The sequence below is a fragment of the Sinohyriopsis cumingii genome, chromosome 3, assembly GCF_028554795.1.
Source record: "Sinohyriopsis cumingii isolate HCF-2022 chromosome 3, ASM2855479v2, whole genome shotgun sequence".
Classification (NCBI taxonomy): domain Eukaryota; kingdom Metazoa; phylum Mollusca; class Bivalvia; order Unionida; family Unionidae; genus Sinohyriopsis; species Sinohyriopsis cumingii.
In genome coordinates, this window is record NC_142963.1 from 105,198,568 (window position 1) to 105,320,463 (window position 121,896).

Sequence of the window (121,896 nt, forward strand, 5' to 3'; positions counted from 1 at the left end):
GTAAGTTGTTGTTTCTCCTTTCTAGTTTTCTTTTCAGCTTGCTTTATGTCCCTGTTTCCTCGGCTTTTTGAACGCCCTGTCTGACAGCTAGGCGCCAGGTGGAACGGTCGTTAGCACAGTTCTCCCAGTCGTTGACTTTGATGTTGGCCGTCTTCATGTCTTTCTTGCAAACATCTTTGTAGCGCAGACGTGGTCGTCCAGTGGGTCGTGCGCCTTCTGCTAACTCCTCGTATAACAGGTCCTTGGGAATACGGCCTAGGTCCATTCTCTTGACATGGCAAAGCCAGCGAAGGCGCCTATCGCTGAGAATGGAAAACATGCTGTTCATGTTGGCACCTTCCAGAACCTCTGTATTTGGTACTTTGTCCTGCCACTGGCTGTGCATAATGCTCCTCAAGCATCTCAGGTGGAAGCTGTTGAGTGTCCTCTCGTGTCTCACATAGCTGGTCCATGTTTCGCTGCTGTAGAGGAGTGAGTTGAGCACACAGGCCTAGTAGACACGCAGTTTGGTCTTCTCACTGAGGTTGGGGTTGTTCCAGACCCTCTGGTTCAGTCTGGCCGTCGCTGCTAATGCCATGGTAATCCTGCCGTTTACATCAGAATCAATGGAGAGTGAGCTGGAGATGGTGGACCCGAAGTATTTGAAGTTCTCAACAACTTCTAAGTTGTACCCATCGATGGTGACGGAGGGAGGGGAGTCTGCGTCCTGCACCATGATGTTCGTTTTCTTTAAGTTGTTGGTCAGTCAAAACTCCTTACAGGAGTGGGAGAGGCGGCATACCAACTGCTGCAGTCCATCTTCCGTGTGTGATGTCAAGGCTGCATCGTCGGCGAAAAGCAGTTCACGGATGAGGACCTCTGTGACTTTAGTCTTAGCACGGAGACGGGCGATGTTGAATAGCTTACATTCAGCCCTGGTATGGATGTACACACACTCGCTGAAGTAGTTGAAAGCGTACTGGAGAAGCATGGAGAAGAAGATGAAGAAGGCGTCGACGCAAGGACACTGCTTTGTTTGACTCCGCTGCTGACTGGGAAGGCCTCCGATGTTGCTCCATTGAAGCACACTGTGCTGTGCATGTTCTCATGGAACGAAGTGACGACAGCGAGCAGTTGTGGTGGTCAGCCGATCTTCTTCAGGAGTCTGAAGCGTCTACTCATACTGACCAGGTCAAACGCCTTCGTGAGGTCTATGAAGGCGATGTAGAGTGGCATCTGCTGTTCGCGACACTTCTTCTGCAACTGGTGTAGTGGGAAGATTATGTCTACAGTTGACCTGCCGGTTCGAAAGCCACACTGGGACTCTAGGTAGACGTGGGAAGCTAGGGTCTGCAAGAGCCTCAAGGCAATACGGGCGAAAGCCTTTCCGACGATGATTGAGGATGGTGATGCCCCGGTAGTTGTTACAGTCGCAACGGTCTCCTTTGTTCTTGTACAAAGTGACGATGTTGGCGTCACACATGTCCTGGGGATGTGTCCCTGGTCCAGCAGAGGCACAGGAGTATGTGTAGAGGCTGAAGCAGTGCTTATTGCCCGCTCTTGAGGATTCAGGCGGAATGCCGTCTCTTCCAGGATCCTTTCCACAGGCAAGGCAATCGATCGCTTTTTCGAGCTCTTCCAGGGTGGGCGGTGAGTCTAGTTCCTCCATGACTGGCAGGTCTGGGATGGAGTCCAGGGTGGTGTCGGTGACGCTGATTTGGGTTACATGCAGCTCGAGATAGTGCTCGACCCATCACTGCAATTGTTTCCCCTGGACTGGGATGACTTCTCTCGTCTTGGACTTGAGGGGGCGGTCTTGGAGGTGGGGGTGGCCTTTCGCCTTCTTGATACCCTCATACATTCCTCTTGCATCCGCGGTGTCGGCAGCTGTCTTTATACTGTTGTAGAGGTTCCGCCAATAGGTGTTGGCACAGCGGTGGTCGGTCTCTTGGACGTTGTTCCTGGCAGTCCTGAGGGCTTGTATACAAGGACTAGTTGCAGCCTTGTTTGCCAGGAGGGCTTTCCTCTTCGCCTCAGTCACGGGCTTCACCTCCTCCCAGTTGGCCTCATACCAGTCGTCAATTTTGCGCTCCTTCTTCCCGTAAGCAGTGATGGATGAATTGTACACAAAGTCACGGAGATGGGACTACTTGGAGTCGATTGTGTCATCAGGTGTCGCTTTGGTGAGACCTTTCTACATTTTGCTGCAGAACTGATGTGTTTTCTCTGGGTTGCTTGCACAGCAGGTGTTGATGGGTGGGCTACCCTTCTTATTGGGGTGTTGCAGCTTTTGGGGTATTTAGCGCACCTTGCTGGCCACGAGGGAATGGTCAGTGACCCAGTCGGCACTGTGGTAGCTGAAGGTGAGGAGGACACTGGCCAGTTCAGCACGCCTGGTGATCACGAGGACTAGTTGGTGCCAGTGGCGTGAATGTTTTAAGTCTCCATGACACCTGGTGAAGCTCTTTGAATTTGAAGAAAGTGTTGGTCACACATTGGCTGTGGGAGCAGGGCACCTTCAGCAGTCACTGGCCATTCTCGTTGATCTTGCCACGTCCGTGAGAGCCGAGACAGGTGGACCAGGACTCATGGTCAGCTCCCACTCTAGCATTGAAGTCTCCTAGTACGTAGAGGCCTTCATTGTTGGGGATACTGAATAATGCCTGATCCAGAGGCTCAAAGAACTTGTCTTTCTTCTCGTGAGTGTAGCTGAGGGATGGGGCGTACACGCTGAAGAAGTTGACTGGACCTGAGGATGTTGACAGCCGGAGGGCAAGGATTCTCTCAGTACCTGATGACGGAGGTTCAGTGAAGGCGACTAGCGTGTATTTTACAGCAAAGCCTTCACCAAGCTGCCTATTTTCATCCGACGGCTTCCCTTACCAAAAGAAGGTGTAGTTGGCTTTCCTGATGGTGCCGCTGTCTGTCAGTCGGGTCTCCTGGAGGCAGGCAATGTCGATGTTCAGTCGGGAGAATTCTCTGTCAATGACCGCAGTCTTCCCTACATCGTCGATCCGCTGTAGGTCAGCGGTCAATCCAGGACACATGGTCCTGATGTTACAGCTTGCAAAACGAAGACCTGAGTCTTCTTATTTCTTCTTCGAGTCTTTCCTGGTGAGGAGTTTGTAGTCCACTTGTCGAGATGGTTCTCTAAGCTCCACGCACCCAGTGAAACAGGCAGGCCATAGCGGGCAGCACCTTACTGACTTGGGGCTGCCCAGCTTGAGGCGGGCGGTAGCTGTCCACTGAGACATGGTGACCTCTCCCACAGTCAAAAGTAAGCCCTGGCGCCAAGCTCTACGCCAATCAAGTTTTGACTTAGAACCAGTAAACTGCTACTTCCCGTGTTATGCCGACGCCGTCCGACGACGTTGAGTGGCCTCTCCAGTGGAGCTACGAAGCATGGGCAGGGTGGTATAGAGAATCAGCTGTTGCCCATGCAGCATTATCCCCCCTCTCCACGCAGATGGTGGACCCAAGATAACGACGAATGCCGATACATCTTGGCACCAACGGCGTCGCAGGAGTTGCCGGAATGACGTTGAAGTCAATGTCGGACTGCCTTAGGGACTCCGTCCCCGGATTTTCTGTCGGGGTTTACTCCCTTAGCCTTTCGCGTGAGTGGGTATAGCTATAAGGCAGCAGAGGTTTGGAATCGGAGTTTTCCTAGATGAGCTACCATCCAAGGCTTACGAGTCCCATCTACCCGAAGCGACTGGTATTAAGACGCCAGTGACCCGTCTTTGGCCCTTCTCCTATTATTGGAAACATGGTCCGCCGCACTTCGAAGCTAAGCCAGTCGTGAAGGCCAGGAGCTTGATTTTAGCTGATTTTAGCTGTGGTCCAAGGTTGTCATTGCCGGGGTGGGAGTGGGAGACAAGCACTCCACTCCTCCAGAAATGCCCCATACCGCTTGCGGATTCTCATCAGTGTTCTCAATTTATCTCCACGAGAGACAGTTTTGAATTTAGGACATTTTGTGTGCATTTAAAAAATGAACATGACTAGGATGGGTTTAATTTTAAGGATAGTTCGTCATAGTTGACTTAGTACGTTACAGCCTCGTTTTTTGACTAAAAATATATGCAGTTTTTCTGCATATGTTACCCTTTTTTTTTAAATGAACTTAAACTTAATTTGATAAAGGCTGTTATATTATGACTTTAATGTTCTGTACGTAACCATACATGTACCTTGTACTATGATTTAAACAGACCAAACGTTGAAGTAAATCTCCATAATAGCCTAAGAAAAGCAGAGTACTTCTTGGATTCGCTTGTTTGAAAGAGAGTAACTCTAGTCTTCTTCCCAATCACACACACACACACTTCCTCCCAACGATCAATGACGTACATGCATGCATACATACATACACACACGTACATGCATGCATACATACATACGTACGTACATACATACATACATACATACATACGTACGTACGTACGTACGTACGTACGTACATACATACATACATACATACATACATACATACATACATACATACATACATACATACATACATACATACATACATACATACATACATACATACTTCATCAGAACCATCTGATAAGGTCTCTTGTATTTGCTCGAAGTCTAGGCTGTAGTTACCAAGTTTGTAAATATCGTCGGTGTTTCGCAAATATCCATTGTGCCACGATTTCCAGCCGTTCTTAATCCATGGCCGTTCCACTGTCCAATAAACTCACAAACTGATGGGCGAATTCTGGGTAAAAACACATAGTGTAACGTCAATATATGTTTCTTGATGTCTGAGTCGAAAACATTTTGCTCCTCCATGAATTTAAACAGATCACGGTAAAACCTTGAGACGACTTTTGTTAAGTTCTCCCCACATTCTTTCTACACGCTGATTGTGAACACTGCGACGAGCAATAGAGCCTACTCTGTTGCATCCACGTCTCATTATCATAAATCTTGCAATTTCTGTTTTCTCTATCCCCAGTCACTTCGGTTCACCCTACGATCTCTCCAAGCTTACCCTACGATTACTCCAACTCACCCTAAGATTGCTCCAATTCACCCTACGATTGCTCCAGTTCACCCTAAAATTACTTCAGCACATCCTCCAAACTCACCCTACGATTGATCCAGCTCACCCTACGATCTCTCCAAGCTCACCCTATGATTACTCTCGCTCCTCCATTTTGAGCGATTTGGCGTACCATAAGGCTCTATATGCTGGGATGGTCTAAGAGTTGCCCACCAACAAAGATATTGTACTGTGGTCAGAAGGTACCGAGCAGGTGATCCTCTTGGACCTGACAGTGTCATGGGAAACGGGGATGGAGGAGGCCCAAGAAAAGAAATTGGCAAAGTATTAACGACTCATTCTTGCATAACAACAGCATGGATAGAAAACTTGGCATTTACCTCTGAAAATAGGATGCCGTGGACTCGCATTAGATTTGAGAGGAGCGAAGGATAAGCTAATCCGTTCATGGCTGACTCTGATGAAAGTCGGCACGCAACTGAATATTCGTAGTAAAGTTGAAATTTTGAAGCCATCAATTATATTTTTCAGATATAATTTCCTTTTTATCATTTTTTAACCTGCCGTCCATTTAAACATAATATTCCACCAACCAAAAAATTAAATTGATTCTTATTATAATCAAGATATAGTAAACGTATTGTGGAGATATTATCATTATATTCAAGATAATTTTCACATTAAGTTATATTTCTTGGATGTGACAAGATCCCAGTTTAATATAAGAAAAACTTACATAATAAATTATACCATTAAAAGTTATCACATATTTTGAATCATATGCTACATATACTAAATGAAGTTTTCATAACAGTCTTGTGATCTTATACTCAGATTCGTGTCTTTCCTTCATTCCAAAATCATATTTTTGGTCATTAGCTCGATATGTCAAATATTTAACCCCTGAGTTTAAAGTATATTTTTATATTTCGTGATGTGATACCAATCCTTCAGTGGGAAAATTAAAAAAAAAAATTCTGTCTCTGTCTGTCTGTCTATCTCTCTCTCTCTCTCTCTTGTAATGTAATAGTGAATGTTGGACTTAACCTTGTCCAAAATCAAGTTTATTTCTACCTGGCCTGAATTTTTGATTTTTTTCAGTTTTACTCTGTATACAACTAATACATAGCTAACATATTATCTATCTGTGTTTAATATTAGAATCATTATTGATAGAAGTAAATATGTTTATTTGGGTCTGGGTCTAGGTTATAGGAATTCCCCGACAATTTACCTTGTGTACCTGACATTTTCCAGGTTATATATTGTAATTTTAGTAGCAGACCTTCTAATAAGAACTACATTTTTATTTTGTAAACTTTAAGAACTTTCTAGACGCTTGTTTTTCATTACTCATTTTTTTCATAGAAAATGTTAATTGTGACCTGAGGTCAAGTAGAGGCTCATACAATCTTGTCACCAGAAAGTTTATTCATCTGTGCTTAAGATGTAGCAGAATCAATGTTTATTATTGTTGTGTTTAGTGTTCATTTGGGCTGGAATTTATTTCTTCAAATTATTTAATTCAGTGATACTTTTCTCTGGAAATAATGAGTTCATATTTAAAAATGATATTTTTGGACAGAGACATTCACTGGAATTTATTGGGAATTCCATTGTTGATTATATTACTGTGTTACAACAAAAGACTGTTGGTACAACAACACAATACATGCCGTCACAGGGACATCAACACATTCAGAGTTGGACTTAATTTGTATTTCTACCAAAGTTTATTCAGAACTTTAAATTATTAGGACTTGTGTCTGTAATTCTATGATTATTTTGGGATTTGATTTACAATACCGAAAGTTCTTTTTATTAATTTTCATTTTGTGTACTAAGGGTGTAAATTGCTTGTTGAATTTTAAAAAGGCTTGTTGTTTTCACTCTTTCCTGATAATTATTTTAAGAACGTAGACTCGTAACAATGTATGTATGTATGTATGCATGCATGCACGCATGCATGTATCTATCTATCTATCTATATATCTATATCTATATATATATATATATATATATATATATATATATATATATATATATATATATATGTGTGTGTGTGTGTGTGTGTGTGTGTGATCTAAACGCACAGTATGCAAATAACACCTGTCCCACTCTGAATAGTTCTGAAATGTTCGTGATACAAACATGGATTCTCAGATTCACTGAACTTAGTATCAATATTGAAATGACAAAAGCAGTACGATTTATAATTAGAATCGGCAGTATAATTTTATGAATAAATTCAGTGTTCAAACAAGTTATTTTAGTATTCAGTGTTTTAATTTCCAGAACATCCTAAACAGTTAAAATTGATTTCAAGATTAGTATCTTTCAAGCGTTCAACAAATCAACATTATCTACACCATGTTACAACTATACGTTCTTACTTCACACGAAGTTTTATTAGGGTTCGCTGTAAATTCTGGATATATAATGCCATACATAATTTTTGCATATTTCATTCTGTTATTGTTTAAAAACTTTGTGAAGCATTATTTAATCATTCGAAAGGGTCTAAGTAAGTATTCTAAAATGAACTGTCCCCATTTCATCATATACAGTGTCATTCTGTGTTCACTAACGCCTAAAATATCTCTATAAAAAAAGCAAACAAAATTTTGGGGAAAAAACATTATTAGATGAAACTTGATACACGTCCTTATTGGATGACAATTGATACACGTCCTTATTGCATGAAAATTGATACACGTTCTTATTGGATGAAAATTTATGCACGTCCTTATTAGATGAAAATTAATACACGTACTTATTGGATGAAAATTGATACACGTCCTTATTAAATGAAAATTGATACACGTCCTTGTTGGGTGAAAATTGATACACGTCCTTATTGGATGAAAACTGATACACGTCCGTATTAGATGAAACTTGAAACACGTCCTTATTGGATGAAAATTGATACACGTCCTTATTGGATGAAAATTGATACACGGCCTTATTGGATGAAAATTGATACATGTTCTTATTGAATGAAATTTGATACACTTCCTTATTGGATGAAAATCGATACACGTCCTTATTGGATGAAAACAAAGATTTTATAGCCTGTTCTACTGAACATTTTTCGTCTTCTGCACTTGTCGAAAAAATCCTAAATAGATAAATTTCCTAGCAAATTAAATTTCATTTCCATCATAATAAAGTCAACAGTAACTCGAGACGCTACTGCCATTCTGAAGCATAAGTATATTTATTTAATTTCCACTTAAAACAGTAATGCATATGATACAGTTTGTAGACCATTTATACCTATCGATAAAACTACAACAGCAACAGTATACAATATTAAGAACATCTGTATCATGACAGCGTCAATACCATCAACACACTTTGCAATACAAGTTATATCATTAGCAAAATTGAAAATATAAAAGGTGATCAATATTTCCCTTGTCTTACACCATTATTACAATAAAATTCATATGAGAGACCATTGTCGAATTTAACTTTGTTAATCACAGTAGTGTAAATGGATTATATCATATTGAAAATTCTCTCAGATTATATATATATATATATATATATATATATATATATATATATATATATATATATATATATATATATATATATATATATATATATATATATATATATATGCATGTATGTATGTATGTATAATGTGATTGTGATACCAAGCTGTAATTATTAGTGCACTTGTATGTGCACGTCTACGATCTCCAAAATTATTTCGGACAGAGTCATTACGCTTTGCAGAAGAAAACAAAATCAAAGAAAAAACATTGCACTCAAGCACAGGTGTGATGACAATTCTAAAATGGATTCTCTTTCACATCAGCAATGGAGGTGGGGTGCATTCCGTTTTTACGCCAGCGATTTTAGGTCTGAGGAACAACTCATTTCACAAACATGTGAAATGTCTAGATTGCCTGATCTGGAGGAAATATATTATTTATCTTTATAATTGAGGAAACGTGAAGCTCGGGTTTGGTTGCATACCTATGTACAGAAATTGAAACTATTTGCACGGTTTTGCTTCCTTTTTGGGTTTAGCGTAGGTTTAATACAACCTATATCGATAGTGTTATACCGGAATCATGAAATAGTGACGAGTACGTCTTGACGAGTCCTATAACCTCATCACAAATGTTGGTGACTTGAACCTTATTTCAAACTTCACTGACTGGTTACATTTTGTTATAAGTTCATTTCTCGAGCTTTGATTGTGATAGATACTTGGTAAGTACATGCACTACACCCAGATTGCAAAAGAAGTTTATGCGACCTATATTTTATAATTCCGTAACTATTGGAAAAGCTGCGTGTTTGTATTTGAAGTTCAATTCCTGGGCGTTGACTATGTTCAGATCAAAACATGGATAGCTAGAAGCATCACTGGTAGAACTACACCCTTATAACCTTGGAAGGTCACTATGACCTACATCTTATGCTGTACTAACATAGATCGTGTAATTTTGTTTTGCTCACGAGCTCACAGATTTTTCAATGCTACAGCCCTGTATGACAAGAGTAGTGGGGAATTGGAGCAAATACGCGTAGTCAGTGGTAAACTTTCCATATTAATAACCATTCATAGTACACTATGATAGGATACACTCATCAGGTTAAATCTGTATCGTACATGTGAAGCGATTATAGGAATTAGAAGAGTATATCGACTACGTGTATTTCTTTTTAAGAGTTCAACTTAAGTAACTAATCAAGGTTATTACTGATGCGGAACTATGTTTTTTATAATGGTCATGCTAACGTAACAAAACAGTATCCCCCACCGCAGAATATAATTATGGGCCAATTCTCCAATAAAACAGCACTTTTATGGAAATTTCCTCCACCCCACCCCCACCCCCCCAAAAGTTGCTCGCAGCTAACGACTTTCACCCAATGCAATATGTTGTCTATGACAGGAAAAAGAATGAAAAGGAATAATCTGTGAAGCAGATTTATGATTTACAACCTTCTACCCCCGTTCCAACCCACAAAACATTGGTCTTCGGTTTTTATCATCAACCCTTGTTTATAGTACCTCAAAATTTATATAATAAAGGACAACTTTAACCCAATAAAATAAGACATCTTCGGCTGCATTATGATAATAGTTTCTGAATCAGATTTTACATTAAATTTCCATTTATCTCCGGTTTTTATCAGTTCAACATAGTATCTCTGCTTTAATGTAGTAACCGCTCCGGTGGCCTAGTAGAGTCATACCAAAGACTTATAAAAAAAATGGTACTAGCAGCTGTCTCGCTTGGCGCTCAACATTAAGAGGTTAGTGTTAGGACTGGTCCGCCTGGTGTCAGGATAATGTGACTAGGTGGGACATCATGCTACATGTCTGCGGCATGATGCCCAAGTGCTAGACATCACTATAAACTGCCACACTGTAGACATTGTAGCGATATGTCTGAAAAAGCGTTAAAGCTACGTTAAAAATCCAAAGCACACACACACAAACACTTTTTAATATAGCATACGCCAATGTTCCTTTTATTACACTTTTTGCCTTTCATACGATTTCGTTGTCAAGATCACTTTAGTCTGAATTTATTGATGTTGATTGATATTGGTTCCTGGAGACTGCGAGAAGCTCTACTTTTGTAGAGTTAGTACTAGTTAAAGCAAGCGAACTGTTCACGTGCTGGGCACTCCGACTAGACTCGTAGTGGTAACGGTTCCTAAAATTAGCTACAGCTCGGTGAGCATCAGCTCCACAGCCACAAAATCAAATAGGGCAATTAACTTTCTTCATTTACATTTACTTGCAGGCCCTAATTACCTACAAACTAAACCCGTCATATTGCGCTATACTGCTTCAGGGAAAATCGTCGTCTACATAAGCATACACTAGTGATAGGCATTACCTTCACGCAATCGGTAAATCACGGGAACAACAGTTTGCACGCAAAACCTACCTTACAGTTTGGAGACGATGAATAAACTGCATGAAGTATTGAATACGCTAATGGGAATTGATTTCATGGTCAGCAACAGACTGGAGAAAGTTATCATATATTTAATCATAAATGCCAAAACAACTGTCACAAATACAGACATGCTTGTTGAGGTTCTTTGATCGGTTAGTAACTCTCTGCCCAGTGGGGATGGAATGGTGGTGTGGATTTGTAAAGTTGTGTCACATTACCGAAAAATACGGATTTCTGTCCACTAATGATTGCAGTTACTCGCCGATGATTTCAAACGATCGAAGCTGAAGTACTTTTACAAATAAAAACGTATAAAGAATAAACTGTTTCTCATGGATGTGCTCTCAGTCTCTCTGTTTCTGTCTCTGTCTCTCTCCGTTTTGATGATGGGTCAGATTTTACAAACTACCTGTAGACTATAGTCAATACAATATTTTATCATGCAAGTTTGTATACTGATTTTACCATCCAAGTTTATGTAATGATTTTATCATCTAAGTTTGTATTTTGGTTATTTTTGCATTATCTCCTATGCTTTTGATGAAGAAAATTACAAAAGTGGACATTTTGATAGAAACAAATTCTGGTAACCTCTAACCATGCTTACCTTATTTATTTATGTATTTATTTATTTATAAGACTCCTTATTTGCTTGTGAAAATGAGAACATTTTTATGTCTCGTCCTTTACAAATAAAAGACAGTCTGCTTTTAAATCTAATGATTCCAAAGCAGCTCAATACCTAGTACAAGTGCGATTTGGCACTCAGACACTGTATATGCTACCTTTAATAAAATTAAAAAAATATTCAAACAAATTCCTTTTTTGTAAAATTCTAATGTTGACCTCATTCACGCGTTTTTATTCAAATGCTTATCATTTCTAAGCGTGCTGGTGAAACCCATGGAAGGTGAGAAACGTGCTTGAGTGTAATAACACGTCGAGGGTCCACACATTCCCATTTTTTCGCTGTCCACACGCTGCCTTGTCTCTGACCATAGCGGACGCAGAATTACAATGCCTACTCTGCACCAACGCCACTAAGTGTTTCTGCTGTCTGGCGATTTGTCCAATTTTAGATATTATCCCTACACCGACCAGCAAGGTGGACACATACGTTGTGCGTGTAACAAAATAGTACCAAACACTTGGCCTTTTTACTTCGTTTTGCTTCAACGACTTGCTATGGTCAACCTAATATATGTCCTGATTGTAATTTGAAATAAGTCACGTTCTTCATAAAAGAGTGTTATCATGTGGTTTGCAAAAAGTAAAATTGACCATGCTCACAGAAGCAATTCCATTGTCAAATCTTTCGTCTCGGATGTGCGTAGTTTTGACTAGGTTGGTTCACCGCATCGTATGCTCTCTCTCCGTTGCACTACAATATAACGAATAGCGTAGTGCAACGCAGAGAGACCGTTCCGGTGGCCTGGTGGTTAGATCGTCGGCCTCGGATGCATATGTCGTGGGTTCAATCCCTGGCCGATCCATACCAAAGACCTATAAAAAATGGTACTACTAGCTGTCTCGCTTGGCGCTCAGCATTAAGAGGTTAGTGTTAGGTTGACCTGGTGTCAGGATAATGTGACCTTTGTGGGACATCACGCTACATGTCTGCGACATGATGCCCCGGTGCTAGACATCACTATAAACTGCCACATTGCAGACATCGTAGCGATATGACTAAAAAATTGTTAAAGCTACATTAAAAATCCAAATCACACACACACACACACACACACACACACACACACACACACAACGCATGGAGCATACGAAGCAAGGACCAGACTAAGTTTTGACACTTTATCAGGTTCTTCAATTTCGGAGTTAAGTAAACCTTGCATGTAGTACGTAGTCACATAATGCCTAAATTGAAGTGATTGGTTTGGTAAAACACAAAAAAATGTTTGGAAGTTTGGGCCGTTCACTAACTCAGTTTGAGATTCTGGGTAAAACGACCTCAAATTAAGCTGTTGTTTTCCATATGCAGCAAAACATTCTTTTCTAGAATTCTTGGACAGTACAAAACAACTCTTTATTGCTTTCAAACGTATTCAATGCTTTTAGTTTTCAGTAATTACTATTAATAAAGTTAGTGACTCACCAAGCCCGTCCACATGTGAGTCAAATTAACATGTTGCAAATTCCAATGGTCGCGCGATCAGCTTTATTTGATATCCAAGCGCGAGTCACTGCCAGCATTCGGTTTGATACTTAGGCGATTATCATTGTCAGTCGTGACGAAATTGTGACTTTATACTTAAATGTTATATTCAACATTCATTCCCAGTAAGTTCTTTATGTCGACGAGTAAGCAGATATATATCATCGTGTTAGCAATAATATGATTCTTTTTGTTTAACGATACATCACCACATGAACGGTCGTACCACGCGGAGGCATCTGGAGTGGAGTACCAGGGCAGTCGACCTTGCTTGATCGGGAAGGATTCAGGATTGCTTCTTTCTGGTCGCAGTTCCTGCGAACTAACCATTAAGCCACAGCGGCTCCTTTGCCATCATTTGTAACATTTTTTTTAAATCTGTGGCAAGAGATCAAGCCGAGTATTTGCACCATGTGATTTGTCATAATCCATTGTCAAGCTGATTGTACGCTTGTTCAAAACCATGACCAGAGTGACCTGTCATTAGAGTATTCATTAATATTCATGGTGGGCTTGATAAACATAGTTCATGTATTGTACGTGGTAATGAGGTAAATATTACGGCATACACAATAAATACAATCAACCCGTGAACGTAAATATTTTAACGAAAAGGTCAAACTGCCTGGTCAGTTTGGTCTAGCGATGTTAATAGGATATATGAAAGCTGAATAATACATGAGAGAGAGAGAGAGAGAGAGAGAGAGAGAGAGAGAGAGAGAGAGAGAGAAAGATTTAGTACGTATCAATGAATATTTATAAAACTAATAAACATATTTAAAATTATAACTAAACTAGTCGCTAATGCAATTCATTTGGTTTAATATTTATTCTTTCTTCTCTTTGTTCTTTTTTTAAATTAAAATTTCAACGAGTTAGAAGATATCATTGTCGTCTGCCAACAGTTCGCATAAAGGGAGATAACTTTCTTTGTGAAAAGGGATACATTGTACATATCAAGCCCCAGAGGTGTCCTATGCGGGCGGAAAATGTATCTTTTTCCAATAAAATGTTTTTGGACGTTTAGGTCACGTCAGATGATTGGAACTTCACAAAAGAAAAAGATTCACTCCAAATAATTTGAAGAAAGATATAAAAAAGAAATAAAAATAAAAACAAAAGAAAACACACCCCAACCCATCCCCAAAACAGCAACAACGAGCAAAACAAACAAGCAAACAAACAAAACGAACAAAACAAAAGACAAAAAAAAAACAAAACAGTAACAACAACAAAACAAATACCCTCAAACCACCAGAAAAAGCAAAACAACTTCAGTACATTTATTATTTGTTCAAAAATGACGAAAAATGACGTGTGTGTTTGTGGGTTAGTTTTGGGATTTTTAACGTAGTTTTAAAAATTTTAGTCATATTGCTGCGATGTCTGCAGTGTGGCGGTATATAGTGATGTTTAGAAATGTGGCATCATGCCACACACATTCAGCATCATGTCCCACCCAACCACAATATCCTGACACCAGGCCGACCAGTCCTAACAACAATCTCTTAATGCTGAGCACCATGCATAGCAGCATATACTACCATTTTTTTTATCACTCTTTGTAATGACTTGGTCTGGGTTTGAACTCGCGACCTCCCGCATCCGAGTCAGACTCTTTAACCACATTGGTCACCGGTTCTTTCTCAAGATATGACGCATTGTGCGAAATGTTCATCGCTGGAAAGACATAGTTTGTTAATAATAAGTAAGAAAGTAAGTATAGTAGGCTATTAGTTCAGACTTACAACATAATGCACAAATTATCTGTTTTCCATGCATACAGTACGTTACGGCTTTGGATATAATTTTCTATAACATGTTAAGACCTTATGCATTTTCAGGTAGTCTTAAAAACTTTTTCTCTTCAAACGACGAAAACAGGTTTTTCTTTGAAAAAATCCTTTAAAATCTAAACTTTAACCTTATTAGTCAATATATGGTGTGTGTATGGTACATTTGATATATAAAAAAACCAACGCAACCCAACCCCTCCCCCAGAGCATGGAACAACAAAAAAAAAGCCTTCCACATTTGTATGTAGTCTTAAATACTTTCTTTTTTTTAAACGAAGATAACAGAGGTTTTTTTTCTTCATGAAAATATAACCTCTTTTAAGATCTCAAATTTAACCATATTGGTCAATATATGGTGTCTGTATTGTATATTTGTTGAAAAATACCAACACACAAACCAAAGAAAATAGAAAACAAGAAAACGACAAGGACAAAACGCAGCCAAGCTGAGATGAATGCATGCGTGCGTTAAACAAAAACTTTGTCCAATTTTGAAATGTCCGTTTTATGCCGACAAAGAGGAGCGCGTGTATCTCTATTAAAGATGATTATGTTGTCCATTGCAAACAAATATTTATTAACAATTATAATGTCTACAACAGTTTTATTATGTGTGCAAATCTGTTATGGATAGATGATTTAAAAGAACAAGAATAACAACTCAAACACGACAATAGTAACGTAAGCAGTAGCGTAAAACAAAATCCCCTCTTTCCCCTACAAAACCTAATTCTGGAGATTACTGCCAACAAAAAAAGAATGATGGAAATTGTTGGCACCGCCCCACACATCCCACCAAAGTTGGTTTGGCGGTTGTGAAGCCATTAAACGTAAATTGTCTGTATGAAAATTATATTTTATAATTATATTTTAATGACTTTAATAAAATGAAATCCTCAGGGTAGAAATCATACTGTCTCTGATAAACAAAAACATTTAACATGACCATTTGGGGGTGGGGGGCGGGGTTAACAGTTTATACAATAAAATGACCTAATACAATAATTCATTATGTGAAGTAAATGAATAGGATGAATATTTAGTAATGATTTATGCCACTAGATATAAGTCTACCAGAAGACACGCTTTGATAGTGACATCGGATTTTAATTCTCGTCGTATTACTGTAAAGAGTTAGTTTTATTATTTTGAATGCAGTCAAACAAAGACAGGTTAATTCAATTCCATCATATTACATCTACTCGACTTTAAGCAAGAAACAAATTTGTTGTGCGAAAATTGCAACGCGTCATTAAAGCATATAAGCAAGTTTTTATTCCGCAGAAATCGTGATTTTAAGCGAATCGGTATTTTTCTCGCTTTGCGCGTCATAAACTCACGTATACGGTGTGTGTGTGTGTGTGTGTGTGTGTGTGTGTGTGTGTGTGCGAGCATATATAAGAATTTATGTCATTTGTATATATTAACATATACATATTGAATAAAGATTTTATTAAAAGAAAAAAGATAACGGATCCGATACGAGTCTCAAATCCAATACAATATGACTAAAAAAAAGTACTACAGTATGTATTTAGATATTTTTTATTCATTATTTAACCTGTATTGTGTAGAAATACCAAGCCTCGTGTGTAAACTCCGGTCTGTGAAACAGCTGGAGATTGATTTTTGTTATAATCATCGTCCATACAATGTAACATATTTTGTGGTGCTCTGTTAATTGATTTTTATTGTATATAATACAATTTCTGCCTGTATGTAAACACGATGAAGCTACCAATCGATTTTTACTAATCACCCCCCCCCTCCCCCGGCGTTAGCACAGTTGCGCAAACTACTGCGCAGAACGACATTTCGTATGCAAATAAGATGTTGTCAACGCCATCTTGATTCGATGCTTTCCTCGCTTGGAAAATCCTTACAAATCGTAGTTTAATAGTGCCATCCAAGGCACTAGTAGGTGTAATTCATATTTTGTAACCTCCAGGATGGCTACATCGGAGGGTAAGCTGTCGACAACGGAGAGGGTTGTAAAAAGTAAGTTATCGGTCGTATTTGTTTATGATGTCCTGTCAATTTACGCCATATTGGATGTCGGCTACAGATATGATGCTAATAATTCAGATTGTTTCCCCTGTTTGGCGAAAGAAATTTATTCGACATATCCCAAACTTTATTCATAATTTAAATTTGATTTGCGAATTCCGCAGAAGTTCAATTTATAGCACTGGGAATGCATAGTTATTTTTTTGCTAAAATTTCTTTAAATTTCACCTGTGTGGCTGTGAACTAGACTGTAGTAATGTATTCGTGTTCTTTTGTATTGCACCTTAATTACTGCTTTCCATATTATGCATCTGCGGTAAAAAGTATCACGCCTTAGTAATTGCTACAGTGGCTGAGTTGACCGTTGTTGGGCAAGGTTAGGGCTTTAACTGCAGAACGAAGCCGAGTCGGGGTTATTATCTTGCAAAAGCTTTTTTAAAAATGTATATTTGATATGTAGAATTTACTGTGACGCGTGCTTTTAGGAAGACTTGGTGATATACAGTCCAAAGTTTTGCAGATTTGTGATACATTGCATATACATAATGAAGAGTTTCCGAGACCATACGTCTTTTCATCATCTGTCATTTATTATCTGCAGTGTTGCACTTGGGTTGAGCGGCCAGGATAGGTATTTTATGTGTCCTGTGGGGGGGGGGGGGGTTGTTTAGTTTAGAGTGACACTGACACTTTTAAATGAGTAGAATGGTCCTTGTACTCACTCAAGATAAGCAGTGTAAATTGTGATAACATTACCTCCATTTTACACACTTCAGAGATTCAACGGAACCTTTAAATAATATTCTCACACCATCCCAATTGTGTGTACCCCCTTACCAATTTTTAAAACAGAAAGCATTAAAGATGCACGAAACTTAATAATTTCATATAAGTTCGAACCTGATTTTCGCCAGGGAATCCCAGACAGTTGAATCAAATGAGTTTCTTTAGCAGCATTGTAGCCACATTTGCTTGGGCCAGTCTTTTTTTAAAGTAAGAGATGCGATGTTGTTACCATCATAGAAAATCTCAGTAATTCTATAAATTTTGAATTACATCTTTTGAACACATGTATACATGAGTTCCTCATATCTATTTGTTCACTTTGTTTTAGAAATATTATAACTAGGCATTGCAAAAATTTGATGCAGATGAGTTTTGACTGAAATAGACTACTCTAAACCAGAAATGGACAGCAGCAGTCTGTATGTTTACATCTGGAGCTTTTATTTGTCTGAAACATCATCAAGTCAACAGTGTTGTGGACCCCTTGGTCACAGGTTAGAAGTTATAAATCAGACTGAAATGACTATTGAGTTTTGTGAATATTTTATATCCTTGATGCTTTTCATTTTTAAAATTGGTAGATGGATACAGATAAATGGGGTGTGTGCAAAATACTATAGATGGAGCATAGTACGATTGTTTGTGCCCCTCCTTCATGGATCGGGTCCTAAAAACATTCCAATATGTATCAGTGGAGCAGCTGGGTGTGATTTACATCTGGGTTTTTTTTTCTTTCTTTTCCTCAGGAGTTTGTCAGAAGCTTTGAAGATACTGCTAACATGTATGTCCTTTAACAAATCATAACAATATTGCTGAATTTCACCATGGAAACAGGAACAAAATAGTGTTTATATTCTTAATATGAAATTTTGTTGGATCACCTGCCGTAATTAGTTAATCAAATTCCGTTTTCAGCATTGTTTTTTTTTTTTTGTTGTTGAGAAATATAAGGAGATTGTATCCTTGGTTGGATGTAGACTTTGGTTTTAATAAGGTGTGCATTGAATAACATTACCATAGAATATCCAAATATGGATTTGGAAAGTGAATATCCACAAGACTCTTGTGTTATCTGTTGTGGTGGTAAAAGTGCAGCTAGTGTAATCATACCAATATATTTTACCATATATATAGACAAAATAACATGTCAGAAGCCAAACATCCATGAAAAAACGTGACTTGTACACTAGATCTTTATTTGTGTCATCTGTTGATCTTTGATGGATTGAAATCAGTGGTGTCATACACATCATGATACATAGTACATAAAATGATGTGTATCACTATCATCAGAGTCTGTTATAGAACTGACAGTGAGAAGACATGACCCCTCATCATTTGAAGTATAAAATTTTCTAACTTTATGAGAGATTTAATGAAGGCATAGTGGTAGGAATTGAAAATATTAGCCTTATTTTGGACATTTTGTTGATTTTGATACAATTGTTCAGACATTGGCATGAATGCAGAAATTGAAACCACAATTAGACCCAGGATGAAGACTTAAATATATTGATCCATCAGTGCAGGATGCATTGCAATATACCAAATTTTAAATTAAAATTGCTTCTCATATGTACAGTCTGATTTATTGTTTGTGCATTTTATCAGTTATCATGGGGTTGATTAAATCACTTGTCCCTCCTACGTTTTCACTTGCCACAAAATTTAAATCTTGTGCCTAGGTTCGCTGAGATATATGGTGTATAAGGTCAAATAAAAAATACCCTTTTTTCCTAATCTATCTTAAAAGCAAACTCTGAAAAAAATATTTATTTCTTCAAAGAGCTCAATTATTTTTTTTATTTTTTTTTGTTATTGTCAGGGTATCTTGTTTACTTTCTTGCTCAGCATGATTGCATCACTACTTCCATCAAGAATGGAAATATTTGTAATGGAATTCAGGTTTTAAGACGTTCTCTCGAGACCTGATCAACTGACCAAATAAGTACTCTTGCCTAATTCTATTATAATTAGCAGCAAGTTAAAAATCATTTTCCTACTGGAGTGCACAGTGCATTTTTTTAATCACAAAATGGTTTTCCGTATTTTGCAATGGGGTAAGCTGTGTTAAAGAAAGCACTTGTTTGATTTGTTTTTGATTTCATTCTCCATTTTAAAATGGTTTTTCAAATGGAGTGCTAGCAACTCTGGAATTGTCTGCTCATGCTAGTTGGTGTCATGCATATGCTGTACTGCACAGGCACTATGAGGTCCAAAATTGTCTTGAGGTACGATTATTTAAATCCTGAATTTGTCAATTCCATGGTTTGATTTCCAGCCTGTTGCAGTTTTTGGATATTGTTTTCACCAAGTGCTAAACCTCTTTCCTGCAGAGCTGATAAATATAAGCCAAAAATAAACTCGTTTTATCCAAATAGAATAAAGATCGCCTCATGAGAAATAAATTTACTAAGTTGATTTGTGACAAAAATTTAAAATGCAGATCTAGGTAAGTAGCAAAACATATGTACCATTTTTCTCGCAGTTTTCTGTAATTATGGCATATAATATATTGATTGTTCTTTTTGTACTGTGATTACGCTTTTTGCCACTTATATGCTTATACCTCTCTTGGGGGATGGCATGTGTGAACCTACAACAAAGCAGTTCAGGTTCACATTTAATACAAATTCCCTTTGATCAGGTACCTGGGCATTCGATTGTGATCGATGGTTACCATAAAGAAGTTTCTTAAAAGCTTGGCATCTCTGACGTCATTGTAAGACATTGGAGATCATAGCAGCACAGGAGTGGATTGGGCAAGTTATATCCAGTGATCTTGATTACATCATTCAGGACGTATCTACTTGGCTTAAACACGTAAGGTTTTTCAGATATAGAAATACTGAAATAGGATTTCTTACCGTTTAAAACCTGCTGTTTCAGCTGTTGCTGGTAGATTCCAAGGCCAAGGATGATTGATCACCTAGATAGAAAAATTTAATACTCAGGCCCCGTCAATTCCTTTACATGAAACATATTAGAAAATATTAATAGCAGAATCCCCACACTGAGAAATGTGAAACTATGGCTTGGGTGATAAACTTGATAAAATTAAGACCTTATGGTTTTGTATAGATGTCTTCTAGACTATTACTAAACAGTTTATGACATTTCTATTTCAGGCGTGGCTTTCCCACCCAGCCATCGACTGACAATGAGTGAAGTTTTTGATTCCAAAGGAAAACCAAAGCCAGAGGTTCTGAAGCAACATTTCATTCTGGAAGGCAGAGTCACAGAGGATGTGGCATTACGAATTATCAATGAAGGAGCTGCCCTTTTGAGGCAGGAAAAGACGATGCTGGACATAGAGGCTCCAGTCACAGGTGACTGCTGAAACTCGTGTTTTTTTTCACTTTTAAAATGTGGAAGGGGTCTATAGTGTCAACCTTTTCTGTACAGCCTTGGTTCAGTTTTGTGGGGCATTTATGTTACATTACCAACATTATAAGCATTTGTTAAAGAAGGGCCAGTTATTTTTTTTTTTTTTTTTTTTAAAGGGTTCTTACCACCAGTATTAGGAAGGGATACAAACTGAGAGCTTTATATATCTGTCACTCCAGTTTTCTTGTAATTATTTTGGACACTGCAAGTCCCAATGTCTGCTAAGTTGTGGATGCATCAAGGTGAGTCATAATATTTTGCTTTTTCATGATTTTGTTTGCAGGGTTCCCTAGCTGTCAGGAAATTGGGGATGGGGGTGGTCAGGAGAAAGAATTTATTTCTGAATGGAAAAATGCCATTCAGCTTTGCATATTGATTATAGTTGGGTGAAAATGGAAAATTTCAGTTGCCACTTGATTACAGAAAAAAGTTTTAACTGAATTGCTTGCAGGAGACATATTTGTATAGTCAATCCAAGCATTAAGTCCGTGCTGTCCAACCCTTTTGACACAACGAGCCTCTGAAAAATGCTTTTCTTGAAGCAGAGGGCCGCAGCAGAAAACTGAAAAGCAATGACTATATAGCTGCTTGAGCTCTGGCGGGCCATTTAAAATCAGGCCACGGGTTGGACCGCACTGACTTAAGTAGTGACCAGCCAAGAAGATTGGTTACCTCAAAATGAGCTTCGTGAAGACCACTCTAGCATCACATTTTGCCAACAAGTGAGTTGTCCATGCTGTGTGATCTCATTGAGTTGAAGATAAAGATAATAAAGCTTACCTCCCCAGTTCTTCTTTTGATATGTAAAAATGTATTTTTGTTTATTATTGGTAATTCACATTTGAAATTAAAACATTAAGCATTGTTATTATTAGTAACATTGATGCCACTCCCAACCACAGCCCACCTGTGCGGTGAATTTTACTATAGACCTTGCTAAATTTATAGAATTCATTCTGGAATTTTCAGTATAGAATCCTATGCTTTTGGGCATTATTGCATTAAATATCAAGCACAAAGTTTCATTACATCTAAAGTACACGTTGGGGTGTTTGTTAACATTTAAGATGTGCCCCCACCCGAGTCATGCATATTAGGGTACGTGTCCTGCATTATATGACTTAATACATGGGCACGGACCTGACGTAAATTGAGTTTTGTTTTTACAGTTTGAGTAGTTCTTTTTCAATCAAAACAGTAAAACCTCTTGTGAGAGGCCACCCATTCTGCCAACATAAAGCAGAATTGAGACAGGTGGTTTCATACATACAGGTTTGTGCGAAGTTCCTAAGGTTGAAATACAAAAACTGACTAGGAAGGAAAAATGTACATGTAGTTACTATCAGTAGTTCTTGTTTTAAAGAAAGAGCATTCATTCATCTTTGAATAATTTTATGTAGCAACAAAGCTGTACATCTGTCATAAAATGTCTCTCACATTTGTATTTGAAGATCACATATACACGTATTAGCATCTGAATTGCAACATTAGCTAAGGTAACGGTAATTGTTATTTAACCTGGCCATAAGTTAACTTCACTAGCTCATAAACTTAAATGTAGGATAAGAAATGCACAGTTCATGGATGCAGAAATTTTGTAAAAATAAAATTGAAAAAAACAAACAGGTTGTCCATGGACAAGTAAATTAAAATTTTATTTCTTTGTTTGAAAAACCCAAATGTCCATATTTACATAGTCTGAAAGAATAGTGGAAGATGGGCCTGTTAAAATATTTATTTTTAAGCTGCACCATTTAAATTGCATGCAGTATGGATCTCTGACGTGTAAAATATACTGTACTGTAGAGTCAACAAATCTAACAAGACTGCATTCTTGGTCCATACATGCTGAATCAGTACTAGCATCTCACAGAATTTATATACATTTAGCTCTAGACATTTTATCCTTGACATTTTCATTGGTACATCTGATAAGCTGTTGATGAAATCAATGCATGCAGTTCTTTTGACATGATCATTTCCAAGTTCAGCTCAATTTTTTAATTTAAACCTGAGAAAGAAATTCATTGTCTGAAAAAGATTTTCTCTGCTATGTCTTAACTTGTTAACGGCTTTTTGTAATGCTTGGTTTGACTAGCATTTTACTTACTGATCACTATGTACAAGTCACCTACAAATTTTACTCAAATTTGGCCTTTTCTTTAAAATTATTTAAACTGATATGTATTGTGCTTTGCACTTTCTTGGGGTGTGCTGACAGTGTGTCAGAGGTCTCAGAATGCTTAGTCCTGCGTCAGCCATCTGCTGACTGGTAAAATATGTTGGTCAATTTATCACTTTCGATATGATGATACTTAGAGTGAAATTATTAAGTGGCCGAAGTACCCCATATGTGCATGTTGTCGTCATAAAAGTAGATTAAAAGAACATGATGCAGTAGCCGGGGGGCAAGTTCATTAGCTTCAGCTAGCTGCTGAGTGGTGGGAAAATGTGCTCATATTTACAACTGAATTCAGAGACAGACAGACTCTGAGATCTACATGTGTTCTTTATAGGAAAAAGAAATGTATTGCACAGAAATCGACGTTTACTTCGGAATATTCCAAACTTTGCCGTGCATTCAGTCATCAAATACCTATTTACATTATGCTTTTTTGCACAGTGGGCCACAAATGTTAGCATTGGGCTTGGTGGCAGAGATGATGTGAGGAAGCACATTGTTAGCAAAAAGCTCATAAAGGTTGGGAAACTTCATGAAGACAGATTTTTTGAGTGTTGTGATATTTTAGATTGAGAGATTGACATATATCATAGTTTGCTCGAGTTCACAGTTTTCTGCACATACGCCAACACCATTAATCGTTCACCGTTCGATGTTTCATCTTCTGGATTAATACCATTTAGTAATTAAGCTACACTGCAGTTAAAATGTTTTCACCTCCAAGGAAAAAAGATTTTTATTCCACAGAAAGTGAAGTATAGATCGTTGTTCAGTCATCATGCATCGATATACATTATGCTTTTTGCACAGTAGTGTGCTGAGAATTTTACAATTGGGAATATGCACAAGGGCTGGTATTGATGCTTATAATTTACCTGTCGTATATGTACCATATAATATTATTATTTTAAGTACATGTATGAAAGATAAATTGTAAGCAACGAAATGAGCCATTAGAGGTACGTGGCAGAACGATGTGGAACAGCACACTCCCCTTCCACGCAGATTTCAGTTTTGGAGTATTTTAAGCCACATACTCGAGTCCTGCATGCTGCCAGTGCTGAATCAATGTTTGTGAGCTTTTTTGTTAAACATAACCTCTCTTTCTGAGTTGGAGATCAGTGACAGTGAAAGATTATTTCCTATTGTGAGGAAAAATATGACAAACTTTAAGTGTCTCCTTATTAATTTTAATAATAATGGACCTGGTTGTGTCCACTGAGTCCAATTGCTTCAGATTGGGCAATTAAAGTCCCATTTTGCTCTTGTTCTTCCAAGTTGCAGTGTGAATTTTTCGCAAGAATTTTGTGGAATTGTAATTTCTTGTTTATGTGATTATCCATATCTGCGACCTCGCACAATGACATGCCTTTCAGATTGGGTTCCATTGATGGATGCAAGTCTTAAGATTGATCTGCATGCAGCACTCATTAATTTTGAAAAGAATCCATCATAAGTTTCTTTCCATAGTTCTTTTTTTCTCTCTGTGTCATCAGAAAGAAAAGTTTCACATTTTTTCATTTCTTTTTAGTGACAAGTACTTTAGTCAGGTTTACAGTAAAACAACTGACACAACATGTATGACAATTTAGGAAACTGGTAGTCAATCTCATTTTTTCTTTTGTTAAAACAGTTTTTACTTTTTCAGTAGACATGGTTACAAACGATTAGATAAAAGTCAGTGGTGTTTGCCTCAGTTCTTGTGTTATGGTTTTTTCATAGCAGTGTTATTTAGAACAGTCTGCACTTTGCCTGCGGACAGTTCTAAACAGTGGTTGCAAGGAGAAAACCAAAGCAGTTGCATTTATCTATTTTTGGGATGAAGTCATTTATAGTAACATCAGATTGCATATTTTACAAAAGTTGTGGCCGCTGGTTGCATTCTGCAGGTGTTTGATTGTGTTTTTTTTTTTTATAAATCAATCCATGCATTATTATTGTGATCAGTAAGGACAGATGGTCGTTCATAGCCAAGGTTGCTCAACACCAGTCCTGTGGTGTACATCTGATCTTTTCATAGGGCACCACGTCTGCTACCTTCTAAATTTTGGAGAGATGCAACATTTAGAGGAAGAAATGAAAATAATGGTACATAATGCACTAATTCTATTATAAAAATTAGATAATGTTATTTTCTTCAACAGTTATGGTCTGCACCATATCATATTTACCTTGGACACTTGCATTGTAGCAGTTATGGTTTTATCATGATCTTAGATAACTCAAGAAAACATTAACATCTTTTTTCTTTATATTTGAATAACCTGAAATGAGCTGCACAATGGAATTCTCCATTCAGGATTGCTGGCTGACTTGTTTAACTCTAATCTACCAGAATTTATTCCAGTAAATGAAAGATTTTTTAAAACTACTTTCACCAGCTAATAAACCAAGAATTAAATGAAAACTTATTTTCTCATTGACATTTTTTCCTGGAACGGACAAATTGTAAGTAGTTAATTTATTTGTAAATATTCCATTGGATAGTATAATTGTATTATTACTCAGTCTTTTTTTTAAAAAAAAGTGGAACTCAGACTCACCACAAACTTTCGTTGGAACAGACTTGGAAAATACACACTGACTTAATTAATGAACAAAGAGAATTTGGTCTATTGTAGCCCGAAAAGCATGAGTTGACTTATAATTGTGTATACTTGGAATTACTTTCCATCTTTCAGTTTTATCACCTTTTGTGACTTTGGCTATTGCTAGCACTAGCAAAGACATGGATGGACATCCACTAATGAATTTTTTTTCCTGATGAAATGCACACCAAAGCATGTGTGCTGTATTGAGATTTTGGGGTATATAGGACAAAATGGGGGAGGGGGTCACAAGCCCATGCTCAATGTGTAACATGCTGATTTACTGTTGATTACCCCAGCAAGCCTGCGCTAAGAAGTTTCATTGAGAGATCGCTGTGGGCACTGAGTTATCTACATCTTTGTCAAGTGATTTTTGTCAAAAAGTGAAATGTCATTATTTTAAATTACCCATGATGGGAAATTGAGCAAATTCAGACTATAGACTAACACAAGAGAACAAATTGCGAAGAAAGATTTAAAGGTTTGACTGAAAATACATTTACCAAAGCCTCCTCTTTGAGAGAGATGTATGCAGAAGTGCTCAAGACATGTGACTACATATAATTTATAGAAAACACTTTTTACTCTAATAACCACTTTTACTTCACTAGGGGTTGGCGTGTATGTCTTTGTGCTGGACATTCCATCCTTTGATTTGGAAAACTGACAAGTGTTTCTTTTGTTAGATTCATCTTTTTGTTTCAGTAGAAAATTCTGATTGTTAAATCTCTTTTTCAGTATGTGGTGACATACATGGCCAGTTCTACGATCTTATGAAATTGTTTGAAGTAGGTGGCCCACCAGCAACAACTCGGTACCTTTTTTTGGGAGACTATGTGGACCGAGGCTATTTTAGTATTGAGGTAATATATAATCAAATTATAATACAATTTACAAAAAAAAAAATTCATAATTTTTTTTCTTTTGTCTGTTGTGCTTTTTGTTGAAATGCAAGATAACAATGCAGATGCTGTTTTCATTATTGGCATCAACAAAGTGTTGAGATGTTTTTGTGCAAGCTGACAGCTCACAAGCTTATTGTGGGAATTACATGCAACTTACTATGCTTCATATCTAGTGAGTGGAGAATCCATTTTGCTATTTGTTTTTTTAGCAGTGCTGAAAGAAAATTCTTTTCATGCACAGGCCTGGGGCTGGTGACTCGAAAGAAAAAACCCCAGATCTGACTTGATATTTAGTGTCCCCAAAAGGGCCCAAATATATACTTTTATTTGCCACAGAACATTGCAATTGCTGTATTAAATATGAAAGGAAATGACTTGTATCTTTATTAAGATCTCAAAATATTTCACATAAAGCAGTTTTCCTCCAGGTCCTGCTATCTAATGGTCCAGTTGCTCAGTCGGCATCTGAAGCATGTCTTGTTTTATACAGTTTATGATTACACTTTTGATGTTGTTCAAAGATACTGAATAAAATGTTTAACCAGTGTTGCATTACTCTAGAGTTTCTGCCAAAATCATTTTGCTTTTTATCTTGGCTGCTCCAAAGGATGGCAGATTATTAACCAAGGATTCAGAAACCATCATGGACCACCTTTGGTCCCTTTATTAGTTTAAACACCTTAATAATATTCCTAGACTCTTCAGTTTACAACGAAAAGGTAATCAGTTAATATCCTCTTGAGGTCACATGTTAGCCTTAATCAACTTACCAGACCTGTACACCCTCCGTATTTTTCCGTATTTAGTATGGGGAAAATATATCAAATATGGAAATATGACCTCAAGAGCTAAATCCAATTTCGTGCGAGGTAAAATACGGAAAAATTTTCTTTGGCAAGTATGGAAAAAAAGGAAAGGAAATAAGTATGAAAGTAAAGCAATAGCAATCTGCCGTAGTTATAGTCTGACTATACATCCCCGTTTGTTTGTACCCCTCTACAGATTTCAATGATGGAAGCCTTTAATGTGATAAAAAGTGCAAGGAACTTAGTAGTCATTCATTGATATACAATTTCTAAAGTAGAGTGTCCAAAGATCATCATCGTCTGCGCATTTCACGCTGAACTGAAGTTTTCAATATATTAGATGGACATGCTTGAGATATATTTCCAGTTCCGGGACAAGTCCATTTCTAGCAGATTGGTGTGTCCATGACTACCGATGTACATACATATGTCTGCTTCCGATATTTACAATGTCAAATCAAGCAAAGAAAAATTATGACAGCAAATTTGCCTTTCACGTGGATTTAAAAAGTGGTTTAATTTCTATGTTCATGTGTGCAAAGGCATATAATTTCAAACTCTCAACTTAATGGTAATTTACGGAATTATCTGGCAGTTGCCGAATAGGATCAAGTACGTCATTATGTTGTCTGAAAGAAATAAACTAGCCCACACTGTATGCAATATGACGCCATGTTAGTATGGAAAGTTTATTAAGCATGAAAGGTGCACTGGATGCCTGTATTAGTGTCATTCTGGTCACAGTCAGGATAAAAATTATGAATCAGTGATTCGGTTGACTTAGTTCTGTGCACTTTTTATCACGTTAAAACGTTTTCATTATTGAAATTGGTAGGGGGGTACAAACAACCGGGGATGTATAGTCATAGCTCTCAGACTCTATTAAATAGAAGGGTCGTGTGCAAAATGCTCTGCAATGGCACATTGTATCTATGAGGAAGAGAGTGACTGAAGAACAATTAACTTCAATCAAAGACGCAAAGCGACGAGTACAGCAGTTTCTCACATCATACAGCATTTCATTCCCGCACAAAGGGCAATAGTTATGCCTTCTGCAAACTGTGAAACTAATATATCAGTTAGGAGTGGTGGCAGGAATGACGTCTCTTGCCACAAAAAATTGGAGAAGCATAAAGTGATTAACCATTCCCCACCGTAATGCCCATTGTGAGAGAGACTTCTCTACAGTGCACAAGAACAGAACAGAGCATCAGTGGGAAGCATTGTTGCTTTTTAAATCAAAACCTGGTCATCCATTTGAATCCCAATGCCAGCACTCATTTGAACAACTACAGAAGTTGAAAAGCGCCTACAATGAATTGAATAAGACGAGTCAGTGAGCCTCATTCCAGCATGTAGCATTGAACTTGACACTGCTTTGTTGTAACCTTCAGCATCTAAGCTCAACAATGATGTTTCAAATATTGTAAATATGCAATATTTTGCATCATTTTATGCAGTAAGGATCATTGTTTGTATTGTCAGTTTGGTTACAGGATGTAATAAAGATGTGTTGGTAATGTTGTGTGTTACTGTTGGTGTGCACTTGTGAAGAATACTGAAAGGTGACATGAAATACTGAAAATATTGAAATGCATTGTAAGGAGGTGCACATCTCTGGCTTACTTAGCTACACATCATAGCACTGGTTGCAACGACTGCAGGAACAGTTCCACTCTCAGCAGGCTAGTTCTGATTGGATTATATGTGTGGATAGAATGTGTAAAAATAACCATTTTGTTTTTTCTTTCTTTTTTACTTTGTTTTGTAAATTTAAAAAAAATTGGATTTTATCAGAAGTAGATTTTAACTATAAAACTGAGGTAGACTTCCTTAAAAATGGTATTTTCGTGCTTCGAATGGTGGAATTGTGTGTAACAAGACGAGTGAGCACTAATTATAGCTAATCTGGACGGTCAGTTCCCCATTCAAAGTTCACATGCTTTCGATAAAAGTACGGTATGGTGATGATCTTCTTAAGGGTATGGTGTTATACATGGGGATAAATGTTAATAATTTACATGATATTTCAAGAGCTTGAAGTAAAATTCGTCTGCAAAGTTTTCTCAAGTAAATTTGATTTTTTTCTTCTGATGAGCCTGATGGGCACTTGCTTGGAACACAGGGAATGCTGACCAGAAAGAGGCCCCTGGCATGGGGATATTGAATCGTGGAACACTCAGAAAAGCTTGTGGGATGGTCTGTTGGCCATCTGTTATTCGTTTGTTTGATAGCACTAGTTTGTTATCCCTACTTCTCATAAACTGCTTTGAGGATTACCAAACTTCATACACATTCATCAATGGTCTAGTTGAGGGGCTTCCAACTTTTCTTTGGCTGGGGGCCAAAAGAGATAAAATAAGCAGGATTGCCAGCCGCATGAGCAAGAACAATTCCTTATCACTAATTATGCATATTAAAATGCATAATATCAAAAGGACTGCCTATCTATCCTGTGAACGATGGGTTGGATGCACCTGGTCCAGTTAGTCCTAAATGGTGCTGCTTTGACATCCAATATGGCCATCTCATTAGTCATCTTGGAAAAAAATCTTTATAACTCCTCCTCAGTGGAAGGTCATGTCAGTAGGTCATTTTCACTGTAAGTCAGCTAACCTACCTTAGTGAAAATTAATATTGCCATGAGGTTTTCAGCCGAAGACTAATTGTGATATCAGGGGGCCCCGAGTGGTCTAAAGCGCTTTCCGTCACAGATCACTGCCATCTCACCTCTATCTGCATGGGATCGAGTTTCAGATTCGGCTAATGTGGGTATGTGAGAAAGCTTGCCAGTAGCTTCTCGTGGGTCGGTGGTTCTTTCCGGGGTTTTCCCGGATTCTTCCTCCACCATTAATACTGGCTGCCATGTATAGCCTATCGTGTGGTGAAAAATGGCATTAAACCCTACAACAACTACAACTTGTGATATCTAGTTGGTCTTGATTGATAATGGTGCTGATGTTCAATATGGCCACCATAGCGGTCATCTTGAAAATGCTGATAATGGAAAGTCATTTTGGCATGGGGTTTTCACCAGAAAACTTCTCATCATGTATAGTTGGTCCAAAAGAAAATGGTGTCGATCTGATGTCCAATATGGCCACAACATCAGCCATTTTGAAAATATTGTCATCACTAACAAGTAACTTTTTTGTTATAAACAGTGGAGAAGTGAGTGAAAAATAAGTATAAATTCACAGATAAATGTATTGAATTGAAATGTGAATATAGTCTCTACTGTGGACAAAATCAAACTTTTTTGTTTGATTTGCTACAAATTATGCTATACCCATGTTTAAGAGAGTTAACGGTAGTTAAGTTTCTAGAGCTTTGGAATTGTAATCCAAGGGTGATGGGTTTAATACCTGACCAGGCCAGCTTAGCTCAACTGCCCCTCTGTCCTTGTGGAAAGGCCCTTTGCTCCCATTTCCTTGGCATGATATTGCAGATAAGGAGTTAATGTGAAATAAAAGAGTGCTGAACATTCATTTTATAATGTATTGGGAAAATATAGAGGGAAAAATATTAAGATTGGGATCATAGGTCATGATCATGGTGACAAAAAAAATCTTCATGACGGAACTTTACATTCGTAAGTAAATTATAATTCCAACTTTACACAAGGCCTGTGGCTTGCACCCAGTAAATTAAAGACCTAGAGTGTGGACAGAGATTATAGCTTCAGAAGCATATTTTAAGAAGAAAATAAACAAAAAAAATGTCTGATTTCTATTAATTTATATAACATCTAATCTAATGTTATGTTTGATAGTTTCTTTCTTCTTTTCCTAGTTTCGTATCTTTTATGCCCTGGAACTGGTGACAATATCTTACTATGAAGATTACTTTTGTCTTAACTTATGTTTTGAATGACAGTGTTTACTATGGCAACTAATGTTGACTTGAACTTGTAGGATCAAGCTGTTTCAGGTTGAGGTTTTATCTCTCTGTGTGGGTTCGAGTCTTGGATTCAGCCAATGTGGGTATGTGGGAAAGCTTGCCAGTAGCTTCTTGTGGGTTGGTGGTTCTTTCTGGGGTGTTCCCGGGTTATTCCTTTACCATTAACTCATTCGGCCCCGATCCTGTCTGTAGGCATGATCCGGTTTCTGCATTCATTGGCCGATCCCGCCTGTAGTCGTGAATTGTTTACTGCATTCAGTGGCCGATCCCGTCTCCAGGCGTGATGAATGTGTGTTAGATACAAAGTCTCTGGTTAGAAATGGTTTATTCCAAGAACTAAACAACTATTAAACCAATCTGAAATGATTTGACTTTCATTTGTGGAAATTTGAATTGTTCAGAAGCAAAAGGCTAAAGTTTGAGAGCGGTTTAACTACACGTGTTCTGTTCATGAAAAATCGTAAATGATGGGGGTTGGAAGAGTGATTTTTGATGAGAGCAAAAATGTGGAGTTTCTCGGGTTTGATCTTGAAATTATTGAGCAGGCTGATGAAAAATATGTTCAGCAGTTGAATATTTTGTGAGATTTAGATTTGGACATAGAAGTTTCTGAGATTGAATCGTCCAAAGATGATGATGCTGACAGCGATGATGACGGAGTTCTTGCGGATAAACGTTGCACATAAGTTTGTAAATACTGTATAAATAAGTTGTGAAAGACTTCGACAAGTAGGGAAAAAATTACATCAATGTGTCGACAAATTCATTTGAAATAAATGGTGAAAATTTCGTGGATTTTGTTTGGATATAAGAAGAGAAATTAAAGTAACAGTGAATGTATGTGCACGATGTTTTCAAACAGGTAAAAACTATGGGGCACAAGCAGCTAGACACAGCTTTGTGCTTCTGAGGCATATCAGCAGAGATACTGAAAACAGCGCTGGGGCCGAATGAGTTAATACTGGCTGCCATGTATAGCCTATTGAGTGCTGAAAAATGGCATTAAACCCCACAACAAGAAGTTGAGATTTTGCTGTCATTTGCCTTACGCCAATATTTCCTTTTTATTCCTGGACACAGCAGAGTGTTCATTTGAGGTTTTAAGTGTCCTTTGACATCTCCAAATATTTGCTATATCCAGTTCAATAATAAACATATATTCTTCACCTTTTTTCAAAAATGTTATTCTGGTTATTAGTCTCGATAGTTAATTATTTCTTTTATTTTTCTCTTAACAGTGTGTTTTATACCTCTGGGCATTGAAAATACTGTATCCAAGTACATTTTTCCTGTTACGAGGTAACCATGAATGTAGGCATCTTACAGAATATTTCACCTTTAAACAAGAATGTAAGTAACATTTCTTCATCCTTAAATTTGATTCGTTTTTATATGCCTGCTTTAGGTTGAGCCTATTATGCTATGATCAGGGTTCCCACGCTATTGGGGAAAAGTCGGGAGAAATGATTTTAAAAAATTCACAACCGTGAAAAGTCGCTGAATTTTCCAAATATTGACAAAAATTGTGGAAAATAAGGAATTTTCCTCTACAACGTGACGCCCGAAACAATTACATAATTGAGTTGTAACTGAAATTATTGGGTTCTAACCAGAATATTTGGAGGTAGCAGTATGGATCATTTGGGTGCTTGCCATAAATATATTTGTTGAGACGATCCAAACGCTTTTTTGTGGAAGGTATGAAAACCAGTCTAACATCACAAAAGGCCAACATTGTGACATTAAAACAAAGCCGCTTAGCGGATGGGCTAGCAAACTTTAATATTGTTAAATCGAGTTATTCCTGGATGAAATCAATATAAAAATTATTTATTTTCTCAGAAATTACGAGAGTATTAAAATCATGTCTTTAATCTGCTGAAAGACAAAACTAATACTTTGATGAAATTTGAGCTGGTACTATCGATTTCGATAGCATGTCGCATGAGCACACATAATCTTACCACCGTCATTTTCAAATATTGTAGAAAAAAATATTAAATGAAAGTCGTTTACTGGTTTTAATAAAATTACAAAAACGAAAGAGCACAAAATTCTCTATTTATTCTGAGACTTACTTCAGGGTTTTGTTGTATCACATGACTATCACGTTGACATGTCCTCTCTCACACAGGGAGCATACAGAGCAGTAACCAGACTACTCCGCATGCTGAATCAGACTGGCCAAGTTTCTTGTAGTTGTTCTTGAACTAAATATGTTGAGAATGATATATTCTTTCAGGTTTTCACAAAAGGTATCAGACTCTAATACACCACTCCCTCGATAACTCGCGCACATCGGGGTCCAGAAACATCGACCGCACTATAAGCGAGGGGCGAATTATTGAGGGACCTATAAAATAAGCCCAAAACCAATAAAGTGATTGACGACATAACGGAAAAATAAGGGGGGAGGGGTAGACAGATTATACTGTTGAATACTCACTTTATAATCGTTCTGAGATTAACTGTTAATAAATATCTCTTCATAACGGTGTACTTTATTATTTTCTCATAGAACATTAAAAATTTCAGGATAAATTACAGTATATTGAGGCGATCATCGAAAACATTATTCCACGTGGTTTCCGTTCGCTGAACATGTGTACCACTTCACACATTGTGTACTACGTCACTAAGTTTTATGTTGAATTGTATGCAATCTAGTTTTATTGTTTGAGCCAAATTAGAAGTTTTTTATACACAAAAGATCGACTCTTTTCGAGAAACAGTGTCGATCGAACGATAGATAGATTTGAATGCGATAGAAGTAAAATGGAAAAAAAAAAAAAAAAACAAGAGTTAATCAGTACTGACATATTTAATTGGTCTACAAATTTAAAACAACGTAAATTAGAACAAGTTAATACTTGCCGTTTGTGCCACGCTTGACAAATATCAATTCACTTTTTGAAAAAATCAGTTAATTTTTTTTGTGTGTGTTACTCCTTGGTTTCTCTGCCGCCGAGCAAAATCCCTCTGATTTCTCAACTGCATGAGCTTTACGTGGTCAACATTTTGTGTATCCAGCCAGCTTATGGCAATATCAATCACTAAATATCAGTATATTATCTCACTCGGCCGCCAAGTCAAAGCATTTGAACTAGCCGCCTAGTTGTTGCATCATGTTCTTTTTTTTTTTTAATGTACTCTTATGAAATAGCAACAGTACATCAAAGAGTCTTTCAGTCACTGAATTCTGTCATTGTAAATATCAGCACAGTAAACTGATCAACACCTTTTCCCACAAAGCAGGTGGCTGAAACAGGACCGGCAAATCTTTGAAATTTCCCGCGCACCTATTACATGCGTACGGAAGACTCCAGCCTCAGTGATTTTCTGCGTCCAAGATCAAAAATTGGCGTCCAAATACGCATAATTAAGCGTTTTCGAGATCTCTGAAATTAATTCTTCTCTATGGATTATATTTTTACGGGCATTAATCACCATTTTCGATGATAAAACGAGCAATGTATCAAGGTTTAATTTATCAGTTCTTATCGTAATTTTTTTCATGTTCAGCATATTTTAAAGATATTTTAAATACATTTTGTCTGGAAAAAATCGGGAGCCAAGACGGACACCGCGTTATAAGCGGGATCGCGAGTTATCCGGGCGCGAGTTATCGAGGGAGTGGTGTATAATTTAAATTTTGTACAGCAACATTAAAAAGGAGTTTGTTGTTGATATCACTGTCTGTTGGACTTTCACTGTCGTTGTTTGAGATTTGAGAAGTCAAGTGACTATTACGCAAACGGCGAGTACCAGGTCAGGTTTCATCTATGCTGAGTTTCATCTAGTATTTCAGCGGATTAAAGACATAACAATTATAATACTTTACCTTTTTGAGAAAATAAATAATTTTCCTATCGATTTCATGCAGGTATAAGTTGATGTAACCTAGTTTAAATTTGCTATTCCCACTGGTAAGCTATCTTACAGTGGTGACAGATTCCATATTTTTTATATGTAATTGCTCTGAACCCACACTCCATCCAAAATGTCCAAATGTGAAAAATGGGGTTGGAATATTCGGCGGAAATCCGGATTAGAAATGTTTTGAAGCTCTGAGCTGAACTTTGGTGCAGAACTATTACAGTGACATGTAGCTTGAAGCATTGGTTTCAGATCTTAAATGGAACGCAGGAGAAATTGGAAATTGTCGTCGCATTTATTATATATTAAGAAACGCTAAGAGCCCATGTATCAATACAGTTTTGGTGACTGGTTTATTGAACTACAAGAAGACAAGTTGATTTTACAGAAAATTCAGTCCTTGTTTATACAACAGTATATAATTTTGAAGGTCTTTTGTCAAAATTTAAATCAACCCTTTTGTAAATGTCTTTAAATGATGGAATTTTTAACCAAATTGTCTTAAAGAGTTTAGGTTGGTTGAAAAATCTTGTTTGAGATTTTATTGGCACATAATTTCAGGGTTAAACTTTTTTTGTTACAAGGTAAGATTCAAATACTTTGGATTTATTGGGGGGGTTTTCATACTGTGATATGAAATGTTTACTTTGTATAACATGCACACATTTTGTTCTAAAATTCTTTTGAATTAAAGGTTTGAAAGGAAACAAAATAATTTATGCTTATTATGTTGTTTCCTTGTAGCAACATAATGCAGGTCAGCAAAGTAAAGTTAGAATTTGTATTCTGTACATTGAAATGGCTTTAAATGCCAATTTATGGGAATATAGTCAAATTGTTTTGTGTGACTAGTTTTGTACATGATCATCTTTTCTGATATATATATGTTTTGGAGAGTCTTGAATAAGAAACATCTTCATATACGGCAAATGCATGTTTATAATCCAAACTGTTCTTTAATTCCAGTCATAATGGTCATTTGTTAACCTTGAAAATTAATTTCATCCTGGAAAAGACATGGATATTTGTATCAGCACATTTCTTTTTACAGAAGGACTTCGTGTGATGTCTAGTTTGGTCTGAAATGGAAATGGTGTACACCTCTTAGCCATTATGGTCACTAGGCCAGCCATCTTGAACATCTCAGTTTTGTTTCTCCAAAATAGGAAGTTGTATTAGACTGGGTTTTTCAACAGAAGACTTTCTTTAATGTCTTATTTATTAGTCATAAATTAAAATAGTGCTCATCTGATGTTGAATGTGGACACCATAGCAGACCTGCTAACCCGTACGATTTGACCCTAAGTCTTACAGAAATGGTTCTTAAAATACAGACTTAAGGAATAAAGCAAGAATAGTATTGTTGTAAAATCTGGATACAGGCTTGTCCTTGTTTGTTTCTAATAATGGATTTCATATAAGATTAAGTGGAGTTGGCCCAGGGAACCAGACTAATTACTTTAGATAATAAAACAAGGAAAGAAAAAACAAACAAAATGATATCTTCATGTCACAGAGTTATTGAATTTTATTAAATTTAGCACATGGTTACTGTTTGTTGACCATGATGATGTTTACTGTCCAGCTGATCCAGAATCATAAATAACTTGTCTAGAGTCTGGGTACCAGAATCTATTGGGTCCATTAACAACTAGTCTGAATCATAGTCCAAATAGCATTCTCATCCTTTGAATCGTCATCAATGGCAGTAAAAGAACTAGTCTCCTAAGATGTAGCTTTGGTATCCTGCCCATGAAATTAGGTCTGTAGAAAGATGAGTTCCAGCATTGGAATACTGGAACTGAATCAAATATACCAACATCAGCAGAATGCAGCTGAAAATCCGACAGCATTGTTATGGACTTAGCTTGCATTCTTTTTCTTACTATGCCATAGCACTTGCTGGAGGCATTTGCCATAACCTTGTGGTATGCCTTTTCAATGTCCATGGCACTATCAAATTAGTTGCACCACCTCCATTGAGATGTTGCCCTCGACACTTCGTCTTTTTGGATCACAGTAAAAACCTCACTTAGAGGCAGAGACCCTCCTTAAAGATCTCCCGTCCGTGGCAATTCGAGACCCAAAAGATCAACATTACTCGTCTCTCACATCCTCATGGTCCATTGAAACATGACCAGGAATCATGTCCATCATGATTTCCCCAGAGGGCTTTTTTAGGAAAGTTATTCAAAAGGATGCATTCCTAGTCAAGGAAGCTGCCCTAATTTAAGTCTCTTACCATCAGTAGCCGAGATATGGTCCCTGGAGTGACCTTGGAAGTTTGTGGGCTCCTCCATTATCTCATGGACAGTGGAAAAGGGGCAGCAGCCATAGGATTTGCTCTCTCACCAGTCATGCATCCCATTTCCAAGTAATTCTGTAAATGCTTGACTGGCCCTCTTGTCAGAGGCCTGGTCAAGCTTGTTAGATTTGATGGGTCCTCTGTAATATCTGTAGAATAAAGGAAGGGTACGAATTTCACTTCTGGATTATCCTCCTGGCAAGTACATCCCTCCTTCCATGCACACCAATCAACAGAGGAGTTTACTGTAGAGGGAGTTAAATGACCATTCTCTGGATTTGCCTGGTAGCAGAAAGTTTTGACCGATATTATTTTTCCCTTAACCATTTCATCACTAAGTAACTTTGGGGGCATAGAGTCCTCAACACTAAGTAACTTTGGAGTTGTAAAGCAAAATGACTTAAGGATTTTGAAATAACACAACATTGCCAATTTTAAAGATATCTGGCTGGATTAGGTGTCAAAATCAAGGTTAAAAATCAAATTTTATGACTATTTGACTAAAATGTGCATATCTGTTACAACTGTTAAAATACAGGTGCAAACAGGTAACACAACAGGTATAATACAAGTAATTATCTATTTACTTCTTAGAAAACTTAGACAGTTCCCTAAACTTGTTCAATTGACCCTAGATGTACTCATGAATAATTCCAGTAGCAACACAAGTCTTTCTTTCAGGTACATATGACAGGTAGAAATTAAAATTCCATAAAATGCCTTAATTTCATCCAAGGTGAGATCGGTCCACACCTGTATCACCTCTGGCACATTTGATCGTCGCATTCAAATTCGTTAGATTGACAATGTTTCCAAAAACTTCATCTGAATAGAATATTTGAAAATATTCCAAAGCTCTCCTGGAGCGATCTAACACTCAGGTGGGTCCAACTCTCTCAGAAAACTGAAACAAATCTCTTTGGTTTTCCAACTTCGTCCAAACAAAATTACGTGGAGCGTACACTTTCTCTGGTTCAAAACCTTCAAAGTTCTCTTCATCATCATCACTGTCACCCACAAGCGCATTCCATTGCCTCTCCAGATGCCTTCTCTCATTTTCATCCAACTTTACTAGGCCAAAATTGGTAAAATCCTCTGATAATTCAAAATCTAACACTTCACTCAAATTTCACCATTCGGAAAACTCATTAAAAGTGCCTACTTTGTTCGATATTTCTAGTTGTATACAAGCTGAACTCGCGAGATAATCAAATATAATATCTACATTACAAGTAGGAAGTTATTAGAGGTATCTCAAAATTTATATAGTCTGGTATTATAACGCTAGAGAGGAACACTGCCCCAGACTGGAAAACCGATCCATAGTGATGAAAGGGTTAAACAGGATTCTTCAGAAAGAATCATGTAAGCTGAAGATTTCAGCTTCAGCTGAGAATGTTATAAGGCCTGGCAATTCAAGTAGTTTCCATCTCTCAAGATGCTTACTTCACATGATAAATTTTACTTCCTCACAGGAAGTACTTTGGTACTGTCTGGAGTGGGATGCTTACCAGCTTATTACTAAATTGCTTGGCCTTGCCTCTATCCACAGAGACTGCCCTGGGTGGCAAAATGGTCAAAGGTACATGCCTTTACAGATCTTGACATCTTGCCTGTGCACACAAGGGTTTGAGGTAGTTGTCGCAGAATAGTCCTGCATCATTTGATAGCAGAACCAGTTTTCAGGTGGGGAGAAGGCTAGTTGTTGACTTTTTTCCCAATGAGACCCAACAATAAGCTCCCTTTTCATGTTTAACTAATATAACTTGTGGCTCAATGTGACAGTAGCCCTGATGCCCTGGCAACTAGTTCATTGGTTGCTTCTTCCTGTTCTTCAATGACCCTAGTGGCTTGCCACTGAGAAGTGATCTTTACAACACTCATGTTATGACTCTTGTCATAAACTAAGTAACAGAAAGAAGCAAAATCAAGAAATTTTGTAAAACTTTACAAATAATTTAATTATCAGTGTTATCAGATGAACACATAAGAGGAACTTGCAATATTTTGAATTGAATCCAAAATAATCCTTGAAATAAATAGTTGAAAAGCATCAAATGTTCAGAATGAATTTCAGATCCTCAAATGGACTGGTCTGCCAACAGTCCTGATGTATTAAAATGGCATTGTCCAGAACTCCTTTTAAAAATTAACAATAGTCCCATGATAAAATTTTAGTCCAATGAACACTTTGTAATTCCAATAAGTAATCCTAACTAATGTCTCGAATTATCTAAAACATCTTAAACCAAGGTCCATAGGGGATCTTGAAAAGCTTTGAAAAATGAATTGTTCCCTCAGGACCTTGAAAATACCTTGAAAATTCAAAAATATTGTCTGGGTACCTTGAAAAGTCTTGATTTTCATGAAACCAAAAGGAATTAATAAATAGTTTTCGTTTTACAGAATTAAATAAAAATGAAAAGGGAAAGAAAAAAATTCTCTTGCTAAGTTTGAAATGGAATGGAAATTTTTCCACAGCTGGCTGCCGCACAGTTCTACATTTTGAACTTCTGATTGTACGAAGCCCGGATGTAGCAGTGGTTTAAATTTGAATCATTTGCTTCGACATTCCAACTTCGGTAGCTAGATGAAAACAAACATAAAGTTTGGATTATAAGATCTTTCTGCAAATCATGTCAGAAGGATATTGATTTGCATGCAGTGGGAGAGAGTGCTCCACGGTCACATGCAGCCCCCCCCCCCAGCAAAACAAGAATCCTTTAGCATGAAATCAATTTTCACAAATGAGGTACGTCTTTGAACAGATTCAAGTTTTAAAATAGAAACTGTATATATTCTTAATTTGGGATTGAGTGGAGATAGGACAGATGATAATTACAATGAACAAGATAAATATACAATACAGCTCCGCTGAGAGAAATATTAATATATCTGATATGAAATAGTAGAAAATATCCATAAGCTGGTTTTAAATTAGGGATAATATAAAAAACAAATATCTTTACTTTTTTGTTTATGGGGATAAGTGAGGAAGAAAGGAAGGTACTGAAAAAGACATTGAGACAACGACAGCTGCTGCTGATGGCTATGCATTGAAAGCAATGATCCATAGGAAAATTTCCTTCATCACAACATCAAAATAATTTGAGGAAAAGTGAAAAAGACAAAATCGCTAAACTTGGAGCTCTTGAAAAACAGCTTGATGACATGCTAACAAGAACTGAAAAATTCACTCAAAAATATTTTGGACTTTGTAAATAGTGTAGTGTAGAGAGAGAGAGAGAGTAAAATGAACATGTAGTGTAGACAGAGTAAAATGAACTTTGTTCAATTACTACGTTATTCTAATGCCCAGATGTAATATGTTTAATATTCATGGGAAAGATATCAATGATCATACAACTGACTTCATGTTGTATTTCATTTTTTAAAAATAAGTTTGAATGAAATGTTCCTCGTATGGAGTAATAGTAAGTATTAATTTGTGTTTACATAGTTTCCTTTATATATCCTTTAAAATTAATGCAATAATGCACCTTGAAAAATATGATTTTAAACCTTGATAAAACCTTGAAATTTTTGAAAGAAATATGCTATTAACCCTGTTAAACACGTCTACAGACTGATTTAACATAAGTAACAAGAATCAGAAATAGTAATGAATCCAAAATTGAAATTAATCTGATTGCTCTGTTCTCTGCTTATATGCATATTTGAGAGTATATTATGACTACATGTCACAATATACTTTGTGGCAGATCTTGCTACTCAATCTATTATTTAAAATACCGATTCATGTAACCTAACCCATTCAGTGGGAAATAACTTGATTCTTCTAAGAATCCACTTGACCGATTGCCCAGTGGGAAATAATCCCAAACTTGTAAAAAGGTCATACTATTAATATTATCATTAATGGTTGTAAACAACTGTCAACAACTATTTATGGATTTATGTAATCCAATATGCAATAATGCACCTTGCTTAAATCTTAAATTAGTATTTTATACCTATACAGAAAAATTAACTGTCCAGTATCTTCACTGTAGATGATCATTACAATATATGGTTATGAATAAAAGCTACACATAATACAGACACAATCTGATACCAAGAGTTTAAAAAAAGTATAGATAGACATTACATTTCTCGAGTTCTCCACCTTCAAGCCTGACTCGTTTGAAATGCCCTATCTCATCAGGACCAGTTGTCAGATAAGGATGCTAAATGCATTACTTGGGCTAGAGGGCAATTACTTCCAAGCATTATGACACTAAGTGGAGAATTTTATGTTATTGTTGCACTAGGAAATTACAGAAGATATGAAGTATACAGGTAGGTATTGCATAAATGAGTTGAAACAATTGAAATTAATACTTCCTCAATGAGGTCAGTGTCTGTTTATAGAAAATGTATTTAATGAGTTGTGCTTGTTTCTAAAATCTATCTCAAATAGTAACTGCATAAAAGTCATACATTATATTTTCAGGTGCTACATTTATTTATTAAATCTTTTAAATCTTTTCGGATCCATTACCAAACCACACCCCTACCCATTAAATTTGACTTATGGGATGACTTTTTGTCTTACTCTCTATTAACACAAGTCTCTTATTGCTGCTCTTAAACTACTTAAAGAGTTTGCATGAAATCTGTACACACCAATAGAAAAGATTAGCGTGGCCTCTATACAAGAGTGACTTTAAAAGAAAATTGTGCTAATTTGACTTGTTCTGAATGGGAGGTTGTATTTTTTAAGGGTTTTCCACGTGAAGTCTTTTAATAATGTTTGGTTTGGCTATTGTGAAATTATTGTTGTTCAGGAATATTAGAGATGGTTTCAGTGCTTGGCAGACAAGAGGAGGAAATGTTTTTTCTTGAATTTCTGGTTCTTTTTCAACTAGAGTTTTAATTCTCTCTGAGGAGCTGGTGTTTTCTAAATAAATTGTGCCCCCCCCCCCCATTCCATTTGTAATATGGACCCAATGAGAGAGTGACTAAATAATTAATGAGGATATGAGCATAGGAAATTAAGATATTTAAATGTTTAACCCCCAAATCAATTTATAAATGTCTTTTTTGCAGGTAAAATAAAATATACGGAAAAAGTATATGATGCATGTATGGAAGCTTTTGATTGCCTCCCCTTAGCAGCTTTAATGAACCAGCAGTTCCTGTGTGTACATGGAGGACTGTCACCAGAAATCCACACATTAGATGATATTAGGAAGGTAAATAAAATCTGTTTATACAAGATTAATTCGGCATCTGAAAGATTTTGTTGGTAGCTTAAAGTTTGCAATATCTGGTTATTTGTGACGTTAAAAATCTTTACTGACTTTTGTCAAAGTTGTCCTTACAGATAACTGACAAATTCTGTAAAATTTGAAATCATATTTGCCCAGCCCTTAATGCCATAAAGTTAGAGGTCTCTCCTATAAATACATAAAGTTGTTCTTCACTGAATTGAATCTTTGCTTGCCTGTATCTGGATCATGCTTTATGGAACAAATATATATATAAAGCAATAATAAGTTGGTTGTTTATATTATCTTTTCATTCCCATACATTATGGAAATTTTAGAATAAGCTAGAAAAGAAGGCTGCTGCATAAAAATTTTATATCAGTATAATGATGTTAATGATTTTCTAAAGCAAGTGTAGTCTAATCGGAATCACTGTTGTCTTCGACAATTTAGACATTATTTTCACAGTTGGCTTGATGTATTTAAAAGTTTTTCATTTCCTGATAATGCTTATTCAGTATCAGTCTTATTGGAATAGTTTTGTTTTCTCTATTATAATATTGTCAGTTTATAACATGTTAGTCGGAAAACTGTTCTTCTTGAATCAGATGATGCCAGGATTATGGAAGTCGATGATAGTTTGAATAACAAGTTTTTATTCTCTAGTTTAGATTGATATCTTAATAAATCACGAAGTGAAGTCATTTAAGTTGTTGGAGTTTGTATTAGAAGTAGACATAGCAGGAACAGCTAAGGAGTATAGGTGTTGGGGCACTAATATAATACAGTGTACAAATAAAAAATGCATAAGGAAAAGGTGAAAGCAAAGGCGATGAACTATTTATTAGATCATCTCATGAAAGATGAAGATACTACAGCTAGTCCTGCTACAGACATTGCTGCCCCAGTTTCTATTCATCCTACTAAACCCTGATTTCGGGGCTCTAAACATCCCCAAATAACTTTTCAGAGATTTTCGACAAAGTCCATTCTCATCTCGGGTTGAGATCATTGTCTTGTTCATTGCAGGATTAGTGGAATTGACTTGATGATCACACGATGAAAGTTTGATATGTAGACTAGTTTAAGTGTGTTGTCTGTATGCTTTGTGTTTATATTCTGGTACTAATCCACATCGTTTTTTTCTTCTTCCCCATATGTGACAAGAACATTAACCAGTGGCACTAAATAGACATTTTTCATAGTTTCTTGTAATTAAGCCATGCAATATTTATAGGTTAAAGCATGCTTAACATTATTTTAAAAAAAATTATTTGGTCTACTAAAAGGGTTATATTTGTGAATGAACCTGCATTGCAACAACTTTTCCAGTTGGTCTGGAATGGATGGATTTTTTTTTTCTTCTTCTGTTTATTCTACTCAGTTCTGCTTTTCTGCTTGTGATGGACTGGATTTATTAGCCATGTCCATTCCGTTTTTGATGCTCCAGTGTTAGACATCACTATGAACTAACACACTGCAGACATCATCATGATATGACTTAATTTGTTTTTTTAAAGCTATGTTGAAAATCTAAATCACGCACACATGTTCTGAATGAAAAGTATTGTTGACATGGGGTTTTCAGTAGATGACTTCAATGATGTCTGTAAATGAAAATGTTTCTGATTTGAAGTATGACTACCACTATGGCCATCTTCACAATTGTGTCATTATTCCACATTATACGATGGATAGTCTTACCATCACAAGATTTCACTAAATTAAAATGGTAGCCAATCTGATATTCAATAGAGCTGCCAGAACAATTGTCTTTAAATTCTCTTTTTTTTTAAAATAATTACTCTTTCAGAATGAAAAGTTATATCAACATGGGATTTTCACCAGTTGACTTGATGTGTAGCTGGTCCTAACTGACAATAGTGGTATTTGTACATTTAGTTATCATTGCTGCTGACCACTCAGGTTGCTTAGTAGTTTGAGTGTATGATTCTGATGTGGGAGGTCGTAGGTTCGAACCCCAGCCAAGTCAAACCAAAGACTTATAAACATGGTATTAACACCTGCCTTGTTAGGTGCACAGCTTTAAGAGGTTAGTGTTAGAACTGGTCAGCCTGGTGTCAGGATAATGTGACAGGGTGGGACATCATGCTACATGTTTGCAGCATGATGCCTCAGTGCCAGACATCACTGTAAACTGCCACACTGCAGACGTCATAGTGATATGACTGAATTTTTTTAAAAAGCTATGTTAAAAATCCAAATCACACACACGCACACACGAGCCACAATGCAGACATAGAGATATGATTGGAAAATTGTTAAAGCTATAAAAAAAAATCAAAATCACACACGTGCACAACAATCTTATCATTACTGCTCCAAAATCAAGCCATATCATGATAGGGTTATCATGAGAAGACTTTTAAGGTATCTGGTTGGTGTAAATCAAAATGGTGCTCATCTGCAACTTCATTGAAGTATTCTATTGTTTTATGTTGAAATACTGATAAAGTGATTCATAATTTTATTAATAATGGTCCTGTCACCTTCAGGCAGGAGTACATAAATTAAAATTTTCACCTTTTTTTCAATTATCATATTTGAATTTTCAGTGGGAATTCCTAGATAGCAATATAATTTCTTGTATTTAATGATCATCAAATTAGCACCAAAATTGACTTGAACATAGAGCTTCCTTTCTGTCTTTCTAAATTCTTCAGTCAAGAGAAAATGTACACAAAAGTCAAAAGTTTTACTTTGATTTTTGATGTATTATATTGAAAAAATGGCTGATGTACACTTTGTTTTTTTTTAGCTTCGAATTGCTTAAATTCAACACATTGCCAGAGCTATGTCTGCAAGGGTATGCTTGGTCTAGCATTAAATGCTGAATTACTTTTTTCAAGTAGTTATAATGAACCTTAGCCAGTATATCTGGGTGGATGAAGAACCAATGTTCCACAGAAAGCTACTGGCTAGCTTTCGCACATACCCATGTTGGGCAAGCCAGAGCATTATTTCCCTTTACCCTCATTTGTGCTTCAGGGACCCCCAAAATTTTGATTTGACCCACAGTTTTGATGCCAAAGTTTTTTTTATTACTCAGTCTGACCCCCAATTCTGACACCAAGGGGGTTTTGACTCAGTCTTTCACCTCTAGGGGATACACTGCCAGAGAGACTCGAATCCATGTGGATAGAGGTGAGATGTTGATTTCTCAAGGCGAGCTTCTTAGATCACTTAGTCACCAGGGGCTCCAAAGACGTCTTGTCCAGTTAGACTAAGTGACTATAGTTCCAGTATGAAGACCATTATAGCCACTGCAGCAGCCATTTTAGAAGTCTTGGTACTACTCCTTTTGAGCAACAAGCCATATTGACAGAGTTTTCAGCAGTATACTTCCTTTGATGTCTAGTTGGCTCCTCCCCCCCCCCCCCCCCCCCCCCCCCCGCCCCCATGGTGCTGCATTATGGCATACAGAGTAGCCACATTGAATATATTGTTATTGCTACTTCTCTAGAATTAGTGGTCACATCAACACAAGTGTCTTACTAAAAGACTTATGATTTCCAGATTGTTCTAAATGGAGCTGGGGTAGGTAGTGGCCTGGGGCTTGGTTTGGCTTGGCTTTGTAGGTTAAAGCCATTTCTCAGCACATAATCAGCTATACATAGAGGCCAATATATTTGGTGAAGAAAGATGCGAGAAGGAATCTCCAGCTGTCAGGAATAATACCAAGCTCAATTTTTTCATATGTACGTTGGCAAGCTTAGCCTCAAACTGACATGGATATAGATGAGTGGTCCATAGCTGCCAAATGTCCCGTTTTTCCCTGAATTTTGGACCTGAATACGGATGTACGTTTTTCTTGCTAAAGATAAGGATTTTAATATTAAAAATAATCAAAAATTTCGTTCCAATCTTCTGTTTAGAACATGTACATGGTTTCATTATGATGTATAGTCCTTTGTGAAAATGGTATCAGTCTGATATCCAGTATGACCACCATAGTAGCCAGTGTGTAAAGCTAGTTTGTTTCGCTCTTCCAATTTGGAAAGTCTTCAGCTTAAAATGCATTGATGGTCTGAAATTAAAATGGTGCCAATCTGATGTCCATTGTTACCACCATGATGGCCATCTTGAAAACTTCATGCTATTTCTGTTACATGGCAATACGATTTTGACATGGTTTTTTTAGCTAATGGAGTATCAGTTCCATTTAGTGACTGTTGTTATTTACTTTGAATCCATCAGATTAGCTTGTAACTAAAGAAATAACTGTAATACCATAATACCATGTTTATAAGTCTTTAAAGGATGAACCATGTCAGGTTTCGGATACTACAACAATCATTTGTGGACTTCATGACTATTTGCGAAAGTTACTATAGACATGTAGACTAGTTAAAGTGAGTGTCATGCATAAATGATTTATCAATTTCTTTTGTGTCTATACTCTTGTATTAACAACTAATCCACATAGCCAATTTGGCCAAAAAATGTAACTGCAGATATAGGTAAGTAGCAAAAATAAATGTACGTTAAATAGGCATGTGTTTCATACAGTTTTCTGTAATTACGGCATGTAATATATAGAGTGCTCTTTATTTGCTCAGATTACGCTTTTTTGCTATTTATATTGTAATAAATAAACTTATACCTCTTTTGGGGGTTGGCATGTGTGAACCATCAACAAAGTAGTTTATACACATTTAATACAATTTCCCATTGGTTGGGTACCCAGGTAACCGATAGTTAGGATTAACAGGTACCCAGTAGAAATTTCCCAAAATTTTGACATCGCTATTTCCTAATGATTTTCTTAGTTAGGAAGATCCCTGACTTGATGTCTTGCTTACCACATGCCCCCCAAAAAAACTTGTTGACCAGAGATGCAGGTTGTACATGTGCAATAAACTTTAAATGTTGATGACATCAATTGATTTTTGTTTCAGTTGGACAGATTCAAAGAACCACCAGCATTTGGTCCAATGTGTGATTTATTATGGTCAGATCCATTAGAAGAATTTGGAAATGAAAAAACAACAGAACATTTTACACATAACAGTGTACGAGGTTGCTCATACTTTTACAGGTTAGTATCATTTATTTTTGTGGCAATGGTCTCTAATGGAAGCAATACAACACAAATATAGAGGTAGGGGTATACATAGTCATCCCATGTCCATCTTTTTGTCAGTTACCACAAATAGTCTTGTAAATTTTAGCTCTAATGGTCACAGAAAGGAATATGTTGTAAGGTGTGCTATCTGTTGTCTGACATAAGTGATCAGTCATTCATCGGTATGTAAGCACAAGTTTGTTATTGTTATTTCTAAGCTCTTAGGATGATTGTTTTGAAACTTTTGTTTCATCTAGAGGCTTAATTTTGAATAACTAGACCAGGTAAACTCAACAAGCATTCATGTTTCCAATATTTAAATTTTTTGAAATATAAAATCAAACAGAATTAAAAATAACTGCATATGATTTTCGAGAATGACCTAAATTATATGATCAAGAATATCATTTTGATACTAATCTGGAAACTGTCCAAAGGTATTCCGAATGATGGTTCTAATGTGTTTATGTTCTACCATACTAGCACCACTGAAGAATCACTTTTAAATCCAAATGTATATACTTAAGTGCAATCCTGTGAATGAAGAACATCTCTGAAGTCCTTGAAAGTTTAATATAATCAAGTTGAACATGCTGATTTTCCACTCTGTCAAATCCAACGAACAAATATAAACAAATAACTATTTCTTCTCAATGGCTCTTACAAAATTGCATAGACCGAATAATGGAAAACATGGCACATATATTCTCATTATAGTCTTTATATGGTCTTCATATGAACAGAATCCAATTCACAGAAAGTTCACGAACAGTTCAGTCACAATTAAAACTAACTGGAATGTGTTCTGACCTTAAACTACTACTGAACCAATCAACAGTTAGGGCATGCATAATACATACATGCCGACGACCATCATGCTTTTGGTGTAATCATGATGCTTTTTTCACCGAATTATGTTTGTTTGCCTGTAGATGGATTAAGCTTTTTCAGTACATTAATAACTGAAACAAAAATAAAGTAATAAAAAGTTATGTAATTTATATTGTCATCTTTTAAATTTAAGTCATAATTTTTTTTTGAATATTCTAAAAGAAAGACCACTGCATAAGAACAGTGTAAGAGCTAACTTGTAATACATTTGCATGTACTTTCCTTATTGTCTATTTATTGAACTGTATGACTCATTTCCAAGTAAAGATGGTTTCTTTAATTTGAAACTTGGCCATGCATATTCATTATATTGATAAGCAAGTTAGCAGACCAGTCTGTACCTTTTAAGAAAATAAAACAGGCTTTTATGGTTCAATTTTTGAATGAAAATTCTTTGAGCAGATGAATCTCTTTTTTTACATCAAAATAATGTCTGATCAGAAAAAGGACAAAACAACACCGCTTTACAAATTGGTAAAGAAGAATATGAGAATGATGCAGTACAGTGTTCTGATTGAGCATATTTTTGAATATGTGGAGTTCAGGATCCTTTGGCAAAATGATAGACATGTAGACTAGTTGAAGTGAGTGTTGAATATAAATAATTTTTCAGTATGTTTTGCATTTGTATTCTAGTTCTAATCCACATGGATTTTGCCCATTTTTGCTAAGTATTTTGATCTGCAGATCCAGGTTAGTAAAAAAATAATAAATGTACATTTTGTGTTCAACGTAATGTAATTATGGCATGAAATAGCTACAGTGTTATAGCTTCTACAAAGTATTGTTACTAATATTAGTACTTATTAGATTACACATTCTATGAAAAGATCACGCTTTGTAGTTAGATTACACTTTTTACTTGTAATAAGAAAATTTACGTTTATACCTCTTTCTGGTTGGGGGGCCCCGATTGGCTGAGTAGTCTAACGCGCTCTCCATTACGAATCACTGCCATCTCGCCTCTGTCTGTGTGGGTTCGAGTCTCGGATTCAGCCAGTGTGGGTATGTGAGAAAGCTTGTCAGTAGCGTCTCGTGCGTCAGTTTTCCTGGGTTCTTCCTCCACCATTAATACTGGCCGCCACGTATAGCCTATCGTGTGCTGAAACATGGCATTAAACCAACAACAACTCTGGTTGGCACGTACGAGTTGATTGATAGCCCTACAGGGCAAATGCACTTCTACTTTCATGTGATGTTTATGTGACCTCCATTCCAATTAATGCGTGTTGAAATTGACCTAAATAATTGACTGTAGTGATCTGCCTTGATTTATGAACGAGGTAGTGTACTTGTACTGTACTATTGTGCTAGCCAGTCACTAAATTTAAGGATTTAAAATATGTCATAGAGTGACCCAAATGAATTTAATGAAAATTATATTAATATTTTTTAAAAAATGATACAGTTACCTGTAACACTTTACACACATTCATTCCATGGTCTAGTTGGTCCTAGAAAAATATGTGCCAGTCAGACATCCAACACTACTGCCACAGTGGCCATCCTGAAAATTGTGCTGTTGCTGCTCCTCTTAAACATAAACTTGTATTGACATACATGTTTTCACCAGAAGACTTCTTGTGATGTGTAATTTCTCCAAACTAGAAATGGTTCCAGTCTTACTTGAATAATAAAATTGGTCTCCACGATAACAACATTAGTCCAATATCATGAACCGAGATCAAACTTTGTGAATTGTTGACAATTATGACAAGGAAGAATCCTATTGATTTTGAGGTTATGGTCATTGTGATGGAAAGAAGACAAATAGTTTCCGCTTAATAATAATCTACATCATAGACCTGGACCAAACTTTATGGATGACTTGCACTTGGTATGACAAAACATATTGATTTGGGGGCGAAAGGTCAAGATCGCTTTGGTTGAAAGAATAAAAATGGTTTCTTAACAAAATTTTCAGTTAACTACATAGATGACTATGAAACGATTGATATATCATGTGACATTTATGGTACTCGTGTTAAAGCTTGGCCTAGTGGAAATCAAGTAATGGTGTGCCTTATTAATTTGTCAAGTGGGGTAAAGGTCATTATTATAGTACATATCTCATGGACTATGGATTTGCCATTTATTTCAGTGGATGTTGACACTGGACAAGGGATCAGGTGCCCAATTCAGGTGGATTTTCTCCCAACTCTTAGTGGAAATCCACGTGATCCAGTGGAAGTCCATCACATATTTAATTGCAGTCTTGAGGGGCACCTTACACTGATTATATTGTATTTTGTCCTCAAGTCACCACACTAAACAGATGGGGGAAACTTCAACACCATAAACCCGACCATAACAGGTGTCAGATGTGTATGTGCTATATACACATTTATTGTACCTGATGTGTATATTGTGAATTGTATTCTGACTGATAAGCTGCTTCTTGCTTACTTTTTCACCATATAGCACAATATTTTTTCTCGTTTCATTTCAGCTATGCAGCTTGTTGTGATTTCTTGCAACAGAACAATTTATTATCCATTATTAGAGCACATGAAGCACAAGATGCTGGGTAAGTTTGAAGAACCACTGTAGGTACATGTACATAAAACATTTTGTAGACCTGAATCCATTTGCTGAACTTGTTATATTAAGACTGCAGGTTGGAATCTGAAAGTTTGAAGTTGTAGTAGGAGCCTGTTGCAACAAGTGGACAAAGTATCATACCCTTAGAAATGTCAACATTGAATGAAAAAAAAGATTAATGATTGTATAAAGTTTTTGGTGGACAGTGACCAGATGTGTCTTCTGCTAATTGGTTTTGAGTGGTCTTCCTTATACAGCATCCTGAAACAAGTACATTTTAGTAGTGTTTCTTACTTCATAAATGGTTTACCGCATGTTCGTTTACTCGTAGATACAGCTGTGTTTAAAGGGCCAGTAAGTAAAACAAGGTGACTGATTAATCATGATCCATCACTATAAATGAAGAGTTGCTGTGAGGGTGTTCCATCGCATGAATAGTGCAATTTTTTTTTTTTTTACAAATTCACACAATTTCACTGGTTTAAAGTCGCATACAAGAAAATGTGCTATGTGCATTATATAGTTTTTATTTAACTGTTTACCCTTAAAGTGCCTCTTGAGACAAAAGTTGTGCCACAGACCAGTGAACGAGTTTGAGCCAGAAAATGGTATTAAATACGAGTCTGATTTTCATGCTGGATGGGCAAAAATAGATGGTATGATGTCAACAAAATGGGGGTGGGGAATAAAAATGGATGGTATATCAAAATTAAATATAGAAAAAGCAGAATACCAAGCTAATTTAAAAAAGACAATTTAAAAGTGCACTTTTCATTTTCTTCTCAAACAATTTAGACTTGTGGGATCCTATAAAGCCCTATAAGGGTTCAGATAAACTGAATAAATAAGAACACAAAATGAAATTGAGAAATAGTTATTTGATCAAAATATATCTACATGAACAAGTAGACCTTGGCATTGGTGGACTTCAAACCCTAATACATCACGGAACCTATAGTAAATCTGGCATAGCAATCAGTAAAGCACTGATTCAAGAATGTGAAATTTTGGTAGAGATTATGTTTGTGATAAATGTTAGCTGGGTTTTGTTAGTGAAAAATCTTATTTTGGTGCAGACGGATATAGAAGTGTTGGGTAGATATTGAACTACAGCCATTCCTCCCTTCCCATCCCTTTAGAAATTGGCTTAGAAAAAAGTGACAAAGTCATTAACAGTGCACAGTGCCTTCCATGTAAGAAGTTTCATTCCCTCACTTTCTTCCCTTATACTCTGGACTTGATGCTTTTTTTGGGTGGAGTGGTTGTGGTGCCATTGTTATACACCATGTCAGTTTGGATTTCAGTACTGGTAATTTTGTTAAGATTTGTAGTTCCACTGAATTAATGGCAAACCCAGTTTGCTTTCTAGTACAGTTTTATTGTCTTATTCTTTTGGTTTACCTATTTTAGAGGCATTTTTATTTGAAATAAAGATGAAAATAATTAGAATAAACAAGATGCATCATACAATGTAAATAATGTTCAAATAATATGCCCCAACTGGACAAATAATTTTCCAGATTTATAATCATCCAATAAATATGATGGAAATGATGTTAATGTTGCCAAAAATTCAGAACAATTGGTTCATCTTTGATTTGGATTTGGGTTTCGTGTTAGTGGAATTTGTCAAGGTGTCAGACGAACATTACACTAATATCTCGGATGCTTTATACTGCACTTATTTATTTATGCATAGTGTCTACATGATCAGACTGTTGATTATAGACATTTAAAAAGCGATGCATGTTGAAGATGAAAGGGAAAATAAGCCTCTTAAAGATTTAATCTGCACAGAAGAATAGAAAGGAATATTCAGTTTCTTGTGAACAAAGGCAGGAAGGGACACCATTATGTTTATTGGACATCATGTGTCAATTTGAATATTTCTAATGGCAAGAGAAATAGTCATTGTCATGTGTAGTGGAAAAAATTTTTCCAAGAATTATGTGAAGTTGAGATTGGCAACAAACCCATTGAGTTGCATAGGGTTTGGAACAGAAGTTTGTACAATTTTACTAGTGGTAAGTAAGGTCTAGGTGTACGTTACAAACGTTTCAGTTGAACATAATGTTTGCTGTTGCTGCATGTTTTGAATACCGAACTATTAAATACGTTTTCCAGCTTTACAACAGCAGTTTATATTTTGTTAAACCTTACTGAAATCTGGTCAAACTTACGAAAAAACATCGACTGGGTGATAAACTGCTTTAGTAAGACTGTCTCTAAGGTTTGGCAGGTCTGCATCTACCATCATTTCCTGTTTAGCATCAAGTGTTTCAACCTGACATGGTACCCATGTTCCGCAAGTTGCATAGAGGGCCTTTCGTGCTTAGAGTACTAGCATAATTTGTCAAAAAATTAGTGTGTTGGATCATGCTTTATTTTATATAAATGAGGTCTGAAGCATATGTCATCTTAATAATTCTAGTATACAGATTGAAATTGTAATTAATAAAACTGAAACAATTTCAGAATAGTTTATTATCATGTGAGATTTTTGTTATGCCTAATGATTTTTTTTATTTATGATATAATATGATGTACATTTATCCATCTGTCATAGCTACCAGACCGCTCCGATGGCCCAGTGGTTAGAGGGTCCACCTCTGGTGGTGGTGGGGGGGTCACTGGTTCGATCTCTGGTCGAGTCATACCAAAGACAATAACAGCTGCCTTGCATGGCGCTCAGCATTAAGAGGTTGGTGTTCGGACTGGTCGGCCTGGTCTCAGGATAATGTAACTGGATGGGACATCATGCTACATGTCTGCGGCATGATGCCGCAGTGCTAGACTTCACTATAAATTGTCACACTGCAGACATTGTATTAATATGACTGAAACATTGTTAAAACTATTAAAAATCCAAATCACACACTGTCATAGCTACCAAGTGTCCCATTTTCCCTGTATTTTGGACCTGAATACAGGTGTTTTTCTTGCCAAAATACACTATTAACTTTTTTTAAAAAATTAAAAATTTTCTTGCAATTTTCTGTTTAGAACAGGCACTCTGTTCCATTTTGATAGAAATGTATCACGTGTGTAGGAATAGTGTTCTAAATATGATTGGATCATTTGAAATCTAGGCTGATATGCCTGTCTTTAACCGCCATACTGGATTTCACAAACAGTTGCTGTTATCACTTATCTCATCTGTGTAATATTCAACTTCTAATCCTGTCAAAATGGAAAGCAGAATATTCAGAATTTTCTCCAGGAAAGACAAGAAAACAGAACTGGAAGGACATTTGTGCTGTCTTGTTTAGATTTGTGAAATAATCCAGTAATGGAGGAAACTTTATGCTTTGCAAATTGTGTAATGTGTTTTCGCCCATGACATATAAGAGCATGAAAAAGCTAATAAACATCAGCTGGCTGCTTTGTCATCAACAACTCAATGAGAACGTACTATGTAATTTTTGATCGAAATTCAGTTTATTAAATTTATTTTAGAAGTGAACCTTCCTCATTCAGTTACTAGTGTTGGCAATTTATCTGGCACAATTTTTCCAGACAGTAATATCCAAAGGATTATTCGTGTGCTAGAATGAAAACAGTTCAGTATGAAAATCACAAAGAATTCAGATCATCAATGAAAAATGATGCATTTGAATCGATAATGACCGAAAGAGTAAAACAAGGTGTGGAAAAGACTCGTACAAACAGCCTGTGTCTGAGTGTGTGTTGTACTGTTGTACCTTCTAAATGGGCACCCAAAATGGAACAAAGTGCTCATTCAAAAGGTGCAAGAGCACAACAAATGCATCTTTGTTATGAAATAAGGTACTGTCCTTAGATGTTTTAAATAGTTACGCATTAAAATTAAAAAATGCATTAAAAAATTTTAAAACTATTTGTTCCGGAAAATTGGTTTAAAATTTTTATTTCTAAGCAGTCAGTATTTTTGTATTGGGGGTGTTGGCAGTTATGGTCTGTGCATATATGGCCTATAACTTTATAACAGTTGAGAGGTTTTTATGAAACTTTGCCTTAGAATACATTGTGATTAGTTGGTATATCAGGTTCGTAGCCATGCTCCCTCACTCAAGGTTAAGGTCACAGCCAGGGAAAATGCAATTCTGTTACCTCCATTCTTAACCAGAGTACAAGTTTTTGAATAGTTTTAAGATGATTTAAGGAAACTTTATTATGACTAGACATTGACACATGCCATAGCCATTTCCGATTCCTTAAGGTCATGGCCCATGGAAAATGCAGATTGGTGACATCTGTTCATGTATGGGTATATTTTAGTGAAACTTTAGCCTGTTTTATTTCTTGACATGGTTTTTTATTGTCATTTAAACCCCCTGCTGTCAATGTCAGAGTTAAAATGGGGGATAATGCAAGTCACTGGTCTGTTTTCTTACCCATGCTTTTAGTTTTTAACCGCTACCGATACTTGAATGAATCTTCACCCTTGTCCATGTATTGTCGTACAGTAGTCAGTTGTTGGCTCAAAGCTCCAGGGCACAAGATGGGTATAGCATATGCTGTTTGTGGTTCTCGTTATATAATAGATTCTTTTCATAACAATGTTAAAAGTAATTATAGAGTTGTTCAAAAGGATAATTTCATATTTAATATTTTTATTTCCATTACAGCTATAGAATGTACAGAAAAAGTCAAACGACAGGATTCCCGTCACTTATAACAATATTCTCAGCACCAAACTATTTGGATGTATACAATAATAAAGGTAAGTTACAGTTAAAGTAAGCTGCAAAACCATGCCATTTTTGGGGGAATATTTGCTAACTTATACAAAGTAGAGGATCTGGTTTTTACTTTCCTTTGCATCGGCCTCTGATATACAGAAATGTATGCAAGTACAGCACATCTTAAGTGCTAAGGTACTAAGAAACAGTTTTGAGTTCGTTTCACAGTACTGATCCCCAGCATAGGTGGCTAAGAGCTGACATACATGCATGCAATAGAGATGCTTTGGTTCGTAAAATAAATGGGCCGTAGTTTGAACCTTTCATCAATGAAGTTTAATAAATGTACATTTAATATACTGGCTACCTAGAATACTGAAATGACTGATTGCCAGTGTGGTACGACTTTAAAGGATGATTTTGTTTTGCATGCACAGGCTGTTCATAGTGATGAAGACATTTTATATTTAAGGCTTTTGAAGTACATCAGATTATTGGGCAGGGAAAATGTTTATGATAATACCATTGAGTGCTTTGAGCCCAAAAAATGGTGGTAGATAAGAGTCCAATGTTCATGCTTGATGGACAGTTGCTGTGGGATCTAGTGCTACAAAACCATGTCGTCCTATAAGGGTTAAGATAAGTTTAATAAATAAGTATCTGAAAATGAAATTAAGAGGTAAAGATATTTATTTGATCAAAATATCTCAATCTAAACAAGGAGACTAAAAATCCAAATACAGCATTATGGAACAGATAGCAAATCTGGCGTAATAGTAAAGCACCGACTCATGAAAGTGAAACTTGATAAAGAGCTTACGTTTGTGATTTTTTTTGTGAAGATGTATCCAAAATAATTCCTGTGAGTTGTGGAAAATTGTACATGACAGACTAACAGTCTCCAAACATGTTCCAGCTGGCTAAGCTAGCTTTGTACATGCCCATCAGGCAGCAGAATGTGAAAGGGTGTTGTATTTGTTATTTTCTTGCCTGTCCTTACTTAATTGTCACATTCCAGGCAGGTGGAATGTCGATGGCAGACAGCTTGTCCTGACAGGGACCAGCAATCTGCAAGGAATGGTCATGGCACCAGTCGGTTGCAGAGACATTTTTCATCTATGGGGAGAGCCAATGAAAGACTTCATCACAACAAGGTAGCACAAGCTCCCTCTTTATGCTTGTCCAGTGCCAGATCAGAGGGCATGGGTGGTTGAGGCATTCAGTCCAAGTTGAGATCGACTGTAGTCTCCTGCCTTTCCACCTTTAGAATGATCTTATGTTATTCACAGTCATGATTTTCACTCTCATAACTCCTATGGCCCAGTGATTTCCTCAACTTGTTGGTGAAAATTCTGCTAAAACAGTGTTGCCATTTTGGCATTATTCAGTCGGTTGAAGAGTAATTATAACCAAGGAATGCCAAATTTGGTTGAACTAATAGTAAAAAATTTCAAAACAGTATGTATGTCTATTTATGTCAGAATAAATATAATTAGACATATTCATTTTCTGACAAATGCTTTCAGTTGAACCGACATGGCATTCCTTGGGTACAATCACCCTTTAAAAAACTGAAATGGCACTCAGTAGAATTTGAAAAACATGAGCTCTAGATTGTGCCTTGATTTGCTTGATAAGGAAAAAGGCATCAGGATACAAATATCGAATGAATATCAGCCGAGTAAGTGTCAATATATAGACTGCCAGTTTACCTGTTGGCAGTGTTGGAACCGAGTTCCACAGCATTGTTTGTTATGGCAGTAAGATGTCCCCCAACCCCAGTCATACATATAAATCATAAAAAGTGACAGCAGATATTATTTTGTTCCATTGATGGTTTTAATCATCTATGTAGATTATGATGATAGAAACGTGGGTGCATAGAAGTCAGCAGAGCACTGATTTAGAAATTGAAACTTTGGCACAGCTCATGTTAGTGAAAAATCTTATGAGCAGAAATATTCATGAGCTGTGGAAAATTGTATACAACCATAAAGAACAGTTTCTGGACTTGTTCAACATCTTGTTCGACAGCAGACTTTAAAAGGGGATTTTCAGCATACAACAATATTCATACGTTCATGCTTTTGCTTGATAGTATCAGTACAACAAGTTGTAAAGCCATTCAGTCAATAATACTGACAACAATAGGTATATATGAATATGAAAGATTTGTTTATTTCAGTACATGTAAAGGAAATGTTTGAATTGCAGAGAATCTTAAACCAGATTAACTTGGAAAAAGGGATGATATATATCAAAACTCTATTTACACTTGATTTAAATACCATTAAAGCTAAGGCTTGTTGCCTCTAATATTTTTGCCAGAGTAGGAATTTAAAAGCAAGTCAAAATGTATTTTAATGCTCGAGCAAGTGTATAGCAACACTTGCATCGTTTTTGTTGTGACATTATAGTCATAACTGTTTATTTCCAGATGTTAAAAAAGTTTTATTTGAGCATTTACAAGTCATTTACAAGCATTCACCAGAGTTCAAGATAAGCAATGAATTTTATATTTAAAGCAAAATGCACACAAACAATTGTTCATCGCATTGAAATTGCACAAAACATTTTAATTTTATGCATTTAGTCCAGATTTGTTGGCATATATTTCTTCTGCAATAGCTGTCATCCTTATAAGAGGGCACATTCAATGAATTTAAATTATGCTTTTAGTTAAAGTTCAGGTTGCTTGTGCATATTTGAAATAATCATACTTGATCATTATGAGGACACTTGAAAAGATCCATACAGTTAAATGCATATTGTTTAGTTTTGATCTTAAAGCTTTTGTCTAATTCATATAGTCCTTATTAATGTTTTCACGATTAAATATTCATTCTGGAATAGCTGGTTTGCAGTGTTCACAAAACATCTCTACAGATTTCAGAGAGCTGTGCTCCATTCCAGGGAGTTATGTATGTAAGCGAATTCATAAGATTGTAAAGTAAAAATAATTTGACTCTCTTTAACATTTCAGCTGCTATATTGAAATATGAAGATAATGTGATGAATATTAGGCAATTCAACTGTTCTCCACATCCATACTGGTTGCCAAACTTCATGGATGTTTTCACATGGTCCCTTCCATTTGTAGGAGAAAAAGGTAAGAATCTTGTCACACTTAGGGCAATTCCAGGAGAAAGCATATGGGGTTAAAGAAACACGCATCTTCTATGAGGGTACCTAAAAATAACGGATAACTATTTGGAGCAAGATGATTCTTCGAAATATAACCACAAAAAAATTGCAATTTAGTTTAAAAAATTTTTAATATATTTTTCACTCTTATATGTAGTATAAAAATGGGGTTTTATGTTGTTTCTGAGCTGTTCATCCCCAATCACAAGAATCAAAATCAATAATTTGTCCTACATTTAATGTCCCATATTATGACACACAACACGGCATTCATTTCCTAAAGGTAAAATCAACTTTTATTAATTTATAGTATTCTCTTTGAATTGGGTTTGAACATCAGTTCACACATGCACCACTGCCTGAACAATTCTAGCCTGGATAACTTGCAAACCTGCTTACAACATGGGTGGATCCCATTTTTGGAAACTACATGTATGCCAACCATTGTGCTTTTTGTTGTAATCATTACGCTTTTTTCACTAAATTGCATTTCTTTATGGTGGATTACTCTTTTCTGGTATATTGTAAAGTAAAATGAAAATAAAACAATAAAAAGTTATTGTTTGTTGTTTGTATTGATACTCTTTAATTCTGCTGATCATAAAAATTCGAGAGTATTCTACAAAAAACGTCATAAGTGCTAATTATTCCTCATAGATCTGTGTGTGCTTTCCAAATTTTCTATTTATAGCAACTGTATATGACCCATTTCAAAGACAACAAAAGGGTTTCTTTAATTTGAAACTTATCCATGCAGTTGCAGTATATTGATATTTAAATTAGCAGACGAGTACTTATAAAGAAAATTATGCCTGATATTAGGTGAAATGTTCTTTTATGGTTTGATGTGTGGATGAAAATTCTTTGAGCAGATGGTTCTTTTTAAACTTAAAAACTTGTCTGTTGGAAAAGGGACAAATCAACACTGACAAATTTGTACATAAGAATATGAGAGTGGTACGAAGAATATGAGAGTGGTGCGATACAGCACTCGGATTGAGCACTTTTTCCTTCAGAATTTGTGGACTTAACCATTTGGCAAAAGTTGGACATGTAGACTGCTTAAAACATATTTTTCAGTATGTTTTGTGTTTGTATTCTGGTTCTAATCCACGTGGACTTTGCCCATTACTGCAGAGTATTTTGACCTGCAGATCAAGGTTAGTAGTAAAATTAACGACAGTGTTCATACAGTTTTCTGTAATTATGGCATGTAATATATTAGCTATGTCATAGCCTTCACAACGTAGTGGTACTCTTTTTTTTAGTACTAATAATATAGAGATCACATTTTGTGCTCAGATTAGCTTTTTTTTTGCCACCATTATTAGCAAAAATTACACTTGTACTTCTGGTGGTTGGCATGTAAGAAACTTGAAATACAGAAAAATTGGACCCTAATTGTTAAACTTAAAACAAATTGCAATCAGTATTGGTAAATAAAATCTTTATATATAGTTCATTTTATGGATGAAAACAGTGGATAGTACCCAGATATTTGAATCAAAATTCTTAACTTTAATAAGCAGTCTTGTGTTAAATTTTCTTTCCCAGTAACATTCACATTATACCTTAAATTGCTATATTCTATGAAATTTTGATCAATGAAAATGTCGCTAATGCCTACTGGTGGCAACACCTTAATAAATGCCAGTTAAGTTCAGTTCTGTGAAGTGAATTCATGCTTTAGTTGTCTTTTAATTTGTTTTCAGTGTAACCATAAATGCAATATGCCCTCATGTATTCAAACCTGAAAAATGTAAATTTACCATCACAGCAATGTCTTCTAGCATTTTTGTGAGAACCTGAACCCTGTTTTGCAGAAGTATTTGTCGTATTCTCAGTTAAAAGCAGAGCTGCTTTGTTTTACCTGCTAATTATGTCTTTGTATCAAATCAAATGAAGGGGGTGGAATAAAACAAGAGTTAAAAGGCATGCAAATCCTATTTGTGTAAATGCTAGCAGTTATGGTCATGTATAAGGACAACTAGTTTCATTTGATCAAACTCTTATAAATATTTGTATGTGAGTAACATAATTAAGCAACTTAATATCATCTTACTTGCCTCAAAATGTAATCAGATAGCAAGGTAGCCAGTACTAGGTGAATAAAAACCTTTGTTTCACAGATAAATTTCATTATGGAGAAGTGCATTCCAAGTTTGTAGTAGACCAGAAATTTCAAGATTTGGTTAAAGGATAATTCCTCAAAGATGAAAAAAAGTTTCACAGTTATTTGAAATGGATGCACAGTATTGTTGTTATATAACACTATTTTTAAAAAATTCAAGTTGTGCATCTGGCTGTTTCACAGGATACCAAGCCCTAGTTTCTTTAAAAAAGGAACTTGTTTGTTTTCTTTCTTCTGAATTTTATTTTTCTTTCTGAATCAACAACAAAAAGCAGTTATGTAATAGTGTTTTTTGTGTACATGTAATGGTTGTTGAAACCAGTTGGAATAATATTGTAAACAATCTTTTAGAGGTTGGGTATCTTGAAAATGAAGGTAAATTATATATAAAAAAGCCAATATCTTCATTAGAAAAAGCTCTTTATTGACAATTATTTTCAAGATGATTATAAACCGAGTATTCAGTCATTAAACAGCCTTGTTATCCCCTTTACCCTGGTTATTTTGGATGTCCAGCAATGTATCATGGGAGAGGGGTACAAAGTCACACAGGACTGTGCTCTCTAAATGTAGTGATGCAAGAATTTTAAGACACTGGGCTGCTGAGGATCGAAGTCAAATCCCAGAGGTATTTGGCATACAAAAAAATAGACTACATGTGTAATAGTATAAGCTTAATAGATTAACATTCCCTTGTAATGCCATATAAATGTATTTACTTAAACGTGGGGCTAGGAACAGTTTCAAAGCCATGAATCAGGGCTTTGTCCTTGGTTGTCAGATTTAGGGACAATGGTTTTTTGTTGTGGTACATGACTTGTCCTTTTTGTGCACATAAAGTGATCACACACACACATGGTTGGTTGGTTTGTGTTCTGTGGCAAAGCAGTATATAGAGTTCATATAGTGCTTAGGTTGATGAGTAAAATGCTTCGTCCACAGACACGGTGGTATTTGAATTAGGCTGATCAGATGGGTGTAATTTTGACATGCTAACCTCTGTAGCAGCTCCAGTTACCATTACTTCTTCCATCATATGGAAATGCACATTGCGCCTACTTTTATATCCCCAAGCTCACAGGGGACATGTTCTTCAAAAGAAGATAAATGGCTGCAACATTAATAGTTATTGTAGCAACTATTTGCTCCAAGCTTTTCTTTCTCCTATGCAGTTTGAATACATGAGTGAATTTTTGTATTGACAGTGTATCCCCCAGGGTTGTAAAATTGAGGGTTAAAAAAAAGCCCTTGGTGTCAGAACTGGGGGTCAAATAAAAAATGTAGGGGTAAAAAATGTACTGACATTTGAAATAGGATATTGCAACTTGCACAACATACTCTCTCTCTCTCTAAATGTACAAATAAACCAACATGCACAATTAACAAACAAATGCATTGTCCATTCACAGAATAATTGTATTAGTTCATTTTGCTTTTAAAGTCTTACTTTTAACAGTTTCCTTATAATCTTTTTGAAGCAATATTATAGACCAAACACATATACAAGCCAATACAAAAAGCCTAATAAATCTTTTTAACCAAATTAATTTACTACCTTTGATAAAATGTGTACTATCATCCGTTTCATTGTACTTCATCTTAGAACACATCAAAAAATCAAAGAGGCTAATGATTCATCTTCTTTCTAATAAGTTAGACTTGAACTTCAAGATCTTTCTTTTATTGCAGCAAAGTTAAACACCAGCAAATTCTGCATTGACCCACTGACTTTGTAGTCCAAATAACACATTTATCTACGCAAGTTTATTGATTTCTTTATTGTGAAAGAATGTCTTTAGTTATGTATTCTCCAGATATCTTGTGGCGAACGAAGGCAGATTTTTTCAAATTCTTAAACCCCGTCACGAAACGATTAACTTTTGCAGTCTACGCGATCAGAAGTCACACCGGTAATCCTAATGAATGTGCCGTATTCCAGTTAAGGAAATTTTTTTCTCCATTTTTCATTAAAGTTAGATCTACAGTTACTGTTTTATGTTCTGCTTTTTTTTTTTCAATTTCTTCACTAATAATTCTTAGTGCACATTGTTTTTAATCTGGAGATCACTTTCTAGTACAACAAGCATTGATGCTAAACATCTAGATGACAGCTCGCAAGATACGGGGAAGCTACTCCATCATAACATTGACTATGTTAGTCTGGTTCCTTGTTTTGTATGTTCCCTCCGTTGCACTCTGCTATACAAAGAGGAGTGCAACACGGAGCAAACAATGCGTGGAACCAGTCAATGTCTATGCTCGAAGTAGACATGATGCCATCCCTCGTCCAATGCATTGGATATTAAATCCTGATCGCATTATGCGAATCCTTTGCATAAAACAAATGCACGGCAACAAAATGTGTGCATCAATTTTCTGAAACGCTGATTGACAAATTGACATCTCTGTACTATTAGGCCTACTTGGTGATCTTGTTCAACTATAGACTTGTATCCATCATTTGGTATGAGTGGGATTTGGGAAAGGCAGGTATACATTTACATGCGCAAAATTCTCACAATACCTCCAATTTAAATAATTACTTTTTTGGTATTCAGAAGTAAATAATCTTGCCTGTTGAATGCAGTTCACATGCATACAACATGGTACAATTGTCATGGTGTTGTCACTGCCACTGTGCCAGTAATTAAGACAAACAACTCTAGCATCGTCTTCATTCATTTATGAATACAATTGTTTAAGCATACTGTAAGGGATTGATTCACAGATTCTGTTCCCATATGACTATTCCACTCAGCTCTTAATGGATAATTGAAGCCTCTTGTTAAAAAAATTTAATTGAGCGAAATAGCCCATACACATCAGAATCCTTGAGAAATAACAAGTGGATGAAGTTAAATTTTGTAAGACTGGAAAATAATTTAAAAGAAACATTGAGTACAGGGACAAGCTAATATACAGGAGACATTTGACATTGGTATCATATTTCTCTTTTTCAGTGACAGAGATGTTAGTGAATGTATTGAATATTTGCTCAGATGAGGAATTGCTATCCGAAACAGATGACACGTTTGAAGGTAAGCTTTTTTGTTCTAGCAAATGTGATCAGATTTAGAAACTGGTGATTCTTTGTATACCTGTTCATTTGGGTGTCCTCATATGTTGTCTCTGAAATTGTTCTGGCAAGATTTTGAAAGATTCCTTGTCTTGAGTTTTTTGTTGTGATGTCCCTCTACTGAAATGATTGTATGAAAATTGCATAAATATCTTTACATTTGCAGTGTTGTGCATATTGTTAAAAGTTTTAGCAACATTTTATGGCACTGATTATATATAGAGTTTTAAGTAGGATATTTATACCAGAAAATTCTTGTTTTTTACTGCATTTTACATGTTGGATTTGTGAAAATTCTGAGAAGTTGAATCTTCCAAGTCGAAGAGAGCTAGCCTTGAATTACAATGAAGATGGAAGTTACACTTGCATCGTCTGACCTGATTTTTGATCACAATAAAGTTTACGAACATTGTTTATGTGTCTTGAAAATGTGATTTTTGCATGAATTATATGGAAGATTCTTTTTCTTTCTTCATCTCGTATAGGAGAAGGTATGTTCGGTGAATGCCATATAGTTAAATGTACTTTAATGTATTTGACCATTAAGTTGCACTTCCTATTTTAATTGTATGTAAATATATAAATGTGGTCCTTATTTACATGTGTCTTCCAAATGTCTACTTCATTTTCAGATATTTTAAAACTAATAAAACCTAATAGCAATAACGTGCGAATAAGGTATATATAATTTCAGTTATTCATCACTATTTAGAAAGGTCTCATATCGTCTTGTAATCTTTTTGCAGAGGATATGATGTTTCCTTTGTTTGCTTTGGGGGTGGGGTGGTGGGTGGAGTGGGACAGAGCTTGCACTTTTACCTCCAGATCTGAAATGATACCATTCAATACAACAGGCAACTTTATAACCAGGATACCTCAATCTCTCGTGATCATCATGCTTTTACAGGACAAGTTTTAGACTGCCAGTTATGCTACCTTTTTCACTGTACATTTAAAGTTCTGATTGGTAGAAGAATACACTATGCTTAAATTATGGTCGGTTGTTTTCTAGCTTGCTTGGCCGTAAGGCAGATGAGTTTATGGTATGTTCTTTCTATACCACAATTTGGGTAGCCATTAAAAATTGATATTTTAAACTTCTCAAAGGCTACTGGTCCAATTCTGAAAGAATCTAGCATAGAACTGCCTGTCATGAAAGGCTTTGAATTGATAAAAATGATGCTTCTCCATGATCAAGTATGGATGATATTATTGGAAATAAGTAAAAATCATTAAATGGCTTCTCAGAAGCAACTGAACAGAATTCACTCAAATTTGACAGAAAGCATCATGGCAGAAAGACCTTTAAAGAATGTGAATGTGATGATTTGCATTAAAATATGGCCACCATTACTAAAATTAGAAAAGCCACTGTTAGTAAATGTACAAATGAAACCTATCTACCACTAAAGGCTGACAAAATCTAGATGTTTTCTTACAAAAACTGTGGACTGGAAATGGCAAACTTTGACAGAAAGTATTGGCCTAGAGGCCTTTCTGGAGTGGACAAATAATGAATATATGCCGACAGACATGGATAAAGAAATTTGAAACTTTTAAGTAGATTTTTCAAAAAATATGCAGTCAGCATTTACATCATTACATTACATATTACATCATTCATTATTGTAATGAAATTTTAGCATTCTACATTCTACTGAACATATGGGATGGTCTGTTTGTTCTCTCTGAGCACAAATTTGTTATTGTTAACCTCCTAAATTACTTGTGTAATTGCCATTAAACATGCACATGCGTGCACACGTTCATTTCATGGTCTAGTTGGTCTTAAATGAAATAGTTTCAGTCAGACATCCAATATTAACTTCACACCAGTAGCCATCTTGAAAATTTTGTTATTACTGTTCTTCCTAATTGATGGTCATATCATCTTATCAATTTCTAGTTGGTTGTAAATCAGAATGATACCAAATTTGATATCTGATATGCCAAAATTCTTGAAAATCTAGTTGCTGCTCCTGAACGGAAGATGTCTTATGATACTGAGTTAGTTCTGGGTAAAATATGGTGCCAGTCAATATTCATAGTGGCCCAAAACAACCATGTTGAAAATCTGGCTTCTCTTGAGTGGATGGTTATATCAGCATGGAGTTGTCCTCAAAGTTAGATCCTAAATGAAAATGGTGCCGATCTGATATCCAGTATGGCCATCACAGCAGCTATCTATAAAATCTAGTTATCCTCCTGAATTGTCTTGTCACCATAGGGTTTTGACTAAAAGGCCTTTTGTGATGTTGGTCCTAATAGATAAAGGTGCTGCTCAGACATCCAGTATGGTCACCACAATGGCCATCTTGAAAATCTCTTTATCACTACTACTCCTAAATTTATGGTTATGTCAACATGGGACTTAAAAAGATCTTCTGATGTTTATAGGTATTGAATGAAAATTGGGGCCCCAAGGAGGTCAAGGCTCTTTCTTTGGTCATGTTGGATTCCTTTTGCACCAGATGTACTGGCAGTAATGTATTGCCTATCATTTCAAATAAATGGTGTTCAACCCCACAAAACTAAACCAAACCAAAACTAGATATAAAGAGCTGATCTGACTTCCAGTATGACTGCCACAGTGGCCATCTTGAAAACCTTGTTTTCACTACTTCTAGATCGCTGGTCATTTCAACACGTTGCTTTCATGAAAAGATCTCTTGTGTTGCATAGTTGGTTCGAATTGATTTGGTGCTAATCTGATATCCAGTATGGTGACTGTGGCTTCCATCTTGATTATCTTTTGATCATTACTCCTCCAAAACAGAAGTCATATCAAATGAAGTTTTCACAAGAAGACTTCTGATGATGTCCAAAATGAAAATGGCAATAATCTGAGATCCACTATGACTATCATGGTGGTCATCTTGGAAACAGGGTACCCACAAAATTGGAAAAAATTTGGAGAAAGAATATGTTGGTTCCAACCAGAAAAGCCTTTTAATTTTGCAAATATTGATCAAGCATATAAAGCAGGAATTTTCACCTGTCAGTTGATGACAAGAAATTTGTCACTGACTTGTTGAACTGATTACAAGAAAAATAATGAAGCTTGTCTTCCTCACTTCTTTTTTTGATCTGTAAAACTAATGAAAATGTATTGAAATAACTGCTTATTAAATGGTAGTTTGCACTAGGAACATGTTGTTAAGCATTATTGTCAGTAGGAACCATTGACACCCAAACTCACCTGTATTTCTAGTCCAAGACGAATGGCCCCTCCAGTTATTAATTGGGGGTCTAAAACAACAATAAACACAATGGTGAGGAAAACTAATTTTCATAATAGTAATACATTACAGACTATTATTTTTACTTTCTGAAGTCCCCAGTTTAACAGTGAATATTCCCATCTCCACTTAGTAATTGGCAGCATAGAACAAATTTAAACTGTTTTGTAATGCCATAACCACTTTCATCACTTGGAATATACTTCATCATTTTCTTGGGCTTTCCCGAGCAAACATTTTGTCTACATGTGTGCTCAAAATATATGTTAATTCTGGTGTCGTTGCCGTAATTTCATTAATATCAGTTTGTGTTGATGTTGATCTTTTTTCCCTACTTAAGGCATTTAATTTCAGCAAATGGTGTCTTTGATTGTCATTTACGCCACAAGAACTTTGCAGATGCAGCCATGAAAACGCCTGTGGGGACACCCACTACACTTGTTTGATGTGTACAAAATATACTTGCATGGAAAGATGTCCTTTTTGTGCAACAAGGTAGCAAGGCTGTAGACCTTTTCTGTGTCCTCTGGCCATGCCTAACCAAAAAGTGGGTCACCACTCTTCTCCTAGACTGTCAAGATTTTGTCTGTCCCATTCACACACAGATATGGAACAGATTAAGTTCATAGCCCAAGATTACTGCATATAAGACTGGAATAGACATCTTGTGAGGACTTTGATTTAGTAGGGCCCAAGGAGAGTAAAGCCAGAAGTGATGAATATTTAAAGGGTTGGGTATGTAATGAATTAGGTGATTCCTCTGGCCCCCCCCCCCTTTTTTTTTTCTTCTATTTTTTTCTACTGTCTCTTATTTTGGTGATGGGGTATTCCCACTTTAGAGTAAAATCCTGGCAGCACCTCAGTAGTCCTGTCAAGTATTTGCAATTTCAATTCTTGTCAACTTGGATGGGTGTTCAGAAGAACTGGGTGTGTCAGGGCCTTCCCTTCTTCATTCCACCCATTGGGGCAGGTGATTGTAGAGGAGGAAATCTGAAGTTTTCATAGGCATTAAATGAGGCTTTCCTTTCCCCAGACCCATGTCCAGAGCCTTTAGGAGCTAAACATGATACAGTTCTCTCCAGACTGGAAAGACTTTCTGGGGCTAATTCTTGTTCAGACCTGTTGGTCCCACAGTCCATGATGGTTCAGGAGTTTTCTTGGGAGTCGGGAAGCTGCCAGACAGAAGAAGAGGTTGTTTCTTCCATCTTTTACAGATCTGCCAACCTTTGCAATTTTTCTCCAAGTCTTAAGAAAGTTGCCCTTAAAATACAGACTTTGGCAAAAAACACAAATTATGGAAATATGATTGTTTTTTGTTGTAAAATCCGGATAATGGCTTGTCCATGTTTAATTCAGACTGGGTTTTATATTAGATTCAATGGAATTGGTCAGGGAATCAGACTAACTTTACTGGAGTACCTCTGAAGCTTTAAGCTGCACACATTTTGTGATACAAAACATCTGCATTATCTGGAAGGGCAATACTTATATTCATTGGACATTGTGTGTTGATTTGAGTATGTCACATGGCGGGAAAGACGATTGCCATTGCCACTGCAAAAGTCAGAACCAGGACTTAACTTTTATCTATACACAGTAATCAGATCAAGGATGGGTGCTCACTTGGAGACCAAGGGACTAGTTCATCAGGGACCTTGGTCTGGGGAAAGAGCGGACCTTCATATCAGAAATTCAGGCAGTGTTTCTAGCTTTCAAAAAGTGTGTCAACCTCCTAAGTCATTATTCACCTCAGTCAACACATTGGTTGTGGCATAAAATCAGGTGACAAGGAGGTACACTTGCTTAATCACTCTGTATAAGTATGGAGCATCCTCCACTGCGCAATCTATCTCAGAGTTCACCCTCAGACTACCACATTCTGTGCAAGATAAATATCATGGCACTTGGCCTGTACCAGATGGTAACATTTTTAGCCATGGGAAACCAATAGTGGACTAGTTTGCCACAAGACTGACAAGAAAACACCCATTTTATGTCTGCCCTGTGCCCAAAGCCAGCTGCTGTTTCCAGATAGATTGTCCTCACTATCAAGAAAACTTGTCAGGCCCTCAACAAGGTAATCTTTCTGTCAGGAGATTTATTGCTATGGCTGCTTTTTGGGCCTTATCTGTCACTCCTGGTGATGATGTAATAAGAGCCACCTTCAGAGGTCTCTACCTTTCCATCCTTTCACCTTTGATCTTTAGTTCACCAAAGGCATTTGCTTGTTGGGTCCAGTTGTGACAGCACAACATGTGGCCAAGTCATCAACCAGCAGGCACTGACACAGTAAGGGTAAATGCAGTTTTCATGTATCCAGGGGGTTTTTTTGGTTCTTTTTTTTTAATTTTTTAGAGGTCATGAGCCTATCTCCTAACTGGTAAATGGTAAATTCATTAATTCAGTAGGGGCCCGAGTGGTCTAAAGCACTCTCCATTACGGATCACTGCCATCTCACCTCTGTCTGCGTGGGTTCGAGTCTAGGATTCGGATAATGTGGGTATGTGACAAAGCTTGCCAGTAGCTTCTTGTGGCTCGGTGGTTCTTCCAGGGGTTTTCCCTGGTTCTTCCTCCACCATTAATACTGGCCGCCCTGTATAGCCTATCGTGTGCTGAAAAATGGCGTTAAAACCCCACAACAACAATTAATTCAGTAATAGCAAGTAATGTATTAATGCTATTAAACTACTTACCACCTACTCTGCTACTGTTGCATGTTCCATCCTGTCAACCTACATTGATATCATGTAGTCTTGATCCAAGTCAGAAGAGGAAGTTACTCTATATCTTGGATATGACTTAAGGCATTAGGCTGGGATTGCGTTCTGTTCTTTTCTGTCCTTTCAGTTACTAATTAGAGGAGGGATTGATTAGTTTAAGGAGTTTGGCATCCTATAAAATGTTACCAATGCAGTGCAGTTGTAACAAGTATGCACATGTATTATGTCATTACAATTAGTTTTCCCCTTTGCCTCCCCCCTCCCCCGGACATGTCTGAAAAAAGCAGTCAGTTAACCAGAAAATATAAGTTTTTAGAAAATTTGATTATGTGCGATTAATATACATTGATGGATGGATGAATAGTAGTCCATTCCATATTTCCAGACCTTGAAATAAAGGTTTCTAAATGTATGAGATTATTCCAGAAAATAATATAAACAAATTGCAAAAAAGTCTATTTAAATATAGCTCATTTGGCAAAAGCTGTGCGGTCATATTATGCCCTTGCATCCATTGTTCATCCATTTTTCCAGACTTACTGTGAACACTAGAGGCTCTATTTCTCAGATGAGTTTGATTATGAGTAATATCTATGCATATGATAGATGTGATCTCATGCAAGCTATATTTCAGATGCTGATGACCCTTGGTTTGTAAGCTTATATTAAGATCTTGTGAAGATGTGCTTGTGAACAGTCCAGCGACCTTGCTTCTGATTAGATTTTGATAAAATTAAATATGCAAGTTGATATACAGATATCTGAGTTCCAATAAGATTAATATCCACACCTATTACTGATATGATCTTTTCTCTGATTGGCTGGACTATTCAGTACCTTTGAGGTCACATTTCTGATCTGATTATGATCAGAGTTTAATATGTAAGCTTATATAAGCAAGACCTTTAATGGATTCAATTACAAGTGAGATCCACACACATGAATGTGGTGGGTCATGAGAACTTTTAATACGGCCTTGTTTGAGCAGTACACTGTGCATCTTTTAACAGTTGCTTGTTGCCGCATTGGAAGGCACATTTGATCTTATTTTGATTAGACTTCTAGGAATTTGTTATGCTGAATCAATATATAGGTCATAAAAGCTTCTTCTGATAAGGCCATCTTGAACCTTGTGTCAAATACGCATCTGATGCAGATTTAGATTCCTCACTACCAAGAATAATGTCACCTAACAATGGTCAAATGAAGGGATTACTATATTTATGCTATGTTTAGCTTATATGACGATGTTTAGAGTATACAGTAAACACATCATCAGTACAGTAACTTGATCTGGAAGCATCATGGCTCACTTGATAGAAAATCCTTTGGGTAAGAATTGATGTTCTTCCACTGTCGAACTCCATGTAATACAAGCACCCAAATCAAATTACAGTACTGATGCCATATAGAGTTTGGACAATTTCAGTAATGAGCAAGACACACTAATGATCTTGTCTTGCATATGATTTGAGTTTGTTGCCACTGGGGAGGCATTGTTTCTGATCCTGTTGTGATCACATTGGGCATGTATCATAATGGTCCTGGATGTGTATAGTAATGAGTGAATTTCTCACAAGAATGAGGTGATCTTGCACCTGGTTGGCTGAGCTTGTTAACACTCAGTACACATACATTTGATCAAATGTTTATTAAACTTGGAAGAGAAACTTGTATGAAGATCTCGCATGAGTTCAATGATAAGGGGTATCCACACATTAAATAGTTGATCTTGCATGCATTTGGCTGAGTTTGTTGCCATTCTTGTTGTTAATTTTAGGCTGCCATTGTCCCTTATTATTGGCTTTTAGGGTTTCAGGTAAACAAATGATGTTTTTAAAAAGAATAACGAAATGCTAAGCTTTATGTTGTTTTTTTTTTTACTCATATTATCTCGCATTTAATTGATCAATTAACGCACGGTTTCACTTTTAAATTTTTCAGCTAATTTTCAGTTGAAAATTATGCATTTTTTAAAAATAAAAAATATCTTCTGGAACAGACAGTGCAACTTATCAGTGGGAAAGTGACAAACTGTGCTAAGAAGCATGCAGCAAGACAATTGCAAATGAAGCATTTCAGAAGTACTTTTTTTGGCCATTGTCTATGCATGTAAACAATAACTGCCTGAACCCTTCTGATACATAAGTTGCAATGATAAACAAGGTAATGATGTGTATCATGATTGATGAGCAATTTTTAAAAGTAAATTTCATAATTGGTAACTGCTTAACACTTCACCCTTGTCAATCTTTGTGTGGATTTTATTTTCTTTGTTCAATATATTTTGCTCAATGGCCACAAGGCCAGATGAGCTTATGTTGTTGCCCTGCATATGTTGTGTGTTGTCCATTTATCAATAGTTGCTTATTATCTCTCAGTACTCCGTATTTCTGATTCTGATTTTGATCAAACTTTGAATGTGGGTTTATGCTATTTAAATCTCTGACAAGTTTGATAATTAGTGAGATAGATGCATTTTAATTAGATCTGGTATCTGAATGTTACTACTTGAAAAACATATTTCTGATGATATTTGAAGCAGATTTGGAACATATGCTTTATCAAGACAAGTAATAAGGAATGAGATCAACACATCTAAAAGTGGTGATCTTGCAGCTGATTGACTGTGATTATTACTACTCTGGATGCAGTCAAAGTCAGCTAGCAGAGTAGTAACAGAATTGATTAATAAATGAAATACTTCTTCACAAAAAACTTTAAATTAAGAACTCGACTTTTTGGAACATGCTTTTTGATTTGTAAAACAGATGTTGAAAATGGATGTTGTACAAGTTATGAAATCCATCCACAAAGCTTCAGAGATAACCAAAGCAATATCAGCTTGAACTTTGCCTGGCAGTGTAGTTGGTGCTAGCTTTTTATGAACAATAAGAAAGCTTCTATGTGCAAAATGTATACAGTAGCCTGTCCTTGTGATGAATGATATGGGTATTTCTGTTTGTGCCTTGTGAGGAGTTTTTGTATCCACTTTATGGATCGGGTGGGCATCAGAATTTTTTTTTTATAAATTGGGGAAATTTATATAGTTCTCTGTGTAGGAAAAAGTCTTTAATAAATGCATTGTAGGGTAGAAAACTTGGCATTTAATTTTCTGTAGAAAATTATGTATTCAGGTTTGCTTGTTGCTAGAGGAAAAAGGAGAATAAAGAAATATATAAAAGTAGTATCTGATACTGTTACCAACAACTTTCTTAGCTGACTTCTTTTGATTGTAACTATTGGAAAGTTCATTAATGGTCTAGAACCTTTTATTCTGTGCTTGCCACTTGGTGGAGCCTAATATGTTTCGACGTCTATCCACAGGTATATACATTTTTTGTGTGGACTGTAACTTGAAGTTTTTAGCCCTTATCTGTATCAGAGTTTGTAGACATCTTGCTTATGGCATAAGGATAAAGCCTTTTTGATTAAACATCACAGTCACTGAGACTGCTAGAGCAAAATTAGTTTCTGTCATAACTTTAATATTACATCACAAACATGGATTACACTTTGTGAAAGGCTTACACTCTGAGCAAGGTATGAACCTGTTTATTTTCAAGTCAGAAGGTCTAAGGTATAATTCAGGGTTGCATATCTTCACCAAAGTCAGAGCACCAGGCAGGCATATGTTGTTTTCTTTCATAGCACTTTTGCTTGAGGATATTGCATTGTTGGGAAAATAAAAGTACTTGTTTATAATCGGAAGTAAAAACCAATAATAGACATTGGGCATGGGAAATTGTTGAATGTAATTTCATAATGAATTAATACAAATATTGGGAAATGTTTCATTAGTGGTTCAGCTTGCTAACATTAATGAAAAAATGTTCTGATCTATATATTTAAGTAAAATATTTGTTACATAATATGCATAAATGTATTACTAATGAGTATTTTTCTGTTTTTACCCTATAATTCATCGTGATCCACAATCTATTTGGTGAGAAACAATTCTACATTAATTGCATGTTTGCTTTTGTGAATTGTATGTGGGACAGCATATATTTTGGTCTTGCATGGCTTTTTTATGTGTCTTGAACATCTTATATGTCCATTTTTTTCTTTAAATCCTTCATCACTGTTGCATTTTGATAGAGCTGTCAAGGGTGCAAGGTGCAAGACTGCTTCATGATAGTTTGTTAGTATCAATTCAGCTTGTTACAGTTACCCAAACCTACAATCCAAACCAGCAGTCGAGTTTGCCAGTCAGCCAGTCAGTCGGGTTGAGATTTTTTATTACATTTTATTACATTGTAGCACATCCTTACTACTCTTCTGCATGCCTTTTTCTTTAGGAAAAAAACTTGAAAAAATTGATGGTAAGTGGATTGCATCCTTCCACCAGGTGGTGCACTAGTGTGTTGTATCCCATACCTAACCAGTAGTGAGTGCCTAGTTGCATATACAAGCCTTTTGTGACAGAGCAAATCTTCGGAGAAATCTTGATGAATTTGCAGAAGGGGGAGGGGTGAAAATGGAAAGTTGATTTTGAAGTATAAACTTTGAGAGGCATTACATTGGAACCATTATATAAGGAAACCCTAGACTATGACAATGTTCATTACAGTTTCTGGAAAAGTAAGCAATTCTTTTTAAGCTTACATTTAACCATATCCCCAACCAGTGAATTCATGTTAGAAAAGTTCACTGTATTTTAATTTTATATCAAGATTCTTCTTGTGGGAATGAAAATAAAGCTCTGAAGCTTTGATATTCTTTTAATCGGCTTTTTTTGTTTGAAATTGCTCAACATTATTCAAAAGCTTGGAGATCATTTTTAGAGAACTTCGCAAGGTAATTTGTTGTTGTAGAACAGCAGGATATATACAAAATCTTTGTCTTCCATCAACTTTACTGCATTGAATTCCAGAAATTTACCATTAAATTAATTAGATTGCCCAAAATTTCCTACTGCATTGGCTCACATTTAAGGCATGGCTTGCTGTCACGTGTGATGTCATTCTGGAATGAGCTGTTCAGGCACTAATGTAGATTTGTATTGACTGCACGCTTCTGTCAGGTTGCAGGATATAGTATATATTTTTAAAAAAATAGATTTTAATAAACAGAAAAGGGGCATTATTATTTTGGGGTGGGTGGGTTGTAATTTATTAAAGGATACAGGAAATGAGGATCTCCACATTGTACTGTATTGTGAACAGAATTCAGTGTACGATGCTGATTTTTTCACAAACTTACTGCAAGTAATCAAATCATTACAAATCCTTTCAAATGCTGAAAGAGGGGGAGAGAAGACATATTTAAGAGATCACTTGTGCCACTTCTTACAGGTCAGAAACAAGTTTTTTGTCATGTTGAAACTTTCTGCATGAATCATAAAAATATAGCATGTAATACCTGTTACAACATTTTATGAGGGTAACACTTTTTAAATGCACCTGTTTCTAAATGCAGCTGTTGAAATTTTAATGATAAATATGAAGTTTTTCAGGTATGGAAGATTAAGTTGAGAAACAAATTTCAATAGAAACATTTGACCTTTAACAAGAGAGGGAGATGGATGGATGGTTGGTTGGTTTGTAATGACACTTTCTATACTTTATTTGGCTACATCATGCTGAGGAAATGGGAGCTAAGTGCATTCATCTTGGATATGTTGGGGCAGCTAACTTTGGCTGGCTAGGGTGGATATTGAACCTGCAATGCTTAAATTTTAGGTCCTGTGCTTTACCAATTGCTGACAGTAAAATGAAATAGGTGTGAATTGTAACTGCTGTATTTTCTTTCCACATATTTCTAGGAATACTTTTAAAACATACAAGTTTAATTCCTCAAAAAAATTGTTGTGTTCAGAGGATGGTTGAATCATTGCATTAAATAAAATTGCAATCCTTCTTTCAGTTGTATGGATATATGGAGGGGGGAAAAAACCTCCCAAAGCTTCAAATGTTTTTCAGTTTGCAAGGAAGTGTTTTAAAAAAGGACTAATGTAGAGAATGTCTTAATATATTTTTGATCATTGATATGTAAGTTTGATGGATCATTTCATTGACGTTTTTCCATTGCTCTGTCATGTAAGGCAGGTTTCATATGCCATGTTATATATTGGCCAAAATTTCAATGCTTTTTTTTGGCTTTAGAAAATTTTGCAAGGCAACCAAATTTTACAACACGGCCTAACAAAATATTACAGGAATTATTTTCATTGTTTTAATTTAATAAATATATTGAGTGTGAGCTATTAATACCTTAGGCTGCTGGTTGTTTTTTTTTTTTTAAAAAGTGCTAGAAGTGGATTTTTTGTTGTAAGGGCTAGTCTAGGTTCTTCAGTGGTTGGTGGAAATTTTGAGATGATAAGCAAAGCTTATGAGCTAGCCAGCTTGCCAGCCCTGGGTATTATGGATGTTGTCATATTTTGGCATCAACATTGTTGAGTGTTTGCAGATACAATGTCTACTTATGCCACAATCTTCCTAGTACACTACAATGAAATTTTAGTGCCATTGTGCATCACTGTAGCTCAGATTGGTGACTGAAATACGTTTCATACAACGTAGCACAGAAATAATTGCTTTAGGTTTGCAACTTTATTGTTCATATTGTCAGGTGATTTTATATTTGATGTAGGTGATGGTGCTACATGAAACACCAGAGCAATTTCATTGCTATGACCTATTTTTCCTACTGCATTGAAAGTGTTGTTTGTTGAGCTGTTGATTCATCCAATTGTAGGAACATCATATCAATTTGACAGTTGGTCAGAATGGTCACCCTTTAAGGCCTGTTAACAAGTCTACATAGGAGAATATTTGTTGGTGACTGTTTAGATCAGGCATAGAATCATTTTGCCTTGTGCAGAACCCTATTGTCTGTTCCCTTTAGACCTCACTTTTCAAAGTCATTGAGGTTTATTCTTCATTTTTCCCCAAAATGTCTGAAGGTTTGTTTTAAAAGAGGTTAATAACACCACTCACACAGCTGAGTTATTTGTGTGTTGCACTTTTCTTGGAGGTCCTTTGCACCCTTTCTTGAAAACTTTCATCTAATACAATGTTGTGAGCCTTTGTGTTTGATGTAATTCTTATTTATCAAATCCGCTGTTTTTCATAGAGAAAAGGCAGTTCCTAGTTGCCTTTAGGCATTGTGTATGGTTTTGTTGAGTATGAAGAAATAATGTTCATTTAAACGTATAGTATATGCTAACAAATTGAAAGCTTAATTGAACATAAAATATGCAGAATTTTATAGTGCAGTTAATGATGTTTATTATGTTAGGATTTTTATATACATAAATACATAAATAGATGGAAAAAAGAAACAGATCATAACTGGATATATCTTTAACAATGCTTTCCTATAACCAGAAATTTGTTATTCACTGCATTTCAGTTATCTGCTCTCTCCCTATCTTTCACTTCTATCTTTTTTCTTTCAATAAACTGTATTTATTACACATACATGTAGTTACAGACCCACATTGAGATGAAGGAGCCCTATTCAAACCATCCCATCATGCATGCAACCACCAAAGCTGAGCAATACTTAACACATGGGTAATGGAATGCTGAATGATAGGTGATTGCCTATTACATACAGATGTGTCTCAAGTTTGATTATTCAGGTCCACTTCTGTAGTTATTGCTTTGGTCAATCAGTTTGAAGCTCTTACAGGAACCATTCTGCATTTTCTGATGCAATTTGATGTCTACATTGTCACATAGACTTGCCCTTTGATGGACATTGCTGTTGTCATTTATGTTGTTCCTTTACATCCTTTGGTGATGAGATTGTTATGTGGTAGAGAATCTAACATATTTAAAACAGTTCAAGAATAGTCTAACTTTTAAAGCACTGACAGTGCATATTAGCATTTGTTGTGGAAATTGTACTTTCATAAGTGTCCTTTATGCAGGTTAGCATAAGATTGCTTCTCTGATACACAAGTCCAATTAATCCTTTGCTCATCACTTCTCTTGGATATTGGATCACAACTTTTCACAATAAAAAGACTTAGTTTTAGTTTTAGCTCGCCTCTGAGCTGTTGTGGCACCCTTAATTGGCATCCTCAAAAATTAAAGCGTATATACATATGTACACCCTCACTGAATACCAACCATTCCACCTAGGTTCTAGGTAATAGCTGAGTGGGTTGAATACCAACTAATCCCCCCCACCACCACCAGGGAAGAGGAATAACTTTTGCATATACATGCATATTAGTTGTACATTCTTGGTCAAGTTTTTGTGTTGAGCTCAGGCTTTTTTTGCTCTGTATTAACCCTTTACCTCATAGAGCATAGTTACAAAGTGCAGCGTGCTGTAAATAGATCACCTGTTACCTATTCAACTATATATGCAATGGCCTGCCTGTTAACTGTTAAGCAATGTAGTGTATGTTATGCTTAACAGCAATTTTAACCATTTTACATTTCTGGTATACATCTATTATGTGTGGAAAAATTTAAGAGTGAAGTTCAATTGTTATAGGTGTGTAATTATTTTTCACGGAAGAATTTTTATGTGCTTTAAAATCTTGAGAACTCGTTCACCGTCATGTCAGTGAGGCCGCGTGACCAGCCGTAGCTGCCATTTATAATACTCTAAATTTACAAGTTTTTCGTCTGCATCTACATCACTAAGTCATTTGAATTTGATAATTTATAAAAACAATTGCTGCCTACATCAATATCAGAGCCTTTGCCGAAGGTATTGAATCTTTCATTGTTGTGGTTCTAATCGTGAAAACTTTGTAAGTACTGAATGAAATCCGCGACCTCCATTTCGGAGAGTAGAGATTACAACCCATTTACTTTAAATAGCAGATATCAACCAGAACGTAAACAGTGACCACGTGATCTGACGTAATTGTCATTCACAGAAATGAATGTAGTATATGATATGGGGGTTTTCCCCGAAGGTGGCGCTACGAAAACTGGCTTAAAATGGCTGATGTTTACAGCAGGCATCAAAAGGCACTTCCATGCGAATGGAGTAGATGCGTCGAAAGGCGCTTCTATGCGAATGGAGTAGAGGCGTCCAAAGACTCTTGCATGAGGTAAAGGGTTAATGATAATGCTATAATCATGAAACTTGGTAAAAGGATGCATCTTGACTAATGGTTTCCCGGGTTCTTCCTCTACCATTAATACTGGCTGCCATGTATAGTTTATTGTGTGCTGAAACCCTTACAACAACAACAACAGCATCTTGACTATTGCACCCTCGCAATGGCAAGTCACTGACCCATATTTCATGCTTCACTGAATGGTTATAGTTAATTTATCAATCCGTATTCGCAAGATATATCAAACTGTATGATTGTATGTATCTTCATCATTACTACACTCCAACTACAAAAGAGGTAATTATTTCATTTTTTTAAAATACAGGCATAGGTTAAGTTTTTTATATTTAGCTCGAGTTGAAATAAGTTTTTTTTTATCCCTGTATTTATGATGTTGTGGCTAGATGCGTAAAACTTTGGGTTGGGATGAATCTGGATAGCTACTTCACCCTCATCACAAAAGTAGGTCGCTGTAGTCTTATTTCATGCTTCAGTGACTTTATTCACATTTGGTAGTAAAAGTTCATTGTTGGGATCTGTTTATGTTTCAATCATGAAACTTGAAAATTTGATGCATCTCTTAAATTAAATATCAATGAGACTTCATTTTTTTTAGTTCACTAGCGCAAGTGTTTGTGTTTATTACATAGATTCATCAATGATAGACCTATATTTCCTAGCCTACTTGAAAATGGGATTAAATGTTTAGTCAGTTGTAAACTTTCCACATTAATAACTATATGTTGTGATAGGTAGACTTCTGATTAATGGTCTGTTTTACGTATCAACGATGGGCCCTGAGTGGCTGAGTGGTCTAAAGTGCTCACTGTTACGGATCACTGCCATCTCACCTCTGTCTGCATGGGTTTGAGTCCCGGGCTTGACTAATGTGGGTATGTAAGAAAGCTTGCCGGTAGCTTCTTGTGGGTCAGTGGTTCTTTCCAGGGTTTTCCCGGGTTCTTCCTCCACCATTAATACTGGCCACCACGTATATAGCCTATCTTCTGCTGAAAAATGGCTTTAAACCCCATTACAACAACAACCTATCAACAAAGTTATATAAAAGAAATACAGGAGTAACAAGACCTCGCCTGTAGGGTTTCACTTAATATTGATGCAAGGTCTTGTTTGCACTGCTGGCTGTCACTCTAAAAGTTTACTAGATGCCTGTAACTTTCTTTCTGTAAAATCTGGTATCTAATGTAGTCAATAATAATAATAGGTTTTCCAGCAGATTTTAATTCATATTACCACTACTTTGATGTAATAGAAGAATTTTTTTTATTTTTAAAACTTAAATTGTTTTTTGTCTTTTATGCCCTGTTTTTAGTAATTTGGGTGTGGTGGGTAGGAAGGTAGGTGGTTACACGAGTGGTGCACAATACCTGATTCATATTTTAATTTTTAAAATGATTGAAAATTGTAATGTAGAGATTGAAGATTCTTTTGTAAGAAATGAGACTGGTTTAGTCTGAATTTATTTTCTGCATGATAATGTTTACAGTGGCTATTGGAGTAGAGGTGAGCTCAGTAATCACTGATTATACTCTAAAAGTGACACATCTTCCTCTAGTAGACCATTGACTCTTTTAGGTAGTAGCTAGTTCTGTTTATTGTAGTTGCAATGCATTTTGTCATGCAGATGTATAGTCCATAATAAAAGTAGTGCCCATATCATGCTTGAAGTGTTAGATTTTATAACTGAAATGAGTTGTTGATGGTTAGTCTGGAATACCTGTTGGGGAAGAAAGAAAAACACCTACCCTATTCTGGATAATTTTTTTTTTTACATGGCCAAAGGTACAAATGTGAATAAGCATAGAAGTGGTTTTTTATCTTGCATTATTGTAGTTTGATAAATCAATCCCTAAACCGGTATTGGCATCTTGGTGGTTTAGGGTATGATCTTCCCCATTCATAAAACATTGCACATCCAGACAGATTTGTGTGCAAGAAATCACTAAATCAGTGCACATATCAACCATTTTATTTTAACGCCAGTATTTTTTGTAGCACTAGAGTTTCAATTGGTTGAGGAGTCCATTACCCAATCTTTACAGCATTTATCCGTGCTAAATCCAATATATGACAACTTGTGAATTCACTTGGAATCGATTAAAAACTTTTACCTCCAGTCAAAAATTGTAATGTCTGGTTCACATTGGCTAACAATTTGGCTGTTCCATCAGTGTTACTGACCAGTTACATATGACTTCACTCATTTGAATTGGCCGTGTCTTGTGTCTCAAACATTTGCAGAATTGTCATTTGATAAATATGTCTTCATGAGATTATTTTCAAGTTTGAAGAAACAGACAAATTACAGAATGGACTGATTAATTTATAGTGATCTGAGCAATGTGGCTTATGAAGCAAACTTGCCCGCTTTTATGTTGTTGTAATTGATATGTTGTTTGTTAAACCATCATAATGGTAGCATGACGAGATATGTCCAAAGCAGCCAGTTTAGTGAGCGAAGTGATATCTGATTGGTCACTTGATATTGATGGATCAGCTGATTATCCACAGGTGTTGCCCAGTAATAATAGTGGTAAGAGGTGGAGTTTTGTGATTGACTATGGTTTTCCAAGTTATCAGACATTGCATTTAATCTGAAAATACATGTGCAGGTGGCTGTTTTAGCTGACCATAGTGTGCGCTACAAGAAGTACTGATGTCTAAAAATGGTCCTTTTGTGCATGAATTGTTAACTTTTAATTGAAACATTTTACATGCACAACTATATAACTATGTACCTATTATAACTACAACAAATTTTGGTACACAGTCCTGAGTATATAGGACAGATAAAAGTTTTAATTCATGATACTTAACACCTAACGTTTTCATGTTGTGACAAGTTTTTGGACTCTAATCATTAGCTCAGCAAACTATAATGCAAGTGAGCTTGTGGTATGACCTTGTGTTTATCTTCCATCCATATTTAATTGCTTTTTAACATTCTGGATTCCATGTTCCTGATTAAATTTGGATCATTATAAATGTAGACTTGTCTTGTTAAGACTCTTACTTGCGTTTGATAGGTAGCAGAATCCACATATTAATGAGGTAATTTTGCATCTGATTGGAAGAGCTTGTTACCATATTGGAAGACATATTTCTGATTAGTACAAATTGGATTTTGAATATTGTTCCTATCATTATGATCTTGGACAAGTTCAGAAATGAGGGAGATCCATACTTATAATATATTAATGATGCATTGATGTAAAACCATATACATTCAAATTATTTTAATCTTTGGCAGTCATGAATAACTACTAGTTCATTGTCATGTTATTCTTTAAATTTATAATTCATATGAGACAGCTGTTACATGCACAGACACTCATTTTTGTTAGTAAATATGAAAACCACTATTGACAACACTCACTAGCCTTTTACAAAATAACTGTTGTGGTTCGTAATTTGTCTCTCCTCCTTGCCAGTTCCATGTTAATTATGTTATGCCAGAATAACAGAGACATTACATATGTATTCCACATGTATCATGAAGTAGTGTACCCATCATTTAATAACCACTTTTATGTGAAGTTTCTTTTTGATTTCTATATGGTCTGCTTTGGTTGAATTTGAAACCTACACTACCAATGCATCTCACAGTGAAACCTGTTACATTCAATTATCATTGGTGATTATTCTTTGATTCTTTGTTCCAGTTCAGGTAAACATGAGCCACCAGTCAGAACTTAATGTAGCTTATTTCCCTGTGTGATGAACTGGAAGTTATGGCAAAGCAAGAGATAAACTACTTGCAAAAGTGGTCATTAATTGATCTGTAAAGTCATGCCTGTGAAAATGTACTCTGAATAGTATAACAATTGTTTTTAACTGTTCACCCTTATGTCATGTCAATAGAGGTATTATAATTCTTTTCGCTGCCTCTTATTTCAGGTATGCAACTGTTTACATATCAGGGTTCTTCAACTTGACATAAATGGCTGTTAAACTAACTTTGATTACCACATTGTGCCCAGGAATGAGCATTATGTCAGTTTAATCTTGCATCAAGGAAGTTTTACAAATGTATTTTTAAAATATGGGCTACCAAGAAAAACCAAATTTGCTGATTTCCAGTATATTTTGTCCTCAGATAACAATTTTGTTTGGTAAATACTGGCTGATGATTAAGATGATGATAATAATTGTTAAAATTATGAAGTGTGTCAGATTATAGGAGCTGAGAAATTGCTAATGGAGATACAAATGTGAATTTATATGAACAAATATAGACAGAATGTCGGTCAGTCCCCCTTTCAACTGGATTTTGAAAAGCAGAAAAGCCAGAATAGCAAGCCCAATTAAAATGCAATTTTTAAATAAAATGCAATTTTCATTTCTTTTCTCAAATTTGGCCTGTGGGGATCATGTGCTAAGAAAACATATTCCATATCAGGATTAAGATGAACTGAATAAATAAGAATGAGAAAATGAAGTAAAGCAGTAAGGATATTACTTGATCAAAATACCTAAGTCTGAACAGATAATAAATCGGGTATAGAAGTCAGTAAAGTGCTGTTTCAAGTAAGTTCACATTAGAAGAGTTTATGTTGGTGAAAAATCTTATTTTATAGCAGAAGTAGCCTAATGATGATACCTGTGAGTGCTGGAAAATTGTACATAACAACCATAAAGAACAGTTTTTGAACTTCTTCAGACTGACTAAGCTAGATGTTTATTTGTACCTTCAGATAGAAGCACAGAACAATATTCATACATTCATACACATATGGATCCGAGTATACTCAGAAACCATCAATTGATGCTTATACAACTAGAGGTGACATTTTTTAAAGTTTTTGATATCATTTGAGCTCTCTGAGTGGAGCAGAAAGAAGATTTGGATATTGAATTCCTAGGTAAATGTAAAACTGTCCATTTCCACCCTGCTTTTACTCCCCCTTTATTTTTGGTTACAAGAGGGGAGCTAACCCCTTTAGATGACATCCTGGTAACATCACTACTGAAATCACTGCACATGGGAAACATAGAATGTCTTTTTATGCAGAGATATTCAGTTGGTGACTGAATGCCCCAACAGGATAAAAACAAGTTAGCACACAGAATCGGCAATGGAGCAGATTTCAAACTGCACGGATTTGCCACCATGTATGGCCTTGCCACTTTTTTTTATCTGTAGGAAGTACAGTTTTGCTGGTAATGATCCCCACACTCATGCCTAGACTTGTTCTAGATGGGAATATCTTTGCATGAGGGACCGCTTCGGTGGCCTAGTGGTTAGAGCATCCGCCTCGGATGCAGGAGGTCATGGGTTCGATCCACAGCCGAGTCATACCAGAGACTTAAAAAAATAGTACTAACAGCTGCCTCGCTTAGAGTTCAGCATTAAGAGGTTAGTGTTAGGACTGGTCAGCCTGGTGTCAGGATAATGTGACTGGGTACATGCTACATGTTTGCGGCATGATGCCCCAGTGCTAGACATCACTTTAAACTGGCACACTGCAGACATCGTAGTGATTTGACTGAAAAATTGTTAAAGCTACGTTAATAATCAAAATCACATCACATCACACATCACTTTGCACGAGGGAAATTGCATTATTCTACTGTTTTGAACATTGTAATGTCTTTCATGTTTATTTGAGACAACAGATTGGTAACAAGATATTTTTAAAGCATACATGTAATGCAAAACAAAGTGTGGTGCTGCATCATATCAAATGGAACAGCCTTAAATTGCCTCAAACGTTGAACAAAATCACTGACAGCTAACAGTTGGTGTGTATTAGAAATTAGATCTAAAGTTGAGTGAGTTGCCAAAGTAGGTGGGGGATTTGGGGGACCTTCCTCAACGGGGATACAGTTATATTTTTAAACAACTAGCCGTTGTATAGTAAAAGGTAATTCATCTGGCTCTCAGCTGAAAAGAAAAGCCCTGGATACATATTTTAACAAGAAACTGACCAAAATAATTGTACTAAAGTCTTCTGAAGCAAAGATGTACAAAGTCAAATGAGCAGTTCCTGCATCAATGAAAGCCACATGCATGTTTGTTTGCACTTCTACGTTTTTTTTGTATATGTTTACCGGCTGTAAACTAAATTGAGGTGTTCACAGGTATAAATGTTGCAGTCTTGTTTGGGAGATAGTGTTCTTCCTGTTCTATTTAAGCCTGCTTAGCAAAATAGTCAACTGTTAAGTGATTTTAGCCAAATGAGTGATATCAGGCATAAGTGGAATCTTATTAATGTGTATCTGCCATTTTCATCATTAGATTTATGGTCAGTTTTACAGAGTGTATCCAAAATTGGCACATTCATTGAATCGCATGGTTAGCTTTTGGTTGTTAACCAAATACCTGTTGTAGAAATAATATTATACTGACTTGCTCTAATGCATGCCTTCTTTCTTAAAATTGTCCAGTTTCAAGTGAAAGAAGTTAATATTGTTGAGAACAGAGACCCTATTTCAATGTAATTATGTGCACAATAATTTTGGTTTTTCTTTACTTCAGGAAAATGTCATGATTATGATGTATGACAATCTTACAGTACATTAAATTTTGATTTTTTTGGGTGCAAATTGGGTAGTGAATGTGGATCGAATGCTCTGCTTTCTTTTTTATAACAAATGACTAGGGTGATGAGAATAAGCGTACCCAATTTCATGTACTCCTTTGCTTATGTATGAAATTATCAAGACATAAATTGCATGCTGTTTCCCCAGTAATCTTGATCACAGACAATCTTATAACAGTCACGTCTCCTTTATGTATAGTGTGATGTGTAAATATAACCAAGGGTCCTTTTATCAGTTGTCTTCTGTTTTCTCTGATATTAATTACTGAAATGTAAAGCACAATGTTTTCTCTTGAATTAAATGTTATATTGGAAAATGCATGGAAGACATATATTTAGTAATATGTGCTTGTTTAACACATTAACCCCTGAGCCAAACGGCTAGGCAGTCCCCTGCAGCATACTTGCAGAGATCACCTAGAGCAGTGTTAGCCTTTCCAGTGCCTGTATACCAGAGACTAGCTGACATTAATTGGCTTGCAGATTTTTATAGAGGGGGCTACTTGCAATAAAATTGTTATTATTTTATTTGTATTCATTTAATTCAGCTGAAATTTGGCACGGCAGTTCTCAATAAACTTACATACATAATGGTATAAATTTCATGCTACATGCAGAAATAAAACTAATGCATGATGGTGAAAACAAATGAAGTACTTGCCAATTTGCTTCTCTTGCCCTGAATACTCCATAAAATCCATTATGAATTCACACAGAATTATTAACACCATCAACACATGAAATAATTATATTTTATGTACACAGAAATTCCACTTGTCGTCTCTTGTAAACTTAACGTCCTGTGAATACTGTACACAAATGGGCATATTTAACTTGCTCTTTACTTACCTTTCTTCCTTAGAACTCTCACTGAAATTTTTAAAACTAATTAAACACTTAACAAACTTTGAACTATGAACACTCATGTTAACAACATATATTTCCCAAACATTTATTTAACAATTATTCAAAAGAAAAAAAAAGCTCCATGAAATCAAATTTGTTTGCATCAGGGTCTAAATCTGTTGCTGGTCCTTTTTATAGCCTCTTGTCAATGTGTGTTTTATCATTTACGATCATCGATCAGTTCTACTTTCATTTTCTTCTTCTTATTCAACATTCTCATTCTCGTCATTACCGCTGTTATTTCCAGTAGCTTTTTTGATGTCACTATCAATCTCATCTGATTAAAATCCAGAAAATTCTCCGTCAGAATCTGTCAAGTAAAAGTCTGCTTCCAGTTGCCGATTCTCGTCAGTTTGCATAATTTTCAGATATATATATTTTCACTATTTCTGCTGCCATCAAAGTCAAATTTTTTTCCTTCCGTTCAGCAATGTTCACTCTATCTATGTAAGCTACAATTTTATTGGTTAAACTGTTTGTATAATTAGGAAATGGGTTCAAATCAACCAGTGGTTTGCGCTGATTTAACTTGTTGTGCGGGATACAGGCCTTGAGAAATACTGCCTCGCAAACTCGGCGCTCGGGATACAAGCTATGTTAACTCTGCCACGTTAATGAGGCATGCAGGAGATCAGGGAGGAAAAGTACAACAAGTATTCTCATCGCCAGGGGTTAATGTGTTAAAAACAAATTGCAGTACACATTTAAAAATAACAATTCCTCCTTGAAATATTAAATGATACATGATGAACATGATGTGGGATTAGATTCTTGAATTTGGTAATAACTGGTGTGATGGGGGGGTGTTTACAATTTACAACTCGGTTTATTCGCAGACCATCAAACAACAGTCATTAGTCTCCTTTAATGTTAAGTGTGATGTGTAAATATAACTGTCTGAGGTTTCCTTTTATTACTTTTCTAATGTTTTCTCAGAAGATAATTACTGAATGTAAAGAACTGTGTTTTCTCTTAAATTAAATGTATTTGAAAATGCATGGAAAGCATATGGCCAAAGCCTTACTCTGATATCTGCATGTTTTTGTTTAGACTGTCGTATAGTTAAAGTTGAGTTTGGCAATAAGGCTATTGCTTTGGGTAGAAATGGGATGAGAAGAAAGCTTTGGTTGTCAACTCATTACAGGGTCCTATAAATGTGTGTGGGAAAGGGATATTAATCTGATGGCTAATGATCCACTATATGATAACTTGCATGTAACAAGTTTAACATGGTGTTAGTGCAGCTAATGTAGCTGCTAATTCTATAGTATTACTACATACTTGCTGCCTTTGTTCCTTAGGTAATTGAGAAAGTGCATGAAGTTGCATGTTTTGTTGAAGATTAAGATGCAGAATCAAGAACGATCTGCAAGAAATACACAAGGATGCAAACAAGTAGCCAAATATTCAAAACATATTTTTATTTTTTTCGAGGCAAGAGAATATGTAAGCTTGACTTGTCTACAATTCTAACGAGATTGGATGCACGATAAATTTTCCATTTCATTGCAGTAGCGTTTCTTTCATGCTTCAAGTGAATGACAAAATCTGTACATTTGCTGCTGTTTCCTAAATCAGTAAAACTGCACAATTTAAAATACCTTGAAAGTTATGACCATTTAAAATGTCAAAATGAAACATGGTCTGTTACACACGGTGAGAAATGTTTAAAGAATATAGTAGCTCAGTCTTGTACCTGTTGCCTTCATGTGAAAGAATTTTGTTTTACCTATTTGCTAAGCAGTGTTCTGGCAGATGTGTGTATTTAATATAGATTCTTTCATTCTCTCCAGGTGGTGCAGTAGCAGCGAGAAAGGAAGTAATACGTAACAAGATACGGGCCATTGGAAAAATGGCTAGAGTATTCACTGTTTTGAGGTAGGTTGCTGGATTCCACATACTTTAAGCACAACTTTCTTGATCTTGGACTACTAATGCACAATGATACTAGCCCAATTTGTTGGAGTTTTTTTCTTCCAAGAATGACTACATTTTGTTTGTATTTGTTGGGCATGTTGCTATCCCATCAGTTGACATTTAATGAAATTAGATGTCACGTTTTATGATGTTGCATACATGCATCAAAATTTGTATCTTTTCTGCAAAAGCATCTGCGATATAGGAAGATTTCCTGATCAGGTTTTGAAAGTGATTTACATAGAGGTGCATCTTGGTATGGATATTATGTTAAGAGATGGTTCTCTATGAAATCTGTTTGTTTTTATGCCATCACTACATACAGCAGGGACAGCTTGGGCTAGTCGTGTCCATCTATTCGTTCGGAAAAGCTTGTTAGCAAAACGGCAAAAGCTACTCAATGTAGTCGAATTAATATTTGCTGATCCATGATAAGTTATGACCACAGCTACTAAAAATAGAAAATGATAAATATTTCATCAACTTTCACAAGCCAGGTTTTCAAATTTTTACAAGTGATGCCAATTTGCCATTAAATTAGGCTACTTCAGCCACATGACAAGATTTGAAGAAATTTGACAAAACATCCTGACATGAAGGATTTACAAGTTTTTGCAAATAATGCTGAACTGCTTTCAAATATAGTTACTATTACTAAAAAAGAAGAAAAATTTTTAAAAAATTTTAAAAAAGGGACGTGAATTTGACTAGATCTGGTGAAAGTGTCTTGGCATAAAGAGCTTCAATCTTGTACAAATGATTTTGATCTGCCATCAAATGTGCTAGCCATTAATAAAATGGGAACAACCTTTAAACTTTTCCAAAAGCTGATCAGCAGAAATAAGCCGGATATAAAGGCCTTTCAGTATTGGACAAATGATGCTAATGAACCATCAATATGGGGGGAGGGGCAGCAAAAAGGGGGAAAAAAAAGACCCACCCTCTCTCCCCATTAAAACAGCATTTTGTAGCATGCAGTGACCTTGGAAGAAATTTATGCAGAAATCATCCCACTGACCTTGAGTTCTTCTCCAGTTGCTTTTGCATTTGTTGGCTAGGAAGATGATGGCCAGTTGAACTTCGCTCTTAATTTACACATTAACTTCTTGCACATTAACTCATTTGACAGACCTTTTTTTGCATGATTAAACAAAACCCACTTTACTTGATGAATTTGGTATGCATATTATGCATGCCTTTATCAGATATGCCAAGTTTTCAACTAATTACAGTTTTTATTAAAAAAATATTTACCTTGCACTTTTTTGGGCCAGCAGTGGAGTACATGTATTTATGAAAATTTTACGAAAACATTATTTTTGGGGTGCTAATTGTCTGACAAACAAATGAAACCATGTTTGCAGCATAGAAAGTCTTAAAAGTCATCCATTGCTTATGTTATGAATTTTATTAGATATAAAATGCTGTTGACTCTGGGTTGCATATTTCTGAATCAAAAAATATTGATAAATGAAGGTTGATAATTCTCTTAAAAACCAACATGTTTATGGAGTAGTCAGGGATGTAATTGTGTGGTTTGATTTGTACTAATTTGTTTTACATGGTCACAAATTGTGAAAATGTATCTTAAAAATGGTACAATATTGGAAAAGATCAAAACTTGCATGTGAATATTTTTTAGCTTGAAATTCAGAAAAGTAAGGCAAAATATTTCTTAAATTATACTTTAATGCTCAGACCTGGACAGATTTTGTTGCCTCTCATGGGTCATAAATTCATTAGCACTTGAGATGTGTGTGTGACTTTTCAATCCTTTATTGGATGGGCATGTTTACTTTTTATCTCATGCATTCTTCGGTCTATGTGAATTTCTGTTGATCCTTGTGTCATGAATTTTTTTCCGCTTGATAACATTTGAACAACTATATTGGGACAAGCATAAAATAAACTTTGGTTAAGCTATATTTCACCTTATTCATGAAAATTTGAGTTGTGGCCATTTTGATATGAAAGGTTTCCCCTTGCACCTTGTATTTTATTTCTGTGCAAAAGCATGTGAAAACTTTCACCAAAATTTGCTTGAATCAGGATTTCTCCATGTCTTCAGTTACACCACATTGTCGATGTTGTCTCAATTCATTTCTGATTTTCATTACCTGTATTTCTCGTGTTTACTAATGATAATCTATTTTTACTATTTCAGAGAAGAGAGCGAGAGTGTGCTCCAGCTCAAGGGCCTGACACCTAATGGGTTACTTCCCATGGGAGCTCTATCTGGTGGCCGAGAAACACTCAAAACTGGTAATAATTTTTTTTACCAATCATGAAAACGAAGTGTCACTGAACAGTTGACATTAGGTTCAGTCTGTTCAGATAAACCCCCTGCAAACCCGATGTGCCCTCCATGTTGAAAGAGGCGACTGATGGAGGCAACTTTTTTTGTCATGGGATGTGTCCTGTGGTGTTCCAACTGAGAAGGTTTTGGACTGTTTTAAAGAGTGCCATATTTTTGAAAAATTGGACTTTGGATTTCAGGGATTTGACCCATTTATGGTTTTATCTTTGTTTTTGGTGACTGGGGGGTACCTAAACTTACTTAAGACATGCCTACCCTCCTTTTTTTTTGTGCAGGAGACTCCCTGGATTCAACTGTACCTCCCGCAATCCCACATTATTTTCCTCCCAGAAAAAAAATCATTTTGTCCACACAAAAATCTGGAAAACTTTATTTCATTTCCAAGCTTCTTATAGCCTGGAATTTCCATGCCTGACTCATGGAAGTGATAAACATACAGCATTTTGCAATACGTGCAATTCGTGTTTCAGTGTTGCCAGTGGCAGGCGCGATGATCGTTGTTGACATTTCCAGTCACAAAAGTAAATTTTTAATCTTCCTGTTTATTTTTAGGGCCTTCATTGTGTACTGCAAATGGTAATTCGAGTGCCAACATTAAAATTTTGATTATCTTTAGGATACACTGATAGATTGGTTAAATCAGGTACAGTTGAATAAACGACAGCTGATGAAATCCTCTCTGCAATAATTGAAATCTCCCTGAATTTTGTTCTAAATATCCCTCAAGAACTTTCGTTCGGGTTTGCAGGTCTGTTACTCAGCATTATGTAGCCAGGATTGTGTTGATGTGCCATTAAACCCTGTACAATATACTGTTCTTACTACCCCCTTCAGGCACAGAGATAAAGAATCAACTTGATGCATCCTCCTGCATGTCAGAAAAGGAAACTTAATGGAGGTAGCCGGTTTGCTGCGAGTTTGCATTCTGTACCAGTGGAAAAGATCCGTGTCACAGTCCATGGATTTAGATGGATGCAATGAGATTGAGTTGCTAGAAACATATCCCAAGTAAAATAATTGAGCATTCACCTTGATAGCAACCAACACTTGAGTGTGCTACTTTGATGCTTCAATCAAAGCTGGAATCCAAAACATACAGTTTGACCATTTTGTATTCAATCTCTTGCTGTGTTGAACTGCCAAAAGTATGGCTAACATCAAGATGGCTGTAGCAAGAAAATTGGTTTGCACCAGGTGTGGACACATGGGCTGTGATGGATCATTGTGTTGAGAGGAAAATTCTTGTGTGAATTTACCGGGAGTCCACTTTGTGTGATCACGAGTAGAAACTCAAGATGTAATATGTGCAACAGGAGAAGGCCACAGAATTTGTGCAAGCCAAAAGAATATTAAACACTGCTTTCAAATCCTACATCATCACAAATAAGGTTGAGAAGAAGCCTTCTAAATTATGTCTCTAACCCCATCTGACATTATTTAGTCATAGGGGGAGACCACTTTTACGGTCTAGAGACCTCCTGGACCTTTACCAGCAACTGTCAAAGACAAGAGTAAAGCAGAAATGGTAACTGGTCAGTATGATAGTGTGAGAAACAAGAAATACAACACAACAATAATAATAAAAACTTGTTTGATACAGCACACTAGGAGAGTAGCAAATCACTGACCACAGTTGTCAATAGTGACACAAGAAATCCAGTACCCCTGGCAAGAAACCAATTAGGTCCAAGACACCAAAATGGCAGAATTCTGGAAAGGCATGCTCAGATCCAGATAAAGCACAATTTAATGAATCACTATACTTCCAAAAGGATATTGCATTGTGGACACTGGAGAGGCACACATGGACACACTCCCCCAATTATTGTTAGTTCACCAGAGAAAATTCCCAGAAGTCTGTATTTCACCACTTTTACAATTATGTCAGATACAATACAGTGGAATTGCCCAAGTTTAAAGGCAGATATTGATGCAGATTAGTTAAAAGTCATACATTTATTTGTACTCCTCATAGTTTTGAATTTTTATTTAACTGTATTCTTGGTGGTTGTCTTGAACCTTCTGAAGGAGGAATCTTTGCCTATGGCTATGCTACAGAGACTCTCGTGTTCCATGGCCAAAACTGGAAGAATAGTTGTCAGTGGATATGTCAGCGTAGCTAACTACATTATTGTAATGAAGCTGCCCAGGGTTAATTTAAAAAAGTCCTCAGGCACTTAGTACAGACCCAGTGATGTGCAGCCCCTACATGATCGCTGTTCTCCATCAGGAGGGTAGTGCTGTCGTAGGTAGCTGCTCCCTTTCCTGCCATGCACTGCTCATCCTGATGTTCCCATAGATGACAGTCTGGGGCATGTGAAAGAGGCCTGGTTGGACTTCCGGGATGGTGTATGGGCCCTCTCCATATTACAAGAGTGTTGCTGACCTCACTTCAGGACCCCTTGATGTTTTTTCACCAAACCAGCTTGGATTTTTCAAGAGAGGCTTGTACCATTCCAAAACTGTGGCTCCTAGACAGGATGTCAGCTTTATAAAGTCAAAGATTCTAGTTCGCAGATCTTTCTGGTTCAAAGCGTGTGAGGTGGTGTTGCCTTATCATCAGTCTCTCCTGCTTAAACAAGTCTATTCAGATGAGCTTGTCATTATGGGACATAGCATCAAATCTGAATTGCCATACAGGCAAATGACTGGTCAGTTTCTTTACGCCTCCAAAATGCTTGCCTTCAGCTCCAGGATGCTTACCTATCAATCTTTGTCTCAAATCTAGTTCAGAACGTGGGGAGGGGATGACTTTGCTTCATCAGTCTTTCCCCTTTAAATAAATTTAGTAGGGAAGAGCGATTTAAGATGGAGATGACAAATCAGGACCATCATAAGGTCAATCAAATGGGCAGATTCCTTTGACCTTACAAACACGAAGTTCTTTAGTCATTGCCTAAACCTTCTTTTGAACCTTGGATTGGAGCATCTTTTAAAGATTTTCAGATTAAAGATGGTTTTTCTTTCTTTTAGCAACAGCTAGGAGTGAAATTCATACCTTGTTGGTAGAGTAGGGTTGCCATCATTTAAATGGAAACTGATTCAGTCACTTCCATGCCAACCTGGTTAGGAATCTGCTACACTCAATATCTCTAAGACCAATTCAACTCCCTTTGATGTTTTTTTGCTTGATATTATGAATAATCAGAAGTCATGGGTTTAGTATTTTATTTATTACATAAGCTATACATGGCAGCGGGTATCTTCGATATTTGGTGAGTCATATTCAGTCAAATCTGATTGTTAGATATACTACATTTCTGTCATCAACAGCTGCCATGTGAAGTTAGATCTGAAACACATTTAGTTTGCTCAGTGCTCAGTTTATTATAATGGGTAAATTCTTTAATAAAAAGTGTAACTTTGACAGCGAACAGTGTAAATGAAAAGTCCACCACAGAAAGGAAAACACGGGGGAATTTTCCATTTATTTAGTTAGTTGAAAATGCAATACTTTTACGATGTCGTTCTCCACCTCAAAACCACTGTGTGAAACCCAGTCCCAGATTCAGTTTTAATTAGTTGGCAGGTCTGAGAAATATCAGAAATGGTTTAAAGGCTCCACAGTTAAAAGGAAGAAATGGTTATCTTGAATTCCAGGACATTCTTTTTGCCCAGTAGAGGGACTCTTGTCATGGCCTGCTATAAATGTGGAAGGGTTCTTGTAGAGTTGCATGTGTCCATATGTTACATTTTGATTCAGGTAACTGTAGCTGGACATTCATGTTCCATGAACAAATTCTAGGATTCTCTTTGTTTGCACTCCTAATCACTAATCATAAGAACTTGTTCAGTGGCAGTGTATGTGTACAGTGTCCATTATTGTTATGTTCATGTTGACTCCTCAGCCTAAACTACTTCAAGGATTGCAATATAACTTCACAAATTAATGCCAGTGTTAGGTTTGTCAGAAAACGAAAATGGCTTGTCTTTGACATCCAATACAGCCACTACTGCAGTCATCTGGATTAGTGCCCTAGCTAATAAAAACCAGCAAGACATTTCTGTTGGCTGATGAAATTGATTGTCTGGTGATTATTTCACAACACACACACTTCATTCAATAAACTTGGGATGCACTTTACTCAATCCAAGATAACTGTATCATTCTTTTGTCATTATTTTCTAGTGACTTTATTTGTGCCCTTAGGGCATCATTATGAACTTCCATGCATCAAAGATGGAAAACAAGTAATTGGCGCAAGGGCACAGCCTAGAATGAACCCTGGGGTTAACCAAATATTGCACATGTCCAACTGATCTTTGATATCAGGTTTAGTTGGAGGAAAAATCTTTTTGTATATATAGTCCCCATTGTAAAGGGAATAATTCCTCCCAGTTAGTAATTGTTGGTTTAGAACAGAAATAGTACTGTCCCAGTCTGATGCCAAAGCTGCTTTCATCATTCATAATATCGTTCTTCATTTCCATGAAGTACATGTATATAAGCCATTTCTCTGGTTGGTCAAGATTTCACTGATTCAGGTTTCTTGAGTCATAATTTGATTTAATTGCATCCATTTCTGCCTTTCATTTGACCTTTTCTCCCTAGTTCTTAAATTTATATCCAGTTTTTGGTGTTCGAGTTTGTCATTTTGTTAACTTTAGTGAACATGCTATTAAAGTGGTGTTTCAATAATTTTTTCTCCCATGTTGGTACAAGTGTAAGGGTTCCAGCCATTTAATTGATCTTGTAATTTTCTGTTGGCAAGTAAAAAAAACTTAGGCAAATGTGACAATAATAAGGTACACATGACTTTCACCACCTGTTGATTTGTACAGGTTTACTTATCTCAGGGTTCGCACGCTACCAAGAAATCTGGGAAAAGTCGGGAGAACTGATAATTTTTTCCCCGTGAAAAGTCCTTAAATTTCGCAAATATTGCTGAAAGTCTGGGAAAAACCGGGGAATTTTCCGTCTCCACTTGACACCCAAAACAATCATGTAATTGAGTCGTAACTAACTGGTCATGAGTTAAATTTATTGAGTTCTAACCATAATATTTGGAGGCTGCGGTATGGATCATTTGGGTGCATGCAATAAACATTGTGCTGAGTCAATCCAAATGCTCAGTGGATTGCTCGATATCTGTATCTCGTGTTACATAGAAGGTATGAAAACAAGTCTAGCATCACAAGAGGCCCCTATGATCGTGGCAAAGCGTAGCCGCTTACCTTATGGCTGAGCAAACTTAAACGTTGTTAGATTGAATGATACATGCATGAAATCGATATGAAAATTGTTGTCTTTAATCTGCTGAAAGACGATAAAACTACGGCGTTGATGAAATGTTACCTGGCACTTTCAATTTTTATTGTCAGTCGCATGAGTACACAAATCTAACAACCCACATTTTCAAATGTTGTAGAGAGAAAAAAATATTAATGAAAGTCGTATGCTGGTTGTAAAAAAAAAATATACAAAACCAAAAGAACACAACATTCTCCATATTTATATATTCCAAGAACAACTTCTGAAGTTTTGTATCACATGACTACCACGTTGACCTGTGCTCTCTGCTTGATGAATCAGACTGGCCAGATTGCTGGTTTTTACAAAAATTATCTGCCTTTCATTTAAAATAATTGAATTTCTGTACAACAACAAAAAAGGAGTTTGTTGTTGATACCACAAGACTAGTGGATTTCCAATGTCGTTGTTCGAGATTTATGAAGTCATGTGACTAGTAATGCAAATGACGAGTACATGGTTAGCATACATGCCAACCAGTACTCTCTTTTTCACCAAATTACTCCTTACACATAAACATGTATGGATTACGCTATTTCGGTATATCCACCTTCCCAAAAAAATCAGTCGTTTTCTTGTTTTTATTAACATCCCATTAATCCCACAGACCGTATTTTAGAAAAGATGGCTTCTACATAACTGCAATATAAGAATACGTGTATCCGTGCACTTTCCTAACAGTACACTGTGACCCCGCTATAACACCGTAGTTGGGAGCCATAAAAGCCGACCGTGTTATATACCGAACCGTGTTATATGCAACTAGGTTTCAAGGGTTGTCATCGCCGGGGGCGGATGTGGGAGATAAGCACCCACTTCCCTTGGATTTCTCTCAATGGCTTGCGTCTGATAGGGCCTCTTGACAACCAAATCCAGCTCCAGGCCTTCACAAGTGGCGGAACCTGTTTAAACTGACTGGAGAAGGGATGACAGGCGAGCTTCTGGCGCCTCAAAACCAGATGCTTTGGGCAGATGGGGCTCGTTAACCTTGGGTGGTCGCTCGTCTAGGAGAAGGTAAACTCCGATTTCAAACCTTCGCTGCCTTGCAACTATACCCTCTCATGGGAAAGGCTAAGGGAGTAAACCCCAACAGAAAATCCGGAGACAGAGTCCCTAAGGCGACTTCGCATTGTTTTCAGTGTCATCTCGGCTACTCCTGCGACGCAGCTGGTGCCATTACATATCGGCTTGTCCTTTCCCTTGGATCCATTAGCTGCGTGGAGAGGGGGGATCAGTTGCATGGGCAACAGTTGATTCTCCATATCACCCTGCCCAGGCTTGCGCCCAGGAGAGGACACTCCAGCTTCACTCCACAGCGTCGACACAACACGGGAAGCAGCAGTTTACTGGTTATAAGTCACCACTCGATTGGCGTAGAGCCAGACGCCAGGGGTTGCTTCTGACGGTGGGAGAGACCAACATGTTTCACTGGACAGCTACCGCCTGCCTCAAACTGGGCAGACTGCAACTACTGCACCAAGAAATAACAAAACAAAAATAAAAAAGAAGACTTCAGTCCTCAAGCTAGGTACCTGGAATGTCCGGACCATGCTGACTAGGCTTTCAGATGATCTCCAGACAATCAGTGATGTTCGTTAAGACTTCAGTCATCAACGACGAACTTGCAAGGCTCCAGGTCGACATCGCTTCACTACAGGAGACACGTCTACCAGATTCTGGGTCCCTCAGAGAAAAGAACTACACATTCTTCTGGCAAGGAAAGAGCGCAGATGAAGCAAGAGTTTGGTGTTGGATTCGCTGTCAGGAACACTCTGCTGGGGATGATAGAACCCTGCCAACAAGGAACTGGAAGACTGCTATCCTTCCGCCTCCACACCACAAACGGGCCTGTCAACCTGATCAGCATTTACACTCCCACACTAAGATCCTCCACAGATACCAAGGATGAGTTTTATGATGAGTTAAACTTGTTCATCGACAAAATTCCCAAGGAAGAGAACTTGATTTTGCTGGGCAACTTAAATGCTAGGGTGGGTGCTGATCAACACTCTTGGCCCTCCTGTCTTGGCAAGTTTGGCGTTGGGAAGAAGAATGAGAATGGGCAACGCCTCCTAGAGATGTGCTTGTACCACGAACTCAGCATCACCAATTCATTCTTTCAGACAAAGGTACAGCATAAAGTGTCTTGGAGGCATCCCCGGTCTAAACACTGGCACCAGCTCGACTTGATCATTACAAGACGGTCAGCCATGAAGGGTGTGCTTCTTACCCGTACCTTCCACAGTGCTGACTGCGACACCGACCACTCGCTGGTGTGCTGCAAAATGACGCTTCAGCCAAAGAAGATGCACTGCTCTAAGCAAGAGGGTCAACCATGCATTGATGTGAGCAAGATATCATATCCAGACAAGGCTGAGGAATTCACCTATGCTCTTTCCAAGACGTTTGACTCAGAACCCCCCAATGGCAGTGCCAAAGAAAGATGGGATCACATCAGAGAGACTGTATACAGCACAGCCACACGGATCTTTGGTAAGAAGCAATCAAAGAACAGTGACTGGTTTGAGGCTAACTCTGCCACACTCATGCCAGCCATAGAAGAGCGTCGCAGTGCTCACCTGCAATACAAGTGATCCCCCTGCCAGAAGACACTACAGGCATACAGGTCTACCAGAAGCAAAGTACAGAGATTAGCACGGCAGTGTGCCAATGAATACTGGCTTCAGCTCTGTCAGAGTATCCAGTCAGCAGCAGATATTGGAAACATCAGAGGCATGTACAATGGCATAAAGAAAGCAATGGGTCCCATGAAGAAACTGACAGCACCACTGAAGTCTGCCACAGGCGATACCATCCACAACAAGGGCAAGCAGATGGAGCATTGAGTGGAATACTACTCCGCACTGTACTCCAAAGAGAACCATGTGACCAATGATGCCCTCAACGCCATTGAAAACCTCCCTCTCATGGCCGAACTGGACGAGAAACCTACTGTAGACGAACTAAAGAAGGCCTTAGAGAAACTGTCTCTAGGTAAAGCCCCAGGGAAGGATGGCATCACAGCAGAACTCGTCAAGTGCGGATGTAGTGTGCTGCTCTCACACCTCCACGACCTCCTCTGCCAGTGCTGGGACGAAGGTGCAGTGCCTCAGGACATGAGAGACGCTAACATCATAACCCTGTACAAGAACAAGGGCAACAGAAGCGACTGCAACAATTACAGGGGCATATCACTTCTCAGCATCGTGGGTAAAGTTTTCACACGCGTCATCCTGAACAGACTGCAGACGCTTGCTGACAGAGTTTACCCAGAGTCGCAGTGCAGGTTCGTGCAGAGAGGTCCACAATCGACATGATCTTCTCTGTCGGGCAACTGCAGGAAAAATGCAGAGAACAACACAGACCCCTCTTCCTGGCCCTTATAGACCTCACCAAGGCATTCGATCTGGTCAGCAGAGACGGACTCTTCACAATCCTGGCGAAAATTGGTTGCCCTCCAAAGCTGCTAAGCATGATCCAGTCCTTCTATGATGACATGAAAGGCACAGTGCAGTATGATGGCTCAACATCTGACCCTTTTGACATCCACAGTGGAGTTGAACAGGGCTGTGTCCTTTCCCCCATGCTCTGCGGCATCTTCTTCACAGTCCTGCTCAAGCACGCCTTTGGGACGTCCACAGAAGGGATTTACCTGCACACACGATCAGATGGCAGACTGTTCAACCTGGCACGACTGAAGGCAGAGAGCAAAGTGCGTGAAGTAACCATCCGGGACATGCGCTTCGCAGACGATGCTGCTCTGGCCACCCACATAGAAGCTGAGCTTCAGTTCTTGATGGCCCGCTTTGCTAAAGCATGCGATGAGTTTGGGTTTAGCATAAGCCTAAAGAAAACAAACGTGATGGTTCAGGACGCAGTCCCCCCAAGCATCATCATCAACAACTGCGAACTTGAGGTGGTGAGTCAGTTCATGTACCTTGGCTCTACCATCACCAACAACCTCTCACTCGATGCTGAGCTCAACAAGTGGATTGGAAAGGCATCAACAACTCTCTCCAGGTTGTCGCAGAGAGTGTGGAACAACAGCATGCTGACCATGAACACTGAGGTCACCATGTACTGTGCATGCGTGCTAAGCACTCTCATGTATGCCAGTGAAACCTAGACTTTGTACGCCTCGCAAGAGAAAAGACTGAGTGCCTTTCACATGCGATGCCTCCGACGTATACTCGGGATCACCTGGAGCGATCGAGTAACAAACAGCGAGGTGCTCGAGCGTGCCAAGATCCCAGTGTGATCACACTCCTCTGCCAACGCCACATCAGATGGCTGGGCCATGTACATCGGATGGATGACAGACGGATCCCCAAAGACATTCTGTATTCGGAACTCGCCTGTGGCAAAAGGTTGATCGGACAGCCACATCTCCGCTTGTCTGTAAGCACGACATGAAAGCCCTTGATATCGATGTCAACACCTGGGAAGAGCTCGCTCATGACAGATCAAGCTGGCGACATGCTCTGATCACTGGTCAGAAAGCCGGAGAGGACAAGCAATGCTTGCTAGCTGATGAAAGACAATCGCAGAGGAAGAAGCAGCAGCTCCAACCAACACCTGACACAACCTTCAAGTGCAGCAAGTGCAGTGGGGACTGCCACTCCCACATTGGACTTCTTAGCCACAGCAGACGCTGCACAACCACCAACCGGGTCATCTCTCATGGGCGCAGTTCCATCATCTCTCGAGACTAACGGATGCCAACAACTGTTATGTGCAACCAAGTCAGTTAGCTGAACAAAATGGTCCCCCACACACACACACACACACAAAAAAATTGTGGGTTTGGGTGGTTGGGTAATAAATGTGGGCGGTAAAATGCGTGCTTCGTCGGTACAGTTACCATCTTGAATTGATGCATATTAAATGAGAAATACACCGGTAATGAAAACAGAACACATAATAGTTTACTTTATTTAGAGAACCATGAATTGGTACATATACGTGAATCCTGTTTATATATAAATGTCTAATGTATAGCATGAAGTATCAACACCGTGTACTCACCTGCGAACCTCATCATATGCATTGAATCCACAACACAAGTGATTCCATCGAAAATATGAACACACATCTTTAAAATATTCATTAATTTTGTAACAGGTCATATTGGTCTGAATTCAGTGGAAAAACATAGCACATTCACGTAATGAATGATGAAGCACATTTACTTTAAATTACATTCGTTAAAAGTTAGTTGCGTTTTAAGCCGGCATAAACTTTTTCCCCAACAAAAAGGAAACTTTCACAGCACAGTTAACGTGTTCCAGTCATATTGGAAAATGCAAAAATCCATCAGATTCCATCACTTTTATTTTAGTTTGGTACTGATTTCCTTTGAAGAAAAGTTCTTTGCTGTTATTGAAAGATTGTAATTGGCTTTCTTTGATGAAGGGAGCATGCGCATTGAAGTCACCGCTAAAGGACAGCTTTGGAGAACCAAACGAATGCCCATTTCTTACTGTGGTGGCAACATCAAATAATTGTATTGCATGATTGAGACTGGTATTTTTTCCATTTGCTGAGCACGTTTTCATAACAGTCGGTGCTTCAAAGGTAATCTGTTTCCTTTGAAATTTCAGCAGACTATTTTATCTGGGTACATTTTTAAAAAGGAATTGGCAGTCGTTTAGACTATTCTAGTCACTGTCCCTCCATGCATACTGAATAAACCAATAAGTAAGATGCATTTTTTTTTTTTACATTTGTTGTAGCAGCGTGATGCTGCCTTCCACTCATGAGTCTGAAAATTAAAAATGGGTAAACAGACGATAGAGATGCAGGTGTTCTGATGACAGGGATTATTGCAGAAAACGTGAGCGTTCTGAAGAATTTAATTCCAAGTGAAATGAAGAGGAATTTTACTTATCAACCACATACAAATGTCAGTCTTTGTAAATATATTAATTGCTAGCGAGCAGCTGAAAATCTGATGAAAGATTACGAGTCAGTGTCTTGTCCCGTTGATCTCCACTACCAGAAATGTCAACAACAAAAAAGCAGATATTTCACAACATACAGAACTCATGCTAGATGTCAGGACAAAGAATTTGTTTATGTAACAATAGATAAATTTCATTACATTTTATATCCAGTTTGCGGCTTCCTTTCATGGGGCCTCAGAACTTCTGCACTCCAAATCAATGGGTGTATATAAAAGTTTAAACAGCCAACAATGTCGCCAACAAATAAAAAAGCCACATGGTATGTTTTGCTGCCAATCCAAGTTTGAGACATTGGCGAAGACCTACGCGATCCCAGAATAATCTTTCTATGCGTTTTTTCTTCTTCTTACTTTTAAGAAGAAGAAAAAATACTTGTTCGTGAACATGAAAAATATTTTTTCGTGTACAAGAAAAGTACATATAAAATTTCAGGAGCCAAGCCACGATCGTCTTGTATTATTCATACACGATCTCTTCCCCAAAATGATAGCAACTTTTTACGGTTTTTTTTTTGTACTTTCTAAGTTTTTTTTGTGCGCAAGAAAAATACATGTATATGAAATTTTGGGAGCAACGCCACGACCGCATTATATCGAATTCGTGTTATAATGGAGCGCCTTATAGTGGGGTCACACTGTATTATGTTCTATTTATAGCAACTATCCTATTAACCAGAAACATGCTGGTTCTACTTTCAAACTTTCGACCTCGTATTCTATTTATAGCAGCTGTCTGGCTTAGTGCGGAGAGAACAGACTGGTTTTCTAATTTTTAATCTTTACTCGCAGATTCTTTTTTCTAATTTATATTTAGTACAGAACCAGTCTGTATTTACTTGGCACTAAAAAGTATAATTTATTTTAGTCGATGCGTGTATGAGAGCAAAAATATCTCCTTTCAAATAATTTCACAGATGGATTAGAAAAAGGCCAAAAATAAACGAAACATAAAATAAAGTAGAATCCTCCAAAGATGAGGACATGAGGGCAGCATCACGTGACATCTATTGCAGGACGTGTGGAAATAATTTTACTATTTGGCGCTAAAAGTCTTCAGATGTATTCTAGTCGATGTTTGTGTTAGAGCACATATATTTTTTCAAAGAATTTCACAGGTGATCAGAAAAAGAAAAGAAAAAAAATCCTTCAAAGGTGAATACATGAATGGTATAATACAGTGTTCCATTCTCGGGCACAGCAGCTCGTATTGTTGCTTAAAATTGGCCTGTTATACATGTACTATATGCTTTAGTTGCTGATGTAAATGAGAGACAGTCAAATAGCTTCAGAAGTGTTAGATTTTTTGTCAAGAGATATCCCTTTCCTTGTCTACCTTGGATCAGCTGGAACGAGAATTCCTGAAGTATAAAATTGGGATTCTACCTGACAATATACTTAATGCAGATAGAGTTGGTGTGCAGTGGCACCTTATTTCCCAACTAAAAGACACAATCACTGGAAGATATAAATTTCCTCCTCTTTGTCAGGTTATGAAAGGAATATTGGTTCTTTACCATTCTCATGCTGACAGAGAATGCTCAGTATTGTTAACAAAAATAAAAGTGATTTCAGATCCAGGCTCAGTAACCCATTACTTTGTGCTCTACTGGTGTGCAAAACATTTATGGTCTAAGCTGGTACAAAGTGTTTTAAAATGCAACATGAAAATCTGTTGCTTTCTAAAGCTAAAAGTGCTGCATATGAAAACTTGAAGCAGTTATCATGTTAAAAGACGAGAAGAGCAAATAAATCATTGTTTATTGAATTTTTAGCATGTTATATGTGGATTCCTCTTTTTGTCCACTTGGATTACACTTTTTCTCAAGGGTTGGCATGTATGGGTTGGGTTTCATCTATGCTGTATTTTCGCCTAGTCTGTCAGTGGATTGAAGACGTAACGTTTATAACATTTGCCTTTTCTGAAAAAAATGAATCATTTTCCTATCAATTTCATGCAGGTATGAGTCAATATAACATAAGTTTAAATTTTCTAGGCCCAATGGTAAGCGACTACCATATGTGGCTACTGCACGGTGGTGGCAAATTCTAAATTTTCAATATGCAGTTGCAATGACCCCACACCTGAACCTAAATGTTTAACTATGAAAAATGGGGTCTGAATCTTTGGAGGAAACTCTGATTAGAAAAGGGACTGCTATTCCTTTTAAGTCAAATTTGTAGTCGAAATTGTTGAATCTCAGAGCGAGCTGAAATGAGAAATTGTCGTTTCTTGTATTACATTGCACAGGTGCTCGATCTGATCTTGATGTTGAGAAATAAAACAATAATCTGAGGGGAAAATCACACAGAGTGACAAAAATACCTTAGATTACCCCCATGACCTGTTCTGACACAGAACCCTCTCTATAATAATATGAGAGATAAGGTACATAACTTCCAAATACTTTGTTCCACCCATGACCATCAGTTTCCTTCTGATATTTCTGTTTTTAAAGGCACATGACCATACTATATGACTTGTTTTACTCCTGAGATATTTTTCTATTCATCCAGCCATCATCGACTTTCCTGCATTGTACCAAAATGAAGTTACGTGAAGGAAGAAATCTGTTGTTAATTTCCTGTTTAATAGTTCTTAAGGGAGGATCACAGTGTTAGAAAGAAGAAAAATGGTTACTACACAATAACTAGTTCTTCCTCATATTCAGTCACCAAATATTGCCTGGTACTTTTAGTATGGAAGACCTTTTTTCTGGTTTTAGAGTTGAAAGAACATGATCACTGTGACAGAAAGACTAATAATGGTTTCCTCACGATAACATTAGTTCTGCATCAGAAACCTGATCAAACTTGGTTGTTGGTTGCATTTAAGGTAAGGAAGAACCTTATCGATTTCAGACTTTGAAATGCCCAAGGTCAAGGTGACTGCTTGTGAAAGTGAAAATGGTTTCTTCACAGTAATTTGTAGTCTCTACCATCTACAGTTAAGAACAGTTTAAAACTAGAAGAAAAAAATCGGTTCCCTCAAAAACTTTCTTAAAAGTTTCTCCGTACTTAGTCATCAAATTTTGAGGGCATAATTTGTTCCTTAAAACAAGGAAGAACCCTATTGATTTTTGAGTTGAGGGTTAAGGTCACCAACGCAATGAAGTAAAATGAATTCTGCACAATAACATTGTTTCTGCATTACAGACATGGACAGGCTTTGTGATGTCTTGCACTTGTGCTAAAGAAGCCTTATTTTTTGGTGTTCTAAGGTCACTGGTTTATGTCACTTTGACTGAAATGAGACAAACATTTTCCACAAAATAATGTTTCTTCTACATCAAGTACCTGGACCAAACATGGTGGCTGGCTTGCACTTCCTTGTGGTCAGAAAGGTCAAACATTGTGGCTTGATGAAATATAAAAAAAATCATCTGTGCATAAAATATACTGGTCTACACTGAGGATTATTAAACTTGGGGTCGATGTATAATGTGCTGTTTATTGTAGTTTTGTTTGGTATTTTTAAAATAAAACCTGACAATATACAAATTCAGTTTTGGCTAGGAGGGATTTATTCATTGCAAGCCTATGGCCTGTGGACTTTTCTCCATGACAGAGTACTTTGTATTTTAGCTTTGATAAAGGAGTCTGGCTTTGTGACGGTACATGATAAAGTACTTCCTAAGAAGTGCTTATAGAGGGAGTGGTTTTTTCCTCTGATATTGCTTGACATCTCTAGAATTATTTCATTTGGGGTTGCAACTGTACTCATTTAGGCTTTTATGTGTATTGCAGTATATCATGTTGTACTGTGATGATATTGTGATATTTTGAAACGTGTATATAAAATGGTAACACAAGTTTAAATTTTAGTAAAATGATATGAACTTCCACTTGAACCTACTTGCATAAATCATCCTCGGTTTTCATTGGGTTTTATATAAATTTTTTATTTTGCCATATGCCTTCATGAAGAATTGCCATTTTAAAAAAAGAATTGTCTTTAAAGTTAAAAAAACAAACTGAAATTAATATCCCCTTGTTTTTGTTTGATTCATTTTGAAAAAAGAAAAAAAATTGTTCACCAGTTAGTCAGCAGATAGAAAATAGGGTTAATAGAAAGTCACGACATAAACAGGGGACCTTGAAAAGCCTTGAAAAAAATAATTGTTCCCTCCAGGCCTGGAAAACTCGAAATATTCTTGAAACCAAAAGGAATTAATAAATAGTTCTAAAGAATTAAATAAAAAGAAAAGGAAGAAGAAAAAAAGCAGGGAAAAAATAGTCTGTCGCTAAGATTGTGCGGGAACGGAAATTTTTCCACCACTGGCCACTGTGCGGTCATACATTTTAAAATAACGATTATAAGAAGCCCGGATGTAGCAGTAAATTTGGTTCATTCATTTTAACACAGCTGGCAGCTGATTCCAACTTTGATGGCTAGATGAAGAAAAATATAAAGTTTGGATTGTTAGATCATTCGCAGAGAGCTTTGCAAAATGCAAATTATACCATAAGGTAATTGATTTTATGTGCAATATGAGAGAATGCTCCACGGTCACATGCAGCTGGGGGAGAGAAAACAAAACAAGCTCTTGTATTGGCGCTTAAGACCGGCAAAACAAGAAGCCTTAAGCATGAAATCTAAAAAAATATAGAATACAGCTAAAATGAGAGAAATGTTAATATATCTAATATGAAATAGTTAAAAAAAAAAATATTAACACAGTTTTTAAATAAGCGATTATATAAAAAAAACATCTTTACTTTTTTTGTTTATGGGAATGAGTGAAGAAGAAAGCAAGGAACTGAAAACGATATTGAGAGATTGACAGCTGCTGCTGATCATGCATTGAAAGCAAAGATCCATAGGAAAATTTTCTTTATCACATCAGAATAATTTGAGGAAAAGTGCAAAGCGCAAAATCAATGAACTTGAAGGTATTGAAAAACACGCTACAAGGACTGAAAAATTCCTATAGAATATTTTGGACTTTGTATATAGGGTAATGTAGACAGAGTAAAATGAACTTTGTTCAGTGACTACATTATTTTAATTCCCAGATGAAAGATGTTTAATATTAATGGGAAAGATACAATAATCACACTATTAACTACTTTACTTTCCATACCAATAAAAATTGTCAGGAAAACTAATTGCCTAAGTACAGTGTTTGTAACACTTTTTAATTTTTCAGTAAATACTCAGCAAAATAAAAATTAAGAGAAAAGGATTTTGATATTTAAAATTTGGAGGGCTTGTTTTAAGAGATAAAATGTGGTGAATTTTATTACTTGTATAGAACAAAAAAGAGATGAGGTGGTAATGTGTCAGTCACATATCTGACTCTTGAAGGCTTTACATTGACTGGAATGCAATACCATGACAGTATCCATTGACTGGAATGCATACCATGACAGTGTCGCTTCCCATTGGAGTGCAGTCCTGTAGAGTGTATCAATTTCCACCTGGTGAAATGAAGTATTATGATTTGACTACTTGAAGAAACCGTACCACCTGAGAAAATCTGGAACCTTTTAAGAGATTTATATTGCAACAAAAATTAAGCATGTTTTAAAGATTGTACACGAGTTACTTTATGTGTATACATTTTACAGAATGTTAATTTCATTACATTTTATAGAATGTTTTCTTGTACCTAATGTTTTCATGTATTTTGAGTGTGTGTATGTAAGCGTGCACTTTGGATTTTTAACGTAACTTTAACAATTTTCCAGTCATATCGCTGGCAGTTTGTCGTGATGTCTAGCACTGGAGCATAATGCCTGAGACATGTAGCATCATATCCCACCAGGTCACATTATCATGACACCAGGCTGACCAGTCCTAACGCTAACCTCTTAATGCTGAGCGCCAAGCAAGGCATCTGCTTGTACCTTTTTTATAAGTCATTAGTATGACTTGCCCTGCATTCAGACCCGTGACCTCCTGCATTCAAAGCAGACACTCTAACAGCTTAGGCCACCAGAGCAGTCCATATATGTTGAAAAGAATATTTTTCAAAATGTTTATGCAGTTAATTATATATATTTCTACATTTTCATGTAGTTGACATTATGTTGCCATTTTTGTGTTGATTAGCTTTAAAACACGGCATTTATCTGATTTAGTGTACCAAATTTTCATAGCCCTCAATGTTGTCAAAAGGTTGATTTGCTTTCTTTTTTTTCCAGCTCTCAGTGGATTCTCACCAACACATAAAATCAGTGGATTTGAGGAGGCCAAATCTCTGGACAAAATTAATGAGCGAATGCCGCCACGCAAAGATGTGCTGAACAATTCCAGTAGTTAGGACCAAGCAGGTCATAGCCTTCAAACCCATGCTCTGTGCTGTGCAGTTCTCCACTCTGCATCATATTTGTCCAAGGCAGAGGAGCATGATTATGAGATGTTGACAGTGACACCTTGACAGTTGCCCAGATAGACAGAAGCTGGCCATTTACTCCACTACTTCTTCGATTCACATCAGGAAAAGACCCTTTAATATTTCTTTTGGTTCCTGATAATTCCATGCAGTGTACTAAATCTGATCTCAACTTTCCTCCATCAATTTCACCTTGAGCTAAATTTAATATTGCTTTAGCTCATTGATAAATCAAAGTGCAGTTTTAAATCTCATCATTAAGCAGTGTTGGGAATCCATTTTAAAGCATATGCCAGCAAGTTAAGCTGTCTACATGCAGAGTGAAAACTACAAAGCTTTCTTTGGCTTCAGTGCATATTTCTTTAAGTAACTACAACAGTTCTAGTCAGATGGATATTTTTCTACTTTTAATATTCCTGTAAGCAGCTATGATATGAGCTGCATTGTGTTGCATTGATTTCTTTCTAGAAACTGGTCAGCTTCTATTGCAAATGTTGAAACCTGCTATCAAAAACTTGACCATGGGCTTTCATGTTGAGCATGGAAGATGGGATTTCTGTTGAGCTTCACAAAACGGAACTGGGATTACGTTTCTTAAATTTGGCAAGATTCAGAGGGCATGCATTCTGCTATTCAAAAAACAGCTTTATTGTTCGGATTGAGGTACTATTTGTCCAGGACTTGCATATTCCTATGAAACAGCCAGTAAATGAAGGAAGGATGGGTTTGGATTTTCTAAAGATGTATAAATTGATTTAAACCTTTCCATTTTATCTGTTCACAATGAGATTGGAATGTTTATGGACTCTGTCTATGAATGTCCTCTGATGTGCTTAATTAATTCATGAGTGTATTCTGCAACAACAACAAAATGTTAATCATGTTATTGAGACAGAAATTATATTTGTAAATTTGCAGCGTACCTGATTCATGAATATTTCATCTTTTCAGGTTATTGCAAAGGCCATTGGAGTTGATGAAAGTATGAATCCATTGCTCCCTACAATACATTAAGAAAGATCCAAATTAATTAGCATTTCATTCATTTTGCTTGAATATTCTTCTCATTTAGATTCTATTTGCATTTTCATCATTATTATTCTAGTATGTAAAGATCTGTGGAACAAATGGTCTTCTTCACCAGTTACCTCCTGCCATATCTTTTGACATGTCTTTAAACTACCCTTCCTCATTGGAGGTAGAATCTTTGTTAAGGCTTGTTTATTTTTCCCAGTAAGTTTATTTATTTATGTGTGTGTAATTCAACAAATTTTCTGTGATATGATGACTGTTCTGAACATTCTGTAAGGGTAACTGACATAGAATGGATTGGAGAAGCTATAACTTGTAGAAAGACATCTTCCATCTCAAAATGTATGCAAAGATAATAGGATTATTGAAGGAGATTTTGTCCTTGTAAATTCCCATTGGCTGTCCTGCTTTTACAAGAGCTATAAGCTTGTGTCGATTCCCCTGGCAAAATAATTTTACTGAATACGGTAAATAGCAGTTTGCAACTTTTGCATTCTGCCATACAGTAACAGCTATATTGCTTTTGGTAAGGAGAGATGTGGCATAACCTGCACCATCATTGGTCCATTGAGTCCTGGTTGAATGTGGCGAGTTACCATTATTGCAGAATGCGCAAATCATGATTAGTATTTATGTTTGATAGAAATTATGATGACCAGTATCAGCACAGGCTGGGGTCACATCTGGACTACTAGCCAGCATACAATGGTACGGGTAATAATACTGCTTGTGAAAATTTGATTCAGATGCCTATGTACTTGGATTTTCCTTGTATTCTCAGGGCTGTATTTGTGCTTTAATAGCTGGTAAGAAACTGACATGATAAACTTGAACATCTGTGTATGCAATGGATTGTCTGATTGATTGAAAATTAAAATACTAACATTAAAATTCAGACTGTTGTGACATCACAACTATTTGATGTAGTGCCATGTCGAATGAAATTGGGGTGGGGACCAAATTTTTCAAAATGGGTTGGAATGTCAGTAAAGATACTTTCTTTGAGTACCTGAAGATGCAGAGTGTGGTTTTTTTTCTGTAAATATGTTTTGACCAGCTATGCCAACATGTATTCGGTTAAACTTGATCTGCAAATGTAAAACAACCATTAGAATCCTAAAATTCAAGACTTTTATCTCTGTTATATGTTTTTGATGTATTATATAACCCAAAGGCAGCAAATGACAGTTGAGCAAAACCATTGTATTTCATCGAGTGAACAACTTCAACAGCACCTAGTATACAGAAGCCGCCAAACATTCACACACAGTGTCATACCATTGCAAGTGTGGAGCTGCTAATTAATACTTAGAAATAGTTTATGAAGGTAATGCAGGTCATCTGATGCTTCAATGAATTCGTTTGGTTATTTAGAGTGAACAAGGACCCTTTTTTATGAAGTGCCCCCTCATCAAGATTTAATAGCCTTATACTATTCTCCCTTTCCATCCATTTGTTCATCTGATTGTTTACTCGCGCTTCTTTTATACTCCAAAGCTTTACAACCCTTGCACATAATTGAATGCCATTTGGTGGTTGAATTTCTGATTCTGGTAAATTTAATACTAACATTCTTGGACATAGATTTTCACCATTTCAAACAGAGTTATGGCCCTTGTTAATCAACTTCTTATCTTGACCTCGTATGTTATATATAATTAGTTCAGCTTAAGAACCATTTATCATACTCCAGGGTGTGATATCAATTTTGGATAGTTGCATAAGTTCACGCATAACCTACTTGTGCTATCCAATTATTGACAAGTCCTGTTTGGGGTTAATATGAACAGGATAGAACTAGTATTCGAAGTTGTTGATATATCATTGAATAGCATTTAAATGAAAAGCTACAACTAAAGTAAGCTCATAAAACATTTAGAATTTTTTAAACTCTAAATCAATATAAACTTCAACAACAACAAAAACGAATTGTAAATGAATTGAAAATGATGCAGGCAGAACAAAATATGCTTGAAGAATTAATACAATTATTATAGTGTTGGTATAAATCTCTGAATAAAAACAGTTATCTCTCCTATCTCCAGTGCTACAAAACCTACTTCTGGAACTTATGTACCTGTTCCTCTTGGCAGTAACATTTGTGGAAAATGGTTCATACAAGTTTATGAAACAAAAAGACGGTTTACTCACCTAATGTTGAGTGATAAAGCTATCCGAGTTGTTAAGGTAATTGTAACAATCGAGGAAAACATACTCTTTCCATTGTGACGGATTCTGTTTTGTGCTCGTCTCTTTAACATGCACTGTTCTTAAATTTCTGCATTGCTCCTTCCATCTTTTAACAATGTTTACAAAAACCCACATCATTTCACCTGTGCTCAACATGCGTAAACAGTGGCACACATTGGTCTATTTAAATGTTGTAAACCAAGATGTAAAATGTATTCTCACAAATACAGTAAAATATGCTGTAGTTGGGTTCACAGATCTTAAATAAATTGTCTAGGGTTGAATAGGGTTGTGCCATAAATATATCTGAAGTTAGTCTGAAATGCATAAATTAATTAGAATGGAATGGATCAAGAGAGACCAAAGGTATAATGGATTACATTTGGATTAGGCCTTTGTTTCAAGTAGGATTTGTATTTCAAGCATTTCACTTCCCGGAGTTGAATTGTCACCACTAAATGCCTGTCGGCAATGTTTAAGACCTTTTAGAGCAAACTGTAGTGAATGGGATCCTCTGAAATGCACCCATCACTAATAGTTCTAGTTGTATTTTACATTGCAGCATAAATGATACAACCTTGTGATAAAGAGTAGAATCCAGTGACAAAATGTTTAAAGGAAGCTGACTCCCTCCCCCACATTGAATATGATTACCTTTTTATTCGTACTTTGTACTATCAAAAATTGACAAAATGTATGTGAAGCAAGTGACAGACTGCTCAAATAAAAATGATTACTTTTTTATGTATACTTCATACTATCAGAAAGTAAACAGCACAAGAGACTTGTTGACATTTATAAGTCTTCTATATTAAAAGAAAAAAATTTCAAGGCATCAGACATTTCATTTTGAAGTCGCATCAATCTAGCATAGAAAATGTTGCAACAAATCATTTTGGCAGAAGATACACAGTTTCCAAAATTATGCATTTTCCTTTAGGGCAAATATATCTTTATTGGCTGAAAAAGGCATTCAGGCTTTAAAAAGGTTTGGTTGGATTTAAATCGAGCATCAGATATACATTCATGAGGAAAAAAGAATATTTCTTATTTCCATGAGTAAAACATTTATATCCACTGAATTTTTTTTTCTTAAAAATAGTACATATTGTCATGCTAGTTCTAAATGATAAAGATTAAGATGGATCCAATGTGTTTTCATGTGTCGGCCCTTAAGCAGAGCATCTTTTGTTATTTGTCCATCTGTTACCAGTTTTGTTTCCAGATGACAATTCTTGTGGATGGCATGCACTTGTTTTCAATTATTGACCATGTACCATCATCAGAGTTTGTTGACGACTTGCACGATGGGTTAGAAAGAAGCTGATTCATTTGGGGTTAAAGGTCTAAATCAGTGCAAGCCGAAGATAAATGGCGTTTACATAATGACTTTAGACCACATACTATGATGTATGTCTGTGGAGGGCTTGCACTTGAGTTTTTGGAAGAGGCCCATTGATTTTGGGTGAATAAGATAAGGGTTATTGTGACTCGGGGGAAAAATTGACTTTGTAGAACAACATTGACCAAACGTGGTAGATGTCTTGGACATGAAGTTATAAAGAAATCTCTTGGTTCTTGGATTTAATAGAGGTTATGGTTATTGCAAGTCTACATAAAAAGAAGTACATTAATATTTTCTGCACATCAAGTTCAAGACTGCACACCTGGACCAAAGGTCGAAGTTGCTGACACCCATTGGTAAATGATCTCCAGAGACCAGTGTGTCTGCATAGACGACTATTGAATGCTGTGTAATGTACTGTTCTATATGCTGGCACTTTCCTTTGGTGGTAACGATCTATGCTAAAGGGACTACATGTATTGTTTCATCTCAGAAATGTTGCTTTCTTGCTGCTCAGTTGACATCTGCAGTTGCTTGGCACATTTGTTTAATTCTCTGATTCATGTTGGAATTGATACCTCTATCAGTCAAATGGTAAACACTGGAGAGTTCATAATTTTCATTGTTGTATGAAATTACATTTTTATTGTTGCTTTAATTTTCGGATTGGAGGTAGTGATCCTTTTGATGTTAAAGTATTACTTTGTATTTGAGATTGATTTCTGTTTTATTGTCATGAACTGTGTTGAAGTGTTGAATTCAAGTTTTTCAGAGTTGTTGCACTTAGATCTGCTGCTGCATTCAGGTGAAACTTTGGTGATATCACTGTAGGTCTAAAGCTTAACACAATATGCTAGGAGTTTTGCTGGTCTCACCTGCACAAGCAGGAAACCTTTTCCATAATTGTGAACAGTGTTGATTTTTTTTTTGTTCAGGTTTTTGAGAGGCGCATATCTAGATCAGTGCCTACATTCAGCTTTAACTTGAGGATGATCTTCCTATGGGTCAGAAATTGATATACTGATGTGCTAATAGTTCCTGTCATGCCCTTCTTGCCTACTTGAGCATAAATTGAGTTCATTGTTGTAAATAATGTTGAAGTTTGGAATTGACATATTTACAGTATTCTGCTGAAACATTGAGATAATATTATAGGTCTGAAATTTACATGCTTGGTATGTATTTAGTTTCTATCTTGCGCGTCTTGTCTATTTAAAGCAGAAATACTTGTTACATCATGGTCAACAATGTTAAAACTTGATGTGGAAGTTTATAAATGTCAGATACAAAGGGTATAGTGACAACTTTTTGGATGCAGGTGAAACACCAGATTACACAGAACAATTGTTTATAAAAGGATCATTGTTTATGGATGATTTCAAACATGAAATCTATGAAATACATTGTTACCCAACCAAAAAAATTAGTAATTCGAAGGTAAATTGTTTCACTTGAATATTATAGCTCATAAGCATATTGTGATTATAATAAAGTCCATTAACTGATGCTTCAGTATAAAATACAAGTACATTCTTGTCAGTTAGTCTGATCTTCCAATCATTGATATTTTTGGACACTTGAAAATTCTTGCTGAAATTCTTTGCTTTGATCAAAACTGCGAAAGATGTGAAGTCTAATTTTACTGGTGTAGAGCAAGCATTGATAACAAATATGGACCCCCCACCCTTTTTTTTTTTTTTTTTTTTTTTGTTAGGTTATGGATATACATGCATTCAAATCAGATCCAAGTAAAAACAACAGATGTTGATCTGCCAGCACATTATGCAATGACTGATCATTATCTGTGCTTATGCCAGTTGGATTCAACTTGTAAACCAGTATATACCATAATCTGTTCATTATTACTATGCCAGAACTTTGTATGAAATAAAGTAGCATGGTAGTACATGCATCTAGCATTTAAATGGCATACATGCAATTGGTCTATCACCTATGCAGAGATAACCAAACCTTGTTGGCTTACATTTTTTCTGTGTGGAAAATTGCCATTATAATCGTACCATATATACTCATCAGGTCCAAGTGCAAAACATCATTAACCCTAATGTACCATCACAATATACTGGAAAATGAGGGTCTGTGTTTTTTCTACTGATTTGTCCTAGCAAAATACTTGAATTCGGATCAACTGGCACAGACAGTACATCTGGGTCTACCTTTTGCTGTTGGACCTAACTTGTACACAAGTTTATATGCTAAGTATTAATTTTGGTTTATATACTGAAAATGTTTAAATGTTGAAATAATAAGTATTTGAAGTGGTGTATGATACAGTATCATTCAGCTAGACAGAGATCAGATCTGAATCTCTGACATGCCTGTATTTATTTAGTACTGCTCACCTTTGTCAGTAAAAGCATTGACTGACGATCCCTAGGTATTGGCTAATTTTTGGAGCTTGACTAACAAATGGTGATCTGTTAATTTTATAGAGTGTGAATATGACTGGCCATCATTTAGGGTACTAGATGCATATGTACAAGGAGTCTGTTGCATTCTTCCTCACCAAACAGGGATATATATTAGCTATAAAAAAAAAGGTGAATTTACTGCACTGGGCAATTTTTGTCATATTCACAAAAGATTGACATGTGCATCTTTTGTTTGTGAAGTTTCCCATTCTTACTCCAATGATAACAGTGCAATATATATGTAACCCAAAAATATAATTTAAACCTTGTTGTTCGTATCTAAATAGTTTGAACATTGATGACATTTTCAGAATTGTTCTTGCTTTTGAAAATTTTTCATATACTGTTGGTATTTAATGTTCAAGCTTTTCTACTTAAGATAGTATAATTATAGTGTGGGTGTGTTTTGTTCTTCCATCAATAGTTTGTTGTTAATTCTGAGTTGATATATTAAACTACTGGTACTCATCTTTACTAAATGGCTGGTATATACAAATAAAAATACACTGATTTATCACTGATAGGTTTTCTCATTAATAGATACCATTTTGATGTAAATGCAACTTCCAGAGCTAACTTTCATCTGAGCATTATGTGTCTTATATTTACCTAAATTAACCTCTGCCAGAATCTCTATTGAAATCGGTGGACAGATTACACAATATACATGTCTCCACAGTTGACTGAAATCTTTCACGATTTGATTTGATATATATTTTGTGTACCATCTTGATATGTGCTAACAGTTAATTTCCTTTCTACCCTTTGACTTGAAAGAATGATTTTCATTATTAATGCAGTTGAGTGAATGAGAGCAGAAGATTAAAATACGTATCCTCTGTTTGTATAGTACAAATTTTATGTTGGTTTTGATGTTACTGCATTCAAGTATACATACCCTGTTTATTTGACATAAAAATCAAAGAAGAATGAGATAATCCCAAATCCTTTTGCAATCAATCCATATTTGGTAGCATATAGGATTTATTGTCCCTTCTAGAATATCGACCACTTTTGTATGTACAGGTAGGACTAATGACATGTAGCACTCCATAAAATCTTGATGACATTGACCTTCATTTTGAAGCTGTACTTTTTAATTGTTTTGTGACCCTCAGAATGGAAAGAATTGGGATTGTTTGCTCCATTTATCAGACAGGTTAACAACATGAAATTTGTGTACCACTGCACAACTTTGCATGCTTTTGTGTTCCTTGGGGTTGGGTTAGATGTGAACAATTCATAGTTGCCTTTAGTAGAGGGTCAGGTTAGAATAATTGAAACAGAAACTCTTGCCATTACTAATATGCTTGTAAGAATTTGTTCAGTTGTTAAAACGAAGAAAAAATGTGCATCATATGTGAAACAGTACAAGTGATGTTGGGGGAAAAAAAACGGGGATAATGTTTCAACACAACAGCCATAGACTAAAACTACATTAAGTGACTAGCACACAAATATTGACTAAATGAATGGAAGGAATTAGGCAGTTACTATGATAAAATGTTGTGCATTTAATTGGCTCAACTGATCATAGACCAAAAAACCTTATGAGAAGGTCTTTTATGCATTGTCTGCCTGTCTGTTAACACAGATGTGTTACGGTTACTCCTAAACTACTTGAAGAATTGCCACGGAACTGTACATGGACACGTTCATCCCATGGTCTAGTTGGTCCTTAACAATTGATATACCCAGACATCCAAAACAACCACTGTCCGTCTAGAAAATCGTGTTATCACTACCACAACTACTAAATGGATGGTCATATCTAACGTGTTTTTACTGATCAAGTGATGTCTGCTTGGTCCTAAATGAAAATGTTGCTGATCTGATGCCTAATATGGGCATTTTTCAGATCTTTTTACATCTACTCCTATATGGATTGCCATATCAACATGGGGCTGTCAGTAAAGATCTTGTGGTAACTAGTTGGTCCTTAACAAAAATGGTACTGATCTGATTTCCACCAGAGCAACTATATTGAAAATCTTGTTATTGCGAACTGCTGAACAAAAGGTCGTACTGTTGTGGGGTTTTCACCAAAAGACCTATTGTGACGTCCACTTTTACCACTCTGGTGGTTAGAGTGCCCACCTCAGAAGCTGGAGGTTGTGAGTTCGAACCCTGGCCAAGTCATACCACATACTTTCAAAAATGGTACTAACAGCTCCCTTGCTATGCTCTCAGCCTTAAGGGGTTAGTGTTAGGACTGGTCGGCCTGGTGTCAAGATAATGTGACTGGGTGGGAACATGATGCTACATGTCTGCAGCACGATGCCCCAGTGCTGGACATCATTATAAACTGCCACACTGCAGATATCTTAGTGATATGACTGAAACATTGTTAAAGTTAACATTAAAAATTCTAATCACACACACACACTGATGTACATTTGGTCTTGCATGAAAATTATGCCAATCGGACATCCAGTAAAGCTACCCCAGTGATCATCTTGAAAGGCGTTTTATCACTGCTACTTCTGAATGGATGGTCATATCAACACAAGGTTTTCTCTAAAAGACTTTTTTTATATCTAGTTGGTCTTAAATGAAAATGATCACAATCTGATGCCCGATATGACCATGATTTCGGAATCTTGAAAAATTGTTATTGTTGTCAGTGTTCATCCTCAGTTGATGGTTGTAGCATTATGGTTTTCATTAAGCCTTGTGAAGTTTAGTTTCCCCTAAATGAAAATGGTGCTGATGTCCATGATTGCCACCAATGCAGTCATCATGAAAATCTTGTCACTACTCCCCCTGAGCGTAATGTCCTCGTGATATAGGGGTTTTCACCAAAAGGTTTCATGTGGTGTCTAGGTTTTCCTAAATGAAAATCGGGCCAATCTGAAGTCCAATATGGCAGGGACAGTAGCCATCTTGAAAACCTTGTTATCAGTACAACTTGTTAATGGAAAGTGATATTGAAGTCCAGTTAGTCCTAAACGAAATTGTTGCCAACAGATTTTTGATGTGGCTGCCACAGAGCTCAGCGTGCAAATATCGTCACTATTTCGCCTGAATGAATGGTCATGATATATAACATTTTGTTGATCATAAATTGAAATGGCGTTTATTTGACATCCAGTATGTTTCCATATTGCAAATCTAGCGGTGTGGCATTGTTTGTTCCTAAATGAAAATTACTACCTTCAGTATGGCCACCATGGTGGTTATCTTTAAAATATTGTCATCTCTACTCCATCCAAATGGATGGCTGTTTCAGCATGGGGCTTTCAGCAGTATACTTGTGATACCTAGTTGGTCCTAAATGAAATTGTGCCAGTTGTATATCTTAAATGGCTGCCATGATGGCTTTAATTGAAAATCTTTGTCACAACACACCTTGAATGGATTAACATTATAACTTGGGGTTTTCACCAAAGACTTGTAACAGTGTTGACTTGGACATGACAGAAAATGGTGTGAATTTGAAATTCTACATTTTCAACACTTAACAGTTGAAAAGAAAAAAATGGTGTCTATCAATTTGCTTAGTAGAACATCTGTTCTTTAAAAGAACCCGTCAAATTAAGTGCACACAAGTAAACATCATACACATCTCTTCATAATTGTAAAGATTACCAGTGTTTGTTGGCAGGATAATGAATGTAATATATGCATTTTATCAATATATGCAAATGTGCAAACTTCATTACTGAAAACGAAGAGTTTCAATTAGAATTTAATAATTTGCTGCAACTATTTGAAGTCCACTGATATACTTTTCATGTTATTTGTCAATGTTAGTAATAGGGTTACACCTGTTTTATAAATGCACTAACTCGAGTAATGTGACTCATTAAGGGTTGCAATTCTCAAATACAGCAACATTTACAAATGGGATCAGGAAAACTACATAGATTGATAAAGTAGATACTTTGTGTTAGCAGTTGTCATGTATAACTGAAGCTTTACCTAACTCGTCAAGATTGAGTGGAGCAGTTGCGAAAATTTTGTTTGACTATCATATGTATTTGTGTACAAGTCTGATCCAGTTGCATCCAACAAGCCCTGATCAGTATAATATACCACAGATCAGGATCTCGGTTTGTTTTACAGATTAGTCCTAAGGAATTGTGGATTAGGGTCCATGTTGTTTGCAGGTGGATCAGACTTGTGCATAAGTATATATGGTGGGTCAGCATACTGCATTTATTCATGTATAATAACCACCTGACTTGAAACTGTAGAGCCAGATCTACCACAGGATGATGGGTCATCATAGCAAGGTGACTGTGAGATAACTGGAACAAATGACAAATCTTGTTTTGCCACAGCATTATGTGAAAAACACTTGGTCTCTACTGCTTGCATTTGAAATCATATTGTACACAGGCAAACCGGTAAACTCCTGAAGGATTGGTACACTAAAATGAATACTTTCATCAGTTGCAACATTTGAAATGGTTGGATTTCAAACCATTACATATGCATGTGATATTTTATGGATTGTGTACTAGGTTGTCTGTTATTTGGTTGATGAGATGTAGGTTTGAAATTTAACAAGTATGCTTGAAAATACTAGGAAATTGCAACTAACTGGTACACTGGCTCAGAGAAGCCATTTATGTTTTACCAGGGTTTAGTGTGTACAGTTTGGAGCAAGATGATAACTACATATGTATGAATTAATACAGAAAGATATTTATTTTCAATATATTTATGAAAGCTGTTTGCATAGTACATTTATTCAGTAATTAATTTCTGTTGTTGTAATTTTCACTTTTTTGTTTGTACGAGTGAAGTATTGCCATATGGATTAAGTGGAAAAAAATTAGGCAAGAATGGAATTAGTTATTGAAATCCCAGCACCCACCTAGTCATACAAATGAACTTTATTCAAAATACTAGATAATGTTAACTTTTATTATTTTTCATAATTATCACATATTTTTCCCAGCTGAATTATATGCTATAACTAGCAGGAATGTTCCTATTTCATAAGCCTGCATTTTGTCAGTTGTAGTGATTAATGTATAGTGTATCATTCCTTTACTTTTCCAAGAATTTAAATAAAGTTCACGTGTGTATTATCCTAAGTATAAAGCAAAGTTTAAATTTTAACTTTTGAAGTGCAGCCCTTGTTATTACATTTTTCTACTGACGTACTTAATTGTATACAGGTGGTACTGCTCTTTTATGAAACAGCCTCTTATTTATTAATAAAAGGTGTGCAGAAGATCGAAATGGAAACGCTGTAGATATATACAGAGCAGTATAATGAAACTTGGCAACACCATGTTTCAGACTAGATCTTAATGCTTGCAATGTAGAGTAACTGTGTTAGAAAACAATATCTGATGAACTACGGTGTAAGCAAAGCCCCCCTTTCAAGAGACCATTAATTCTAGTGAAGTAAAGGAGCCTATCCTGTGGTTATCCAGAACCATATTGTCCTGTTCTTGTGTCTCTACTGACCGATACAAGGGCCAGAATACACGAATAGCTAGCTGTATGACTCTAGCGAATGTGACAAATTAGTAAAAATGTACTGGAATACCTGTTAAGACTCCAGCCTCTTTTCAGGAGTGTTCTTTCTTTGATGTGGCCTCAAAACAGTAACCACTGTAATAGTAGTTTGCAAATCACATAGCTTTCTACATATGCAGCAATTACTTATTGTAGAACTTAAATAATGATGATAGTAGTAACAATTTATGCATTATTGGCAATTTGTGCTACGTTTCTAATTTGTTACCATGTATGCAAGCTACCACGTTTACCATTGGGTTACTATCATGTGAAAGATCTACATCGTTTACATGCATTTCTTCTACACAGCTACTGTTGATTTTCTTAAAGTAATACTTGTATAAAAAGGTACGCGCAGACACTGTGATCCCTGGAAAAGTGTCTGATGATATTACTTAATGTCATTCAATCTAATTAATTTTTTTTCTAATTTTGAAATTAAATAAAAACTTTCCTTTACCTTTGTACCTAGTTTTGTCCTGTATTTTGCAGAATGAATTTTAACTGATACACAACGAGGTAGGCATGACGATTCTATTTAGGGAAAAAGTCTGTAGTGTAGACCCCAGAATTATTATGTAATACTCGTAAGGTACTACATACACATGTACATGTCAAATCCAACTGCAAGCAATATAGATCATTGTCTCTTGGCACACTATGTGCCAGCAGATCTGGTCTGTGCATGTGAGCATTGATATTTCGAACTGCCATCAGTCACTGGCATTCAACCAATTGTGCACCGCTATCTGACTAGTTTGAGTAGGTGATTGTTGTTTTTGTTTTTTTTATCCTTTTAGA

The 121,896-nt window shown here is 36.4% G+C and overlaps 1 protein-coding gene across 3 annotated transcripts; it reads left to right on the forward strand.

The window, feature by feature from the left end:
• Nucleotides 1–16,726: 16,726 nt before the first annotated feature.
• On the forward strand, nt 16,727–121,559 carry LOC149803464 (protein phosphatase 3 catalytic subunit alpha-like). Of its 3 annotated transcripts, XM_089953172.1 has the most exons (14): nt 16,727–16,896; nt 20,820–21,020; nt 26,587–26,711; nt 32,698–32,809; nt 42,690–42,835; nt 47,770–47,909; nt 51,277–51,354; nt 55,976–56,070; nt 59,013–59,138; nt 64,265–64,342; nt 74,641–74,664; nt 88,630–88,714; nt 90,918–91,015; nt 108,428–121,559. In XM_089953172.1, exons 1-14 carry the CDS (start codon nt 16,848–16,850, stop codon nt 108,544–108,546), a joined length of 1,476 nt encoding a protein of 491 aa, XP_089809298.1. In that variant the 5' UTR covers nt 16,727–16,847; the 3' UTR covers nt 108,547–121,559. The 3 variants fall into 3 exon arrangements, with proteins under 3 accessions (XP_089809298.1, XP_089809299.1, XP_089809300.1); XM_089953173.1 differs by lacking the exon at nt 74,641–74,664; XM_089953174.1 differs by lacking the exon at nt 74,641–74,664 and having other exon boundaries at nt 88,642–88,714.
• Nucleotides 121,560–121,896: the final 337 nt, after the last annotated feature.

Coding starts and splice junctions, on each gene's coding strand:
- LOC149803464 (XM_089953172.1), top strand. CDS start 16,848: ATGGCTACATCGGAGGGTAAGCTGTCGACAACGGAGAGGGTTGTAAAA. Junction 16,897..20,819: donor AACGGAGAGGGTTGTAAAAA/GTAAGTTATCGG, acceptor TTTCTATTTCAG/GCGTGGCTTTCCCACCCAGC. Junction 91,016..108,427: donor CCGAGAAACACTCAAAACTG/GTAATAATTTTT, acceptor TTTTTTTTCCAG/CTCTCAGTGGATTCTCACCA.